Source organism: Engystomops pustulosus, chromosome 10 (assembly GCF_040894005.1).
Source record: "Engystomops pustulosus chromosome 10, aEngPut4.maternal, whole genome shotgun sequence".
Classification (NCBI taxonomy): domain Eukaryota; kingdom Metazoa; phylum Chordata; class Amphibia; order Anura; family Leptodactylidae; genus Engystomops; species Engystomops pustulosus.
In genome coordinates this window covers 53,504,290-53,648,468 of record NC_092420.1, presented here as the reverse complement: position 1 = coordinate 53,648,468, position 144,179 = coordinate 53,504,290, and the positions used below count along the sequence as shown (strand labels likewise).

The 144,179-nt window shown below is 40.0% G+C and overlaps 1 protein-coding gene across 2 annotated transcripts; it reads left to right on the top strand.

Annotated features, from left to right (window-relative positions):
- The first annotated feature begins 42,591 nt into the window (after window positions 1-42,591).
- NR5A2 (nuclear receptor subfamily 5 group A member 2) lies at window positions 42,592-120,353 on the top strand. 2 transcript variants are annotated; one of them, XM_072127202.1, is made up of 7 exons: window positions 42,592-42,874; window positions 72,226-72,344; window positions 72,757-72,898; window positions 76,415-77,061; window positions 100,079-100,198; window positions 103,917-104,064; window positions 116,546-120,353. In XM_072127202.1, the coding sequence occupies exons 1-7, from the start codon at window positions 42,811-42,813 to the stop codon at window positions 116,791-116,793; spliced, it is 1,488 nt and encodes a 495-aa protein (XP_071983303.1). In that variant the 5' UTR covers window positions 42,592-42,810; the 3' UTR covers window positions 116,794-120,353. The 2 variants fall into 2 exon arrangements, with proteins under 2 accessions (XP_071983303.1, XP_071983302.1); XM_072127201.1 differs by lacking the exon at window positions 42,592-42,874 and adding an exon at window positions 68,465-68,734.
- Window positions 120,354-144,179: the final 23,826 nt, after the last annotated feature.

Below are 144,179 nucleotides of genomic sequence, written 5' to 3'. Positions count from 1 at the left end.
TTCCAGTCCCAGGTGTCGGCTTACGTCATCGTCCGCGGTGGTCCACTACCCCCAGAGCCTGACACTTAGCTCAAAGTTTCAAATAACCTCTCTTTATGAATAATATTATAAACAAAATTAAAAGCACATTAGATACCAAGTAAAAAAAAAATCCCAATCTACCAAAATCTCAATAATTCTGCAGTTTGCCATAGTGCAAAAAAATATCAACGTCTTTTTTTGGTATACTGACCTAAAAGATGTGTCATTTGGACCCCAAGACGAAAGCGTAAAACGAAAGTTGGTTAAAAAAATCTTCTATTTTGTCAATTTCTTCACATTTTTTTTTACCACCACCCAATACACAGAATATTAAATGGTGCAGCTACAAAGTACAATTTGGCCCACATAAAACAAGTCCTCACATTTCTCCATGCACTGAAAAGAATCTGGCTTTTGGAGTACTGTGAATTAAAAATGAAAAATTGGCTGCAGCAAGAGGTTAAAGGCTTAGATTTGAATTATGAATTATGTAAGGAGTTAAATTACCTACCTGGCACAACGTACCTACCTAGCAAAATTAGTTCACTAGATTCTATCTATGAGTAGCAATGGCATTGAAACAGCATTGTTGACACAGAAGGGGGAGATTAAATAATGGCAATTTCTTGTGCACTACCTGCACGCCATGTGGAAGTGGAGGGGCGCCAGCGGAGTCGGCAGGCACAGGTCATTCCATACGTGCCTAAATGTTTGCAGATTCTTACTCAAAACTACGCCAGGTCAGCCCTGGCACTGTTCTGTCTGTCAGCCAGCATAGCGGGGAGCGCCGAGTGCTGGCATATAATAAATCTCCCCTAAGTAGTCTATTCCATTGGAAGAGTCTGACTGGTATGGTTCTTATCACAGGCTGTGTCACACAACTTTGTGAATGATTTATAGCAAGCTGTCTTATTTAATGTTGCACTCAAGGCATAGTTTTCCTTTTTCCCATCCTGGGAAACTTATTTGCCTTTAAAACTTTGTATGCCTGTACAGGTGAGCTGCATAGGCAGCAAAGTGCTATGGAATATGATTGCGCTATGTAAATAAAGATTATTATTATAGGTCATGACCATAAGGAATGTATTAACCCCTACGGGACTCATTTTTCAAATCTGACCTGTGTCACTATAAGTGGTTATAGCTTTGGAACGCTATGAGATATCCAGGGGATTTTGAGACTGTTTTCTGGTGACACATTGTACTTCAAATTAGTTTAAAATGTGGATGATATCTTAATTTGGCAAAAATTAGGAAAAATTCTTTATTCTCAACGTTCTAAATTCTCTACTTTTGATGCAGATAGTCATAGAAATAAATTCATAACTTACATTTCCCAAATGTCTGCTTTATGTTCAATGGTTGTTTAAGATTCCACATATTTTACTAGAATGTTATGAGGCTCAGAATTTAGGTAACATTTTTCACATTTTTTTTTTGTAAAATCACCAAAACCCGTATTTAGATGGACCTGCTCAACTTCTAATTTACTGTGAGAGGCTTAAATAATAGTGAGACTCGTAAATTACCCCATTGTGGAAACTACACCCCTCAACGTATGAAAAACCTCTTTTAAGAAGTTTGTTAACCCTTTAGGTTTTTTTATAGGGGTTAAAACAAAATGGAGGTGCGGTCTACAAATTGTAATATTTTTTGACAATACATTCATTTTGGGTGGAAAATTAAACATTTGCAATGGATTAAATGAAAAAAGTCTCCACTAAGTTTGATACCCAATTTCTCCTGAGTACACGGATACTCTATATGTGGTGGTGACTGCTGTATGGGCGCACGGCCAGGCATAGAAGGGAAGGAGGCGCCATCCAGATCAGATTTACTATATCACATTGTACAGGCTATAATTTTTTTAATGTGGACCTATAGGGGCTTATTTCTTTTGCCACATGAGATGCACTTTTCTGGTATGTAATTTTGGGGCATCTATAGCTAATTGGTGAGATTTTATTAACTCTTTGTTGGTGGAGTAAATGAAAATCATCAATTTGTTGCAAAATTTTTATGTGTTTTTTTTTTGGCCGTTAACCATACCATAAAAATAGTATACAGGCAGTCCCCAGGTTACATACAAGATAGGGTCTGTAGGTTTGTTCTTAAGTTGAATTTGTATGTAAGTCGGAACTGTATATTTTATCATTGTAATCCCAGCCAGAACTTTTTTGGTCTCTGTGACAATTGGATTTTAAAAATGTTGGGTTGTCATAAGAACCAGGATTATCACTAGAGCTTCATTACAGACACATTTGATAACTGTTACAGCTGATTATTGTAGCGTATGACTAAAGTTCAATAAATTACCAATATCCAGAGGTCTGTATGTAACTAGGGGTCGTATGTAAGTCGAGTGTTCCTAAGTAGGGGACCGCCTGTATTATTTTTATGGGTCGCCACGATTACGAAAATAATTTATATATATACATATATATATATATATATATATATATATATATATATATTTTTTATTTTTTCCCAATTTTTATTGAATAAAAAGTCATTTGGCAAAAATGTTGTTAATTTTAGCATCACCATCTTTCATATGCATAACTTTTTTTTCCTTCGCCTCACAAATCTGTTTAAGGGCTTACTTTTTGCGAGAAGCGTTGTTCTTTTTAGTGTTCTTATTTTAGAGTGCATAATGTTTTTATAGGGTATTAAAAGCATTTTTTATAGGGTATTAATTAAAAAATGCATTTTTATAGGGTATTAATTAAAATGTATCTTTTTTTGGAGCGTTTTTTTTTTGTTTGTTTTTTTACGGGGTTCACTTTGCGGATCCAATAACGATTCTGTTTTTTATGCAGATTGATATGGACGCAGCGATACCAAATATGTGGGGGGTTTGTGTATTTTATTCATTTGTACTGAATAAAAACTAATTTGGAGAAAATCTTGTTCATTTTAGCATCACCATCTTTTCATATGCATAACTTTTTAAATTTTCAGCTGACAAATGGAGGGGTTAGGGGCTTATTTTTTGCGAGAAGAGTTGTTCTTTTTAGTGGTCTCATTTTAGAGTGCGGAACATTTTTTATCACTTTTTAGAGCATTTTTTTAAAGGTATTAATTAAAAATGGTCTTTTTTCGGAACGTGTTTTCTTTTTTTTTTCTCCGGGGTTTACCATGCGGGTCCAGTAAAAATTCTGTTTTATTATACCATGTGGCAATACCAAATATGTGGGGGGGGGGGGTTGTGTTTTTTATACTTTATTAAGTGTTTTATGGGAAAGTGAAATTTTAGGGGCTTATATTTTTATGTATTTATTTTTTATTTGTTCTAATGTGTAAACTTTTTACTTTTTACTTTTCCATACTTGAACTTGAACCAGCGATGCTCTGATTGCTGGTTCAAGTTCAATACACTGCTCTACAATACTTTTTCATTGTAGAGCAGTGTAAACTGTCTGAGCATGCAGGCCTCAGACCTTCCGGGTCTGACTGCCTCGGAGATCGGGCAGCCCCGGAGCACTCAGCAGACTTCATGGCTGCCCAGGAGAGGATAGGATCTCCCAGTAAGCGGCACGGGGGATCCAATCCATAGAAGGAACACCCTTACACACGGCGGTCATGCTTGACCGTGGCGTGTAAGTGGTTAACAGCCGCAATCGGAGTAAGCTCCGATCGCGGGTGTTAGCGCACAGTGTCATCAGTGATAAACAGCTGACAGCCGCTGCTTCTGGTTCCGGTTCCGTTCGTGAGCCGGTGCCAGAAGTAGGGCGTTATAGCGCGTCCCCGTGCACTTAGCATCTCGCCACCGGGACGCACTATAAGTCCTGGTGTGCCTAGGGGTTAATTTCCTTCCTGGTCCAGGCTGAGAATAACTGGTTTATTGCCTTGTCATATCTAATAACCCATTGATGCAAATTATGAGTGAATGTATAATATGTAAGTAAATTTGAGAGAAGTAACATTAGTTATAAATCACCATCAGAAAAACATGGCAAATGCATGGGAAGAAAACCTTGTAATGTTATCCCATTGTTGTTTCAAAACAGTAATTTTAACAGAGATAATAACAAATATGTGAAGTGACATACTTATTTTTGGGGGCAGATAATGGAACTATCTGGATCTTTTAGATTGCCCTAATACATTCCATATTGAGTATAAGGAGAACCTTCTGACCCTAGTCAATAACCTCTCACACAGCCAAACCAGTTCCCTACGCTGTACTGATGAGACACAACAGGGTCGAACAGTTAGAATTCTGTTCCATCTGGAATAGATATACAGGCAGTCCCCCAGGTTACGTACAGGATAGGTTCTGTAGGTTTGTTCTTAAGTTGAATTTGTATGTAAGTCGGAAGTGTATATTTAATAATTACAGCTTTTCATAAAAATGTTGGGTTGTCATAAGAACCAGGATTACCAATAAAGCTTCATTGCAGACACCTGTGATAACTGTTATAGCTGTTAATTGTAGCCTAGGGTTAAAGTACAGAAAATGACCAACATCCAGAGGTTCGTTTGTAACTAGGGGTCGTCTGTAAGTCGGGTGTTCTTAAGGAGGGGACCGTCTGTACTGGTTTGGCTTAAACCCACATCATGTTATTAGACTTCTTGTAGGCTATGCTTGGTGTTAAGGGAACTTCCTTTCAAGGTAGCAAAAGAAGGCATTGTTTTCCATTTAGAACCTTGGAAAACATAATTGCATACTTCCCAGAATTCCCTAGTGCAGCATCCACTTTGAGTCTCCACTTTCCTTTAAGGTGGCTTTAATTGGCAAACTATCCACTTACCTTCTGACCATATTGAGTATAAGTCAGTCTGATCTGTAGGACCAAGCACCTCACACTATACAGGCAGTCCCCAGCTTATGTACAAAATAGGGTCCGGAGGTTCGTTCTTAAGTTGAATTTGTATGTAAGTCGAAACTGTATATTTTATAATTGTAGATCCAGACAAAAAAAAAAATTTGCCCCCAGTGTCAATTGGAGTTTGAACATTTATTTCTGTAATGGGACAAGGATTATCAATAAAGCTTCATTACAGACACTTTACAGCTGATTATTGCAGTCTGGGACTATAGTAAAGCATTCGGAAAGCTTCACCAGAGGTCAAATGGGTCTCTCTGTAACTATGGGTTGTCTGTAAGTCGGGTGTCTTTAAATAGGGGACCGCCTGTATTTATAATGTGGCGATTTTCTAGACAAGAGGAAGATGTAATTGATTCCATGACAGCATCCCTCACATTAAGTGGTCATAGTTCAGACAAAACGGATGACCTGGAACAAAAGGTCACCTCCAAACAGCAGAGAACACAACCTCTGTGCTAATACTAGGAAGTCACTTCTTCATAGAGTTTATATAAAGTGATAGAAATTAATAGATTAGTAGTTTTAGGCAGAATGAGAACTTTAGATTTGCATTCTCAGTACTAAAAATAGCTCTTTTTTTAAAGGTTTTGTTGAATATGATATGGAAGACACTCATTGCAGAGAGAAAGGGAAAGTGGAGTGGGGGTTCCATGGGCCCTACATAAATCGAGTAGCCTTGCATGCTCCATTCATGTAAAGCAGGGGTGCACAACCCATGGCCCACAGAGCCTCAGGTTGCGCCCTCCCCCGACCCCCCACAGGGCCGTGACAAGGGGTAGGCGATCTCTCCATAGTAATCAGTGGATGCACACATGGCTGTTTGCTGGAGCGGCGCGTTCTCCGTTGAGGATTCGGGTCTTCTGGCGATTCACTAAGGTCGTGCGCCCGATGTCCACCAGGTGTTGCTGCCGCACCGTGGTCCGCCGAGGTTTGCCGGATTCACCAACCTATTCCTGGTTCATGTAAGCGCGTGTCAAGCGACACATTTTTTTTTTTTAATACCGCGTTTTTCCGAATCCGTCTGGTTTTCCAACGGCCATGCCCCCCGATTTCCATCGCATGCATGCCGGTGCCGATGCGCCACAATCCGATCACGTGCGCAAAAAACCCGGGGTAATTCGCCGCAAAGCGGTAATTTTCAGGAAACCCGACGAAAAAGAGCGATTCGGACCCTTAGTAGATGTGCCCCATTGTCTGGCCCATGCTCTGATGTCCTTACTTAGAAAACGGCACCTGGGTCATAGAGAGGGCTCATCTCTATGACACAGGCGCCATCGCTTAAGGATTTTGGTGCCTGAAGCAGAAGATCCCGTGAGCAGGGAGAAGGTGTCTGCAGCTTGTGTAGGCAGGTGAGATTTTTAAATTTTATTTGGCTGTGCTGAACATATACACTGGGGCATGTGTGGGGGCTTCTTTATGCCGCTGGCATGTGTTGGGGCTTCTACTTACTGCTTATATATACTACTGGGGCATGTGTGGGGCTTCTATATACTGCTGGGGCATATGTGGGAGCTACTATATATAGCTGGACATGTGTAAGGGTTGCCTATATACTGCTGGGGCATGTCCTAAGACCTAGACCTGGAGAGGGATTCTGTGGGGGGGATGGAGGACGTGACCTGGGGGGCTTTCTTTCTGAGACCTGGGGGAGTTTACTGTGTGACAAGTTGGTAGCAGACATGGAGAGGGGCTAGCTGGCTGAGGAATGGAGAGAGCAGATTTATAGTAGTTATATTCTTGTACCTAGGGGGCAGTATTATAGTAGTTATATTCTTGTACATAGGGGGCAGTGTTATAGTAGTTATATTCTTGTACCTAGGGGGCAGTATTATAGTAGTTATATTCTTGTACATAGGGGGCAGTATTATAGTAGTTATATTCTTGTACATAGGGGGCAGTGTTATAGTAGTTATATTCTTGTACATAGGGGGCAGTATTATAGTAGTAATATCTTTGTACATATAGGAAGAACAATACTAGGGGGCCGCATATCAGTTTTTACCCCAGGCAGCAAAAAGGCAAGAATCAGCCCTGTGCAGTAGATAATGAGTAAGAATAACTGGCTGGTTCCAAGCACTGCACAGTACTGGCGTCTTTCAAAGCCCCTGCATGTAGCCAGTTATTCACAATTATTAACTGCTGCATGGGGTCAGACAATTTCCGCCATCATTATTATCATCTGAACTGTATCGTAGTCTCCTCTGGGGTATATGTTACTTATTGTACAAATGCAGTAGTAGTTTCTGAGAGGCATTTGCACTGTACTGTGGTTTTTGACACGTCTAGGGTTTAAGTTAATAGTGTGGCCCCCTGAAAGATAGAGGTATGACAATGTGGCCCTTGGACCAAAAAAGGTTGTGCACCTCAGATCTAAAGGGACTGATGGAGGTTGCAAAGATTTGCTTCTAGTTACTTGAATCAACTATTAGGGTTTTTGTTTACATCAGAAAGCTGGAGCAAGTTGTGTCCAATGTCTTCCTAGGTGCTTTCTAGAGATAATGGCCCTGAATGGTGCAGAGTGCTGCAGATTACAGATTAATGATGCACAGTCTTCAATAATGTGGCGTACCCTGCACTGCTCGGGAACTGTATAGCGCTTGGCACAATTGTCTTAAGCGTCGCTGTAATAAATGTGGTGCATGGCTTCGAATCAGCCATGGAACTCACCTTTAGGTACAGAATTTTGACAGTGAAGCCGTGAAACAATACTGGCGCAAACACTTCATATATACATGTACATGCAGTTTGCATGTTATAATCATTGCAAAATCAGACAGAAAACTGGTGCAGCCAATTTAATAAATATGGCCCAATATGTCACACATTTTGCTTCATGTCTATTTATGAGGATCCTATGGATGAAGCAGTATAATACAGGAAACACAGAAGTTCTGATGTCTACATCGCTCTCAATTTCTTCTGACGTCTACAGCTTGTATTACCTAGCTCCATTACTTTGACACACCATCTTCTCCTTCGTTCCAAGTCTGCAAACAGACTTTTGTTCTCATGATATTGGTGTGAAATCCTATCTTCATTAAATTACATTATATTATATATTTTCTTGTTTATTTATTTAGATTTACATTTTGGACGATTTATCAGTGCATTTTGCCATTTTGCAGGAGTGAATGATTTATTGAGGTCCCTTTCCCAGAGACTTGCACACTTGGGTGGGTAGTCTACCAAGCCCACTTACCATAATATGGAGTAGCCCAAGGAGATTGTGTGAGACGGTGCAGAGGGAGAGAGAAAGAGATCCTCAAAAGGAGAGCTAATTAGTAAACATTCCAATGGTCCTAATGAAGAAACATAGTTGCGAATTTGGAAGTATAAGAGCCACCTGGATGTTGGAACGCCCAGCAGGGTTGTCACCTCAGTTGGAGACCAAACTCATGATGATGTCTCTTAACCTAGGTAGTGGTGTAGAGCTGGTGTAAGGAGTCCTGAGAGAGATTTGTGTTAGGGGGTTGTTTAAGCCATCAAAATGCTACTAATGCTTGTGTGGGATTATGTTCCATTTCCATATCCTCAATGAATATTGAATGACTACTATATTGTTAATATGAATGTAATATATCCATAATTGGATACTTTGCTATAGAAGAAAAAAATTTATGCTAATTACTTTGTTAGCAACTTATAGCACAATATTCCTCTAGTATTAACTAAAGACGTAAAACATTTGGAGGAATTCCACCTTCGGACATACAAATTACAATAAGTTCACAATCTGCATGAGCTGGAGGTTATGATGAGGCCTGTACTTTACCTTATCATTGTGATTTATGATCTATACCGAAGGTTATGGAGATAATCTATATATACTTCTGTAGATATCATTGCAATATATCAGTAATATACAAAATTATAAAATTATAAATATACTTACAGGCTGCATGATAAATTGTACTTGGCAATATCTTAAAGTGTATTTATAAGGTTACTTGACAAAAAATTTTTTAAGACAACTGGAGAGAGGCTTTGACAACAATTCCAGTGATACCTATATCATGCTTCTGGCTTCTTCCTATCCTAAGATATGGGGCTAATAAATATATGAGACTATCTGTAAAATCCCCTTAGCTTTTCCTGAAGTGGGCAGGACTTCCAGAGCACTGGGGCATTTGTGATATCAGCTGAGGGCAGTGAGGCCAGAGCACTGGGGCATTCACGTGAATGTGCACAAATAGCCCAGAATCAGTGTTAAAAATGGTCATACAGTACTCTACTACACCACAAATGAAAAGATGTATTAAAACATGTCCAACAACACCATAAAACACCTACATAGGAGTAAAAAGATGAAAAAAAGTGGATCCTTTTGCCATGAAGCTGCACCCTATCTACAGACCACCCCTTTCCTGTGTGATGGGGAGACTGAGCTCTGTCTTTAATTGTGCATTCAAACTCTCATACACATTTCTGTTACATTCAAACTTTCAAACACACCCAGCTCTGCTACATACCATTCATTGTGCAATGTACAAAGACTTCCTCCTTGTAATTGGATGAGATGAAGCATGTGATCAGTCACATGCTTGTGACATCACTCACAGTCCTGGATATTTTTTTATGATGCCAGTAATTATCAAGATTAATATCTTCCTGCAACTAGAAGGAACAGTTCAGGAGCGTGTACCTCTGCTAGTGCCCTTCCTAACAAGATCTACCCACCCTCTACTCCTCTCCATCTAGAGATACGGATTTCAGTGGCAACAAAGTTAAACAAAGCCAGGGAGAGCAGCAAGGGGGACAAGGTAATACCACCGCTAGCAGGCAAACAACTGCAGATAGTTAAAGGACATCTACCACCAGGATGAAGGATTGTAAAGCAAGCACACTGACATACTGGTGTGCTTCCCCTCTGGCAGGATCAGATCTTCTTTTAGCTTCTTATGCCCTCGTTTTTAAGAAAAAACGTCTTTAAAAATTTATACAAATTAACCAGAGGGACACCAGGCTCCGTTAACACCAATGGAGCCCTGAGCTCCTCAGGCTGATTTGCATAATTTTAAAAAGCCTGGAAACATAAAAACAAAACAGGGCATTAGCCGGAAGTGGATAAACTGCTATTTTCCCTCAACAGTAACCACTAAACCCACAGCGGGTCACTGGTGATGGTGGTTAGTGAAGTTTCCAAGATTACAGTTCGTCAGTGAAAGGTCATCAGTGATTGGCTGCAACACTGACCTGCCCCAAATAGCGTATCATATGACAACTCCCAAAATCAGTAGCAAGAGCAGGTATTGGAACGGCGAGGGCAGGTAAATGTGAACACAAAGCTGTATTATAGGAGATTTCTGTTAAAGCTGGACAACTCCTTTAAGACTCCAAGTTTGTTTTTCTGATCTATAAAATATACAACCTAATTTCCAGATAACTTGGACTAGTCCAAAACTTAAATTATAGAAACACATTTTCTATACACTCAGCAAATTTGAATATAACACATTCTTTTAGTAAGATGGAAATAATGATGTTATTTGTCAGACATGAAGAAGGTCATCTATTTCCAAATATTTACTAAAACAAATGTCTTAACATTAGCCTTGGCTAAACATCCCGACTGCTTTAAGTCTTTTTCAAGAATCCTATTACCTGTTCTATGCTTGGAAGAAAACAGGACAAAAGCAAAGTTCCTTTCCATTTCACTCATAAATCTAGCCACTCTTAATAACTTGATGTCATCCTGTCATCGTCCTCCCGAGCCCCAGCTGGGAGAGATATCTAATCAGCTTTTCATTCGCCATAAATCTCGGGTTCTTGCAATATACTCTATCTGACCCTCCTTTTATCATTATCTTTATTTGTGTTTTTGAAAATGCACTTGGGACTAAAGCAGGTATGTCAATTATCTGTCATCTTATGGATATGAACACACTCCTGTTGATTTGTATTACATGTTTTCCTCTAAGTGAGCTTGAGCTAATATATGCTGAGTATGGTAGTGGAAACCTAACACCCAACAGTATCCACAGAGGAAATATATTGTCTGTATATTTATCATAAAGTAACATGGGCTACATTTATGTTATACAAGAAGAACAGGAAACATAGAAGTGCTAGATGATTATATGAGACAAAAAATGTATGTAAACATTCCCTTGCTAATGTCATATAATCATCTACACCAGGGTTCTGTTTTCTATAAAAATGGCTGCCAATGGAGAGTCATATGACCTGTCCCATTAATCAGAGCACTGTGCATGAAGAGTAAGAAGGGTAGATATGTAGTTCCATGCAAGCATTTTTGTAAGAAAGACTTTTATTGATTCCTCTGTTCCAGTCATGGAGGCGGGAAGCTGCAATACACAGTCATGGAGGCAGGTATCTGCAGTACACAGTCATGGAGGTGAGGAGCGGCAATACACAGTCATGGAGGCCGGGAGCAGCAGTACACAGTCATGGAGGCAAGGAGCAGCAGTACACAGTCATGGAGGCGGAGAGCTGCAATATACAGTCATGGAGGCGGGAAGCTGCAGTATACAGTCAAGCTTTCCCACTCCCCCTAAATGTAACATTTATGGGACATTATCTTCACACAGGTAAAAAAATATTAAATAACATGCAATTGACAAAATGTACAGTGGGTACAGAAAGTATTCAGACACCTTTACATTTTTCACTCTTTCTTCCATTGCAACCAGTTGGTAAGATCAAAAAGTTCTTTTTCTTTAGTCATTAATGTAAACTTTGCACCCCATCTGGACAGAAAATAACAGAGATGTAGATATTTTTGCAAATTTTTTAAACAAGAAAAACTGAAATATCACATGGTATTAAGTATTCAGAACTTTATTTAACTCAAATGCTGGCCATTTACGTTTTGATTGTCCTTGAGATGGTTCTACTCCTTCAATGGAGTCCAGCTCTGTTTGTTAAACTGATTGGACTTGATTAGGAAACACACCTGTCTATATAAGACCTCACAGTGCATGTCAGAGCACATAAAAATCATGAGGTCTAAGGAACTGCCCGTGGAGCTCAGAGACAGAATTGTGGCAAGGCACAGATCTGGCCATGGTTACAAAAGAAATTCTGCAGCATTCAAGGTTCCTAAGAGCACAGCGGTCTCGTAATACTTAAATGGAAGAAGTCTGGGACAACCGCATCTCTTCCCCAACCTGGCCATCCAGCCAAACTACAAAATCGTGGGAGAAGAGCCTTGGTGAGAGAGGTAAAGAGGAATCCTAAGACCACTATGGCTGAGGTCCAGAAATGCAGTAGGGAGATGGGAAAAAGTTTCACAAAGGCAACTATCACTGCATTCCTCCACCATTCAGAGCTTTATAGTACAGTGCGCCAACGGAAACCTCTCATCAGTGCAAGACCTATGAAAGCCGCATACAGTTTCAATAAAACATATGAACTCCCAGGCTATGAGGAATTAGAATCTCTGGTGATGAGACGAAGACTGAACTTTATGGTGTTCCTTCTGGGCAGTATGTGTGGAGAAAACCAGGCACTGCTCATCACCTGCCAAATACAATCCCAAACAGAGAAAATGAATTTCAGCTGTAGGAACAGGACGACTGGTTGCAATTGAAGCAAAGATTAATGCAGCCATGTACAGAGATATCCTGGATGAAAACCTCTTCCAGCGTGCCCTTATAATCCGGCACCTCCCTTCACTCACTGCCGAATCTTCAAGTCATTCCCTGAAGTGAAAGCCCTCCTGTGTTTCCTAGTGTTCCAGCATTCCCAGGTTTCCTCCGTATGTCTATTCTCCAGTGTTCCTCCGAGTTCCCATGTTCCTGTAGCGTTCCCGTGTTCCTGTGGTGTTCCTGTGGCTTTCCCATGTACCTGTGGTGTTCCCGTGTTCCTCTGGTCTTCCCGTGTTCCTGTAGCAGTCCTGTGTTCCTGTGAAGGTCCTGTATCCCGGTGGCCATCCTGAGGTCCTGCCATCCTGAGGTCCTGCCATCCAGAGGTCCTGCCTACCCAAGGTCCTGCCCACCCGAGGTCCTGCCCACCCGAGGTCCTGCCCACCCGAGGTCCTGTCTACCCGTCCCATCCCTCTGTCCGATTTTCTACTTCCCTGCGGTGGTCCAGGAAGTTCACAGACTCTAGCCCCAAGAGACTCTCCCTGCTCCAATCTCCGGTGTGCCAAGAGCCTCTCCAAGAGTCGCTCCAGCCTGCGGCGTCCCAGATGCCAACCCAGCCTCTGCAGCTTCCCAGCACTGCTCCAGCCTCCCAGTGGCAAATCCAGCTTCCGCAGCTTTCCACTGCTGCTCCGGCCTTCGAAGGGCCACTCCAGCTTCTGGCTTCCCAAGGGCCACTCCAGCCTCCGGCCAAAAGACGTTCCAGATGACCTCAAGATGTCCTCAGCTTGTTCCATGCCAGTAAAAACCTAACCACCTGGATAGAGGGAAAGAAACTACTCTGTAAACATGATGTAAACAATTATCCTTTATTCAATTCTATAGATAAAATACCAATAAAAAGCCTCACAGGAAAGATACAAAGTTAAAGTGCACAGGAAACTAGTCCACAGGGAACAAATCATTTGGTAAGCAGAAAAATAGCAGCATAAATGTACTGTAGAGCATATGTGTAAACATCGACTTGCATATGTAAACAAGGGGTAGGTCTTTCTCCTACCCCTTGAGAAAGACCAGCGAGTTGAAGCGCGCGTTGGGGCCAGTAACGCCAGGTAACATGTTCCACAGGGTCATCCTCTTGCATTTGAACAATTACCAATTGCTGTAATACTGTTGTACTTGGTTACCTGACCATTTTTGTTTACGCTTGTTTACATATGCAAGTCGATGTTTACACATATGCTCTACAGTACATTTATGCTGCTATTTTTCTGCTTACCAAATGATTTGTTCCCTGTGGACTCATTTCCTGTGCGCTTTTACTTTGTATCTCTCCTGTGAGGCTTTTTATTGGTATTTTATCTATGGAATTGAATAAAGGTTATTTGTTTACATCATGTTTACAGAGTAGTTTCTTTCCCTCTAACCAGGTGGTTAGGTTTTTAATTGCATATTTGCAAGGGCAAATATGCCAGGCCAGGTCCACGCACCTCGTCGGGGTTTGTCTTATTTCTGTGTCCGGTTTCCTGCTTTCCTAACTTGGCTGCCACCGCGGGCCAGTCGCACCCTGCTTTCCTAACTTGGCTGCCACCGCCGGGCCTAGTCGCACCCATGGAACGCAGGAAACCGGACACAGAAATAAGATAATAAGCCGTAGTCGACTACGGCACGTTTCACTATTGTCTTAGTCTTTTTGTATGTGGCTTTGTTCCATGCCAGGTCCACGCACCTCGTCGGGGTTTGTTTTATTTCTGTGTCCGGTTTCCTGCTTTCCTAACTTGGCTGCCACCGCGGGCCTAGTCGCACCCATGGAACGACCTGGTGGCTTCCTGTTTTGCGGCAGGGTCTGGCGAATACCAGGGGCCACTTAGACTCTGGTCCCGGGTTGCAGCTAGTACCATCATCCCTGGCGGTGGTCCAGGGAGTCCACAGACTGTAGCCCCAAGAGACTCTCCCTCACCCCCGTGTGTAACAACCACTCTGCTCACCTTTAGCTACCCCTGAACTGTAGCCAATACAAAAATAATAAAAGTCTGCCTTTTTGCTGGGCACTTCTGCTGGTAGCTTCTGTAGAAAGAAGCAGGTGGCGCAATGATGTCATCACAGCTGCCCATTTCATAGATGATCACCCAAACTGAAGTATGATAATTTGCTATTTGTGAAGAAAACTGCTTTCTATGGCAGTGGTTTGTCTCTACACACAGAAAGAGATTAGGAAAGTGAAATATAACTCTTTCATCATCATTTCCCTGTTGGGGGATGTTGTTAGAAAGGTGGGAAGCCCCAATATTGACATAGAGCATAAAGGACCAACATTATCATCCATGGCTTCAATGTGATGATCTTCTGTTTTCTGGGAAATAATTTAGTTACATCCTGCACAGCCTGCAGGCTGCTTAAGCCAGGGGGGCTAAGGAGTAAGAGCCGCGGCCCCTCCTGCTCGCCACTTCTGAAGTCCGGCATCACGTGGCCAGATAACTTGGCTGGCCACTGAGGGTGCGGTTGCCCAGGATATTTATTACTGGGCACGGAGCTAGCCCAGCCTTTTTGGACAGCTGCACTCTCTAGAGATATCCTGAAACTGCAAGTATGGCGGACCCTTCTTTAATGGCTTTGTTGTAGGAGAAGCTGAGGAGAGAGGACTCCGGCTGGCTGACCCTCTTGTTGGCCAGGCCGCATTCCACTCCTCCCGTGTTGGCTCCTCCTCTGCCCGTCCCCCAGCTGCCCAACCTGCACGGTCATGCACCTTGCAGGCTTAGTCCCTCCCCCATTAAGACACAGAGCCGAAGCGCGGGCCTCCGTCTCGGAACCCTGCCTTGGCTCCAGTGATGGCAGAGTGCGCATTGTGCTCTGCTAAGCCGAAGGTCCATGTGTCGGCTGCAGCTAGCAAGTCAACAATGGCTGGAGCAACAATGGCCCCACACAGGGAGGAGATGCAGGACGCTATTGCTCCTAAAGGTATCTCCTCGCTCGGACAACCTGGCTGAGCCTGTCAGCACAGTGCAGGTTACAGCTTCAGATCCTGCTGGCCCCCCTCCCAAACAACCTGGCCATTTGGCAAGGTGGTTTAGGTTGGGTGCCAGCTCTAGTACTGTCATCACAATACTCACACTGCCCACATACACATCCCCCCATGTCACAAGCTAGTGCGGTGGCTGAGCAGCTGCCGCATGCACCAAGCACCTCACATGCCCCCTTACATACATTCACTCCACTACTTCCCCCCTTTCATGTCCCGCCAGGGTGGGCAACACAGATGACAGTGATAAACCCACGGACTGCCAGCACGCAATTTCGGCTGCCGGCAGTTCACAGGGCCGCCACGACACAGGCCATAGCTGATCCAGGCTGACCTGCAGCTGAACAGATTTTCCGCAGCACGGGCACCGATTCAGGGTTGGGTCTCATACGAGTAGTCCTAGGGGACAGTGTAGACACCGATCTCGCTGTGTCCAATCCTTTTCCTGCTCCATTTGTGCAGGCTGGAAGTGGTCCCGGTCTTGCGGCAGAGACAGCAGATGTTATGGTAGATCATCCAGATCCAGATCTTCGTCCTCATCCAGAAGTGATTGCACCCGCTCCCAAGAGAGGCGGTCTTGGCAGGACATTTCTTCTCCTTACGGGGTGGACGTGCCTCCAACGTTTCCACCCTCAGTGTTGCCCAGCACACCAATGGTGCCTCCTCCTCCAGTTTCATTGCCCCAGGTCGTTTCTTCGGCTGGTGAGTTATCCTGTAAGAATGAATGGCAAATTGGCGATTTTAGCCAAAATGGAGGCTGGTGCTTCCGGTCCATTCCCAGGGGTGACATCGTTGCTGCCTGAGCAGGCTTCAGGGCCAGCTGGGATGCTGTTTAAAGATTCTTATTTTTGTGGTGTGGCTCCTTTAGTCATGCATGTTGAAGCTGACCTTAGGGAAAAAAATTGTAGAGTTTGAATATGTTGATATTTGGTGGCTGTATCTCCTGTTCAATTGACGGTGGATAAGGTGAAGCATTTTGAGAAGGGTGAGGATAAAAAGTCGAAGGTCACTAGGACATTCGGAAACTGGGTCCCGCCCTTTGCGGTTATGGTGAGTATTATACCACAGCAGAAGCCTGACTGTGCACTGGATCTGTTTGTCTATTTGGATATCATAAATACTGAGCAGAAACTCCACGGAGGCGATATGCTGAGGATTTTAGATGCCTATTAGCTGTGGCTAGACAGCTACCATCTGAGGCAGGAGTCAAAAGTGCTGCTTTAGGGTTTCACCTTTTGGTTTTGTTATTCCTTTTGTGCCACTTTCCGGATTAATGTTAGCAGACAATCTTAAATTGGTGAGGGATAACCAGGTTTTGGTTGTGGAAAAATTGTTTAAAGAGGTTGAGTTGGGTAGAATGGCGGGCCCCTTTGCTGTCCCATCATTTGAGAATCAGCAGGTCTCTCCGCTGGGTTTAGTCCCAAAGAAAGAGTTGGGTATGTTTAGGCTGATACACCATCTTTCATACCCATCAGGTGATTCTGTTAACGAAGGTATTCCCCCGGAGGAAGTGGCCATTTCGTATACTTCCTTTGACAAAGCGGTGCTTTTGGTGAATAAAGGCAGTCCTGGGACTCTTAAGGCCAAGTCAGACAATGGGGATTATTTACTAAGGGTCCGAATTGCACACTTTCGTCGGGTTTCCTGACGTTTTCCGATTTGCCCTGGGATTTTGGCGCACGCGATCGGATTGTGGCGCATCGGCGCCAGCTTTCACGTGACAGAAATCAGGGGACAGACAACCCAACGGATTTGGAAAAACCACGGAATTTAAAAAATAATTTGTGTCGCAAGATCACGCACTTACATGCACTGAGGAAAAGAAGGTGAACTCACAGCAGCAGCGACACCTGCTGGACATCGAACACATGGACTTTAGTGAATCCCTGTAGAGGCGGAAACCTCGTCCAAGAACTCGCCGCTGAATCGTGACTGGAACGGGTAATTAAATGAGCCCCATTGAGTCAGCTTTCCGCCTCCTCCCGGTGCATCCGTCTTGCTTTCATCTGTAGGGCTGCAAACTTAACGATTCTTTCTTTGTTGACATGTGCCTACCAATAGGATGCTCTATTTCTTGCAAATTGTTTGAGATGTTCAGCAGCTTTTTGGAATGGGTTATTCGTCTCGAGTCTGGTTCGAATTGGGTCATTCATTATTTTGATTATTTCTTGTTTGTGGGTTTGAGGGATTTTCCAGATTGCTTAAGGCTGCTGAACCTGTTTTGTTACATTGCAGAGTATTTTGGCATTCCTTTGTCAGCTGAGAAGACTGAAGGCCCCTCACAACAGATATATTGGGTATATATTTTGGGTATATTGATTGACTCAAAGAATATGACCCTCAGCCTCCATAAATTGGAACGTTTGCGGGGTGACATTGATTTTTGTCTCCTATCTGACAAAGTGCCTTTACAGCGTTTGCAGTCATTACTGGGCCAATTAGCTATTGCCTGCACAATTTTTCCTATGGGTAGGGTATTTTCCAGGAGGCTGTCATTGACTACTGCCGATACATTCAAGCCTTATCATCATATATGGACAGTACTGAAAGATGACTTGAGGGTTTGGAGGCCTTTTTTGACTGACCAAAGCGGTGTGTCGGCACTCCTTGAAGCCGAGATTGACAATGCCGACTTACTATATACGGATGCAGCAGGGTCAGTGGGTTACGGCACTATTTTTGGCAAAAATGGTATGAAGAACGGTGGCTCTCGCAGTCGTTGGAAAGTGGATTTACAAAGAACTTGTCGCTGCTTTAACTTTTTCCAGTCGTAGTGGCTGTGGAGCTTTTGGGTAAGGAGAGAGAGAATAAAAGGATTTGTTTTTGGTCGGACAATGAGAGTGCAGCTCAGAACTTGAACAACCTCACGTCAAGTTCTTTGCAGGTTTTAGCGCTGCAGAGACATCTGGTTCTACGCTGCTTGCAACTGAATATAGTCTTCAGGGCTAGGCATGTTCCTAGCAAGGTTAATGTGGTTGCTGATGTGTTATCTCATTTTCAGCTCCAGCAGTTCAGGGATACCCCCTGGCAGACCCTCAGCGCTCAGAGGGCTTGTCTATTACGCTGTCAAGAAGAGCTTAGCCGGGGTTTCCTTCGTCCTTAAGTTGTGGGGCATTCAGGACATGACCAACGACTTCCAGGACCATTTGCTGTTGCATGGGTGGGGTAAGGAACCAGTTCCCAATGCATAAATGCTGCAATAATGCAAATGAAACAGGTCTAAGGGAAACCCCACACATCTGTTATATTATGTATATTGTTAGGAATAAACCTGTGGCCGAACCCCACCATTTTCTCCCAAACAATGTCTTGTGTTGGTTTTTTGGTACAGGTGTATTGCAAGTTTTTTGGGTTAATCATTAGTACGGCCTGTCTAAATAATTCTTTTGGCATAATTCTTAGGTCTAAACAGGATACTGAAAGTACACAAGCTTTTGAGGTCAATATAGTGACGGGTATGCATACATGCAGAGTAGTAAAACTTATTCCAGGTGGACTATGAGGTCACTTGTCTCACGTGTCACACACCTGGAGGTATGGCACTTCTCCAGATCTCTCCCCACCATACACTGACATTAAGTGTAAAGCCTGTAAAAAACAACATATCCCTTTCAGAAAAACCTTGTGTCATCACGTTCTATATGCTTACTACTCGTAGTATAGTTCTCAAGAGGGGGACTTTCACCTACTGACAAAAGCCCCAGTTATTAGGAATCTGAAGGGAGTAAATTTCCAAAATGAAAGGTAAACATTGATTTTACAGAAAAGAAGAATTGCCAAGACTAAAAGAAATCTTGTTAAACATCATTAGGAGCTTTTATTTTATTTGCTATGATAAGGTTTATTGCTTTGAAGCAATGCCCAAACCAAGCTAACCTTTTCACCTTTACTATGCAGCAACCATAATGTTAAGAACAATTCCGTACACATTTTACACCCTACATACACTTTTTCCATATGCCTTGTTCTTAAGGACAACACAAAATTTATAATACAATACTATTAATAGAAAACCTGTCAACACAAGTACTTGTGAATCTCATAATTTGGGGCACACTTTATGCTCACTCTTGATAAGCATGACTGTGGTAATGATAGCAAACATTGATGTGTGAACCATATAATTGAGCAATATACCCTATAATGCAGTCATATGGTCTTTGGCTCATCGGACCTTTTGTTTGGATTTCCTCTGTAAAATATACACCAATTATTTTATGATAATACAACTATGTGTTGTCTTGTGTAATAAATAAAGGTTGATATTTATTGCTTTTACAAAAGAACGTTGTAACTCTGTTTTTTGTGGTAGCATACAGTGTAAAAGTAGTTACATACACAAAGACATAAATAACTGTGTGTGAGTGGAGTAAACACTCCAAAGAGTCCCGCTAGAATTCACTCTAATAGACAGCACAGAGCTAAGAAGAAGATGGAGTATGAGAAGAAGAGGAAGGCTTGGCATGATACACACAGGGTTTCAATTAGAAGTATTAAAAACTTTAATATTTGTGAGTATGAAGACTTTTATCATTTGAAAAAAGAAGGGTTTGTGCTTCATGTCCACTATTCATTTAGAAAAGATGACTGAACTCTTGACATTCCAAGTTTGGTTTGCCATGTAGTATATACACATAAAGGAATAGATTGCTCAGCACAATCGGGGCCAGGACAAGACATTTTGGTGCTCTAGACAGGCAAGCAAAATTGTACCCTCCACCAAAATTCAGAGCATGCGGCAGGTCTGATCCTGAGGAAAAAAATAAAATGGTGCCCTTCTCCCATTAAAAATCATAAGAAAGAAATCTGAATAGAAATACCTTCCCATGCGATTTTACTGCCGTAATAATAATCCCTGAATTTTCATCAATTGATTCATCATAACTGATGCTTACTTTCTTTAGTGCTGTCTGTAAACTCTCTGTGAATCTTTGTTTACATGTCTCTGCACTAATAAATAGGATGGACCTTCAGCAGGAGACGATGACTCATCCTGCTCCCCCCTCCCTGTGTCTGAGTGAGATGGACTGAGAGAAAAAAAGACACAGTGGAGCTCGTCATGGACGGATTATCTTCTTGTCAGTAGAAAGAAGTATTTAGAAGGGATAAAAATGGTTCATAAGCCTTAACAGTCCAAAGGGATCCTGCTTTGGTGCTCATGTGTTGGTACATTAGTTTTTTTTTAGTCCCTGTCCCAATGGGGCTCACAATCTAATCAACCTACCAGTATGTTTTGAGTGTGGGAGGAAACCAGAGGACCCGGAGGAAACCCACGCAAATATGGAGAGAACATACAAACTCTTTGCAGATGTTGACCTGGATGGGACTTGAACCTAGGATCCCAGCGCTACAAGACTGCAGTGCTAAAATAAAGTTATTTTATATAGTTCATGGACAAGAGCATCTTTACAGATACATCCATGTATATTTATTTATCTATGACTATATTGTGTAACTATGACACAGTAACAGTCTATAATAGTTACTACACTTAGCTAATACATTGTGCTGTCCATTCAGTGCTGCAGACCTCGTTTTACTACTTCTTCTTGCGGTACCTTTTACTTTTTTACATATTAGCACCTGGTGCATTTCTGATGTTATCAGTAGCTGTTAGCTGTTCCACCTGAAATAGAGTAAGTCTCCCAGCTGCGGGGAATGGCTTTCCTTCACACTGGTCAATACCTTATTGGCCCAGCTGTGTTCTTTAATGTCATGGAACTTTGGCAATACACAGTTTACAGCAAGGTCATGAGTCTAATGTAGTCATAGGATAAACAATAAAAGGTGTAGACGTATCAAAGTTGCATGATGCATAGCAATAGTATATGAGGATGTACGTAGTAATACAGTAAAGAAAACTCTAAACTCAACAATGAAGTAACAAATGTTTCTCTGCACATACATAAGGCTTCTTATTATCCCTGGCTTTTTCTAACTAAAAGGTTTATACCATATGGGAAAAATATGGAGAAATTATATACTAATGGAACAGGATTCAATTAGGATTAGCAAAATTATTTATATTTACCAAATGCCAGAATTATGAGAATTTTTAAGGCATTTTTATAACTTTCTGCAAAGTCAAAAGTTTACATACACTAAGGTTACAATGACATTAAACAATTTGGGACAGCTCATATGCCCAATTGTGGTAAAACATGTTGGGGAAGGCTATAAGTGAATCTGCATACTCAGCATCAATAGAATCTCTATGATCTAGAGCAGTGATGGCGAACCTTTTAGAGACAGAGTGCCCAAACTACAACCAAGACCCGCTTATTTATCGCAAAGTGCCAAAACAGAAATTTAATTTGTGATTTATGCTCCCTCCTTTGTCACAGTTTTCATTGATACCAGCACCCTGAGTACACCAATAAAGCAGAAAATAGTCCCAGGTAGAGCTGTCACTTTAAAATAGCTCTGTGCACAGAAAGTCCTGAGCTGTCTGGGACTGTAGGAAGATACCTGGAGTCATCTCTAGTGATGGCCTGAGTGCCCACAGAAAGGGCTCCGAGTGCCACCTCTGGCACCAGTGCCATAGGTTAGCCATCACTGATCTAGAGGATAAGAGTCGAGTTAGCTGTCCTGTTACTCGACCACTCTAGCACCCAAGGGTGCTAGAAAAAAAAGTTTGGCACCCCAGATCAATTGTACCAGTGTCGCTTTAAGACCCTAGTACAAATGAATCCTCTGGTTTCCTCTTACATTCCAAAACATAATGGTAGGTTAATTAGATTGTGACAGGTTGGGGACAGGGACCGATTTGGCAAGCTCTGTGCAGCCTGCATAATCTGTGTGCACTATATAAAATAAAGGAATTATTATTATTTATTTATTAATTATTAAATGATCACCTTCCAGCTCCTCGTTTTCTGCCCCTATGCTGAGCTCATCGGGATCGAAGTATAGAGACAGAATTCAAAACTCAACACGCTCTACGTGATGGCTCTGAAGCTGGCACACATGATGATGTCATGTGACAGCACCTATCCTGCTGTTAGCTTCAAAAAAGTAATAAAAATGCCTCAAAAATTGTCTCTGTCATTTTTCTGCCATTTGGAATATATGAATAATAAAAAAAATAATAATAATAATAATCTTAAGAGATCTAAAATGGGTAAGATTTATTCTGATTTCATGTCAGTTAGTGAGAAAAACATGCAGATGTGCCTCTTTATATAGTCTATGTAAACTTATGGTTTCAACTGTATCAGCATAGAAGATGCCAAATCGTGATCGGTAAGGGCTCCACTGTGGAGACCATCCTCAAAATCACTATTCTGAGTTCTAATGAATTCCAACCTACCGGTTGATGAATGTTTTTCTTCAGTTAACTCTTTTAAGATCTGTGAGAAAATAATTTTCATAGATTGCTAGACCTATTTTTTTGCACAGCCTGTACAATTTTCCAGTATTTCTTTGTGGGAATGTTCCATCTGGTAAGATAATGTCTGACAAATCTCTTCTAGAGTGAAGTAAATATAACTTTGTCTTTATGCCACTAATAATTAAACAGAATGCTAACCTATCGGTCCGTTTTTCAGATCTCCCAGTTGCTGAATTGTGTTTAAACACAACCCTAGAGATAATGGGGTGATAACCTTATTAGCCCTTTCAGACCAAAAACTGTAAAGATCACTTATGTATCATCATGGTATATAAGCCTTTTAAGAAACACAGATACAAGTAACCTATAAATGAAAAACTACAGAGAAAAAGTTTACCCGGGGAACCTGATGGCACATGATATAGGAACGATTGTTGGTGGGAACTCTCCCTTAAGTGAACAGAATTAATGACATGGTTTTAGTTATGGCGAAATGGAGAAGTTATAAAAACATTTACTTGGCCATAATCTCTATTGAAGAATGTAATAGTCACTAAAGAAAAATGATAGACTTATACAATTCTCCATGGTTTTGAGGAATCTTTGTCTGTAATCAGTCTTCCAACCATTTAGTTCCTTATTACACAGAAAGGACTATAGTTGATAAAATAATTTTTTTTCATTTTTTAAAAAGGAAATGTGCCAGATGGGTCCTTTCATTAAAGGAAACCTACCACTTCCAAATAGTACTTGTAAGCTTCAAATACTGTGCACCAGCATGGTATTTGAAGCTTAGAAGTCCAATTTGGAAGTGGTAGGTTTCCTTTAAATCCCATTCCTGGTGCCAGGTTCGCTTTAAAAAGAATTTAAAAACAACATAAGACACTGTCACATCACTGCAGACTTTTATTTCTATAGATACTGACTCCCTCCTTTCATCTATATTTTACAATCTGATGAAATGCCAAATGTATATTTTAGTGATACACATTATACACTAGGGCTTTAGCAAGGTAAGTCACTGGCTTACTCATAAGGTCAATCAAATTATACTTACCATGATAGAGTTTCCTGTTCGCCAAAAGGAGTTGAAGGTCATGTGGTCCAATTATATTCTTATACCTATCTTGTAATAATAATAATAATAATAATTCCTTTATTTATATAGTGCACACCCAGCGCAGCATAGAACTTGTCAAATTTGTCCCTGTCCCCAATGGGGCTCACAATCAACCTACCAGTATGTTTTGGAGCATGGGAGGAAACCCACGCAAACATGGAGAGATCATACAAACTCTTTTCAGATGTTGACCCTGGGACTTGAAACCAGGTCTCCGGTGCTGCAAGGCTGTAATGCTAACCACTAAGCCACCGTGCCACCCCAAAGTTTCCTATACTTTTAGACAACGCCTTAAAATATGTATTCCTTCATATAAAGAAAACTCTACAATTCTCTAAAGTTTGTCCAAAAGACATGGACAATATATGTATGAACTCTATATAAATATATAAAAGAATTTCTAATAATGGTGTTGACTCATTTTTAAATGTACACACACACAAACACACACACATATATATATATATATTATATATATATATATATATATATATATATATATATATATATATATATATATATATATATATATAGAACAATGGGATTATAGCACAAACACAACTTGTGGTTTAGTGTTTCTCTTTTTTTCTCCCTGGACAGAGGGACAGATAAGACATCTTTTATTTCAGTCATTACCTATTGGCTCCTTGGTAGAAGAACATCAAAGAGTAAACATGCAGAACAAGAAAGGGTCCCTTGGGTGCATTTGGCACTCTCGGGTTGCAGGACACTGTGTGGTCCCACCAGGAGTGGGGTTTCCAATCATCTTTCTTTTATACCGCGTCCCTTGAATAAGACTAAAGACAATTCAATAGATCTTTCATCACTCCTTCAGAGACACTCCAGCCTAATAATCACACCACCATTCTTCCACTCCTTTCAGCTAGAAAACTTTCCCATATACCAGTACACAGTGCTCTCATTAAGAGCCCTTTAGAAAGAGGTTTTGTACAACTCTTCCTGCGTTGAAATAATTCTACAATATATTATTAGGGTATCGCCAACAAAAATATTAAAGTGGTCAAAACAGTAGCAAATATCTCATAATAAACTACAAGGCCCAAATGGAGCCAATGTATAGTTTCTGAAGGATTATAAATTGAAAATGAAAACAACTGTAGAAAAGCGAGGCATGTGGTGGACAAGGCAGTCCCTAGATGCCATTACCAGCCAAAAATGTATACACAATGTGGCAACAACTTAGATTGTTCATCTGTGCTTATATACTTGGCGTCATGGGAATTCTGCCCCACATTTTTTCAGGACTGAAAGGTGAATCTTAATGTGTCTGGTCAGGCAGTATCTGTCACATCTGTCATCCTTCATTGTATGAGCCATACTTTGTAGAAAACAAATGAAATTGTTCCTTAAAAACTGTAGAAGAGAAAAAAATAATATAGAAGAAGGGATGGTGACTAGAGATGAGCGAACATGCTCGTCCGAGCTTGATGCTCGGTCGAGCATTAGGGTACTCGAAACTGCTCGTTACTCGGACGAATACTTCGCCCGCTCGAGAAAATGGCAGCTCCCGCCGTTTTGCTTTTTGGCGGCCAGAAACAGAGCCAATCACAAGCCAGGAGACTCTGCACTCCACCCAGCATGACGTGGTACCCTTACACGTCGATAGCAGTGGTTGGCTGGCCAGATCAGGTGACCCTGGGATAGACTAGCCGCTGGCCGCGCTGCTCGGATCATTCTGTCTCTGGATGCCGCTAGGGAGAGAGCTGCTGCTGGTCAGGGAAAGCGTTAGGGTGTTCTATTAGCTTACTGTTAGGCAGGAGTGATTCTCAAAGAACCCAACAGCCCTTCTTAGGGCTACAATAACGTTCTACTTTTTTTATTTTAATTTGCATCTTTTACCATTTTGTGAGGAATTAGCAGGGGGACTTGCTACCGTTGTGTTTAGCTCTTAGTGGCGCACATATCCATAGCAAAGGCCGAAGTGGCAAAATTCAGTAGGGGTTGGATTTCTATTAGGCAATAACTCAGTGTCATCTCATCTGGCATAGTAGTGTGCTTCCTTTGATACTTGGCTAGAAAATAGCCATAGGAGAATACAAACAGCTTCTTGAAGCCTACAGTAGCGTTCTATATATTTGATTTCTGGTTGATCTGCTGGTGGCTGTAGTTTCTGCAGTGCATGTACTTGCCAATTCTGAGCAATTTGTAGTGAGACTTGCGACCGCTGTGTTCTACGCTTAGTGGCGCACATATCCATAGCAAAGGCCGAAGTGGCAAAATTCAGTAGGGGTTGGATTTCTATTAGGCAATAACTCAGTGTCATCTCATCTGGCATAGTAGTGTGCTTCCTTTGATACTTGGCTAGAAAATAGCCATAGGAGAATACAAACAGCTTCTTGAAGCCTACAGTAGCGTTCTATATATTTGATTTCTGGTTGATCTGCTGGTGGCTGTAGTTTCTGCAGTGCATGTACTTGCCAATTCTGAGCAATTTGTAGTGAGACTTGCGACCGCTGTGTTCTGCGCTTAGTGGCGCACATATCCATAGCAAAGGCCGAAGTGGCAAAATTCAGTAGGGGTTGGATTTCTATTAGGCAATAACTCAGTGTCATCTCATCTGGCATAGTAGTGTGCTTCCTTTGATACTTGGCTAGAAAATAGCCATAGGAGAATACAAACAGCTTCTTGAAGCCTACAGTAGCGTTCTATATATTTGATTTCTGGTTGATCTGCTGGTGGCTGTAGTTTCTGCAGTGCATGTACTTGCCAATTCTGAGCAATTTGTAGTGAGACTTGCGACCGCTGTGTTCTGCGCTTAGTGGCGCACATATCCATAGCAAAGGCCGAAGTGGCAAAATTCAGTAGGGGTTGGATTTCTATTAGGCAATAACTCAGTGTCATCTCATCTGGCATAGTAGTGTGCTTCCTTTGATACTTGGCTAGAAAATAGCCATAGCAATAGGATAGGATTGTTTGGTTTTAAAAACTCAAAAAAAAACAAAAAACACAAAAAAAAAAAAAAAACACAAAAAAACACCAAAAAAAACAAAAAGAAGTAAAAAAAAAAAAAAAAAGTTATAACTCTCATTTTAAAAATGTTTAACCCGAGGGCTAGGGGTAGAGGACGAGGGCGGGGACGTGGGCGTCCAACTACTGCAGGGGTCAGAGGCCGTGGTCCTGGGCGGGGTGAGACACCACCTGCTGATGAGGGAGCAGGGGAACGCCGCAGAGCTACACTCCCTAGGTTCATGTCTGAAGTTACTGGGACTCGTGGTAGAGCACTGTTGAGGCCAGAACAGTGCGAACAGGTGATGTCGTGGATTGCTGACAATGCTTCGAGCAATTTGTCCACCACCAGTCAGTCTTCCACGCAGTCCACCCATGTCACCGAAATCCCCACTCCTCCAGCTCCTGCACCTCAGCCTCCTCCCCCCCAGTCTGCCCCCTCCCAGGAAAATTTGGCATTTGAACCGGCATACTCTGAGGAACTGTTTTCTGGACCCTTCCCACAGTCACAAACCACTTGTCCGGTTGCTGCTGAGCAATTTTCCGATGCCCAGGTTTTCCACCAGTCACAGTCTGTGGGTGATGATGACCTTCTTGACGTAGTGGAAGTGTGTAAAGAGGTGTCCGACGATGAGGAGACACGGTTGTCAGACAGTGGGGAAGTTGTTGTCAGGGCAGGAAGTCCGAGGGGGGAGCAGACTGAGGGATCGGAGGATGATGAGGTGACAGACCCAAGCTGGGTTGAGAGGCCGGGTGAACACAGTGCTTCTGAGACGGAGGAGAGTCCTCGACCTGAACAGGTTGGAAGAGGCAGTGGTGGGGCCAGACGGAGAGGCAGGGCCAGAGCTGGTGCATCAGCGCCACTGTCAACTAGTGAAGCTCCCGTGGTGAGGGCTCTTGCGGCGAGGGCTAGATCTTCAGAAGTGTGGAGGTTCTTTAAGGAAACACCGGATGACCGACGGACTGTGGTGTGCAACATTTGCCAAACCAGGCTCAGCAGGGGTTCCACCACTACTAGCTTAACTACCACCAGTATGCGCAGGCATATGAATGCTAAGCACCCCACTCAGTGGCAACAAGCCCGTTCACCTCCGGCCGTGCACACCACTGCTCCTTCCCCTGTGTCAGCTGCTAGTCAGCCCCCTGCCCAGGACCCTGGCACAAAAACCCCATCGTCGCCTCCACGATCCTCCACAGCATCCACCAGCGTTCAGCTCTCCATACCCCAGACGCTGGAGCGGAAACGCAAATATAGTGCAACCCACCCGCACGCCCAAGCCCTTAATGTGCACATCTCCAGATTGCTTAGCCTGGAGATGCTGCCCTATAGGCTAGTAGAGACCGAGGCCTTTCGCAACCTCATGGCGGCGGCCGCCCCTCGGTATTCGGTCCCCAGCCGCCACTACTTTTCCCGATGTGCCGTCCCAGCCCTGCACCAGCACGTGTCAGACAACATCATCCGTGCCCTGACCAACGCCGTTTCTGACAAGGTCCACCTGACCACGGACACGTGGACGAGTGCTGCCGGGCAGGGCCACTATATATCGCTGACGGCACATTGGGTTAACTTGGTGGAGGCTGGGACCGAGTCTGACCCTGGGGCTGCTCATATACTGCCGACGCCGAGGATTGCGGGGCCTACCTCGGTCCAGGTGTTTCAGGCCTACTATGCCTCCTCCTCCTCCCACCCCTCCTCCACCTCCTCCTCCGAACTACCATCCGTGGGCACGGCGCCATCAGTCGGTAGCTCTAGGCACAGCAGCAGTGCCGTCGCTAAGCGACAGCAGGCGGTGCTCAAACTGCTGAGCCTAGGCGACAAAAGGCACACCGCCCAAGAGCTATTACAGGGCATCACGGCGCAGACTGATCTGTGGCTGGCACCGCTGAACCTCAAGCCGGGAATGGTTGTGTGTGACAACGGCCGTAACCTGGTGGCGGCTCTGCAACTCGGCAGACTGACACATGTGCCATGCCTGGCCCATGTGTTAAATCTGATAGTGCAGCGTTTCCTCAAGACATACCCCAATCTGTCTGATTTGCTCACGAAGGTGCGCCGCATCTGTGCGCATTTCAGGAAGTCCAGCCCAGATGCTGCCACTCTCAGGGCAGCGCAGCCTCCAACTGCCCGCTCACCGACTGTTGTGCGACGTGCCCACGAGGTGGAATTCAACACTGACCATGTTATCCAGAGTTTACCAGCAGCGCAGAGCGATTGTAGACTGCCAGATGTCAACTTCCACCAGAACTGGTAGTCAGGTCAGTCAGCTTCCTCAAGTCTACAATGAGGAGTGGACGTGGATGTCTGATATCTGTCAGGTGCTGAGTAACTTTGAGGAGTCAACACAGATGGTCAGTGGCGATGCCGCCATCATCAGCCTCACCATCCCGCTGCTTGGCCTGTTGAAAAACTCTCTGGTCAGCATGAAGTCGGAAGCTTTGCGCTCGTCACAAGAGACGGGGGAAGAATATTCCCTTGTTGATAGCCAAAGCACCCTGAGGTCTGTTTCTCAGCGCATATCGGAGGAGGTGGAGGTGGAGGAGGATGAGGAGGAAGAGGAGGAGAATGTTGGCGAGACACAAGAGGGGACCATTGTTGAGTCCTTCACTGTTCAGCGTGTATGGGCAGAAGAAGAGGAGTTGGAAGAGTTGGAGGAGGAGGAAATGGACAGTCAGGCCAGTGAGGGGAGTGAATTCTTACGCGTTGGTACTCTGGCGCATATGGCAGATTTCATGCTAGGCTGCCTATCCCGTGACCCTCGCGTTCAAAGAATTTATTCCAGCACCGATTACTGGGTGTTCACTCTCCTGGACCCACGGTACAAGCAAAATCTTCCCACTCTCATCCCTGGAGAGGAAAGGAGTGTGAGAATGCATGAATACCAGCAGGCCCTGGTGCACAAGCTGAAACAGTATTTCCCTTCTGACAGCGCTAGCGGCAGAGTGCGTAGTTCTGCGGGACAAGTAGCGAGGGAGAGTAGGCGAGCAGGCAGCTTGTCCAGCACTGGCAAGGGTACGCTTTACAAGGCTTTTGCCAGCTTTATGTCACCCCAGCAAGACACTGTCACCTGTCCCCAGTCTCGGCAGAGTAGGGCTGATCTTTACAGAAAGATGGTGAGGGAGTACGTAGCTGACCATACCATCGTCCTAAATGATCACACAGCTCCCTACAACTACTGGGTTTCAAAGCTGGACATGTGGCACGAACTGGCGCTGTACGCCTTGGAGGTTCTTGCCTGCCCTGCCGCTAGCGTCTTGTCCGAGCGGGTTTTCAGTGCAGCTGGTGGCATCATCACCGATAAGCGTACACGCCTGTCGACTGACAGCGCTGACAGGCTGACGCTTATTAAAATGAATAAAGGCTGGATTTCTCAGAATTTCCAATCTCCACCAGGTGAAGGAAGCTCAACCTGAATAATTGATCCACTCCTCCTCCTCCTCCTCATTTTCCTCCTTCTCCTCCTCTTTGTACAGTAAAGCAGAGGAAAATGGCTATTTTTTGACAGGGCCCACTGGCTCTTGCTATAGTACTTCATGCATTTAATTTTTCTGGAGGGCCACCTACCCGGTCCTCTGTTTGAAACAATTTTTGTGAGTGCCACATACAGGCACTCAATCTATTCCATTTTTCTGGAGGGCCACCTACCCGGTCCTCTGTTTTAAAAAATTTTTGGGACTGCCACATACAGGCACTCAATCTATTCCATTTTACTGCAGGGCCACCTACCTGCTCCTCTGGTTTGAACAATTTTTGGGACTGCCACATACAGGCACTCAATCTATTCCATTTTACTGGAGGGCCACCTACCTGCTCCTCTGGTTTGAAACATTTTTGGGACTGCCACATACAGGCACTCAATCTATTCCATTTTACTGCAGGGCCACCTACCTGCTCCTCTGGTTTGAACAATTTTTGGGACTGCCACATACAGGCACTCAATCTATTCCATTTTACTGCAGGGCCACCTACCTGCTCCTCTGGTTTGAACAATTTTTGGGACTGCCACATACAGGCACTCAATCTATTCCATTTTACTGGAGGGCCACCTACCTGCTCCTCTGGTTTGAAACATTTTTGGGACTGCCACATACAGGCACTCAATCTATCCCATTTTACTGGAGGGCCACCTACCTGCTCCTCTGGTTTGAAAAATGTTTGGGACTGCCACATACAGGCACTATCCAAATTAAATTGTCTCCATAGCAGCCTCCACACGTTGTCTCCATTGCTACCTCCAAAAGTCGTCCATATAGCTGCCTCCATACATCGTCCCTTTATCAAACGAGGTGTGTCAGGCAGAAATTTGGGTTGTTTTCATGGATTCCACATCAAAGTTGTTAACTTTGTCGCCACCCTGCTGTGTTATCCACAAAATATACTGGCAAACTTTTACCATTTAGGGATATTATTTCAGCGCTTCTTGCGCATCTGTTTACATTCCCCTCACCCGGCATATCCTAAACTTATAAGAACGCTACTACACTTGATCTTATACAAAAGGTTCTTAGAAGTGCTGTTTGGGGAGTAGCCTAGAGACAGGGGCTTGGATTGGCGAAAGCTCGCCTGGCAGCGGAACGCCAGCTCCATGCGCATCATGCGCTTCTTGCGCATCTGTTTACATTCCCCTCACCCGCCATATCCCAAACTTATAAGAACGCTACTACACTTAACTTGGTGCAGGCTGGGACCGAGTCTGACCCTGGGGCTGGTCATATACTGCCGACGCAGAGAATTGCGGGGCCTACCTCGGTCCAGGTCTCAAAGGCCTACTATACCTCCTCCCACCCCTCCTCCACCTCCTCCTCCTCCGAATTACCATCCGTGGGCATGGCGCCATCAGTCGGTAGCTCTAGGCACAGCAGCAGTGCCGTCGCTAAGCGACAGCAGGCGGTGCTGAAACTGCTGAGCCTAGGCGATAAAAGGCACACCGCCCAAGAGCTATTACAGGGCATTCCACATCAAAGTTGTTAACTTTGTCGCCACCCTGCTGTGTAATCCCCAAAATATACTTGCAAACTTTTACCATTTAGGGATATTATTTCAGCGCTTCTTGCGCATCTGTTTACATTCCCCTCACCCGCCATATCCTAAACTTATAAGAACGCTACTACACTTGATCTTATACAAAAGGTTCTTAGAAGTGCTGTTTGGGGAGTAGCCTATAGACAGGGGCTTGGATTGGCGAAAGCTCGCCTGGCAGCGGAGCGCCAGCTCCATGCCAAGATCCAACTAACATAGTTTTAACTGCAGCACCTTTAATCTACTACTAGTTCACTGCCTCCATACATGGTCCCCTTATCAAACGAGCTGTGTCAGGCAGAATTTTGGGTTGTTTTCATGGCTTCCATGTTAACTTTGTCGCCACCCTGCTGTGTAATCCACAAAATATACTGGCAAACTTTTATCATGTACCGATATTATTTGAGCGCTTCTTGCTCACCTCCTTTGGTTCCTCTCTGCCACCCATTGGTTTGAAGCCTGAGTCCATTTAGGGTATGTCGCCATGACACTCTCTAGCCTGCTGCCGCTGCCTCTGCATGCCGTCCCCTATAGTGTCAGGGTCAATTATTGGATGTTTTAGATGCTATCTAGCTTCATTCTGTCACTCTGTCATGGCCATGCTGTTGCCCATAATTTTGGCATAATGGTGCGATTATGCAGCCTCAGAGGCATCCATGCATGCTGCCCCTGCTGTTTCCTGTCCATTTCCGTGGTGTTTCCATCCTTTTCTGAGGTTCCCAGGTGTTTGGCCAAGCTTCCCTGTGCAGAGCCTTGGTCCCCTTGAAAAATGCTCGAGTCTCCCATTGACTTCAATGGGGTTCGTTATTCGAGACGAGCACTCGAGCATCGGGAAAAGTTCGTCTCGAATAACGAGTACCCGAGCATTTTAGTGTTCGCTCATCTCTAATGGTGACCCTTAATCAAAAATACTAATCCTATACCATGTCCAGATACCACTACTAAGTTATATAAAGAGATAATGCATGGGTATTTATGAGGGGGGGAATTAAACATCGACACTCATGATTTACCCAGACTTTTAATTCGGCTAAAAGGTAATCATCCAGACTTTGAGAGGATATATTAGGCAAGTATGGGTGCTATTGCAAGGATGTGATTTTTGCATTATTTATTCTTAATCTGTCCAAGGGGAATCATAAAGTTGTAGAATCTTGAAATAATATTCCTAGTGAAAAAATTACACCTTAGCTTAGCTATCAACATCTAGTCTGGACGGTGACTTGCATTTACAGGACAATTTTAATTGAACAGTCAATGACATGGGCGGGTGGGGTCTTTATTTCCAGAACTTGTTAGAACAGATTTCACTTAAACTTATGAAAAAACACATATGAACAAGAGTAAAAATCTAAAAGATACATACAGCACACTAGACCTGCTATGAGACATCTATAAATAGCATTTTTTATACATTTTTTTTATATTATTTTAGCAGAGTTGACAAGGCAAAATGAATTGGCTTTATCTTTATCCCTTTAGTTTATGTTAGATACCCTACTGCGGAGGCACGCGCCTATTCTGTACCCATTACAAGGTAAATGCTTAGTTAGAGACTGACGCGTTTCAAGCAACAGCTCTTAATCATAGTCATGTTAATATAATTTAAAAAAACATATTAAATAGGCTAAGCTTTTTGATTTATTTAGCACTAATTGCAATGTTAACCAATTTGTTAGATTGTTAACCGTTAAGAGACATTTTTTAAGTATAAATAAATAACGATAAAGATAACTGTTCAGGTGAAGCTGTGTCTGATGTTAATGTACCAAATATTGTATATGAATAATGTATATGAACAATACAACAAACTTATAATCAATCAGCAAATTTAAAACGTTGTGCAGCACTTTTCACGGACCAGGAGCTACAAAAACGGCCACAGGACCGATCCAGAAAAATAAATAGTCCCACAAGAAACACTTATAAAAGAGGTCAGAGTTATAATCAATCAATTGTCTTTTGAGGGTGCCTCTAACAATGCTGCGGTACCCTGGTTCCAAAAACACCTCCTTTTATCCGATAGAATCTTGCGCTCCAATCCTGGATAAGTTCCAGGAAGTGGTAGAAATAGATTTAGTGTCACTGGAGACTGGAGAGCACTTTGCCTGCTGGTCACACACAGGACAAGCTTAATAAACATAAGCACATAGCACTTTTTGAGTTACAAAGCAATAGGGTTTGCCATGGTGAGATCAGCAGACAAGAGAGGATTGAGAGTGATTCTTGATGTCAAATTATATAAAAACCTAAATGAAAATTTGTTAAATGACAAAACAAATATAGAAAAGTGACCTGTGATCTAACTTATAATTTCAACACTAGCATATTGTGTCTTTTGTAGGATGGTATAACTTTAGTTTTAGACTTCAAAACTAAAGAAAAATGATTTATCCCAAAGCACACTGTACCAGTTTTTTATTCTCTTCCTAAAATTTATAAGGAGATTTTCCCTTCACCCATGTGCCCAATTGTGGCAGGCATTGGTTCAGTTGGAGAAAAGCTGGAACAGTGGTTTGACAATCTTCTTCAAGCTCTTGTGCGAGCATGGGGGTAAAATTTTCACCTTCTTTAGCAAATTTTTTGGAGATGTGGCATGGCATGGCCATGAATTACATCGACAACCTCCTCCTCATTTGGGGAGGTCATCAGTGTGATGCCCAGAACCTCATCACATACACACATTCATGAATAACAATAATTATAACCTACAGTTTATTGCTCATAACAGTTTTCTTCCTTCAAGTTGTTGCTATCATTCAAAAATATGTCCCTATGTTTATGCAGGAGGGCACTAGGGCACATATTCTTAAAAGTAATCCCAGATACATCTCAAAAAGAGCACCAACATTGGGTACTAACCTTTCTCCTGTTTATTTATTGAGTCTGTTTCTAACTAAACATGGCTTTATCATCCAGGATCATATAAATGTGGTCATAATATGTTTAAGGCCGTCCTCTGTACATCGCGCTGGGCGCCGCCATTGCTCTCTCCCGGGCTGAAGACGGAAGACGGCCGCGGAAGCCAGAAGAGGAACCGCGCGGACATCGGGGGAGCAGCGCTGCAGATCGGGGCCACTGGAGGGTGAGTATATAAGTTTATTATTTTTTAAGTATTTTTTAAGTGTTATATTTTAACTTGTGACTCGAGTATAAGCCGACATTTTTTGTGCTGAAAAACTCGGCTTATACACGAGTATATACGGTATATGTCATACATTTTTAAACGATTCTGCATATAACACTGCAAAATTGCATCAAATGGTAAATGCAAACTTTTTAAGAAATGGTGGAAAATCACAACAACTCTACGGTTGACCTAACAACTGACCGACTGGATTTCTGTTTCCCAAATATGAAGTTGCTTCTCTTTTTGGAGAAATTACTTTACAATGGATATTATGTAAATGTAAAAATCTCTTACTGTGGTGTTATCGGGCAATCCACTCCTGTTTCTTGCTTCCTTTTCTTATTTTTGATATCACTTTATTGCTGTTGCAGTTTCTGTATGTTCCCTAGTTACAAAGAAATTATCTTTATTGTACTGTTATCAATGTTCTTTGTACATCTTGTATAACAATAAAAAATTTAAGAAAAAATAAATTGCATAATTGGTATACAGATTTCAGCGATGATTAATTTGTTACATTCATGTGAAGCAGGCTGCTTTTTTTGCATAATGTGCAGGGATGATTAGACCCATCAACCAGTCTCCCCAGTTCCTTATCTGTTTGTCTTTTATTCTCTTCTGACTTCCATCCTACTGCTGGAGCCTTCCTGTGCATCAAGATCATTTACCTTTCCTATATGTGTCCATCCTTCCCTGTTGTGTAGTTATATGTGGTGTGTACTAAATCTGTTACTCGTTCCAATTGTTAACATGTTGCTACTTTGGCCAGTTGGGAGATCCTCGGGCTCAGGAACAGGTACTAGGTGTGCTGTTTGGTCTCACATAGCTATCCAACGGTAACTAGGTGAGCTCCTATCGCTTGCACTGGGAAAAGTACTGGGCTCCTATCATGTCACGTCACACCAGAATGGCACCTTCGGGAAACATGATTATTGGGGCATTAGACTGTTTTTGCACAACTTAGCTCCCTAGCAGCCCCGCGGACCTTACCAACTGCCTTAAAATTGGGGTTCCTTGAGTGGGTTATATGAAATACTATGGGGACGTGTTTCATTCCATGTATGACATATTATGATGTACTACATTATGTCTTCCTGTGGCTATATACGGTTTTTTTGTTTATTGTTTACTGTTTATTTCTTTTGTCAATAAAATGATTCAACATAATGTGCAGGGATTTTCTCCCACCCCATTGAGATGCATAGAATAGTTGCAAACATTCCTGAATCGAAACTCCCGTATAGGTATATTACATTTTTGTTTTCTTCCTTTTTGAATTCAGTCATGAATTTAGAAAGGAATAATCTCGGGTGATATCTCAACACAAATATCATATGCATAAACATTCTATTATTTTCATGCTATATTTCTAAAATTCTAAAATTATTTAAATAATTTGTTATACTGTATTACTTGACCTTAATGCCCTTAATCTATAAATATATTCAACAGTTTGAATTTCTTTTTGTTATCTTGTATTAATTCCCTAAAATAGCCATTTACTTATATTAAAAAATATAGTATTTGATCATTGCTACAATTATCTGATCTTAACAATCCATCATAGTTTTTGTACAGTTACAATTCCATTTTTATATTTTATTTTAATTGTATGAGATAAAAAAAAAAAATAATTCCCACTACAGTGCATTTTTTAGTGTTAGGTTAAATAAAGTAAAAAATCGAAAGTTCTCATACTTTTAAATCTGCATCACAATCCAAAACTCACGATAAACAACACCTGTTATTTGTCATATCCCCACTTCTTCTCATTTACCTCTTAGAAAAAAAACCCTGTGATTTTTTACACACGGCAAAATAGCATGTTTCAGCTCTCTAAACGAAATTAGCCATCCAGATAAAGCTTCAAAGGAGCCGTACTACTCGTTAGTATAATATTTCTTTAAAATGTCAATAAGCAAGTCTGACTGGTGAATGGCAAATCGTAGGTGTTAGGAGGAGGGCAGGAGAATTCCCAGAGGTTCTAATCCAGCACGTTTCTGAATCAGAGCAACGTCTGTTATAAATTAATGAAACTGTGTCTGGCAACTCTCATTTTCATATTCTTTCAGGATGATGACAAGGGAATGCAAAACATAAATATCTGTTAAAAGTCAGACTTTAACAAGTGAGTTACATGGGATACATTTTTATTGGACTCACTTAAAAAACAATAATGCATTTTTTTCAAACTGACATATAAAATTGCCTTCTTTATTTCTTTGGTTGAAATCCTTCGGTAGTTTTGGAACGTCAGGTTGGAGCCTTTTTGAAATATATATATTTTTTTAGAAAAAAAAAACAGGCCTGGTTTTAAAATTTTAAAAAAGGTCATTATTTACTTTTACTTTATATATTGTTGTATTATTTTTACATGTATAAAACAAATTATATATAATGCGCTTATTATTTAATATTTCTTTTATATGCATTAATTAACCTTTATCTGTCTTTTTGTCTAATCATAGGCGAAGAAGATTTAAATCTTCACGGCAGCAAGATTTGTGAATTTGATATGGGTATATATATTGTATGATTCTACATTTGTAAAATTAAATTAAAAAAATAAACAAAAAATACATAAAAACCTCCACTGTCCAATGAGCAGCCATTTTTGACATGTTATTTATATTTTCATAAATGTATAACATCATATCCTCAGAAGCCATCTAATAAGATCCAACACCATTTCTTTAATCCTAGCACTGGCACTGAAGGCTAGCTATCAGTCCACATTAATTGGTGTAATGCATGGATAAATCTACTGCAAGAAATGGGCACACAGAGTGGGAATGGGATGGTCATGTAAGTTGTGGGGTGCAGGTAGGTGACAAAAAAATAATTGTGTCCCGTCAAATGTAATTGAACAGCCATTTGATTAGTTGAAGATACTGACATTTCAGTTACTGAAAGATAATGAATTCAGTTTGAAGGTAAAAAAAAGGGTTGATAGAGGGGGAAAGTGAGTATATGCTGGAGGCAGGTACAGAGGGATTGTCAATTCAAAGGATTTAGGGCCAATAATGGGGTGCTGTATAAACAATGGCCTTGGATTAAACCGTTTAAAGGCGCAGAGAGCCTGTCCCACCCCATGTCCAGCAATATCGAATGGTTTTCAAAATATTCTGTTCAACTGACCCACTATCAGTTTAACAGAACTGAAAAATCAGATTGTGTCTGGCTATCTTAAAAATTTCTTCTCACCCTATAGGATATATAACCCAGCTCACTTTCATATATAACATCTGGACTGCCAGTTTATCAAATATACCATTTCATGTTGTTGCAGAACCTAGCGGTGTGCATTATTTCCCCAGTCTCTTTGGAACACAAGGGATTTATGTAGATTGACACCCAATTCAAAGACTTGGATCAGCAATCGTATAAACTTCAGGTCTTGGACCACCCATTATCACTTACTAAAACACAGTTCTGCATCACTTCATATCAACTCCTACAGCTCACCACTTGCAAGGGGAAATAAGTTCAAGATGTGGGACTGACAATATCATGAGGGGCTCGCCCTCCTCCTCACCCTCACCTCTCATTCCTCTTCCACCTCAGAATCAAGTATGTTTACAACTACTTGGTAATTTTAAGTCTATGAAATCATTTGCCTGGTGTGAAAGGGGAAAGTATAGAAAGCCAAAGTAAATGTGTGCATTGCCAAGAAGGAGAGAAGAAAAGGATTTGGAATAGGAGAGGAGAATAAATTGGTGCATGCGATGCATTATATATAAGACCCCAAAGATCTGGGTCTTTTAGTTGTGGTATGGTGAACGATGACTCCTGGGAGCTAAGCAATATTATGCTGCTTTCCTAGAAAGGATTCCAAGGCAGCAATTTCAGATGAAGACCTAAAGAAACTTCATGTACAGACAGGAAAAAGGATAGACCGAGGCTTCTCTGACAGGGCCAAACAGAATTGGGCTTAGGTTGGAAAAATTAGGAAGTCTAAAATGTAATAACATGGGAAAATATTGACAACAACATGTAGAAGATCAACAGATGTGGAAACAAGAAGGAAAATAGCTGGAGATAACTGGAGGCACAGGGATCCTGGTGTTCAGATCTTGTATATAGATCCATAGTTAGGCCCCATGCACACAAACTTCTGCCATAACCATAAGCTAGACCCACAAACAGCGGCTAATTCTCAGCCCTATAACTTTCTATTGACACATTCACAATGCTGTGAATGCAATGTATGGCACCGTGCCTAACCACATCGGGAACGTACTGACTGCCCATATCCCAAAAGATAATTGCCAGGCAGTAATTGCCTATGGGCATAGGTGGTGTGAGTGTCACATGGTTGCTTGCACATGGTCTGATATTGGGTTTCCTTCTCTTGGTCCTTTAAGGTCCTGAATTGGGTAAGTATCAGTAAGGCCAGGCCGACAATGGGCACGGGTCAACAAAAGTAGCTCTCTATGTTGTATCATAATGTGTATTGTATTCAGCTGTCAGACTTGTGTATAACTATCTATATCTAGAGGTATCAAAAAAGTAACCCTTCTGATGTTAGAGGCCATTGAAGTCCATGAAAGATGGATACAAAGTGTATGCTGTCCATATAAGGACAGTGTCATCACTTAGAGGAACACCAACAACATCAGCATCAGCCAATCACAGGCTTCTGATGATGTTCACTACTACTCCCCTTTCAGCGGGAGGGGAGAAACAGGAAGAGGTATCCCTCTGTATGTTCATGCAATGGAATATAGCCTAGCCTTCCGTTGTAAGGACACGTCAGGAATCCACCGCAATATGAAACGCGTTATGAAGACAGCCCAAGGAGTTTAGTTTACCTGACATACAATGTACACACATACAATGAACACTTGCATTGCTATCAATGGGAAGTTCTCTGTCAGTCAAAATTAAAGGGGTTGTCTGAGATTAAGCAAAAATAGTGAAGTGTCTGGGAGGCTGCACAAAAAGGAAACATGTACTTACCTCTACCCCGCTCTCCTGGTGTTCCATGCCCCGTTCCCTCAGAGCCATGCTCCTGTTTGTTTTCAGGGGCACAACACATTGGCACTGACAGCTTCCAGCTGCCTGGGACAACCACCCATCCTTTGATACAGCACTGGGACATAGGGACAACACATAGGACACCAAGAGCACAGGAGGAGGTAAGTACATGTTTATTTGTTTTGTGCAACCACCCCCTTTAAGCACAGCGAGACAGATTTATTAATTGCATTTTAATGATAAATATAATGTAATTTTCATAATAATGTTTAGTAAATCATATTCTGAATGACAGAAACCATTTGAATCATCAATTTGATTTACATGGATTATAGGTAAGAAGACTCACTGCCTGTTGTATTGGCCAAATCATCTGTGTGTCTATTGATAGTTGAACAAACATGCTGATAATGATCCAGACATTTTTTATAGGTTTACTGCAGTACGATTGGGTCCTTTTCCAACAACAGAGCCTGTGATATCAAGTAAAGCACATTGCGTGTGTGATATCAGGCAGCATTATCAATGCAATCCCAGAACTTTTCTCCTTTGGTTTCAATTGTTTAACAGTTTTCACAATGTTACAAGACAATAGGCTCCTATATATTCACTAATGAGCTGATAGTGGTGTTAACAAAGTCTTCTTCATCAGTTGACTCAATAGAGCAGTAGATATCAGCAGGCAGATTTTAGGAGCATTTGTCCATGGGTCTGAAGCCTGTCTGAATAGTGTGTTGAGCCGATGCATGGCCCTTACACAGCTATACAGTAGTCATGCAAAGCCCTATAGGCCTCTCAGGCTCTATAGGAGATGTATGATTTTGTTTGCTGCAGTTTTCTGTCTTCAAAAATGTCTCCAAGTTGTGGCATCTGCTTATTTGTGCCAAATCATTGACCAGTTAAAATGTGCCTGTCAACCCCCCTGACATGTTTGTTTTATTAAATAATTGTATTCGTTATGGACTAACAATTCTGGATCATCTTTCCTTAGATATCTGATTTGTATAGTTCCTCTGTTATTCCTCCTAGAAATATATAAATTGATAAGTACGGCCCTTTCATACTAGTATTGCAAATAGTCATCAGAGTCTGTCTAGAGTCTTATCAGGGTTTGATCATTGGTCATTTTCATAAGAGTTAAAACATTTTATTAATCAGAGTTTGTTCAATGTGTCAGTTCTTCACACTAATGTGTATGCATTTTTCACTCGAGTAATCACAAATGAACGGCATATATCTAATTTATGAGAAAAAATATTCAGAATTGTGATTTTATGTCATGACGGATCGTCTTAAATTTTCGAAAACTAAAATGAAACTTTTTTATCTTGCCCATGTTATAAAGAGACCCAGAACATTAAAAGAAAAAGAAATAAAATCATGACAATGATAAATCTAAACACTAAAATAAAAGTCTGTATGTTCACCAAGAGTCACAATTGACTTTACACTGATAATTCCAATTAATAATAATAGAGGGATAAACCATGTGGCCCGCGCTATGCACTGTTTAATTTTTCTCCTCGCATCCGTGCTATTTCCTACTACTTACCCCACATCCTAGCATTCACATACAGTATAATACCCACCCCAATGCCCACCATTAGTGCCCCCCACATCATATGATGCCTTATACAGTACACTGTATAACACTGTATACACTGTATTACACTGTAAAATATTCTCCAGCCTGTATAACACCCCTTTGATCCCCCACCTATAATGCCCTACCTTTTTGTACCTCCTATCCCTAATATTGGTGTCCCCTCCATCTCCATACACTATGCCCCTCCCCCCACCTCCATATATTGTGCCCCCACCAAATTCACTGTGGTCCTCCTCCTCCTCCGTACATTGTAGAACATTGTGACCCCTCTAATCCATACATTCTGCCCACCCCTCCTAACATAGTTGCCCCTCATGCATACATTGTGGTCTCCTTTTTCATAAACATTTTGGGCATCCTGTTCGTCCATAGATTGTCCCTGCCCAACTCTCCCATTTCCGCCACAGCAGTCCTGCTTCATCCTCTGCCACTGCTATATGCAGCACTGGAGCCAGCATCAAATTGTGCCCTCCACCCTTTTCTGCACACTATGGCAGTAGAGGATCTATGATGATGTGGGGAGCTGTCGGCTCTCTGCATCAGCATTGCATTTAACAGTATCAGCGTCCAGAGTACAGTTTCAGCCCTGGACAAACTTCACCCGCCCAAGACAGCGGGACAGAGCCCAAAATCACAGGTGGTTGAAAGGTATGTGACAGCTGTACAATGTCATAGAATGACAGTATATTAGGGAACTGATACAATACAAGTCACAGCTTCCCTTTAATGTAGATTATGCACTTGATTTTTGAGAATGAGAAGATCTATAAGAAAGGTGTTTGGAAACGTTAGAGGACGCCCGATAGACTGCTATCCTATCCACCTTTATAGCTCGCCTCTACCATTCTGCTTTAAAGTTAATCATTTGTTTGCTTCTATCTAGCAGAACTTCTTATCTCCTCTCCTGTCACTTTACAACCTGACTTCTCTTATCACATTGCAGTGGAGCATGTGACCTGAACCAGCCAATGGAGCCCAATAATCTCACTCATTACATCCCATCTCCAAATGGGACGAATGGTTTACAACAGGTCAGTAATGCTCAGAAGAGTACAGAGTCCAGGCTGAGAAATACCTGTTACTTTCTGTACTAGGCATCAGGAAAAAAAACCTCTATAGTAACTTTCCCTGGGATATGCCATAGTCCATCTCATTCCAAGGCCACAACATTACAGTTTTACAAGCAGTTCATTACCAAAATCGATGCCGTTTTCAAGGACGTGGACAATTTCTATTCTTTGGAGTTGATCATGGCTGCAAGACATGAAAGTGTCATCATACAAGAGCCTATGAAGCACGGATATCCGACACAGGGTAAGTTTTCAATCCTTGGAATTTCTGCAGCTGACCCGCAGGTGGCAGGAGGAATTCCTATGTTTCTACGTCTTCACGGACTACATGCCACCCAACGCATTGGGGATTTAGATTACACCATCACATTTGTAAGACTTTTTTAGGCTATTGTTAGAATTTTTTTATTTTGGCTACATGTGCTTATTTATACTGTTGATGCTGATGTGGAGGGAATGTCCCCTAAATAAAGAATAAAGGTTTGGAGAATTTGGAAGATAATTAAATACAATGAATATTCATATAATGTGAAATAGAGGAGGGGAATTGCTCTACCCTACTAGGACTTCTACAGTCTATGAATAATTACAAGATGTTTAACAGAATGGCTACATAAGATTATGGAGGAATAAAGGAGGTCTTAGGGTGAAATCTTGAGGACCACTAGGAGGAGTGAAGTATACGGATGAGAAATAGGTGATGTCATATGAGGTAATGAGAGTACTTGAAATTGTTTCTGAATTTCATCCCGACTCAATACAGATGTTTTTTTAGTTCTCCTTCTGTCACTTCCAATGAGGTAACAGAGGCATCAGCAAAGTTACTGGAACTGATCATCCGCCCACCCCATTATAATCACTCAGATGGAAGCGGGGTTAGAGGATGCAGCTGACATAGAGAAATATATTTCTACTGAGCTTCATATATAGTCTCAAACAGGGTGCACTGCATATATATATATATATATATATATATATATATATATATATATATATTATGTGTAATTTCATGGAGGTCTGGCATGGATGACATAGGCAGAAAAGTAAATGTTTGGAAGTGTTAAGTGCTGGGGTCTGGACTGTGTCACTTCTGGTCACTTTCCTAAGCTGTTTCCATTCATTTGCACTGTGTTAATGAAGTAATGAGTCCAGACCTATTTTATGCCATGTTGAAATGTCATCTACGTGTGAATGTGAAAGCAAGGTCACACCCCAGAAATTGCTACCACTGTGTGTTTAAAATGATGGCATCATACAACAGATGTAATCCAGAAGAGGAAGCAGTATGGTAACCCTACAGAATTTCAGACAGTCTCTTGTAATAGCCAAATGAATATCTTTGTATTAGGATACCTATATGACAATTGTCTATGGTAGAGCTCTGACTGTATTTTAGCTAATCAGGTGATCTTTCTAAGCCAATCAGTTACTGTATATTTAGTGCACACCCCTTGTTTGCTGCCAATCCATGTTTCTGCTATAAACCTGATACTTTGGGATAATATAAACTAAAGCATTCTGCTTCATTTGATAAAAAAAGGATATAAAAACACTGCAGTCCATGTACAGAGAATTTACTAACAATGGCGTATCATAGAGGTAGTATGTCATAGATAAGGATTCTTTATTGTAAGAGCAGAGAGACTATAGAAATCACAGCCACGGGATGTTGTAATGTTATTAATACACTGAACAAAATCAATAGGGAAAAACTAAATTGATCAAGAAATTTATTTGCTAGATTTGGAAACGGAAAGGAATTATATGGGAAAATCTGCATCTGCCACATGTTTTTTTTTTACACTTTTTACACTTACTCTTTACACTTACAGCTACTGATTACAGAATGCAGCAGCAGCTCAATCAACTATGTACATTTTTACTATGCAGAGTCCAAGACTTAGATTTCTTGTTTCACAAATGATTTGTGTACACTGTAGGGGCAGATATACTAAGACTGGCGCGATTGGTGCACTTGGCACATAATATGCAGGAATAACTAAGAGCCTTCAACCTCTTAGCAATTCTGTTGCAGCACGTATGTATCGCAATGTAAATCTACTCCACCTCCAAACTGACAAAAATTGCATCTACAACATGAATCAGTTGTTTGATACGACCTTGTCATTGTGCCCCACTCCACCCAGACCATTTTTTTTTAAGAGTGAAAAAAGTGCAAAATGGGCAAAAAGCTGCAATTCCATTTTCAACCCCATAGCAAAGCACCTAGTTATGTTGCTGCATCTGTAAACAGTATCATAGTATCATAGTATATCAGGCCTGAAAAAGACCCAAGTCCATCAAGTCCAACCTTTAAGAATTAAAGTTCTTTTGGTAATTTTAGATATTCAATTTCTACACTTAATGTCTTTGTAAAAATAATGCATAACATCATATGCGTCTGCATTCTGGAAGTATTTGTCCTGTTTACATACAATACCAGCACTCATCATCAGCCTCCTATCTGCCAGGATTGTCTCATGCAAGCATATGTCTTAAATATTCTCCCTATAAACAATTTAGCTTTTCCTGCCCACATGACATATGTATAGATTCTACGCAATGGCATATCCATTTACGCTCCGGTCGTAATACAGTCACTGCAGCCGTGATTTGCTCTCTATATCTCTTGTATCATTTTGAGAAATGTGACATGTTGAAATGACAATGTGATTTTCCATTGGCAAACCATATGTAAAATTGCCGAATTATGGAAATTGCAAGCATTCCCTTTTTACAGGTTTCTCATTTGATACATTTATCCCCATACAAGTATGGTGGTAAAGATTCACAACCATTCCTATTATTGCAATATAGCTAAAATGAATCATGAAACTACTTTAGAAATGTCTTATAATTCTATGTCTACAGGTCCCATCTGTGCAGACCTATGGGTTTTCACTGCACCACTAAAAATACATGTGGTGCAGCCTGACCAACCCCCCAGAAAATACATCTTTACATTGGACCCCAAAAGCTTACTGACTTACATTTGATAGTTTAGCAAAAGTTATGCAAAGTTATGTAATAATAATCTTTATATAGCGCCATCATATTCCGTAGCACTGTACAGATCATAGGGGACATATACAAATATAATAAAACATGACAGAGCACAAATATTCATATGGAACAAAATGAATGGGGGCCCTGCTCACAAGAGCTTACAGTCTATAAGGATGAGGGGGCGAAACAAGAGGTAAAAAGCTTATATAATGGTCCAGCCATTCTTCATAACGTAATAGAACAAAATATAATATAATAAATAGAGGTGCTGCTACTTGACCCAGTCATCAGGTCTATTACAATAGTGACATAGATGTCTACATAGGAACAGTATACACTACTACAGGAGAGCATTATTTCTGTATCAAATGATGAGTTTTTAATGATTCTACAAGGAGCCCATGTGACATGGGCTCCTTGTAGAAGTGTTACATTCAATTGAGTATTGAGTTCGTCTAACTAATTCTAGGATGTTATAATTACAAAATCCAAAAATTACAAAATGCCATTTCCCCTTCTAACATGCACAATAGTTGTACAATGTGCACAATGCCCTGACGTAAATCACAGCTCCCACCCTCTAATCCTTTCATTTGGCATACTAGACTTCGGCCCCATGTATGAACAAATACATTCAGGCTTCAGGGAGAAGAAGTCACAGTGCAACTACTATAGATGCATAATACATAGGACCTGCCATAGACAGGAAAGCTTCCTACAGATCCCTTAGGACTTCCAGGATTACAGTAAAATACATTTACACTTAAAACCATGTTGAATCCTTTCCCATGTGTATACAAACACTGTCAAATGGCCTTTGGTCTAGCCACTCCAGTTTGCAAGATCTGGAAGCCTAAATTGCTAGTTATATGTAATTAATATTAATAATAAAGGGACACTGCAGCACACATGGCACCCACTGTAGACTTACTACCACTGTGTCACTTATTCTGTTGAATTAGATTGTCCCCCTTTAATCAACAGCCCCAGGGGCAATCATAACAGTGACACTTTTAGGAGACCTTAAATTAGTGGATTTGAGTAGATTAAAAAAGCAGTACGGATTATTGTTATAAAAACCCATACATAGATTTTAGGACATTGGGTCTATGGCTGATATTAACACTATAGGGCAGTGATGGCTAACCTATGGCACTGGTGCCAGACGTGGCACTCAGAGCCCTTTCAGTGGGCACTCAGGCCATCACCAGAGATGACTCCAGGTATCTTCCTGCAGTCCCAGACAGCTCAGGACTTGCTGTGCACAGAGCTATTTTAAAGTGACAGTTCTACCTGGGACTATTTTCTGCTTTATTGGTGTCCTCAGGGTGCTGGTATCAATGAAAACTGTGACAGAGAAGGGAGTATAAATAACAAATAAATTTTTTGTGTTGGCACTTGCGATAAATAAGCGGGTCTTTGTTGTAGTTTGGGCACTCGGTCTCTAAAAGGTTTGCCATCACTGCTATAGGGGGTCTCTTAACTCCCCTGAGTGACATGGGAAAGTGACAATTATTTAGGTATAGCCATATTATGGAAGCTCAGGAGCCGAAACATTACTGCTATGGAATTAAAATGACCACCTTTTTAGTCAGTATCTTAGCTTTTGGAGATCTTTTTGAGTGCTGCTACTTTCCTACATATAGCACTGGATGACCTAAAGCCTGGCCCTTATTGATGTGACCCATGTTTTACACTTTCTGTCCTTTGTTTGTTCTACTGGGACTTTCTTCAAGAATAATATACCAAACATTTTCCTGCAGTTCTCTTGTCATACGGACCATAGCTCTGTAGTATGGGTGGAGGCAAGTCACTCTATTATAAAGGAAAATATTCTACAACAGAGCTAGGGTACCATACACATCAAGTTACAGATTGGTGACATGTTAAAGCCGCGTGAGGGGGGTATATACAGGAGTGGACACTACTCTAGTGTCACCCCAGGGAGATAATGACATATGAGGCTGCGGTCACATGTGGTGTTAACACATCCATTTTCAAACGCATCACAACAGTTGAGAAGAGGAGATTTGCCTAATTACATTGCTGTCAACAATGCATTTACAAAAGACATGTGTTAACAAGATGTTAACATCCGCTAACATAGGATTAACAAAGTAGTATGTTGACACAATGTTAACATGTTAACATTTACAATTAAAAATGCATGCATTTTGTAAACACCATGTTAACAACAATGTACTAAGGCAAATCTTCTCTTCTCAACTGTTGTGATGCCTTTGAAACCTCATATGTTGTGATGCCACGTGTGACCTGGCCAATAGAAGTAACCAATAATTGAAAAAAAAATGTAAATGCAAAAATTTATGAATTAAAAAATTAATAATAAAAACCCCAAACTTTCAATGCCCAACAGGTACATGTGCAAAAGTTTAATCATTTGCAGCATGTGACAACAGGGTCAATGACAAAAATACTTCCTCTACACCTGCCATGGACATTTGCAGATTTTCCCCTAAAAAGTCACAAAAATAATCAAAAAAAGTGATACATTAGTGAAAAGTTGCACGGAACATCTGGAAAATAAAGATACATAAGGCACTGCACAAGGTGCAGACCAACAGCAAAAGTCGCAGAGAAAAGTTGCAAAAATGAGACAATTAGGCCCGTTCCACACTTGCGAGTGTGATGCGATGAACTTGCATCACACTCGCAAAGCAAGCTGCCAGGAACGCACGGCCCGAACGCTGCATCGCGTGCAAGCCAAAGGCTTGTGCAGGGTTTTTACTCAATGACAGGCGGTCTGTACATGAACCTCTCCCCATCAGGTGTGTATCATCAGCGTATGAAATAGAAATAGATTGACCAAGCTGGAAACTTAGGCAGGAATAGGATCAGATTTATAACTCCTGGCTCGGGCAGTCATATGTACAGGGGGCCATGGAAAAGATATATATTGATAAATACATGGGGCCGTGGGGATTCAGACATGGACATAAACCCTTTTTACTTTTCCAATTCCACCATAGAAATGTCAGTTTTTCTCAACTAAGCATGCATGTTATTTTCCCTGGCGAGAAAGGAATGGAACACAAAGAGTTAAATTATTACATGTCTTATTTTTCCCCTGAACATCTGCTGTAGGGAGAGTTGGGAGGTCTCCATTTCCATAAGATCGCTGGCTGGTTACGTCAGTATCAGTGAATTCAACAGAATTTTCTCTCCTCCGTGTAGGGACATAGTCTGGACATAGCTGTATCTCCTGTACACACTCTCTACGTATATTACCATCCCTGCAGCTGTTTCTTTTATACGTGTATGTAGTCTGGATGTATCAAAGTGCAATTGTGTATCTGTGTATTTAAAGGTATCATTATCACTTAAGCTAATACTTGTGATAGTGTTTACTGGGAGTCATTCTATTATACTTCAAATGTTTAGCACTGATTTTTATCTATCTGGATTTATTAGACTTCTTAGATAAGAAGGGTTTGTGATAACCTTTTCTTATTCAGGACTAGTTTAGACTGGACAATTCTGTGCCAGCAACAAAACCAATTTGGAAATACATCCCTACAATCTTTTACCTAGGTATTGCACTTTATTTGTAGTTTTCAGTGGCAATATGGAAATCCCCCATCTTTACATTTGTACAGGTAGAGAAATAGAATGATACTGTTGTTATTCTGTTTTTATATCAGTTTTAAATTTAATTTGTTTCTTTTTACATAAAAAAAAGATATACAGGATAAAAGCTGCTGACATTATGTCACTGTTGAACCGCTTATGGCTGAATGGTTTGGGAGGTAGCTTAGTGAAGGTCGTATTCACCTACACTGCAACCCATGAGGAGGTTCTCTAAGGCCACATTCACCGTACATACGTCCCCCATAGACAGCAATGGTCGCACATGGCACCGTACCGCTCCACGAGTGTATGGCCCGTACCCCCTGCATTTCTGTGGAGAGGGGTCACCCCTCTTCCTCTTCCGGCAGGCATACTTTTGTGTAAATGTAGCCTTAGGATCATGAATTCAATAAATATACTAAGCAACTGAACACAAAACAACACATGCAACTGGCAATGCAATGGGGCAAATAAAAAAAATAGCAATAGTACTTGAACAAGGAATTGAAGTTCAGGCTGCAATATACAGAATTACTGGAATTTAATCCTGTTACAAGGAAAAAAAACAGGCAAAAGTCCTGAGAATATGGATCAATATGGATTCATGGACAAAATGATCATAAATCATAGTTCAAACAGTAGGTGCTCTAAATCCCCCTAGGCACTTGTTATTTTGATGACCTCTCCACACACCTGGCCCCCCACAGATAAGCTGTCCCGCCATCCTCCAGGCCCTGGAACCTATACAGTATAAAAAGCCAAAAGCAGAAAGCTCCATCCATTGTATAGGGCCAACACAGTATTAACCCCTTAACGACGTTTGGCAATGTTTGGAGAGGGTTCACGGGCTGAACCCCCTCCATACCCGGAGGGTGTTTGCTGTATATTGCAGCAAACACACCGATAACACCAGCGATCGATGCTTGCACTGCTGCCAAAGGCTCCCCGTGACATCAAGGGGGAACGGCGATCTGGTCACATAACAGCCTTGGGTCTAAATTTAACCCTTTCATTAAATTGTAATGAATAATGAGGAAAATCTCCATATACTGCCATACTGTAGTATTGCAACACATGATAAGATCAGACAGTAATATACAGAATACACACTAAAAACCATAAACATGTTAGATTTCGGCGCGTCCCAAAATGTCTGATCTATCATAATATAATAACTTTTTTTCCGCCATTTAATCCTGTAACTGAAAATAGCGCCCAAAGTTAAAAATGGCACTTTTATGCCAAATTGAAAAATATAAAAAAATTCAATTAAAAGTGACCAAAAGGCTGTATAGTCTGAAAAATCATAGCATTGGAAACATCATCAAAAGTAGACAACACACACAGCTCCGTACACTGAACTATGAAAAAGTTATTAGCGCCAGAAGATGGAAAAATTAAGAATTTTTTTTTTGTACAGGAGGTTTTAATTTTTCAAATGTATGAAAAAATTATAAAACTTATACACATTTGGTATCCCCTTGATCACAATGACCCAAAGAACAAAGTAGACATGTCATTTGTGGTGCACAGTGAAAGACGTAAAATCCAAGCCCACAATCCAATGGTGTAAATGCGTTATTGTAACCAATTTCACTGCATTTGGAATATTAAATACTGTTATTATGAAGTACAATTTGTTAAGCATAAAACAGGCCACTCATACAGCTCTTTACATGGAAAAATTTAAATTACATGGACTTTTGAAGGCGGGGAATGAAAAATGGAAATAAAAACAGAGACTGGTTGTTAAGGGGTTAAAAATGACAGGGGACCAAAAGCTGCTTTAACCACAATAACTCTGTCCCCCCACTCCCCATTACCACTTCCAAATCATGTTTCTTTCATGGCTCAGTGAGGTGGCTTCATATATATATAACTAATGAACACTCGTGTAAAATCATACAGACGTAGAAAGTGCCAGAGGAACATACAGTGTAACCTTCCTATATACTCTATGTATATATATACACTCACAGCTTGTATAAACACATCAATATACACATTGGCATACATACTGACACATATATTCATAGAACACATCTATACACATAAGCACATGTTTATATAAATATACACACATACATTGTGCATGGATACATTTCACAGTACTAAATACACATTTCATACACACACATGTGCAGGAATCAGAGGAGGAGGTATCTTTATCTTCATACAGGAGTGAGACCTGAGCTGCTGCAGTCATCCTTCTCTCCTTGTCCCGACTGCTGTAAGGTATTGCATCACACAGCAGGGAGGGGCCCGCAGCGCCCTCAGTGCAGCAAAGATGTCTGTGTACAGGAGAAAGCTGCTGCTGCTGCAGGTAATACATGATTCTCCAGACTGCTGGCCGAGCTACTGACCAGTAAGACTCACCATGGTGTCTACTAAAGGCACACCATAGGCAGGGGGTCCAAGAAGGGAAGGGGAGCCTGGGCAATTGTCCTGACTCCTGAACAAACTCCTGGACATGACTTTTTGACAGATCTGTTTCACAGGCCAATACCAGAGGGTCACCTGCATAAGATCCTATGGCAGTCTGCATGAAGTAGGGTGTTGGTAAATTGAGTGGATGTTGTACAACATATCCAGTGTATGAGTGATATCTGCTCACTGAGTGAGGTTAGAAAAGGTATATAATGTATATTATATATGAGTGATGTATACTGCAAGTAAGACATATGAACTGCATGTGTAACACTTGTGTAATGTGAGAAATTTTGACAGCATTTATGTGATGTGTGAGTATTTATGTAGCAGACTGTAGTATGAAGAGTCTGTATGTGTATGTTTTACTATTCTCACTTTCCCTTCAGTTTGCTGGAAAAAGGCAAAGCATGTTCCATTTTTTTCTGTTTTAAAAAGCAGAAGGGATTCTTACATTTTTTACTTTAACACAACCTTAAAACATAATGGGGGACATTTACTATGGCGTTCCCGCCAGTTTTGTGGCGCTCTCACCGCATGTTCTGCTCTCCGACCTAATTATTAGCTTACTTTTTCCGCCTATTCCGACTCTTCTCCGAATAGGGGCGTGGCTTTGGCGGAGTGGAAACTCAGACACAATTAATATGTGTCGCAGCCATTTTTTGGCGCTGTTAACTGGCGGAAAGTAGACCAAAAGAAGTTTGGGACACAAAACAATGCTATTGCACTGTTGCCTGTTCTCCGACTGTTGGACACATTTCTGGTGCTCGGGACAGAGTTTGGTCCCAAAGACAGAAAATGGTCTTGGCGCAGAAAATGTATCTGCACAACTCCACAATATTAATGTGTATCTTCTCTCCGAGAGCAGGTCAGTAACAAAGCCAGTGCAGACACCGACACTTTATGTAAATGTCCCCCAATAGCCCACATTTATTCAAGTGTCTGCGCCAGTCTTCTCTCTGACTTTGCACTAAAAAGAATTGCTTGTACGTGTATTTATAAGGTGTCTGCGCCAGTTTTGTGTCGCGGCTGCAATGTGTCCAACAAGACAGAAAAAATGAGCACCTAAAGGGACCATAGGGCTTAGTCAGAGTTTACAAAACAATTCTGCAGCATGAACAAAGCATGAACACTAGTTTTGACAAATGGGGGCCAGTGAATACAAAAGGAACCTGTTTGTGACCATTAGAATGAAGATTTTGTTAACTAGCTTTTCCATACCACTGCGTTCCAAATTTCTCAGAATATAGCTGTAAATCTCTGTAAGACCCAACCTTTGGCCCAATTCCACAGAATGCTGGAGGGCAACACTCGGTGTATTGGTGGCCACAGATTCATTAATATTGCCAGCCAACGTTTGCATACTGCAGAAAATTAGGCCAGTTTGATTTTGAGGTGAGCCCAAATTTCAGTGTAGATAGCTATTCTGAAGCCTCAGAAAGTTGGGTAAGAATTATTGTAAAGCTACAATGACATATTAGTATACCATACCTTAAAGAGGTATTCCCAGGAAGACAAATTAAAGGGGTTGTCCGAGACTTATTAAAAAAACAAAAGGTGGCTGGGAGGGGGCTGCTTAAAAAAATAAAGATGTACTTACCTCCTGGCCCCCTCCGGGTGTTCCGCGCTGCTGTTGCTCTGGTCTGTGCTCCGTGTAAACAAACACAGACGCAGGAGTAGCACTGGATACAGCTTCCAGCCGCCCGTGGCCAGCCACACACACCTGTCCCTATTCACAGAATGGTATATGCGGGATCCAGTGCTCCAGTGTGGCAAACAACACATCACAGCATGAGGAGAGGTGCAAATTACAGGCAGATAAGTTCTTTATTCGGGGAGATGGCGGGAGGTACATTAAATCTAACAGTGTGTTTTGGAAGAGCAGAGCTGACTGTGTCATTGTGTGTAATATGGATCTTATCATCTCATCTCTGATCTGTCTCATCTCTCTTTCTATGTGTCAGATACTAGTACAATGTTCAGAAGGTAAATGAAAGTGAGGCTATTTGGATTTTCACATTAAAAACACATAACCCACATGGTTTTAACAAAAAACAAGATGTTATCTGTTTTTAATAATAAGAAATTGTAGGTTGTATTCATGTGCATTGTTCTATGAGACATGTTTATAACGCCGAGACGAGACGCGGAACGCGGGGAAGGTGAGCGGGGAAGGTGAGGGGGAGGTGGAGAATGGCATACTTACATAGGTCCCCGCTACCGGAGACAGCAGATCTCCAGCGGGAACTGCAGACTGACGCGGCAGAAGTTGTTCGTGCCGCGTGGTCTGCAGTTCCCGCTGGAGATCTGCTGTCTCCGGTAGCGGGGACCTATGTAAGTAGGGTCCGCTGCCCTCCTATAGGGCGCACCGGACTATAAGGCGCACTTTGGATTTCCAAGGAAATCCAAGGCTTTTATGTGCGCCTTATAGTCCGGAAAATACGGTATACTTATAGTAAGAAAATTAAATGGTATTTGCAAATTTTCCCATAAAGGGTTAATGTACAAGTGAACATTGACTCACACTGCAACACACCAAGCCATGATTAAGATGCTTTTATCAAACGCGTAGGATAGAGGTGGTCTTACGCATCTGTTCTCTCTTTATTTCGATTAGACTGCCAAGATGAATATGCTTTTAACGAAGAAATAAAGCTAGTAATATTTGTATTTTTACCCATTGCTGGAGCCAGAGTTTTTGAATTTCTTTTCCTAGGCAAATTAAAGTGAATATAAAAATTTTACCCTGATAATCTTACCACATTGTCAGCACACAGAGCTTAGAGAGTCCCTGCCCACACTCAGGAATTGTAAAATGACCTTCTATAGGAGCAAAAAAAACAATTAAAATTATTTCGCGGGCAAACCCCTTTAAAGGGGGTTGTCCATGAAAGAAAATTCTCAAATTTAAATTGCTGTTTTAGCTCCTATAACTCCGTGATGGTCAGTGTAAAATTCCAGAGTGTGGGCAGGGACTCTCTAATCAGACACTTCATGATTCATCGGTTCTCTAAGATGCTGTGTGCTGACAATGTGCTTAGGTTATCAAGATTATCAGGGTACAGGTTTTATCCACACTTTTATTTAGCTTCTGAACATTGTACTAGCATCTGACAAATAGTAAACAGAGATGAGACAGATCAGAGATGAGAGATGATGTGATCCATGAGATATGTATAAAATAAATTAAACTCTCAGCTCCACTCACTCACCTAATCAATAAAACACACAGTAAGCTCTGCTTATCTTTTCTGTATCTTGTAGAGTAAGTCTTTGCACCCTGCTTGCTGGCAGGAAGTGCCTGTGTCTGATCTTGTAATGCAAGGGGGCAGGATCATTGCAGTATGCAGACTTGAGAAGCTATTCATAAGAAGAATCCAAACATAGTCAGAAGATTTACGGTCGGATCCAAGGGCAACCTACTTAAGAACACCCGACTTACAGACGACCCCCAGTTAAAGATGGACCCCTCTGCCCACTGGTGAACCTCTCTGATTGCTTTACTTTAGTCCCAGACTGCAAAGTCAGCTGTTTGTAATGAAGCTTTATTGATAATCCTTGGTCCCATTACAGCAAACAAACTTTTAAACTCTAATTGTCACTGGGGCAAATAAAAATTTTGTCTGGATCTACAATTATAAAATATACAGTTCCGACACATACACATGCAACTTAAGTACAAACCTATGGAACCTATCTTGTATGTAACCCGGGGACTGCCTGTATTTTTGTTAATAACATTGAATTAGAGAATGTTGTTATCCTGAGTATATTTAAGAATCTTGTCTTTGTGGGAATACTAGGAAAGTTAGCAAACCTGCTGCTGAATTTACTTAAATAAATACCCCTTCTAATTCCATATTGTGTTTTAGGGTGATGCCACACATGGCGTTTTGAAACCGTTTTTGGTCCGTTTTTAAGCAGTCCGTTAAAAAACATCCGGTTTTTAAAATGCGTTTTTGAAAATGCATCCGTTTTTGTCCGTTTTTTTATTGCACAAATTTGGAAAACCTGTCAAAAACGGTTGTGTTTTTTTAAAAAAAAAACATGCGTTTTCAAAAAACACATGCGTTTTTAACGCATGCGTTTTTTAATGGACTCCTTAAAAATGGACCAAAAACGGTTTCAAAACGCCATGTATGGCATCACCCTTAGATTGAACTCTCAGGGTCCTTGTTATATAACAGACGGAGAAATAACAAAGACTACTATTTCTTAAAGCCAAATAATTCCTCTTCCAGTCCCATGCTTCACAATTGTGCTATATTTTGACAAATTTGCCATTCAGGTTCACAGGAAAGCTGGATAACATGCTAGGTTATTCTTTAATAGCCATTTCTAAATACTCAATGTACATAATATGTCTACCTTGCCTGGATGGTCTTTAGGGTTCTGGGGAAGCTGGGTGATGTAGCATACAGAGTTGTAATATGGAACGCTGGATTGTATTTAGTTTAACTGCTCAAAACATTGCTTTCTGGGTCCTGAAAAAGCTGGGTGATACCCATTAATGCCATAATAGGAATAGCTAAATATGACAAAAACAAATGAGAATGACAGACTTGCCTTGCAGGGTTCTGGGTAAGCTGGGTAATATAGCATGGGGTGTCAGTAGTAGGGCAATAATAAGGAATGCTGAAAACTATATTTACTTAAAACAATTCCATAACTCTGCTGTAAAATGTAATATGGGCTGATCAGTACATACTGTATACATCTATTCCTTTACTCCATAATTCTTGCCTTCCAGCATAGATCCAGCAAAGATGAGTAACATTCCATGTTGAGCTGTAAACGATCAGATAATCCAAATCTCAATAAATTGTTCATCCTTACTCCTTCTCCTAATAGATGAAGCACTATAATCCAGACTCCACTATACGGGTTAATCACCTGTCCTGAGTCTAATTTCGAAACGCGTTGTCACCTTATTCTTTTAATGAAATCCACAGAGACGCCTAATTGTGCTGTGATTGTCATTTCACACAGAGGCAGCTCTATTCTACAACTAATACTAGAACTTCAGATTCTTACAACATAGATAATACAAATGTGTAGCTTGCGTCCTAGTCCTTGTTTTGGACTGTTATGGTCCTGACTCCTGTGGGCTCTGTAGATAACCTGCTGTCCGGCTCTTTAACATATATTAGTGCATACTGCTCCTGCAGGGGCTGGTGGCCCACCTGATATCTCAGCCGCCATGACTTTATAGAATTAATTTGCATATGATTTCATGGATGATGTCACTGCAATGCACCTTAAATGGAACATGGCCTGGATAAAGTTATCTTCAAATCTGCTTGATAAAGTTATGGTAGTGGTTAGTATCTGGTAGTGGTTAATTTCTGTTGTTACCCTTAGATCCCATTTGCTCTGTAATTTGCCTTTAAGGATCCCAGGAAAGTAGGGTAACATACCGTCTCCAGGCTTCTGTATCAAAATCTACCTAAACTGATCTTGTTCTTTATTTCGTAATTGTCATTCGTGCTTGGTTTTCAGGATCCTGGAAGAGCTGGGTAAGAAACCTGATAATGATGTAATATGGACTTGTGAGTAATAAATATACATAATCAAACCCCCCATCCCTGCTCTATAATAACTCCTTAATGTAACAGATATGCCCTTTGTGGCAGCAAACAAATTAGAGTTGGGGATAGCGGAGTCAAGATCTACTTGTGTACACCTCTTTCTAAACTTATACAGCTAGCTAGTTTTGTCTTTTGTGGAACCTGGGAAAGCTGGGTGAGCTGCACAAAGTAAATGATGAACAGTACTTTGTCAATGGGAGATAAGCCCTGGCCCTTTTTGCTAGACCACGCCCCTTCCCAAACTTGTGAGGTCATGCTCACACTCCAGGCTAATCTGCATATAGAGGAGCAGGGAGGAGGCATGAGATGCTGTCTGTCTACTGTGACTGCAAGTCTTTAACCTGCAGACAAACCTATAGACAAGCCATAAGATACTTGGATTGATATTGTGCCATTAATGTCAGGGTTATTGTCTTTATTTCTGCAGAAGATGTGTGGAATGTAACAAATTTCATTCATATTTTTAGAACATTTGCAAACGTCATATATCAACCTAATGTGTAGACCCTAATAAACTACCCTACACTTTCTGCATACACTGGGCATTACAACTTCACATCCATGCTAGGAATAGATAGAAGAAAATAGAGGAATGGGCAACTTCAGTTATTCATTTACAAAAATAAATACATTTAGAAAAATACTAACTATATATGTATGTGTTTGTGTGTTACATCATATGCAGCCAATGCAAAAATAATAACAGCTACATAAAAGTGGACATGCATAAAAGAGCAATGTAATGTAATAGCTCACTCTATTCCTGTACGGGACATCAGTAGTATTGTGATATATATATATATATATATATATATATATATATACATAAAATATACACTTTAGATCTGTTTACATCCTACTATAAACCTGTCTGTGGAACAGTAAAACTAAACACTTTATGATCTCTGTCATCTGTGCAAAATGTCATATGGAATTCTTGCTGTATAGTAAAGTGGGTATGGCTGCCTGTAAAGTGCAAGTATGGGGCTGGTTTTTGTGTAATATAAAGTCGGTACAACCTGGTTCTCTAGGGATATACTCGCAGCCCCTTTCCCATACATTACTATACATTACCTAAATGCAGTACACATTCTCAGCTATTTCTGAGGCAGAAACTCCAGCTTCCACTGTGATTGACATGAAAAATTCACCCTAAACATGAGCGATTTTCTATAAATACATCAGACCTGTTTTAGTTCTAACGAAATATATGTTAGAAGACAGTGAATATTGAAATATTCTATATTAAAAAAATTGCTAAAACACAGCGATGATAGAAAAATAAACTGTAGACTAAAAAACCCGGGGGAGTAAGTTACTATTGATTTGCTACCAAACCCCTTTTAGGTGAGTGACACAAAAATTTGTTTTTATATAAATCAGTAACTCAATAGGTTAAGTTCATTTTCTGCTATTTGTTAATGAAGTGTTGTAAGAACTGATGCAAAAATCCCATCTATCTAATATGTTATCTGTTGTCTTATACCAATCCACTCATTCAAAATCTTTTCATATCTGTATCTTATTTTTTTTCTATACTTTAAGAGCTGACTTATATCCTTACTGTATCTGCTAGTGTAGATACTTGTGACTCACAGATCTATCACATTTTTTACATGTTACTGTGTCAAGAGAACATTTACCTGTTATTTATATTATTTTTCTGGAACTAAAATATTTACTCCAAATAATGAAAAAATTGGAAAAAGCAGCACAGCGATGGGAATGGTGGGTGCTATTGATCCTACAGGTCCACTTGTTAAAAAAAAAAAATAGGTAAATCTCCAACTTTGAAAATAGTGAAAGATTAATGTTTATTCATATAAACCTTCACATTTTCACTTTTTTCAAAGTTGGAGTGCTGCCTATTTTTTTGTTTCACTCTCAATACTGAAATATAATGGAATAATGAATATATTTTTTCCTCATCTTTCTTGCTGAATGCCTTGGGATATATAGTGTGTGTTTGCGAAACCTCTTGACTCGTGCAGTTACGTGGGGATGAAGCTAATTTTTAATGAAACTGGGATGTTGCATTGTGTAAAGAGAAGCTTTATTTGCAGAGAGGGGAATAAAAACTCTGAAGCTACTTTTTATGTTGTGCAGTGATATTATGAGCATAACCAGGGAGGAAAGAGTTACGCCACGTACAAAGTATAAAGGGGATCTCATTGATGTGAACAGAAAGATCAGAGCTGCTCATATTTTAGAAATAAAAGATATTGTTGGTTTTACAACTTTCGAATATATTTGTGAAGATTGGAGAAACGTGGTTCATGTTCATGGGGTACATATACAAATAACATAAGACATGATGAGCTATGACCCAGTCATATGGGACAGCAATAGTATTGTGAATGTGGAGTGTCTGAGTCCAGGTATATATAAAATATACACTTCAGATCTGTTTACATCCTCCTATAAACCTGTCCGTGGAACAGTAAAACGAAATACTTTATGATCTCCGTCAACTGTGCAGTGGGCAAAATGTCATATGGAATTCTTGCTCTATAGTAAAGAGGGTTTGGCTGCCTGTAAAGTGCAAGAATAGGGCTGGTTTTTGTGTAAGATGAAGTCAGTGCAACCTGGTTCTCTAGAGATTTGACATATACATACATTGATTTATTTACTCGCAGCCCCTTCCCATACATTACTCTACATTACCAACATGCAATGCACGGTCTCAGGTATTTTTGTACAAGACAGTAAGAAACTCCATCGTCGTCTGTAATTGAAATAAAAAATTCTCCTAAAACTAGCAAGATTTTCTATAACTCAAATCTGTTTTGGTTACAACGAAATATAGGTTTACTGATGTTTAGTGGTGTTCTAAATAAAATGATCGTATCATAAAGAGAAAATAGAAATTGTAGAATGTCTCTTGAGCAAAGTAAATTTATAGAAATAAAATCCTTTAGTACAAAATACAATCTACACATTTGTCCATATTCTACTGACATATATAGATAGATTTAGTTCATATTTATTTATAATAAAGTATTCCATGCGTAAATACGATATTCCTTCAAGAAGATGAATTTGTATATTTGTATATTTTATTGAAAACATAATCATATTTTGTGGGGAAAGATTCCGTTTTTCCTCTTCTTTCCTGCGGAATGCTGCTGGATATAAACTGTGTGTTTGCACAACCTCTTGACTCCAGCAGTTACAGGCTGATAAGGTTAATTTTTAATGAAAATGTGATGTTGCATTGTGTAAAGAGAAGCTTTATTTACACAGAGGGGAATAAAAACTCAGGAAATTTTAAGCGTCTACTTTTCAGGTTACGCAGTTACACCTGAGTAGGGTGACAAAATAGATACCCCATGGGCTGAGTATAAAGGGGGCCATTTCTGAGAATGGACAAGATCTGGATTGCTACTATTTATACAAATCAAAAACATTTTCTTCAACTATATTATGATAATATATGTGTGGTAAATTGAGATAGATGCTAGAAAGATTTGAGACGTGTAGTAATCATTGTACATAATAGATGTAGTAGACAATATATACTATAGTGTATGTAGTAGACAAAAAATATACTATCAATTACATGAGATGTATATATAATTGTTGAATGTATCACATTCGAATGTACAGTACAGGCGGTCCCCTACTTAAGGACACCCGACTTACAGACGACCCCTTGTTACAGACGGACCCCTCTGCCCACTGTGGATGCTTTACTATAGTCCCAGACTGCAATGATCAGCTGTAAAGTGTCTGTAATAAACCTTTATTGATAATCCTTGGTCTAATTACAGCAAAAAAATTTGAAACTCCAATTGTCACTGGGGCAAAACATTTTTTTGTCTGCATCTACAATTATAAAGTATACAGTTTGGACTTGCATACAAATTCAACTTAAGAACAAACCTATGGAACCTATATTGTACGTAACCCGAGGACTGCCTGTATACACAGGGTAGTGCATGTATCACAGATCACATAGGGATGTATATACGGGCGGTGCATGTACTACACATCACATAGGGATGTATACACAGGGTAGTGCATGTATCACACATCACATAGGGATTTATATACAGGGCAGTGCATGTATCACACATCACATAGGGATGTATATACAGGGCAGTGCATGTATCACACAACACATAGGGATGTATATACAAGGCAGTGCATATATCACACATCACATAGGGATGTATATACAGGGCAGTGCATGTATCACACATCACATAGGGATGTATATACAGGGCGGTGCATGTATCACACATCACATAGGGATGTATATACAGGGCGGTGCATGTATCACAGATCACATAGGGATGTATATACGGGCGGTGCATGTACTACACATCACATAGGGATGTATACACAGGGTAGTGCATGTACTACACATCACATGGGGATGTATATACAAGGCAGTGCATGTATCACACATCACATAGGGATTTATATACAGGGCAGTGCATGTACTACACATCACATAGGGATGTATATACAGGGCAGTGCATGTATCACACATCACATAGGGATTTATATACTGGGCAGTGCATGTATCACACATCACATAGGGATGTATATACAGGGCAGTGCATGTACTACACATCACATAGGGATGTATATACAAGGCAGTGCATGTACTACACATCACATAGGGATTTATATACAGGGCAGTGCATGTACTACACATCACATAGGGATGTATATACAGGGCAGTGCATGTACTACACATCACATAGGGATGTATATATAGGGCAGTGCATGTATCACACATCACATAGGGATGTATATACAGGGCGGTGCATGTATCACACATCACATAGGGATGTATATACAGGGCAGTGCATGTATCACACATCACATAGGGATGTATATACAGGGCAGTGCATGTATCACACATCACATAGGGATGTAGATACAAGGCAGTGCATGTATCACACATCACATAGGGATGTATATACAGGGCAGTGCATGTATCACACATCACATAGGGATGTATATACTGGGCAGTGCATGTATCACACATCACATAGGGATGTAGATACAAGGCAGTGCATGTATCACACATCACATAGGGATGTATATACAGGGCAGTGCATGTATCACACATCACATAGGGATGTATATACAGGGTGGTGCATGTATCACACATCACATAGGGATGTATATACTGGGCAGTGCATGTATCACACATCACATAGGGATGTATATACAGGGCAGTGCATGTATCACACATCACATAGGGATGTATATACAAGGCAGTGCATGTATCACACATCACATAGGGATGTATATACAGGGCAGTGCATGTATCACACATCACATAGGGATGTATATACTGGGCAGTGCATGTATCACACATCACATAGGGATGTGTACACAGGGCAGTGCATGTACTACACATCACATAGGGATGTATATACAGGGCAGTGCATGTACTACACATCACATAGGGATTTATATACAGGGCAGTGCATGTACTACACATCACATAGGGATGTATATACAGGGCAGTGCATGTACTACACATCACATAGGGATGTATATACAGGGCAGTGCATGTACTACACATCACATAGGGATGTATATACTGGGCAGTGCATGTATCACACATCACATAGGGATGTATATACAGGGCAGTGCATGTATCACACATCACATAGGGATGTATATACAGGGCAGTGCATGTACTACACATCACATAGGGATGTATATACAGGGCAGTGCATGTACTACACATCACATAGGGATGTATATACAGGGCAGTGCATGTATCACACATCACATAGGGATGTATATACAGGGCGGTGCATGTATCACACATCACATAGGGATGTATATACAGGGCAGTGCATGTATCACACATCACATAGGGATGTATATACTGGGCAGTGCATGTATCACACATCACATAGGGATGTATATACAAGGCAGTGCATGTATCACACATCACATAGGGATGTATATACAGGGCAGTGCATGTATCACACATCACATAGGGATGTATATACAGGGCAGTGCATGTAAAGATTTGTCTATGGGGTTGGCTCTTAATTTAGGCCTGAAACTGGTGCAAATTACAGCTCCAAACTGACACAAATCTGAATGTCTTCAGCACGGGGTTCATCATATGCCCTTATCTCATTAAGAGACTTCTGAGTTTGAGTGAATTAGGAAAGTCTTACCTCTAGAATTCAGGGGAACAAGACTATAAAACAGGTAGCTTTGACTAATTTTCCAAAATGTGGAAGTGATCAGGGGTGGGCAACTAATTTTCCCACATGGCCACATGAGAAATTGGAATAGTTCTACCCAATACCTACACTCACCGGCCACTTTATTAGGTACACCTGTCAAACTGCTCGTTAACACTTAATTTCTAATCAGCCATTCACATGGCGGCAACTCAGTGCATTTAGGCATGTAGACATGGTCAAGACAATCTCCTGCAGTTCAAACCGAGCATCAGTATGGGGAAGAAAGGTGATTTGAGTGCCTTTGAACATGGCATGGTTGTTGGTGCCAGAAGGGCTGGTCTAAGTATTTCAGAAACTGCTGATCTACTGGGATTTTTACGCACAACCATCTCTAGGGTTTACAGAGAATGGTCCGAAAAAGAAAAAACATCCAGTGAGCGGCAGTTCTGTGGGCGGAAATGCCTTGTTGATGCCAGAGGTCAGAGGAGAATGGGCAGACTGGTTCGAGCTGATAGAAAGGCAACAGTGACTCAAATCGCCACCCGTTACAACCAAGGTAGGCAGAAGAGCATCTCTGAACGTCAAACTTTGAGGCAGATGGGCTACAGCAGCAGAAGACCACACCGGGTGCCACTCCTTTCAGATGAGAACAGGAAACTGAGGCTACAATTTGCACAAGCTCATCGAAATTGGACAGTAGAAGATTGGAAAAACGTTGCCTGGTCTGATGAGTCTCGAATTCTGCTGCGACATTCGGATGGTAGGGTCAGAATTTTGGCGTCAACAACATGAAAGCATGGATCCATCCTGCCTTGTATCAACGGTTCAGGCTGGTGGTGGTGGTGTCATGGTGTGGGGAATATTTTCTTGGCACTCTTTGGGTCCCTTTGAGCATCGTTGCAACGCCACAGCCTACCTGAGTATTGTTGCTGACCATGTCCATCCCTTTATGACCACAATGTACCCAACATCTGATGGCTACTTTCAGCAGGATAATGCGCGATGTCATAAAGCTGGAATCCTCTCAGACTGGTTTCTTGAACATGACAATGAGTTCACTGTACTCAAATGGCCTCCACAGTCACCAGATCTCAATCCAATAGAGCATCTTTGGGATGTGGTGGAACGGGAGATTCGCATCATGGATGTGCAGCCGACAAATCTGCAGCAACTGTGTGATGCCATCATGGACCAAAATCTCTGAGGAATGCTTCCAGCACCTTGTTGAATCTATGCCACGAAGAATTGAGGCAGTTCTGAAGGAAAAAGGGGGTCCAACCCGTTACTAGCATGGTGTACCTAATAAAGTGGCCGGTGAGTGTATATACAGGATTAAGTATATAACCCATTCCAACATAAAAAAAACAGGAAATAAAACATTACAATGATTCAATAAAAATATGGAGGACCTAGTTGCATCATTATTTAATTATTATTTTTAATAATCTGACCAGAGCCGACCAAAGATAGTTAGAGGGCTGGATGTTGCCCACAGGCCGTACATTGCTCAAGAAGGTCACAATACTGAGCACAGTATTTATAATACAGAACATAGAGCAATACTAACACACAACTTGCAGAAAACATCCTAATCTATACTCAAATATTATGCATCTACTTGGTTAAGTCCATAAACATCTTGGAGAAATGATTGTGGTGTATAGCTAGTTTATCATATCATATCATACCACAAGGAGACCTGTTGAATAGAATTGACTTAGGAGCTTGTTCATTCCTCAATACTATGAGGGGGCAACTTATATAGAGCATTCTCATAGAGGTGTATCACATATGTCACATGTCATAGAGCATTCTCATAGAGGTGTATCACATATGTGGAGGAGCCTTGTATTCTGTGCCAAAGAAGAAAACAGCATCATGTCTTGCTGTCTAACAGCTTATCTAGAGCAAACTTATATCCGTAGGACATAGTCATGTGTAAAAGCAGCTACATTCCTGTATCCTATGTAGAAAAATCCCTATGAGACCTAGGTTTTACTTGCCAAGGGGTTAATAGCTATATTAAGGACTTTGCAAAATCCTTATGTCTGGTGTGAAAGTGACAAGCAGCAAAACACTTTTATCAATCAACAGTAGGTCTAGAACAAACCAACATAGTCAACATCAAAGCACATGCGTGTATTGCACATCATTATATATAGGAGCATAGGGTTGTAAACCCAGAAGAGAGTTTACAGTGCATGTAGAGCACTGTAGTTGGTCTAGCCATTTGACCTAAAATATAACGGCTAATATGGCAATGGGAATCTGTTGTACGGCATCCCAAGGACTATTGTGATCCCTGCAGATGTTAGTATATTGATATATATATAGTAGTTATGTCCATAATATTCAATGTAGAAGAGTACACCAGTTGATTTATTTTGTTGATAAAATCGATCACATTTGTAACAAATTTCCCAAAAGTTGTGGAGTTTTGGATATGTCTCAAACAAAGAGTTCAAACTTGCATGGTCAAGAAAAAAGTAGCACCTCCAGGTTTAGAGAGAGTTACAGGACCTTGGACTGGAAAATTGCGACCTGGTAGCACAGTCAGACCTCAGTCAGAAATAGAACTTCCCAGAACCATCCTGCCACAAGCTCCAGGACCTGAAATAGTTTGTAGTGTCCCCCAATTCAGGACCCTGAATTGGGGGACTAGATCATGGTAGCCCTTTCAAACTGTCCATATAAGAGTTTGAATACGGTTGACCTCAGACTGTCATACACAAATTATCAGGGTAATTGGGGCATTTTGGATTTGGACTCAATTTATTCTGACCAAATCAAATAAATATGCTCATCTATAGTAGGGAAGTAAGAGTTCTCCTTGCAGAGAATGCAATTTAAGGCCGCCTTGTAGGCGTGTGGAGTCATATAGCCATGGATACTCCACTAGTGGGATTCTGGGAAAATATTCAAACAAGTTTTCCAGGATGGGATAAGGAAAACCACACCTCTTTTAGCTACCCAGTAAGGCAGCTCCGAGGCCTTGTCACATGATGCAGGATTAAAACCAAATTAGTATATCTATTCCAGAAGGAACAGACTCCCAACCTCATCTATAGTAGTAAGCCTTAAATATGTTTACCCCTGTGTGCAAAAAGGTCTTAGGCCCCTTCCACACTAGCGTTGCATTTCACGTCAGGGTGCAATGCGTGAAAAACTGACGTTTTTGGCTGCGTTTTTGTTCCATTTTTCCTTGGAGTCATTAGCGTTTTTGCGTTTTTCACTGGGATTTTTTCCAAGGGACCATGGTTCGGGAATAAAATGTTTTATTTAATTGAAAAAGAATGTCTTCAGATAAGTTAGCAGATGTATGCAAACATCTACAATCTTTTCTTCACTGTTCCGCGCGCGTATATTTTCTCCCGACAAGTTAGCAGATGTGAAGAACAGTGAAGAATAGAATAGAAACAGTGAACACAGTGAACACAGAATCATTTAAGTGAAAAACACAGTGCAGAACACAGTGCAGAATAGATTACAGATGTTCGGCACATTTGCTTACATGTCGGGAGATACGCGTGGAGCGGTGCGAACAAAATAGTATGTGAAGAACAATATATATGTGTGAAGAAGACATTGCAGATGTATGGAAACATCTGCAATGTGTTCTTTACACACATATATATTGTTCTTCACATACTATTTTGTTCGCACCGTTTCACGCGTATCTCCCGACAAGTAAGCAGATGTGCCGAACATCTGTAATCTATTCTTCACTGTGTTCTTTAATGTGTTTTTCACTTAAATGATCCTGTGTTCACTGTTTTTATTCTATTCTTCACTGTTCTTCACTGTGTTTTTTTAATTAAATGCTCAATCTCGAGCAGGGGAATTATTTATGTCACCTAGCAACCCATCCATTTAAAACGCATTGCACTCGCATTGCACTTGCAATGCTTGCGAGTGCAATGCATTTTTGATGCGTCTCCATAGACTTGAATGGGGCGGGAAAAACGCGCGTGAAACGCAAAAGTAGAGCATGCTGCGATTTTGACGCGCGTCAAAACAAACGCAAGCACGCGCGTGCAAAACAACGCAAATGAGGAAAGACCCATTGGAAACAATGGGACAGAGTGCAATGCAAGTTCTGCGCGTCAAAAGCACGCGCAGAACTCGCGCGTGAAAAACGCTAGTGTGGAAGGGGCCTTAAGGGCATGGGTCCCCCTTGATTTTCCTTCCTTACAATGTACAGATCTTTGCCTGGATGAGCATAGCCCTACTCGTATTCTTGTACCAAGCTGACTGACACAAGCTACTGACTGCTGTAGATGATATATATATATTTCTCTATGTAGAGGAGCTGGAAGATCATCTGGAGTAGTCAGTCAGCTCCTTCCTCACTCCTCTTCACTAACTACAATGCTTCTAGGTCCACCTTGTGTTGTCCTTTCCAATTAGATGGAAGTGGGGAGGGTCTGCTGCCCCCTGCTCCCGTATATAATGATGTGACTAGTAGTATGGTGCTCACCACTGCCTCACACATGTGGATCTTATTGCATCTGTAAGGTATGTTAATAGTGCAGAATTACATGCTGCCCTAAAGATCCAACTTTATATGGAGGCTGGTTGAGCTTATTTTAGGTGCCACCATTCGCAGCTTGTTTCCTTTTCACAGGACTCTTAACCCCTTAGTAACTGAGCCTCTGTTTGGAAGCCCTAGGGAAGTTGTAGCAAGCCCAAAGTTAATACTAGGGTCTCTATCACAGTAGATACAGGGATTTTGCTGCTTGCACACTTTCTCACAGACTTTAGGTGAGTTGTTAACCCCTTAGTAGGTTTAAAGGGGATTTTGCAGCTTCCCATAATGCAGGTTTTAAAGTGGCTCTGGATATGCTGTAAACCCCATAATTGACACAGGGATCTCGCTGTTTGCTTCTCTCCCACAGAATACAGGATCCTGCGGCTGATAATGCGCTCGCATCGTGACAGCTCTGCCTGGACGCACGGGCTGTAGACATAACAGAGGCTGCGGGGAGTAGGGGGCGGAGCCACAGTGACAGAAGACACGCCCCCCGCGGCTCACACTGACACAGATGACAGCAGGGAGAAAGCACAGAGTGGCTGGCAGCCTGGGGAGGTGCAGGGAGCCGCGTCCTGCTCCACACACAGCACAGGTGACAGCGCCGGACAGCGGACACATGGAGCGGCTCTAGTCCTGCACATGTGCAGCCCTGGAGCCCACTCACTTATTGTAGCGCTCACTCACACTTACCACAGGACAACTATTCTCCGTCATGCTGCCCAAAGTGGAGTCTGAGGCGTTGGGACTGTCCCGGGCACACGGAGAACAGGGGCAGATGCCGGACAACATGCAGGGTGAGTGCAGGGGCAGCTCCGGTCCTGCCATGGGACTGATGGGAAAAGTTCAGGGGCAGCTTGTCCAGTCTGCGTATTCATATATCTGTATATATATATATATATATATGGTGTGTATTGGCATATCGATACGTTCAGGGGCAGGTTATCCTGCCTGCGCATATATCTGTGTGTATGTGTATATATAAAACCACATAAGAACGGCAGCACACTAATACCGTAATTCATCAGAAAAACATTCGGGTACTTTATTCACCATGGGTGCAAAAAAGGCTCTGGGTGAATAAAGTGCCCACTTATTTATCTATTGAACTGTTGGTGTGCTGCCATTCTTTGGTTTTACTTATTGATGGATTAAAACTATAAAGGTGTGCACTCGCTATGGTTGCTGGTAGTGCAAGATACTTTTTGATCTGTGTAATATATATATATATATATATATATATATATATATATATATATATATATATATATATATATTTACCTGTGGTGCGTGTATTGGCATATATATATGTATATATTCATGTGTAATATATACTTATGTTTTGTATATACAGTTATACCTATATGCTGTACAATGTGTGTGTATGTACTGTATGGTATGTAGACATGTGCTGCATACAATAATCATATGTTGTCAGCTCTCCTTCCTTGTTTCCTGCCTCAGGGAGGTGACAATGTATATAGGATATCCTACTATAGGATGATGGTGACAGTATATGAGGAGAGATGAGTTCTAGGGTCAGCGATCATGTACACGTGGGGATGGGTCTTTACTGCAGCCTGGTATATATTATTATATTATATTCTATGAGCCCTTTTACTGATTTGGTTGACTTTTGTTTGTCCCACTAGATCGTGCCTGTAGTATTTTGGATGAGTACAGGTTGAATGCAGAGATGACTTCTTTATAAGAACAGTTGCTACATCTCCCTGTAACATCTAACTTCTAGAATAAGCTCCCTCTAACAGGTGATAAGATAAAGATAATAAAACTTGGGCAAAGTATTCATGAAGAATACTCTGCCCATCAGTGATGTGCCCTCTGACCTCTGCTCCCATTTTCACACAATTTACTTTGGTCTGGTCTGTATCGCCAGTGATGAACCCCTGTGCCCTGTAAGAGAAGGTAAGGGTCAAAACTGTCCTCTTCTTTCTTCCACCTTCTCACCTTTTCCATAGTCTCTATTATCTTCCTGAACTCTATCATAACATAAAAAAACAATATGCTATTGCTTTAACTGTAATGCCCTGCATAAAAATAATAATTTATACTTATGTAAAAAATAGCTGCAAAAATAAATCTATAAAAATAATGGTGGAATTGCTTGAGTTTTTTTTAATAACTTCCACCCTATAAAATATAATGGATTTAAAATATTATATTACCCCCAAAGAGTTTCTACTGCAGCTCATCCCATAAACTACAAGGTCTCCTAAAGCTTATGACCATTTAGAAAAGGAGGAAACTATTTCGTATGTGGCTAATGCTAGTTATGCCATTAGGTCTCAAAAATGATCCATGAGGCAACAGAGTTTTTAACAAACAATATTTCCCTGAGAAGAGATTATTTTAAATCTTCCAAAACAATATATATATATTTTTAAATGTAAATATTTTATTGTAGTACATAGGTAAGTTAACAGTATTAAAACATCAGTCATGGGTTGATAATACCACTCCGCAGAAATTGCACCCTGTGCTGTTTATGTGTATATGCACACACAGCATATATATAAAAATTATATAAAAACATATATATAAAATTTAAATGTGTTGCATTATATTTACTCAAGTGCCTTACATTGCATCATTACTTTATAACATTGTTATCTATCTACTAGTAGAATAAATTTACTTAAATGAATTGTTTGGATACATTTTACAAATATAGAATAAGAACTTTAATGTAAAGCTGTTCTCTAATTTCTGTTGATGTTGATGTTTGTGTAACATCTTAGTATTATGAGAAAATATGAAGTAAAACTCAACTTTATATTTTGCACTGTGAGATATTTCAGTGAGTGAAGAATGGTGGTTACATTGATTTTGGAATTTCAGTATTTGGTTAAGAGCAAAGGGCAACTAAACATAAGAGAAAAAGAGACTTAAATTGGAGGAAAAGCATTCTGCTTGCTTTAGGATAACCTGTAGAGCCAGCGTTGAGATTTTATATGATTAGTTATCATGTAAAGTCATTAAAGTTTTGCTAATAGAATGAAAGACCTTATTTATTTAGCCTGTACAGATGTTTGTCGCTACAAATGGATTTCTAGTTTTAAGTAAAATATAATATGTATGTGTTTTTTTTTTAAATTTTGATATTATATATTTATTTGTATACATATATTTATAAAAGCCTTAAAACGCTGTATTTTTTTTACTAGACATATATTTCTCTAAAAAATAAGCTTAATTTCTGAGAGTATTTGGCACAATGTAACATGATAAATTTTACTAAATCTTTTTCTACAAAATTGTAGATATTTAAAACTTGGTCAAAAAAAATCTTTATTTCCCAAGACCTGAAAATGCCCCCACTTTACCAGTTCTGAACGATTATATAACCCTTCCAGTTTTGGTCACATTTTGTAGTAGACATTCTTTTCAGAAAGTAGGGGCTTCTATTTCTGTGCAGACATCTCTGAGGAATATACAGATGTCTATAAGCTACACACAGATCAGGGCTTTTAAATGATTTTTCTCTTTCCAGTTCATCTGAAAGTAAATGGACTTTCAATGTACAGATCTTTAATAATATATCCTATTCTTGTTAGAGAATCTACAAATAAATTATATTTCAGAATGTTCAATGTTAATGCAGTCTAAATAGTTATTACAGACAATTATAGCTGCTACTAACAGATACTTAGACATTTTTGCCAACTATTTGTACACACTGGATTGAAGATCTAAGAACCAGAGATTAACAATGAAATATATTGTATATATTATTTAATACATCATTTTTCTCCTCTTAGAACTTATAAGTTGACCTCCGCAGTTTTATATTCCATTATTAGTAGCTTGCAAGTATTCTTCATGTGCCTGTTGATGTCTAGCTAAATGTCTTGTTTATGTCAATGCAAAAATGATTATGAAAAATATATACAATTATCTCATAGCCGTTAGCTTTAGTTTTGGAGGGTATAAATACAATGATGAAGCTGATAAGTATATTAGCTATGGGAGGGCTCTGGATTATGAGAAGGAAGATGTGAAAGTTATGACAAGGTTTTATGTGGCTGCTCGGATCTTTCCACCACTTAGTATGGAATATCAAGGAGCCTAATGGGTGTGGCGTTACCTTTATGTCTCAGCCATCAGTAACATTTCAGTGACCATCACTTTCTGCATCTTGAAAATTATTGGAGACATGTCTGTGCTAGAAAGATCACCACCTCTGAAGTCCCTCTGAGCAGCATTTGATACATTGTATATAGTTATTAATATTCTATAAGTTCTAAGTTTCTGCTTCATCTACATTTAGTGTCACAGTTTAAAATGATGGGCTACTCGTACGATGAAGACTTGGAGGAGCTGTGTCCGGTCTGCGGGGACAAGGTTTCTGGATATCATTATGGACTGCTGACCTGTGAGAGTTGTAAGGTGCGCCCTTTACAAATATTTGTGTTTTTATTTTTGTTCAAATAATATTGAGTTAATATCGGGTGCCCATTTTCTCAAGATAATTCTCTTTATTTTAATTGAGCTCCTGTATTTTAGAGAACCATATGAAAGTTACTAAATTATTCATTAATATTTGTATTATATTTGTTACTGAACTTACTGAGAATGGGTTACATTACTCATAAATGTGAATGCCGCAAAGATCTTATCACTTATCGTTTTTGTGGGGAAAGTTTCTAAGTTCTAAAATAACATATTCAATAATAGAACAGCCGTTTGTTGAAGACTTCCTAATGCCAAGATGTACTGATCTGTTGTAAATAAGAGGAAGGGATCCATCAGCCTTCTTGTGAATGTTTACTAATAATTCTATTTTTCTATGTGTCTCTAGGGTTTTTTCAAGCGGACAGTTCAGAACAATAAAAGATACACATGTATTGAAAATCAGACCTGTCAGATTGATAAGACCCAAAGGAAGCGATGTCCTTACTGCAGGTTTCAGAAGTGTTTAAGTGTGGGGATGAAATTAGAAGGTAAGGTAATGATAGATCTGACAAGAAAATGTGTGCATTTACATACATTTATTATGGTTTTATTTATGATAGAATGCATGTGTACTATATATTTCATATAGTTTTTCTCTATATACAGTATTGCAATTTGTTTTATGAAAACGTATATATGGCTTATATTCATACACTGTGTAAAAGATGATACAGTGCACTACAGTTCAGCTAGATATAGACATAGGATCCCTGATGAACATATACAACAATGTACCGTATATTAATACTGGAGCTTTTATCCAGTTTTTTTTGAAATTTTTTTAATCAGAATTATTCCATGTTTGATTGATCATCCATACCAGTCTTTTGGATTTCATTTGTGCGTTGTATCGTATCGTAGTGGAAATCATCGGCTGATTTTTACTACAGATCCAATATACAGAAGAGTTGGGACTGACTTGGGACTTTTTAGCAACTACAAGGCTTTGACACTTAATCATGATAGGATGAGCACAACATGTAGTCACTCATATAACTCTGACCGTGGTGAAAGATAGAATATACACACACGCTGTGGGGGCCATTGTAATAACCAGCAATAATCTTTAAGTAAGATGAGCTGCATGTTCCTATGTTATAGAGAGCCCGTAATGTGGTTACTCTAACCAGCTGCAATCTTACTACATATGTCCAGCTTTAGCTCTACAGTTACAGCTGCGGATTTCTGTAAAACTCCATTCATCGAATTCAATGAAACCACTCTCATTTAGCAGGACTTCCTCAATGAACCAGTAAATGTTCTCAAAGTACCCACAAAAGTATCCAAAAGTGGATAGAAACATTTTGATCTTTTGTAATTTCCCTCAGTTTTTTTCTGGATGCCAGCAAACTGCTTGTTCTGTCTATTGTATCCCTAAAAAGACATAAATTGGACGCAGTGATCATACGTAAAGCATATGGAAGGCATTTAAGAGTGGAGGATATGCACCATGACATAATACACATATTACATCAGAGCACAAGGAGTATGCTATAGAAAAAGGCTGAGCAGATTTGTGTAATTCTCTAAGACACAGAAGGCACAAAATGTTCCAATCCAGTATATATATATAAATATACATACAGTATATGTCAGATATACACAATATATATATGTTTATTTATACATACACACACTTAGACATATATACCATACACATATGTACATGTTCCCACAGTTATTTTATAAGTTAAAATATTATTTTGCTCTGTAGACTAAAGCCTTCCTTACATGTACATGTACAGCACCAATGAAAGCTTTTGCCCAAAAAACGTCATACTTGCATACCATGGAAATTTAGTAGGTGCAGCAACTTTGCCCACAAAGGGTCTCATCTCAGTTATTTAACCCCTTAATTTTGCTTTTTGCACTTTTTTTTAAATAATGTCAGTTAAATAAATAGTTTTACTAGTGCAAAATCTATAACAACAACTTATAACTTCCTGTAGAGCATATGTATGCCAAAATGATACATACAAAATCTAGAATCTGCCCATAAATTGTACAATCTTAAACATTGAAAGGTTACTGTTGATAAAATAGAAAGAGGAAAAACTATTTCAGTTCTTATAGTCAATGCTGATTATTCCCTGGGTTAAACTCACTGATCATATGGAAGGGAAATAAGAGTCAATAAGGAGGTTAACTGATGTCATCGGATCTCATCAGCCTCAGGCCACACATTGGTGTGTATTGGACGTACTCCTGTTATGTATAATGTCAGTTTTTAAAGCCAAAGCTCTAACCAGGAAAACATCTAGACATTTGGCCTGTTTTTTTTAGTATTGTAAAGCAGACCACAAGCCTTTTCACAAGTATGAGACCAAAAATCTGCTAAAAACCTCCATAGCAAAGGGAAATGTGGAAAATAGGAAACAACATATTTCCATCTTACATCTCTAATAATGTAGTGGCGCATTAAGAAGCAAATGTTTGACCCAGGTAGAGGTTTTCTTCAGGGTTATGTTATCCAATAATTGTGATTAATTTCTCCCGAATACTTAATAATCCCTGCAGTGGCGCACAACATACTAGATTTACTTTGAGATTCCAGTCTGGCAGAGGTTTCAACTACAACCAGTGCCATTATATTGGCATAGGTTCCCTGCCCCTCCACGCCAACTTTTCAAAAAGGTGGTGGGGGGGGGGCGTTTCACCAGGACTTTTTCATGACTTGCATGCCAAAAACCTATTGTACAATGCATGTTAAATGCCACCCTATGTATTTGCCATGATTAGATTTTATTGTAATACTATGTTACAATTTACATATTTCGATACCGTGTTCCCTGTCCAACCACCACCATCATTTTTGCCTAGTAGCTGCAGATAAAGAAATTACACTTCCCATTACATTATTCACATGCAGATACACGCAGGATAATGAGTGAAAATGTAGTTGATTGAGGAATATTGTTTTCTCTAGTTCTAAACCTTTATACCATTGATGACGGCAATTGACTTGGCAAGAGGCAGGTTTAGAAAGAGAGGTCACTCAGGTCGACCAAACCACAAATACGTTTTCTGATTATCGCTCTGCAACCGATCTGTTCATATGGGACGTCAAACTTTTTTTCTCTTAAAAATAAAAAAGGACACTTTTATAGGTTTCCAGATGTGGAAAGTATGGTATATAGAAAGGCTGAAAAGAAAAATAAACGTGGCAGACAGGGAAATGTGAGAGTGCACTGCTTTTTCCTCTGGAACTTACTTTTTCCAAAAATTAAAAAAAAAAATCTTCTCTGTGTCTAATTATTGAAGGAATTTAGGAATGGATTGCAAAAAAATATATATTAAAAAAAATACATCTCACATCTGTATATATAGAAAATGACATATTAAGATACTAAGGCTCCTGTCTGCTATAACTCATTCTCCTTGTAATGGCACCACAGTGTGTACTTTACTAATAGCCCTATTAAACCTAAATTGTAGCCTATAAATTACAGGGATTCATTAATTGCAGAAGTCTTTATACAAGATGTGTATCTGAGATCTCCATGCATTTTTAATGGCGGTGTAATCACTCCTTTGCATAAGAGCCACTGGCCAAGGTAGGCGCAGTCAGTGTCACTCGCTATCCCATTAAACTTGCACCACAATGAAACTTACCGCTGTGACAAACCCCATTAAAATCCCCCCCCTGGCTGCAGCTGAACCACATTTCTTTTTAATTATTCCTAAAACTGAAGACTTTGCGTTTCAGAAGCTTTAGTGAAAATAAAAATCAAATTTTTTTTTTGCTTTAAGAAAGTAACAAGCTGACACTATTATGTAGGTATCATGGTATAAAAGAGTCATCGACACAAAGGAGAAAGATATAGAAAATCCATGCAAAAGGGGGACAAAGGCAAGTCAGGAACTGTATAGATGCTGTATATGAGACATTATGGTCATATGATTCTGAGCATTATTTTGATTTTATTGAAGTGCTTGCTACTAATTTTCATATTGCTGCTTTAATATCATAAAATTATCATAAATTGACTTTCTTTGTTTTACAGCTGTAAGGGCCGACCGAATGCGTGGAGGGAGGAACAAATTTGGGCCAATGTACAAACGGGACCGTGCTCTCAAACAACAGAAAAAAGCTTTAATCCGAGCCAATGGACTTAAACTAGAAGCTATGAGTCAGGTCATCCAAGCCATTCCCACAGATTTGACCATTTCTTCGGCTATCCAAAATATCCACTCGGCATCTAAGGGTCTACCTCTAAACCATGCCGCCCTTCCTCCAACAGACTATGACAGAAGCCCCTTTGTGACGTCACCTATCAGCATGGCCATGCCACCTCATGGCAGCCTGCAAGGTTACCAAACCTATGGTCATTTCCCCAGCCGTGCTATCAAATCGGAGTACCCGGACCCTTATACGAGTTCTCCAGAGTCTATAATGGGATACTCTTACATGGACAGTTATCAGTCCAGTTCCCCTTCCAATATACCACATCTTATAGTGGAACTCTTGAAATGTGAGCCTGATGAGCCTCAAGTCCAAAGCAAGATCATGACGTATCTACAGCAGGAGCAGGCCAACAGGAGCAAACACGATAAACTTAACACATTTGGACTCATGTGCAAAATGGCTGATCAGACATTGTTTTCTATTGTCGAATGGGCGAGGAGTAGCATATTCTTCAGAGAGTTAAAGGTAAGACTGGTAAAATTACAGCAGTTAAGCTGTTTTTTATATCTTTATTGGAATTATAAAATGTACATAATGAGAGTGTATAGAAAATGTTTAAAAGGGTAAATATGCAGTATTTTTGTGTTTAAGGTTTGTAGACCTTTTTTTCTACTAAAAGCAAAAACTGCATTTTTCCAGAAATTTCCCTTTGGAATTTCAAAAAAGCCAGAAAAAATGTACAAAATAAAACAACCCACATGCCACTATATGCCTAAAACTCTTGAAAGAATAGTGTATGTGAAAGGGCACATACAGCAGTAATTTGGTGAGTATGGCATGGGCATAAGGTGAGAGAAAGGGCGTTTGCCAACATAAAGTACATCAAAGAATACATTTGATTGAGCCTCTGTGAATGCTATATTTGTTCATGGTACAACCTTGTAGAGTTCACTTAATAACTTGTTGGAGTTATTGAAAATCCTCACGGCTGACCCATAGGGTTAGGTTTTTCCACGGCAGTGCTGAAAGGATGTTTAATTATTTAGGCTAACAAGTCACATATAATTAGGAGCTAGAAGTGTCTTAGATTTTCATAAGTTCTAAAAGCAGGAAATGTCTCTAACGGACTTGATGAAAGCAACGTTCAGGTCTGTTCTTTCAATTACTGATGGCATACAGCAGGCACAGCAGTGGGCCTATTGTACAGGCAACTGAATTGTACAACTTCCCCACCAGTTATTAAGAGAGCAGTAATCACTTTCCAGCTCCTTGTCATGAGCAGTCACCGACTCCAGATTGTTAAGGCAAAGCAACTTATTTCATCTGTTACTTAACCTGTCTCTACAGTCCACTTGCTTTCAGTAAATAGTAAAGGGTTGTGTGCCTTTCTGTCATCTCCATAGTATCTACCCGCTGCTGCCCCCCCTCTTCCTATAGACTCCCCTCCACCGTCAGTGGTTAATGAGCATAGACCATTTCCATTTTCCAGTTGAGAGGAAGGTCTGCTCTAAAGAAAGGCCTAGGGGGTATACTTATAGCAACATAGCAAATCCCCATCTGATCTTCTTGTAGGCACAATAGGAAGCGCATTCATTCATATATGCATTTTCAAGATGTTTTTCAATTGTGTTGGTGTATGTGTTTTTTATGAGTTGCTATGTGTCACACAGCAGATATACAGTCACAGTTTATTGCTGGTGTTCAGAAAGATGGTATAAGAGTCACCCACTCCCTGTGTAAGTTATTTAAGAACAGGTCTTAAGCTGCCCATAGATATTAAACTGATATCAGAAAAACCTGTCATCTATAGAATGACTGGAAGACCATCTAAAATGTACCAAGCCACATAACTTTAATGTATTAGTTATAGTGCCGGCCTCCATATAGGGAAGGAATACCCAAGCACACAATGGTGCTACTAAGCATAGTTGTCAGCTAAAGCAACTACCTAAAGTAAATGGGACGCTTTAGAATTTTCTCCAAATTTAAGTCTATTATAGGGCCTGAGATAGTGGTGCCTAATCCAGTATCATACACATACAGTCACTCAGGCTCAGCATTGCAGAATTTTTAAAAACTCATTGACACCTACTAACTGAAGTCTTCCTTTGTGCCAGGTTAAATAGCAATAATTTGTCATCGGATCTCTCAATACATTTTTCTGCAATTACACTAGTGATTTTCTGAGAAGATCAATACATTCTTATGCAATTGGATTGTAATCACAGCAAACCAGTAAATGATTGGTTCCCATATTATTGTCCAAATATGCCTATTGTTTGTTATACTATAGATTATCTATAGAATTTTAAAATGTTCCTGTGTAGACTTTGGATACCTATATATAAAACAGCTAATTATAGCTTTCATTGATGTCCAGTTGTTACTTACCTTTACCATTTAGTCTTTTTAAGAAGTGTTATAACTTGAGGGATGAAAAGAAATTGAGATGACTCAAGATAAGGTCTTTTTTGGAAAAGGAGAATAGCCCCAAAATTATCTGACATGGGGCTCCCTTAACAAGTTAAACTTAGCCGGGCTATTTGTAATCCTTCAGGGTCTGTCCACATGCAATCTATTTACTCCTGATTTTTCTTTGCGAAAATTACAAACGCAAAATCCACAGCTACAAAAAAAAATTCAACAGGGAAAATTGTTACAGATTTGTAATGAAATGTGCCACTTCAACAACCAAAACTACACAATGGGGGACATGTATCTTTTTTTTTCTCTTGAGTTGTTGAGTGTTTTTACAAAGTAGAAAATATCTACAGCACTCAATGATCAAAATTCTTTCTTTATTCATCAGAGGTATGATACCATAGATCTGATAAATAAAGGAAGACTTTAATTTAATACTTCATCCTGGAGGGCTGCTACTTTTTTCTACTTTATCTACAATTGGATTCTGGCAATTAGAATCATCATCTGGTGTGTGCCCCTACCTATATGTGAGTTACCAGTAATTTGTTGTCTGACTGGATGCTGTTCCACACATGAATTTGCGTTTTTAAAATTTTGGGGGGGACTTTTAAGGTGCATTTTTGCCACTATGCCATGGTCATAAGAAGTTAGCTTTGGGTGTGTCTGTTGCAGTGTTCCTGAATGTATCTTTCCAAGACAGATGTTTTCTTTGTTTTGCAACTTTTTTTTTAGAGCAAATTACACATTTTTTTTAGATGTTTGTTCCATAAATGCACCTAAAAATAAAAACAAAACTAAACAGAGACAAATTTAGAAAGATACATGGCACTGACTTCAGACAACTTTACAAAAAGTCACAAAAGAAAATAAATGATACATGTGCCCTAATGTTTCCATAGCTTAAACGTCATATGGTGACAAAAAACTTAGTGTTGTATCTAAGGTTCCAACTAATATAATGGGTCCCAAAAAATAAAACAAACAAGAAGTGAGCAAATTGTTAAAAAAAAAAGCACTATTTTTAGTGCAACTCAGAACTCAAACATTTGGCCCCTTTAAATATTCTCAAAAAGGGCAGTATGCTTTTTTAAAAAAATAAATAAAATTTTTGTCTGCCTGGAGTCAGTGGCGTTAATGAAGAAACAAGTGCAATACTTTGAGTTTCTGAATGTGAAAGAGCGGCTGAACTAGATCATACTAGTTTCTGGTAAAAGGTTCACAAGTTTATGAAATTCTAATAAATGCTAATCTGTTTACAAGACGCACACACCGCACCTCCGTGCCCTGGGAGTAAACCATCCACACTATTTAAAACCATGATAACTTTAAATAAACCCCAAAGAGAAGAGTTTGTGGATTTGCCTCATAAACAGAGGAAATATAATGAATAAAGTGTTCTGCCCCCAGCTCCACTTTATATTTAGCACTTCCAGTAATATGAGCCAAGTAGGAACAAAAGGAGGGATAAATATAGAAGTGGGATAATAGATAGCCACGAATATTCTTCAGATAGTGTTTCCATATCACACGGAACGTTCAAAGGGGCAAGGGTTATTTTTAAGGATTTCTCAGTTTAACAATGAGGCTTCGGTTTACTATGCTGCGGCTCCACATGACATAACTATTCCTCCTTATGTGCACATGTGTATCTGGTCACAGGGGCAGCATGTTCCAACTATTTGGATCACATGCAACAGGTCAGAAAGGGTGCAAAGAATTCTGTAGGCCTCACAAGCCCCTAACACCCTGGACGTTATGATGTTAATATATACATTTATATTACAACTTGGAATCCTACAAGCAAAATCTACACTGATACAAGAGCATAGGTGGAAGGAAAATAAGACACCAAGAGATTTAGGAACTAGGCTTCTGTATTTACTTAGTAAATAGCACTCACTAAGACTTAGTTACACATTCACAAACAACAACCATATATATATATATAAATATAAAATATTAGAGGATCTAAGATGTTGCAGGCATAGAAAACTCTGTGTATAAAGCACTGTTTATAATACTTACTATTGCCTAAAGTTTAGGCAATAGTGAAAGAGCAGCTCTAAACCATTGTAGTGACAGGTATTAGCTCATGTGTACAGCATTATATGACCATGGACGTTCTTTATTCAATTTTTTCTGAATTTTTCAGCATTTTATCGGCATTTTTATTTTTATTTTATTTGCCATTATCAAAAATGTGTTATATCTTTAACAGTCCTCCACAGCAACTTCATTATATGCTGCAAAAAGAGTCGCAAAAGGCCAAAGAAACACAACCATGAAGAGATATTTGTAGAGCATTCTATATATATACATACAAAAAAAAACACTTTAAAAAATGCAAAAATAGCACAGAATTTTCGAAAACAGAAAATTGTGGCCTAAACAACCCATGCATTATGTACACATATATGCTGAGAAGATAGTCTACATTAGGCAGAGATACTTTTTACTTACCAATTACTTTATTGTAATTATATTGTACGTATTACTATACACAGAAAAACTCCTTACCTCCATTGTCTCATATAAAATGTAGCCAGCAGGTTGGAAACCAGAGTTAAATTGTTTTCACAGAGATGACATTGATTTTACTCATTAATAATTCATTAAACAATGGAAACAATCTTCACAATTGTTGTAGCTCAGGCTTTGAACATGTGCTGCTTCCATTTTCCCGTGACATCTGTTATTACATTGTAACCCTGATCGCCGGCACATAACACATTGTGTGCTGTATCCTGGTCTCATTTCTCATTGTAACTCTCAACGTCTCCGGTAGAGTCACCACAAGGTAACATTGGTTATTCTCACGAATGTGTTACCAGGAGAATCTACCTGGAACCTTGTCTCAGCCCCTGTCATTCCTCCTTGTTTTCTCTACTGATCTACAGAGAGCTCCAGGAGCTGTATTTAAGGATATACTTAGTGATTGGGAGATATGAGACCTACTGGGAGCTTATTACTCACATTGCTTAGTACACTTAGCGTGGACTTTTGCTATTTGTACATATTGCTGTGTCCTTTGCTTGAGTTGGGACTGTTTTTAAAGATATAAGTTGATAAATGCTATAAATTATGTCATTGGTCCATTTTTCACCAGTTACACTCAATATTTTCTACCACTTCTGTGATGCTATTTGTGGTCATCCTAAGGGATCAGCCTATCACATAAATCGGCCTATGTAGAAGCAAATGCTCTTGTGATGAGATCTTGGACCTAGATCTCTGGTCACACTAGTCTGTAGTGTGATTCATATCTAGTAATACTTCATTGATCTGTGTAGGGAAAATGTTGCCAAAAATTGTGAATGAACTTAGTACCAGTCCGTGATTATATTTCTGATTCATATTCTTCATAATCTATAGCTTTAATATATTCTATGAAAGCAGTGATCTGCTGTTATTACCGATTTGTGATTTTGTTCCTGTTTTTCGTGATTTCAATGAACTTTTGATGGTTTCTATTGTTATCCCACGTCCTTTAGGCGTCCATTATTAAAGTTTTACTGAAAACCCAAAATTCAAAAATTCCTAAGATATGTACAAAATGAGATGACTTTTAAAAAAAATAAAAATAAATAAATATATATAAATATATCTTTTAGAGAACTGAATTAAAACCTGAATCGAATCTTACAAAAAATTTGATCAAGCATCAGTAAAGCGGATCTTTCATGATTCGCTCATATCTACTGCTAGATGGTTTATTAAAAGAAAGGAAAATAAACTAAAATAATGCTTTTTGATTGGATTTGGTTCTTTTTTTCAAAAGGTAAAATACTCTAGTTATGAATTTTTTTCTGTTGTTTTTCCCCGTTGGTTTCTCTATAGGACTCAATACTGACAGTATAACAAATGTAATTATTTGATAAAAAATGGTCCCATAATAAGACTGATAAAAAGTAGTAAATACTTGGTAAAATACTAAAAATATTTAAAATTTATGGCATGTGCATGTAATGTACGTGTATGAAGAAGGCTTTGGCCAGTTTTTCCTTTGAATTAAGTTATTGTGTTAAAGGGATCATCAGACTGGTGTGAACAGAGTCTTATCTCAGAGCTAAGCGAGTGTGTGCCGGACTTGACTTGTAGACCTAGCGGCAGCTTCCTGAGTAACCTCACACTGTGCTTGTCACCGTCTACTGTTGTGCTCCTGAACTTTCCATGCACAGGGATCACTTCCAGTTTTTAGTGCTGTTTACTTTAATGAAGTGGCTCCTTTATGTCACATGGCCAACAAAAACATAGCTTCTTCAGAATGCAACTAGTGACAAACGACTTTTGCCCTTAAGTGACAATGACTTATTTCTCAGGTGTATAATGAAGAGCAGCGTTTACCTCGGACACTATTTGTCTCCTTAATAATATTCAGAGACATCTTGAAGACATTATATCATAGCAAAAGACAGAATCCACAACATTTTTTTTTTACTTTTTTGTCTATTTTTGCTTATGGATTAAATAATATACAAAATATATGCATTTTTAAACTTACGAGTAGTTTGTGCTGTACATTCACTAAACCAGTAATCCACAATACATTGTATACAAATATATGTGTCCGTGATATGTCCCAAATTAGAGTAATCATTTCATATACCGAATTTAAGTGATAGAAACTCTCACTGTTCAGAATATATTGTTTTCTGAAATATAATTGAATATCTAGTTATGTCAATTTCGTATTTTTCAAATAGTTTTAGGCTTTGGATATGTATGACATATGATGCATAATATCGTAAGTGTAAACTTTTAATTTTTTTTATAGTTTACGTTACTGAATGATGTAACAAAACTATTTAGTCATACATATTACACATATAATCCCATCCATTATACCTTAGGTGTTGTCCAGAGGTTGAATAACATGGCTGATTTCTTACAAAAACAGCTCCATGGTGTCGTGTGTGTGGTATTGCTCCATTCATCTCTGTACAGCTGAGCTGCAGTGCCAACACAAACCAGGTCAGATGTGGCGCTGTTTTGGCTAAAAGCAGCCATGTTTTCCCCTTTAAGGAGAAATGTGCAATGAAATCATGTTTCATCATTTATTATGGTCATATGGAAACTATAGTGACCTCTCCCCTCAACCCAGTCTCTACAAAGAAAGGATATAGATCTGCGTCCGTAATGTAAAATGATCTCATCCTTATCAGATATTAGGGTCCATTAATTTCATGTCATACTGATGGTCTCATAATCCCATTAAAAAATCCAAATAAATGTTCTGATCAAGCACAGGTTGTTACAGTATACCAGGTCTCTATCCCAAAGCTGCACTCACAGTTCTGCAAGTGGAAGATAAACTGCAGAAAATTCTACAATTATTTCCTTCTCAAAGTGGTTTGTGAAACTCCCAGCACACAATGCAGAATCTTTTCTACTTCCAATGGATCTGGCATATGTGAACATAACTTTCAGGTGTATTCCCACATGATATTTTCATATTTAAATGAAACCTATTTTATAGATCCTTTTATTGCAATTTTTCAATGGCAACATATTGATAAATATGTATCTATACATGTAACATTTTATACATTTAACCATTTTCTCATTAAAAAACAATACTTTAATGTTATTACAGTAAATGATTACAATAGATGTATGTTAACAAAGTCAATATCCGACATATCTCCATCTGTGCTGCATTACTGCTAGTATCAGCAACTTTTGCCTTGTTTCAGCTATACTAAGTACATCCTTATATTGACTGGATTTCGCTGGCAGTGACATGTTTAAGTGGTCAGACGGTCAGACCCCCTAAGAATAAAGTGTATTAATGGTAGTGAACTAATGGCTCCGTCTTCCCTAACCAGAAGGTTTGCTGAGAACAGCCATTATGTGACATCATGTCCTGTTAATATATCTCTTTTCTTACTCATCTTCTCAGTTTGTTTCAATGTGTATACAGATGGACCAGAGAAAGGTAGAGAGACTGAAAAATAAGCAAAAAGGCCGGGATTCTTTATTTACCACACTACAAAGTCCTTCCTCAAGCTTGAGGGCAAAAAATTTTGCATTCATATGGGTGTATAAAGCATCCAGCTTCTTCACTGAACCTTCTTGAGTGGGGCCTAAAATTACCCGTTCTTAAAGGAAATCTACCATCGAAATCCATAATGATAAACCAGGGACACTTACTCATAGATCCAAGCACTGTGCCTGTGGTCATCTCCTTATATTTGTTATCCATGGCCTCCTTCCTCCCTGGTCTCTACCTCCCCCCTGCTTCCTTCAAAGCACAGTCCTGAGGGAGCAAGAGGGGGGGGGGGATTGAGACAGTGTAACAGTCAATAAAGCCAGATCACAGAGGGGCTAGGGTAGACTTTCAGTCTCATAAGCATACTTTTAAAAGTTGATTTTAGAAGGGAGAAGGCAAAAGATGGATGTAAATATAAGAAGATTTCCCCAGTCACAGTGCCTGGATCTATGAGTGCCCCTGCTTTACTTGGTAGATTTCCTTTAATCCAGATTGAGATTGGGGTCGGAGGCTTGCACCTAATAATGTAGACTGGAGGCGGTCTACTTTTTTTCGAACTCATATTCTCATTTTTGCTTTAACCTACAGTATTATGAAGAATAACCTTGAGCCAATAAAACCTGCTTGATGCAATTATTCTTATTGTAATATAAGAGCGTTTATATCTGTTCGTCGATTCAGAGCGTGGTTAAACATGAACAGAAAGGTTGACTCCAACATTTTTCCCCGTTTAAGGGTGATGGAAAGAAGGTGCCAAATAACCAAACTGTCATCAGTTGTGTGGAGCTTCTATGTGAGTAAGAGGACAATAATAAAAGGTGACAATTATATGTCTGAGTGCCCTCATGGATAAAGCTATTGTAATAGCAGATCTTGGCACTAGGTGATCGTTCAGCCTAAGAAATTCAAGAAACACTTTGTAGTATCCACATGCATCACGCGTCTAATCTTCAAGACTAAAATAAACCTAATGCAGCAATGTGACAAATAGACTATTTTAGGATCATTGGATACAATGATGTCTATTGGGAGATTAATAACTGATAATGAGGATTACAAAGTGCACCCCTTATCTGTATTACTCCTAATTCTTAAATATTAACCATCGCATCTATGTACATGCAAGGTACTACATATTAGCAGATTCAGTACATTTTACTCAAAAACCGACATTACCCCCTTTCTACACTATTCCAATGCCACTGTATATAAAGCAAGATACTGTAACTGTGTGATATATTCATATGATTCTTTCTATAAAGACCATATGAATACATGCCTGAAGATGATATTTCTAATAATAAAATATCACCAGCATGTACCATGGCAGAGCATTCTGCATCTTAAATAGGTCCCACCGCCCCACCCCCCCATTGGGGATTATGAAGTGAAGTACTGTAGTTTTACACACTGGCCACTGTCTTCTCATAGAGGTTATCCCTCTGCATAGTCACAGCTCGAGAAGCTTAGACCTGTCACAGGCTTCCCTGCTTCATTGCCTTTGAATTATCTCAGAGCCCTCCCCATGTTCTGCATCCTCACTAGATGAACAGCGAGTAAGAGGACAAGGGCAGGGTCGTCCTCTGAAGGACTAGGGGATACCAGGTGAAGTGTTAATGGACCTGGAGCGTATCCACTCTCTTGATATATGGGGCCACATCCTAAAGCCGGCATTGCTTTTCAAAGATATATTATTTCATTTGAGCAGAGCCGTCCGAAAGTGGCTGCGCTGCTGTCCTGATAGATGATCCTGTGTCCGCAATCTGTTATGGAGTGTGAGTTTTTCTCTACTGCCCCTTCCTGCAACTCATAAAAATTGTGCTGAGCTCTCTAAGTTTTCACCGCCTTCCCTTTAACCCCTTGGGTCACAGGTGCAGAGAACAATATGTTTATATATTATCACAGCCTGATTATGCACAAGGCAAAATGAAAGCCTTTGTAGATGACCCTTACAGTCATAGACCATGCACATGCACGGAAGGGGTTTTATTACATTCTTTTTACGGATATAAAACAAATACTAGGTTGCTTATATTCTATTAATGCTATCATTACCATTACCATCATTACCATTGCTTTATATTCAGTACACAAAGATATTCATGAGCAATTATGGCTCATAGCATATAACATACATTTATAATAAAATAATAATTTATTTATACAGAGAGAGATTCTGCAGTTGGAGGGATAACATGAAGCTGGGCTCCAATGCAAAACCCCCCACCCAACTATAATGTATAGTTTTAGTAGTCATCTCCTCATATAGGGATATACACCTTAGATACTCCTAAGATTTCTAGGCGAAGTCACACTCTCTGTGCCCCCCAAGGGTATGGACCATTAGGAACCAATTAAAGAGATGCAAGCATGGGCACACATTATTTTATCACTAAGGGCACACATGGGGTATTTATCAAGAGGGACTTCTGTTGTGTGTTGCAGTAATTTCTGTCAAATTTATGTAATATTGCATGATTTTTATACATTTTCCATATCAGTATGTTATGAAGAAGTTTATGTATCTTTCTTGGCCCAGCGTGATGCCATCATCAAGAAAATGAATTTTTAAGAAAGAACACAGAGAGTTTAGCACTGAAGTCAAGCCCTCCCGACTTCAGAATAGCCCTTCTGCCTTCCAACATCAGGACCTCTGGAGAGCTGGTTACTTATGTACCTCTACACAGAACCATCAATCACAGTCCGAGCTGGGGAGACCTTGACTACAGTGCTACACACTCCGCCTCCTTGACTGGAGGGGGAGGTGTTATTATTGGTAGTTATTTACTAGGTCAAATCCTCTACTTTCTATTGTCCTTTACTCTTCATGTCACCGCCTGCTGGTGAGTTAAAATCTGTGCAACTTTTTCAAAAACTTGATTTATCTGGCGCACATTAGCTTGCGAGGCTAGCAGCCCACTTTTCAGTAAAGTAAAACAAGATTCAATTTGCTGCAATTTTTTCAACATCAGAATTTTGTAATAGAAGTTCCCCCAATAATTTACAGGATATTTATGAATTGATGATGAACCAAAATTAATCAATGAACTGGTTACAGAATTGACATCTTAGTGTTGACCCCAGCTGTGGATATTTCAACAAACATTCTAAAAATGTCTAGCGCTTTCCAGGAGGAGTAACAGAGGAATGGTTCTTAAGAATTTAGGTATTTACTAAAATGGACATGACAGAAGAGGTGATGACTCCTCTATAAAGACAGATTGGAGGGTCATTTATCATACGCCGGCGCATGGTGTGTGTTGGATATATTAGGAGGCTTCAGCCTCCAGCAGTTCCCATCTGCCATAGAATTGCGCTTTAGCTTGAACCATATCAGGCCACGTGGTGCACCTCCATTCACATTCCTCCACGCCAAGATGGTGTGTGAGGGGAGGTGCGACACGCATGATAGGGATAGTGGCATAATAGGGAAAATAATCACAGTTTATAGCATTGTACCAGGAATTGTGATTATTCCTGGGCTTGAACTCCAAAAACTGGTGGACAAGTCGTGATAAATATCCTCTATTGACTATTATTGGAATTATTATATAGAAAAATATATTGACTGTTAATTCAGAAGTCATCTGAGTGTAGTAAAGTACTGAATGTGCAGGTGACCGTTCCATCAATACATGTAATACTGCGGCCCATGAGATCCTCGTATATGTTAGCAGTAATTTACTGCTCCTTTTGAAGGAGTTTGATAGTAAGAGGTCTTAGTTTGCTTTGTGGGTGCCAGGTATTTAACCGTCTGTGCAGCGCTGAATTAAGTTACTAGTCTCTCATTACTCGGATTCTTTCCTAGATGTGTGTGACGCGCCTCTTGTAATGTCCTGTAGTGACTGCATTAACACTACATGTACCAATACAAACAGAGACATGCCCACTACATTACCTACAAGTAGCAAAATAAAAAGATCACCTTAAAATGACGTGGCAGCTCAAAATTCCTCGTTCATGTGATACAGTTGAATAGAATAACAGATCAGTATTATATTTGTATCTCTACTAAGTGCAATGTGATGGGCTACCACTATTCCCAGCTGTCAAACACTGTATTAAATGCTAACAAAATTCCCCACTTTATGTCAAGCTTAGATTATTTGGGCACTGAGGTTATAAAGTTCTCTTAGAGCACACAAAAGTGGTTGGTTAGGCTAAAGACTATTCTGAATCGGCAAACTAATGGGGTCATATATCAACATAGTGCAGCTGTCATCTCATAGGAGGACTATGACAGATGAAATGGAACTTATGCACTCTTTTTCTCTTCCATAGACTCAAGCAAATACTTAGGATACACAATTCACTAGGCTGCAAATTATCCATATATTGAACTATTGGTGCATGTGCATGATCTGCATGATTGATTTATGTCCAGGGTCCTTTTCGGCAGATAAAGGAGCTATAACATTAATCATTTTCACCCCAAAATACACCAGTGAATAGCTCTTTTAAAGTTTTTTTTTATACTGCCAGAAAAGGATTTGTAGAATCACTCTGTCAATCTGGTAATGTAGCCCCTTCCTAATAACCTTAATCCTTCCCTGACCAGGAGGGCTGAAAATCTATTAGTTTTTTGTAGGGAACAGAGGAGCACTATGCAGGGATGTAACTGTGTAGAGGGTGACTGAGCCCTACCGTGCCAATATTGATGACCTATACTAGTTAAAATACCTATATCCTGAAAAATTGCTTTAGCTCTTGTCAAAATAATATTTATAAGCAATGCAGTGTATATTCCATATAGCAGTAGGACATGGAGCTGCATCAGTGGACAGTAATGGAAGACAGATGGTTTAACTTGGGCCTGCTGAGGTCACTGTTGGGTGCTCACGGGTTCGGTTATTCAACTCTTAAAATTATGCTAATTAGCCCTAAGGGCCCTGGGCGTGTAGCTTCACAGGCTGTAACAATGAGAAGAACATGTTTCACTTTCCCCATGATATGCCCCTCCTCCCTCTGCCCCACTAGCAGCAGGAAGTGCAGTGTGAGGGGAGACCTGCTCTGCTTATTGTAACAGCCTGCAAATATACAGGACTGAGGGGCTTGGGTAATACCCTCCAGAACCCGTCTCAGTAGCAGTAGTTGATTCTAGTAGAATGGAGGCCATGGATAACCAATATAAGAAGATTACCACAGTCACAGTGCCTGGATCTATGAGTAAGTGTCCATGGTTTATTATGCTTGATTTTAACGCTAAGTCAATATTTAGGCTCATAATTTGGGCATATGGAGTGAAGTTAAAAGAGTTTAACTGTAGAAGATAACAAGCTGATCAGAGAAGGGGCAACTCCTGGGACCTCTACCGATCATGAGAACAGCGGGAACTCTCTGGATTGATGGCGGTGCTGTTCTCACTGATGGGTGATGAACACCGACTCGCCACTTTACTATAGTCTCCACCAGAGACCAGAGTTTGCGGTCGCATTTACTACTACTTAGTGGATACAGGAGCACGACAACCAGCAGGTGGATTTTAAGACTGCCGCTCAAATAGCCAGTCTTAATAAATTCCCCCCCAATGTGTTCTGCAGGCCGTCATGTTTTATAGCAGGAGAGGCTGAGCAAATTGATATACAGTATATATAGGTTTTGAGGAAAGATTATTTAACAAATTTTTAAGGAAAACACCCAGTCACCTATAGGACCCCCTTGCCTACTAAGCGGAGAATCAACATTTTGGCACAATTTTTTGAGCACAGTTTGGAAATTTATGACAATCCAACTTTACCTGAAGTCACAGTTCCCAACTTCTGCAATGCAGTAAGAGGGAGAAAAGATGCGGCACACGTAGAGCGCTGCGGAAACTTTCTTTACCCTAAGCTTTGCCTTTTTCCCTCCTCCTTACTTCACCTCCACATAGTATAGTTTACCCCTTAGTCTCTCCAAGCTCCCCCTCACATTGTGACCCCCTTATATTGTGAAGCTCCTGATATTGTGTCAACCAGCAGCTCCCCCTCTTATTATGCACCCCAAAGCCGCTTCCCCACATATAACATCCCCAAGTAGCACCCCATCATATTGTGCCTCCAGCTCCCCCTTGTTGCTGCTTAATAAAAAAGAGGCAATTACTTCTCCCCCAAGGTGAAGGTGGCAGGCAGGATGATATCAGCACATAAGGTCTGTCTGCTCTTCTATAAACAGCAGTACCAGAGGCTGAGTGATAGTGCCTGGACTTCCCTGCTAGATCCAAGATGGTTGGGAGTTATGCCTGAAGTCATGCCCCTTTTCTGTGAAGCCATACTTGGAAAAATCATAAAGGTATCTAAAACATTTGATGAGAGCAAGCTATGTCTTTGGCACCACTCACACCACACTTCTGGCACATTCCAGTAAGAGGTAAAACTTAAGTCTGAAAACATTCTAAAAGTTTTTATACCTTGATTATTTCTGAATAATCATCTCATCACTGCTGTCTTAGCACCTGCCATGATGTATACAGTGTATTTCTCTGCTTTGTCCTGAGTTAATATTAATCATTCATTCTCGCTTCTGTGGCTGGCTGTAATTAGCTCTGTAAAAACACTCATTAGTTTCTTCACGGCTGCCCTTAATAAGAACCCTTAATTAAATTCTGACTTAGTGGGGGTCAGGTCAGTGTCACTGGGTGGCAGCAGGGGACTTCACCATCTTCTCATTTCCGGTTGGGATATATGAGATTTATTTGTAATATATTCTAGGGGTTATTGCTTTATGGAAGCTGAGGTTAGGCACATTTAACCAATTTATTTGTCTTGGTGGTTGCTTTCCCTGTCCAACCAATTTGTCACAGGATGGTTACTGGTATGTAAGTGCGTATATTACTTTTATTGATGGAGCCTCTAAAGATTTGGCAACATGCTTTGGATATAATTCACGACTTTATAAAGGGATTTTATTATTTGGATCCCAAATTCAAGTAGGAATGAAGGAAAATTGCTTTAAATTGTCTGCTGAAACAAAAATGCTGAATCTGTATGGAATGAATAGGCCTTTCTTGGAGAATCGAAACTTTCCCTACTTTTCTAACAACATTAAGTTGACAATTATACTGTAGGTTTAATATAAAGCTTTTGGATCCTGATATAATCTAAGCCATATATCGATGAACTAATGGCTTCAAGAAGGGTCTAGATGCCTTTTTACACCTAAATAACATTGATGGTTATGTTATATAGAATTGTTTCATCTAAATCCCTTCCTCATCCAATCCCTTCCCTTACTTGGTTGTACTTGATGGACAAGTGTCTTTTTTCAACCGTATAAACTATGACACTATGAATGTAAGGATTAATGGAGTAAAGAGAGATATACGGATAAATGAAAGCATAGAGGGGTACAGTAGTAATAAAGCATAAAGGATACAAACAAATCTAATCCCCATCATGCAGATCCAAAGGTTGAAATCTGTGGCCAACAAAGATCACAAAATGGATAGCCAGTGGACAGGTGTTATATTCTGTACATCCAACCCAAAGGAAGAAATATATAGGAAATATACAAAAAGAACTGACATGATGTAGCTTTAAGATCCACACCACATGAGTTAAAGGACATATATTTTTAGATTTGTTAAATTCATCCACTCTGCTGTCACTGTCATTTTTGCTTCCACCAAAAAGGCCACTCTAAAAGGGAACCTGTCACCACACGTACGTTTTTTTTTTCATGTCCACAAAAAAATCTGTAGATTTAACTTTTGAAAGAAAACATAACAGCTGATTACCCAGCATCATCATTAAAAAACGGATCTGAATAAGTTCCTTCTTTTGCAGATCCATAGACTTTTATTTCCATGATCCGCTTGCATGAAAATAATTGGACAGGTTCTAATATTTTTTTTTTATGGACAACGGATTAGTGGAAAAAAATTGAAATGTGAAAACAGCAATAGAAAGGAATGGTTCAGTAAGGCTTCAGTGAAAATCACAGAATCACAGATGAGGAAACAATGCCAGTGTGAAAGAGCCGTGAGACTGAGGGTCTTTCATAACTTAACCAAGTGCATCATGGAATAGATGATGGATGGATCTAGATTTCTCTATCATTTTGCTTTCCAAAATCTATAGCTTCTAGACAAGCCTAAACTGCTTATAAACTGTTTATATACATAATAGGCACCTAATATTTATCTGAATAATTGATTGAACAATGAGACGCTTATAATTAGTTGTAGTCGGGCTGACGGAGCCGTCTTCCAGTCTCCGAGCTGTTTTAATTTATTAGTAATATATATAAGGATGATGTATCTAGAGGTTAACAGAAAAGCTTTTTTAATTTATTCCAGGGGGAAAATTAGGGATTTCTGTGGTGTGAACGAAGCAAACTCCATCTTCTCAAAGCATCAGATAATCTTAAATCCTGATACATCTCATATGAGCTCTGTATCCTGAGGGGCGAGATATTATTATTAACTACTTTTATTTCAAGTTCAAATTTTTGTTAGACCCACAACTAGAGTATGGTAAATGGGGAATATGGACTGTACTTTAAGAGTAAACGGAGGGGCAAGTACCAACTTATTGGGGCACATTTACTTACCCAGTCCCTCGGAGTTCCCGACTCAATTTGCCGCAATACACTAAGATCATGCGCCCGATATCCTGCATGCGTAGCTACCCCGCACAGGTCCACCGGAGTTCACCATCTTCTTCCCAGTGTATGTGAGTGCATTGGTTGCGAAACAATTTTAATCTTAAATCCTGCGCTCAGTCCAAATCAGGCGGATTGTCCAATTTCTGTCGCATGAAAGCCGGCGCAGCTGCGCCACAATTTGATTGCGTGCGACACAATCCCCTGCTAAATCCCTGTCCCAGTGGCGCAATCCTCGAAAACCATAATCAGCCCAACAGAAATGCGATCCACAGACCCTTAGTAAATAAGCCCTAATGAGTTCTGATGTAATATATCATCAACTGCTAAGTCTAAGCTTATGTTCCCATGTCTGGGACATTTCTAAAATGAAAATCCACTGTGAATAATGTACATTTTTTATGGACTATTTAACTCTTTCTTCACTATAGTCCGAGTGATCTGTGAAAACACACAAAACAAGGACCTGTTAACTTTCTTCTTAAAAGCCTACCTGCACACATGACCATGATAGTTGAATACAGCTTTAGATGTTGGTTACTGGCTTTGCTTTAAGACCAGTTCAGATACATTAAATCAGATGATCGACACATTTAAAAAAAGATGCGTAAAAAAATCTAAAAAGTTAAATTACTACCTGACACTTAGGTAATAAGGACACTGCCTGGACACAACTAACAAGTTCCAGTTTATATTCACTTGATGAAGCTGATTCTCGGCTGTGAAAATGTGGCATTTTCATCTGATGTCAATGGTCAAGTGGCAACTTTGTGACGTCTCTCTTTAACAGCCAAGTTACATCTGTGTTTCATTTTGGGTTTTTTTCCCTAGCTGCCCATGAGGCTCTGCAGTGGACTTCCTGGATCTGTAAAGTGTATCCTAGAAACTAGCAACATAATGCACAGCACTTATGTACCAGGTGCAATCCATTTTTTATGGCCCGCCTGCCGGCGTACAAAGCATGAAAAAGTTAATTGCAACTTTTTCCCCCTCTCACCATCTTCACACCCTTTTCTTAAAAAGTACTGTGACCACCAAATTCACTATATACTGGTGCACGTTATAGCTGAAATCCCCACCAGGCCAGACCTGGCGAAGATTTCATTTAGGCCAGTATATTGAGACTTTTGTTTGTTTTGCGGCCACATGTATATGATTGTATTCATTCAGTTCTAGGAATAGGGGAGTGATTTAAAGTTTTTAATTTTTACATTTTTTTTAATTGTTTTTCACGGTACTAAGGCACTAGACCCCTAGGGGGTCTGATCGCTTCTTCCATACATGCAATACTAATGTTGGTGATCTGTGTTGAGGTGGGTGTAGAGCCACAATCACATTCAAGATGGGGGAACCACATGCTGGCGGAGGTTTTGCCAACTGCCTTTAATGCTGGACCCCCATGATTGGTGACAGCATGGGTGCATCCATTGTGAAGCATGTGCTATCCATTAGAAAATGGTGATTAAGCCCTTACAATGCCTATATGTGCTCTCTTGTTGCATTGACTCTTTGGGCTGCAGGGGTTGACAGGTTAAAATCGTAGATACTTTTCACCATAAGCAATGCGATACTTGTTTATGCTGGTTGTTGCTGGTTTTACAGCCATAGTCTATGAGTAGGAGAAGTTCTTCTTCACCCTTCTACACCAGATTTTGATGTGGGAGCTGAAACAACTCCTGTAGACATATGTGAATGTGTCATTCATACTGGTCCCGTGGGTGCTGCTGGACCTTCTGATGTCCTACACTGGATTTACTCAATTGTTGGAGAAGATCTAGTGTACAAGGCCAATCACAATACAGTTAGATGTGGCGATCACACTTCACTGCTTTGACAAATCTTAATTTCCTAAATAAATATTAAGCTGATCATCTGGGAAATTTCATGCCAAATGTGCACATTCTTTTTACAGCTTCTTGTTAGAGATGTCACTTTTATCAGGCGACATAAGAAGTGAATGCAGAAGTACAAATCTTAATATTTATAATTGATAATCTTAATTCCATTCAGCAATTAAAATATGCCCTGTAGCCATGCTGGAGGATATATGGTAAAAAAAAATCCATATGTGTCATAATATTAAAAAAAAGTCTTATAACTGTAAGATCTGGAAATGAGGTTGGTGGGGAAAGCATGAGGTCAAAGGTCACAGTAATGAAGTTCCTCTTGCGATTCTTATATAGGACCAGATCAATTTCCTTGCTTTAGGTTATTGATCTCACATTCATTGGTCTATCTTCTCCTAGATTGATTGGCGTTCACAATATAGGGTGGATGAATTTCTGACCCCGAACATCATAAAAAAGAGAGTGGGTGACACGGTGTCCTGATCTATTGCGGGGCTGTTATTGGCGGTTACTGCGATTCAGTTCGCTGGGCATGAAATAGGAAGCAGGAACCTATGGCAGAGGAATGGTGGGTCAGAACACTTGCAGCGCAGATCTGACACTTCAAATGGGCAATCCCTCTCAGCTGGCTAATAGATCAATAATATAAACAAAGTAGCAATGCCATTTCCCTTCTTAATTAGTTGTAATTGGGATGAATGTGCTTATTTACAGGATCTTTAGGACACATAAAAGTTTCCTGGGCAGTTCAAGGTGATGCCATGTTCCTTCTATGAATGTTTGTGTTTTTTTTTATCTCAGAAAGGATTTTTTTTGCGAAGCTTTCCATTTTTATCATACTAGACATAAATGCACATGTAGTTTCTCGCAGGTACATAGAGCAAAGTGTGGACTAACGGGATTTGTGGCATTGCTGTGGCACAGCTGTGTTGCAAATGCTGTTTTGTGACTTTTCATTGCACCAAATGAAAATAGGACAATGTAAAGTCATTTTGACATAGACCCTACTTGCATCAAATTCATTATTTCCATAGACAAGTTTTCACAATAGAATTGCAATTTTCTGCTTAGGCGCAAATTGACTCCAGCCTCACCCGGGTCTACGTTCTGCAACTTTTGATAGTATGCAATTGTCACAAATAACCCCCTATAGCATAAGAATTCTGCCACTTTAATGAATCTGACGGCAGCGGAGCTCCAACGACAGACATGGAACTGACATAAGGAGCTGATCTAATGATAAATTACCACCAGTGAGCTGTAAGTAAAGCTACTGCGGGGCACAGATCTCAAAGAAAGTCTGCAGTGGTATAGACACACGACTATGTACACACACCTACTTCTAGTCACTAATACATCACACTATACACATACATCTACACTCTCCTGGGCATTGCTATAAGAAGCAGCTTCCTTCAATCTTCTTCCTATTGTTATGTATGAACAAGTGTGTCATCTGGGGCAGAAAATGTGTTAGGATGAAAATTCTTTCGCCTCTGATCCCATAACACAGGAAGGAAACTTTGCTGTATACAGGAAGAATCTGCTATATCCCTCCGACACTAGTGCTATAAACTGGTTACATCACATGCATGCTCTTACTGTATGTCTGTCACCTTCCCAGCAGTACTAATGGCTCATATAGCTGGTGGTTTATGGCAGAATCCTTTCGAAAACTATGTAGGGCTTCTTGATGGTCTATGACTGTGAACAGATTCATGTCAGAATCTCCCTAATGTTTTATTACATTAAAGTGGGCAAAATCCATGTACTTGGAGTTCTAGAACAGTGATGATCTAGGGCAGAATGTGAATTGATCCCAATATTCTATGGCAGTCAAGCAGATGGTACCTTTGAATCCACAGTGAAAGAGATCATTCCGAATGTCTTGTATGCAGTGGTAGCTCATCTCTCCAGGCTCTGGATGTAACTTAGTGACTGATGACTGCAGAGAGTGGATGGAGAGAACTGTGCAGCTGTAATCTTATAGTTGCATAGTTGCACTGTCTGTTGTGTTACTAAGGCATCAGTGTTTTTTGTCAGCCTAGGAAGAAAATATCTGCCCTCTTATAGATACTGACAATCAGCATTTTCATTTCTACTACAGTACCCAGACCAGTCAATCATGCCCCTAAGTTTTTATGTATCCCTTGGTTAGCATATACATCCTGCAGAAAAGAAAGCTTTTCTTTCTGATTGGTAAGTGTAACAGGATGTTAAAATTATTACTTTTCACCATTAACTGGTAATTCCCTTCAGTTCTTCATCCTGTAAGAATCTGACCATTTCCTTTTTGTAAGGATTCCTGACTTGCAGTGGACATGTTTGTTGTAGCTGTAAGTCACAAGACAATAATCAAAGAGTGAAGAATGTCAAACAAGTTCAGACACTCAGGTTCTTATTGTGTGCTGCCCATTTCCTATAAAATATTGAAAAAGTTACCATTTGGAGTATTGGAAGAGATAATATACCAGCAAAATCATATGCAGAATATTTCTGATTACACCCAGTTCACACTATCCTTTATAATATTACAGGCCCAGGTGACATGTCATAAAAAGTGGCCAGATTGGATTTCACCTATAAAGCACCCCTGACCTATTAACTTTAATAAGGATGTGTTTGAATGGCAACCACACCCCTAGTTTGGATTTGTACCCCATTTTTTTTTTTATATTTTTGTGCTAAAAAACACATAGATAGATCTAAGCGTCTGTTCATGTTCATGAAAACTTCTGGCACAATTATGTGCTAACCTTTTACATATGCTGGACCTGCAAGTGGGTTTTTTTTTTTACTGGAAAGGAAACCACACCTTTCGATTAAAATGATCCTGCATCCGTCGCTTCCCCCGCTGAGGTCCGCCGGAGTTCACCTTCTTCTTCTTGGTGTATGTGAGTGCGTGTCTTGCGACACAATTTGAAATGTTAAATCCCGTGCATAGTCCGAATCCGTTGGGTTGTCCGACGTCCCGCCCCCCAATTTGTGTCGTGTGCAAGCTGGTGCTGATGCTCCAAAATCCGATCGCATGCCCCAAAATCCCGTTATATGCAGCACAAATGGAAATCGACGGGAAACCCGACGAAAAGGCGCTCTGTGGACCCTTATTAAATTATCCCCAATAGCTGACATTTTCAGTTATAAGTTAGGAAATGCTACTAATATGTTACTCTGACACAAGTAAATTCACAACAGAGCTTCAGGACTTGTTCAGACAGCTAACATTCAAGGCTGTCATGATGTTTTATCCATATAGATCGGTAACCTTTATGAACAATTATAGACCAAATTTTATTCTGCTTCACTTTTTCGGTTTCCGGTATATTTTGTGATGACTTCAGACTGCAAAGTGACTAAAGTTGGACCAGTATCACAAAAGATTCATCAGCCTAACTTGGAGGTAGTATCATGGATATCATGGATTTTGTATGGACATTCTGGCACTGAGTGTCGTGATCGCATTTCATGTCACCTGTTTGACCTTTGATATTTAGGGTGAATCCTATAAATATATATATTTTACTTCTATTAGAAGAGGTATGAATTCAGAGTCACGTTCCATGAAATGATGATTAATGCCTGGCATCCGATGAGAGTGTCGTTGGTGTTTGACACGGCATTTTTCTTGCGTGTTTACAGAAGTTTTGCTCTTTCATGAAAACAGGACGTCTGTAATCATTAACGCTGCTGCCCCTGAGAACACTCACCCCTCTAACAATACGCTCCTGTATGACTCTCATTCCTGTGCACCGCATCAATATTGGGAAGTCTCCCGTCTATGCAAGCCAAGATAATTCTGCCTGCCTCCCGTAATTAATGGTAGAAATATATATGTATATTCCGGGACTCTGAGGGGACCACACCACGTTCCCAGAGAAGAAAGCATCTGGTGCTACAAGTCTTTAATTCTTCTCCTGCCACTGATATAAATTCCTACCAGGAAAAGGGAGATAATATTTCCATATAAAGATAAGACCAGGTGTTTCAGGAGTTTTGTCACTCTCATAGGCTTATTATGGGAGTGGACAGGTGGTTCGCCTTCACCTTCACATAATATGGCCAAAATAAAGTGTTACAATAGAAATAATGTCCAGGGATCTCATCTTGAATCTGTGGTGTATCACCACCAAATAATAGCTGCTTGACATGTACTTGAACAATCCATCCACCAGTTCATGTGAAAGCTGCATAAATATGGCTACCACATACTTTATCCAGCGAACCCTCCTGAGATGAATAATCAAAACCTTTTTATACACAATAGGGTCTTACCTCAAAGTCCAACAGAAGAAAAGGCACTGCCCTGGGGGGTATGGAAGGGATAAAGACAATCCAAATTTTACTCAAACATTTATTAAGATATATGGGTAACACCTCTGTGTTAGTGTATGAAGGAATATTGCAGGTACAGAACTTGAACAGAAGTTGCACCGTCTCTACTTCCTCATCACTCATTGTTTATTATGATGTGTAGTAAGTCGTTAATTTATCACAATTACATCAAATCCAATTTTCTCCTTGTTTTCTTATCTTCTGGGTAAAAATAAATGATTTTATATTACGGTATGTTGTATATTTACAGTGACCCCCTTTCTCCTAGTTTGGGAACAAATCTTATTAGATCACTGGAATGCTTGCTTTTATAGATGGTCTACTGTTTTATTACTCTAGTAGTGTTAAATATGTGAACTATGTATTGTTACAGGTAGACGATCAGATGAAGCTGTTGCAGAACTGTTGGAGTGAGTTGCTTATTCTGGATCATATATTCCGGCAAGTTCTACATGGGAAAGAAGGCTCCATACTCCTGGTTACAGGCCAGCAGGTACATTCTGACATTTGTCATTTTGATAAACCTTCTGTGATGTTGGCTTCCCTGAGAGTTTTCAGAGCATTGTACATGTAAAATACAACATAAACTGGTTACAGAAACATGTCCTATAAGTAGAGGGGGCCCTATTGTGGCAACATCTTTTTAGGGACCTACCTATGTCCCAATAGGAGAATTTGGTTTTTTTTCAGGTAATACATCATTATTAAACATTTATCATGTGTTGTACTGAATGTAAAGTACATGTTATATGTTTAATGCATTCTACTGCATTAATACCCGAGACCCAATGTAGATAAATGGACATTAGCAGAACTCAATGGCATGTACACTTACTGACATGCTTAGGAACTGATATAAGATAAGAAATGACTTACCACATCTATTTCTGGGCACACATATATACAGCAGCACAACAGGTGCACATTGTCCCAGCTGTCACTAACACACTGAACTTGTCACCTGTTTCCATGCTTACATTTCACAGAACTTAGGGTGACCTTATTGCCTTTGACGTGTTTATAGGGTTAAAGGGCGGTCCATCTGAAAAATAATTTAACGACTGAGACATGTATAATGAGGCAAAGGGTAAACCACACATAGGTGCATGGCATACTTGATGGGTTAAAGGTCAATGCTATATGGAAGCAAACTGTACTAATGTTTTCATAAGGATACACAAATGTCACAGACTTTATGTTGAAGCTCATTCAATGTATTACCTCCAAACAAATCTTTTCTTACTTATCTATTTTAAAAACAGTGGGCCACATTTATGAAAAGAAGTCCAAACTATTTGCAGTTTGCCTGTGTATAGTCCAGGGTGGGCCAAATTCAGGATTTCTGCCGCATGGTCTTCATGATTCACCAACTTTTTTAGGTGCACCTTCAACATAGGACAGGCAACACATTTCTGTCGGACACTGCATGATAATTGTGTCGCACGGTTGAGTACCAGAAAGCCCCTTTCAGTGAAGAATTTTGTGTTGCGTCGGGGATAGTGCAGCCGCAGAATATATGTGTGGTTGACACTTTTAAATATATGTGCAAGCAGTTTGCACTAAAACAAATGTGCATAATCCGAAAGAAAAATGGTGCAGGGGCTTTAATAAATCTGGGCCAATATTTGCATCCCCCATTAAATCACAATTGTATATTTTCTTGACTGGATTTTTTTTCCCTAAACACTGAACAATCAGAGGCAACATGTGCAGTGACATATCCCACCCTACCCTTAGTTGTCAATTTATTCATACATTTCCTGGAACCCAGGATAGCACACAAAAAAGTGCTCCAAAACTTCAGAATACTGTTCCACATACTTTCCATAGTAGACACCTTTTTCCATTCTGCTGTCCTCATTAGTATATCTCAGCATGAAAGTCTGTACAATGTGGCCAACATTTCTTAAAGCTATCACCGAGCTCCGCTATCCATTCAGCCAGTATCCCGCTCCTTCATATCTGACCACCACGTTTCTAACTCCAGTGCGCTGTTAGACACGGACCTGACGAAGAGAGTGATTTCCCCCAAGCACGTTATACCAATCCCCATTCAATGATAACTTAAATTTGTAAAGTTAACCATCTTTGAGCAGCGCTTCATTTCAAATCTGGACCTTCTCCACTTTAACTTATACTCGCATTTTTATCTGGTGGCAAGTTGCAATAGAACCTTTTAAAACTGCCTTTGTCACCTTAATAGTCAGTGCACCCAACACAATATAACTTAACATCTTAGCTATTGTGGCAAAGAATTTGCCAGAATATAAATCACTGCCAGGTCCAACCTGGTTAGATTTCAGCTATACCCTGTGGTAATTTTTGGCACAGGTTGAGGAAAAATTTGCAAGACTGGGATGCCCTGGCCATCTTGAACACTGCATCCACCACGTGGGCAAAACGTTTCAATTCTGCCTTGTACAGCAGAAAACTGATATATGATATATTGTGGCCAAGATATTTCATGGATCAGCAAATCTCGAAAGTAACAGAGAAGGTCTGGTTTACTAAGAAAGATGTATTTTAGGCAAAATGTATTTACTAAAATTGGAGTAGATTTTTTTTTGGCTCCTTTCTCTGGAACATGTTTTGTGTTACACTTATTAACATAACTATATTTCTTGTCATGTAAAAATGGTAAATAAGGAAGAATATACCTTATTCAACAGTGTAGGACATATTAAAGGGCATCTACCACCAAGATGAAAGACTGTATGCAAATGAGCCTAAGGGGCTCCAGTCTCCAGTCTCATTTGCATACAGTATTTCATCCTGGTGGTAGATGCCCATTAAGGTTAGCAATGAAGGAGTTCCCTTTTTCTCCTTCCTCACAATCCATATTGGGTCCTTACCATTGTGATATTTGCCCATTAGAGGATGACATTAGTGGTGCTCTGTGACATGTATATGTTTGTTTAGTTGCAGTAGTGCAGGAAGTCCAGTCTGTAGACATAACGGTATAAGACAGGTTTATTGAGTATAGCACTGAAATGTGGCTTTTCATTGGTCTCTATGTTGAGTTACTGTATTTGCTTTGTAAATAGGATCTCCAGAGCAAACATAAAAAGAGAGCAGCTGAGTAGCCCTCACATAAGCACCGTTACCTATATACTTTATATGCACACCAATAATATAGCAGGTACCACTTGAGATATATATTTATTTTCTGTTACAGTTCATAAAAGTTATTTCTCACATAGTCACTTTGTATCTAGATTATGGTCATGGCCAGGAAGTTCACCGACTCCAAACCTCATTCTATATTATCTAAAAATAAAACTACAAATAAGATTGGCCTCTATTTTTAATTGCAAATCTTGCATGAGAATCTCTAGACGCCCCCATGAAAGCTGAGGGGGAGGGAGGCGCACATAATTATGGAAATTAGCCATCAATACATATAAAAAATTCATCTAACTTGGTCTGGCTGACTGACAGGTGAGAGGAAGGGAGATACAAAAGTGATATTGCTGGGGCTGCAGATATTCAGTGCGCTCACTCTTTGTGGATATTTGTTGGAGATGCCTGGCCTCTCCTGAGTATATTAGGGTTAGGGTAATTAATTAGACAATGTGCAGCAGTGAAAAATAATAATGATAAGATTACATGTTATTTTACAGTTTTTTAAAATTAGTTTTTAGAACTTTTATAGCATATTCTTTTTTTATCAGTTATGTTTATCTCCAGGCTTCTATTGCACTATACTAGTGTAAATAACTATTATAAAAGCTAAAAGCACTTCTTAAAGGCAGCCTTACTAGCATATTGTAGAGAATTACATTGTAATTTGCATTTTCCAAGATATTCATAGTTTAATCCATATGCTAATGAGGTAGTTGGTGTACCAAGGTGTGTCCTTAGTACCCAGAGCACTGCTATGGACCACTGCTCTCTCCATGAGATCAAGAGATTTGCCTTGAGAGACGCATCGGCCAAAGGTAGAAACAAGTGGTTTTGGTGTTCCAGGTACTGTGGACATGATCTTGGTGCACCAACTGACTAAATAGCATATGGTTTAAACTGGGAATATTTTGGAAAATGCTAAATGGACTGAAATAATAAAGGTATTTTTGAAATCATTCCATTTCTTCACAACATGCTACATAATTATAATGTATTGTGGAGATGGTAGACTTCCTTTAAGAGCATTTAGAATGCCTTTACTTGTTGCAGTTTTCTGATGTAATACATTCTATTACTATTTTTTTCAGGTGGATTACTCAGTGATTGTCACACAGGCTGGTACCACGTTAAACAACCTCATGAGCCATGCACAAGACCTGGTGGCCAAACTTCGATCTCTGCAGTTTGACCTGAGAGAATTTGTATGTCTAAAATTCCTGGTGCTTTTCAGCCTTGGTGAGTATACATTTATTCAATTTTACTTATTATAGGGGAGTTCTAATAAACAGTTTTTGAAGACCAAAGCAAAGCACCCAATAGTCCCCTGACAAACGTTGTCAAGGCAAAGAAGGATACAACATCCAATCCTTTTACTGACATGGAACAAAGTATGCATGTATAAAGGAGGATCAATAGGAATAGCTTCTAGCAAAATAGCTTTCAATATGAAATGCCAACTTTAGAGGGGAGTCAAAATTGTGGAACTTCCCCTCTTCATCAGCTTAAAGTCCCCTATCAAACTGCTTCTCTAAACCCTCCTAAGAACAGGCACAATAGTCCTTACTTATCACCCGTTGTGTATTTGATTCTTCCTGATGATGTATTCTTCCTCTCACCAATAAATGTTGGCCCCACCCACCACTGCTTGGATCCGCCCATTGCTGGGTGCCTGAAATGATGAAAAGATCTGCAGCTTCCCACACAGTGTGCACTACTAAATTCACTATGCAGTAGGTATTACTGGTGTGAGGGATAACATTCTGGTGATCTGTTTGATCTGAATGCACATTTTCAGTGTATGAAGGTCACATACAGATGTATTGTTGGTGTATGATGATTTGATGCTGATAGAAGAGGTTGGCCCTATGTTACTGAACATATCATTATACAATTGTAGCATCTTGAATGACATGTATAAACCTTCTCATTGTCTCATCCAGATCTCATCTCGGTATTTTTCATAATCAATATACATGTCTATAAGTGAATTGATGTTACTTTTCTCCCTGGACAAACCCTTGTCCTACAGTATAATTTCTCATGGAATCCCGTCCTATTGATTTACCTGGGAGCCAGTAATTCCCTGTAGAGCGTAGACTAGTGAGACAGGTAAAGCTCCTTGCACATGAGGAAAGTTTATTTTATATATATATATATTTTTTTTTTTTTTGTATGTGGGGTCTTTTACCTGACATCAATATTCAGCTTGCTTGCCTGTTCGTATTGAAGAAAAAATTGAGATTTTGGTAGGAGTAGCTTGTAGCGTGCCCAATTGAAAGCTATTTAAGGGGACCCAAATACTCACTCTATTCAGTCTGCAGGCTGTAATCGGCCGAGAGAAGGACATTCATCTGTGATGATGGAGATTAATGTGATTCTAAATACTTTATCAATGAACAAATAATTACCTGGACAGTATTGATCTGCCCCGCTGTCCCCCTTCAGGATTCTATGCAGGTTTGGAGTTTGTTATAGACATCCAGATCTCTTACTGACTCTAGTATCTGCAGCATTTAATCTTATACACCGCTGAAAGCTCCGGTGCTATTTATTAAGAAGAACAATCTCTCATTGTATCATATATCACCCTCCCGCATGCATATTAAAGCAAATTAAATCACGCTGGAATCTTCCTTTGCAGTTAATTGAATCGGATTGGATTTTCATTATGCGGTTGTCTGATGTGACAAAAGGCTAATAAGACTGTACAGCGTCTTGTTAAAGATGCCTTAAGTACCTGGGCTAATACAAGGGCAGAAGAAAGAATTGAGTAACTTCTTTGCTGCGGTATAAAGGTTTCTTATCTAATATGATATGGCAGCCGCTGATGTCCAGGGGAAGGATGTTGCAGAATACATTACACAGATGAGAGTAAATATTTCTCTTGCTTTTTTTTATGTATCGATCACTCAGCAAAGGATTCAATGGGTTAAGTTTCTCCTGTCTGAGTTGCATCTTTATTAAACTCAATGTAATAAGTATTTTTTCATTTTGTGACTAAAGCAGATCATTGATCATAAGTCACGGTGAGATTTTATGTCCAATCAATAGTTATTTGTTCAGCAAGATGGAAAAATAATGCAAAATATATGGAGAGTGCTGAGTATTTGTAAATGGCTTAATAAAATGTTTAGATTGCATCTCATTTGTTTACTCACCTCTGAGAGGGGGCCATGAGCTGTGAGGACACCCCTCACAGTTTAAGTTTAAGTTTAAGACCAAGTCTCCTTTGGTCTTATAGTCACACAGTGTTGTGCTTGTACATGACACCGAATTATAGTCATCCTGGTCGGGTTGTGTTAGGTTCCAGTGTTAAAGGAAATATACCATCGAAATCAAGAATGATTAAATAGGGACTCTTACTCATAGATGCTGTTTGACTGTTGTAATTTTCTTATATTTCTTATCCATGGCTTCCTTCCTTATACAAATCAACTTTTAAAATTATGTTAATACGCCTCAAAACCTCTGGTGGGTATTTCCAGAGCCCCTCAGTGCTATAGCTACACAGCCTGTTACAATGAGCAGGTCTCCCCTCCCCCTGCACTAGGTCCTGTTCCTGTGATTTACAAAGGTTCAAAAGAATGAATAGGTGATAGCTTGAAAAATTGGTAAAACTCCCTTAAGAGTCTCCTATTTAAATCAGGGAAAGCAATTATCACACTTATCTAATTCTCTCAAAATTTGACTCTTTATATGGGTAACTCAAATTAAATTCCCCATGACTGCTTCCCAATTCCAACTACAGCAGCCTTGCTTTGTGAATGAAGGGAAGCTATCACACTAAGGCCCCATTCACACAGATGTTGTGGAGATCATATCTGGCTGCAAATTTGCTATGGCGACGCAGTGGCGGGACGTGTGGCACTGTACCATTACATACTCGGGGTGGGGGGGGGCGAAGCTTGCTCTATCTTTCCCCACATGTAAGGCCCGGGACGTGTGCTGACATGTGCTCGCCCGGGTTACGGCCGGGAGAGCACACAATCATCTGAATGCAGCCTGAGGTTATGTCCATCATGGCAGTCGACATCTTCTCTCCATTGATTCTCTCATATGGTTTACATCGCTGGGCCAGATGCAGATTCATCCTTTCAGCTCCCTATTGTAACACCACCAGTCCAACTAGATGTTTATCATGGCATTTATGTAGCTGACAGGATCATCTGAATGTTAGATGAACTATAATCACAGACCCAACAAAAACTAGGAATGTAAAGAGAACATTGGTTTGTATAAGATTAGATAAAGGTTCATGCACACAGCAAAGTAACTAGGGAGCAATATTATGTAAAGAATCTGTGGCACCATGGATCCATAGCCATGGTATAACAGGTTGTGTTAGGCATTAGACTATTTTTTGGACTTTGCTATAAAGGTCAGTTGTGGGTTGTGGTTAGTTATGGGTTGGCATGAAGTACACCAAAGGACAGTATTAGTGTCAAGCGTGAGTAAAAGGAAGGCACTTTTGTCCCACACTAGAAATGCAGGCTGCTCCAGAGTTGAGATCCTGAAAGTACCACCCATATTCAGCCCAGGGCAAGGTAAATTGGCACCCAGGTTTGTAAATATCAATTAAATTATATTAATATTACTTAATTGAAAAAATAATTGAAAATTAGAGATGGTTAGTATTGACCCCAATGATTTTGATGATAATACATCTAACCAAAAATCTGGCTCCCATTTATTTCAATGGAAGGCATAAGAGGAATTTTTTCCTTTAGTGATTTTTCTACGTCTTAAAGTGGATTCCATCCAGAAACTCACTGATAAATATATTCTCAAAATCCACTTTCCAAACCTACACGAAATCCCGAGGAGGGGAGGCACAGGATGAAATATCACACTATATGTTCGTACAGTGGGATACTTTGTAGCCGTCCCTTGTAAGGATATGCCAGGAATCCGCCCAATCTATGCTTACAAAGGACTACAATGGTTTCTTTGCGCTATCTGAGGAATAACTTGAAACCTAATTTATAATGTAGACCCAGCCATTTATAATATTGATATCATCTTATTTGGTAGAGCAGAATTTGTGGCTCCTCAGGCTTCATGACCTAATAGTGACTGCTACCTCGTACCCCTGTAGCTACATCTGGTACTTTCTACATTATTGTAGAATTTCAATTCTCTTAATAAGGGATCACATTTTTTACTTTTACTTTTTCTTTTGCTCTTGGTTATTATTCCCCAGAATTCTCATTTTTATCCTGCAGAGATCTTTTCCCTCTCTTCCTCATACTTTCTCTCTCTCTCTCTTCCCGCTCTAGTTTTGTTGTACTTCTCGTCCATCACTTTTCGTAACTTACTGTCGGAAGCACCAAATAATGCAGCGTCTCTCCTCCTCAGCGTGAAACATTTTGCTTTCTTTTTCTATTGATGTAACACTTACAGGCAGCCATGGAAAAATCAATAAAGACTTTTCATTTAGTGTCCGCATGCGGACCAAGCCAGGACTCACGATGGCCACACGATTAATCGCTGTTATTTCACTTTCAGTTAGAAAATGTCTGTGTGTGTCCCATTCTTATTTAGACATAGGGCAGTGATTTGTCATGTTTTTTCCTGTATAAGTCATGTGTGTTATGAACTAAAAGATTATTTTTTTTGTAAAGCATAGGAGAAAGAGTCTGTCTAGGTAGACAGATTAAACTTTCTTCGATGGATTATCAGTTTTCTTATAGCCTATGAATATTGATTGACTCTTTCGTTGAGTCAATCAATATTCTCTTAGAAGATCATCTTTTAATGCAATTTTTAGTGATCTACTCCAAAAAGTTTCTGTGTAGATCAAGAGCAAAAGTAATACACCTGCAGAGGTAACTTGCATGGACCATTGTCACTAATAACCTTTGTGGAGGTCATAGTCTGAAACATAAACAGGGCATTTACTATGTGTCATACTATGGCGGGGATTTACTAATTCTGGCGCAAGCACGACTGTCGGCATCGGAGATCAGTCTCTGGAAAGCACATGTATTAAAGTGGCGCACGGCTGTAAGTAATTAATGCAGACATCAATGAGATGTGCGCCAAAATCTTACATGGACTGCGCCTTAATTTTGCTTTCTGACCATTTTTTTCCTGGTCTATTGTGTGCCAAACTTTTGCCCCTAAAAATGCAGACAAAATACACATAAATGTGACGGATAATGTGGAAAAGGTAGACCACGCCCACATGCGGCAAAAAAAGACGGAGGAGTGGGGATAGTCAGAAACATCTGTTCTTTCTGGCGCAAACTCATTTTAAATGATCCGCAACAATTCTGCGCCCCCCAAAAAACGAAAGATCCCGGCATTTTTTAGGCACAGATACGATAATACATGTCCTCCTATGTGTCTTTTCTGGCGCCAGAATCCTTTCTTGTTCTTTCTGGATGGTGTGCGCCACATTTATTATGTGTCAGCACCACAAAAAAACACATTTTTCTGACACTATTTTTCTTTTTTTGTCACCCAATTTGGGTGAAGCTTTTGAATCCTGGCACTTCTACAGTTCTATTTTTCCAACGCTTTTTTGGAGCATAATAAGACAAACAAGAAGCATGTCTACCAATGCCCTATGGCACTCATTTGTTCTTACATGAAGGCCTTCTTATAAAATCACAATGCAAAAGACTGCTAAAATCAGGCACTTAAAAAAACAAATTGCTACAAAAAAATAATTGTCCCTGTAGTCTTTGGCAGGTTTTCTTTGTCTTTCGCATTGGAGCTCTGGACATCCAGCTTATTTCTCTCCCTGTATGTGTGTATAGATTCAAGCAATCACCATCCCAATAATTTAGAAAAGTGGACTTTTATACCTTTGTCCCCAAATTTGGGGGTGGAAAATGGCACATGAAATAGTTCTCTTTCTTTTTCTGTAGTGACTATATTAAGAAGTTTTATGGCAGATCCCTGGGGCTTGTAGTCACTGTAATACAGCTCTCTCTTATGATAGATAGTAGTGGTAAAGCCACACACACGTCACACGTATGACCATTGCAGCCAGTAACCATTCTCAGTGGCCATAAATAAAGATGTGTTACTCACGTCGGCAGTCATGTGAATGATGAATGTTATGTCATCTATGCAGGATTGGCAGGGACCACCAGATCAGTGGAGTATTTAAAGGGAGAGTATAAAAATCATTAGCACTTGCTTTAAAACGAATCACTCTGAAAGCAAAATGTAGATGAATTGGTAATGTCATTGTTAACATTGCATTAGAAAGACATGCCTAAGCATATACTCTTATTGGAGGTGAGGACACGTAGAATCCAATAATTGCTCCCAATGATCTGTATGGCATTGATGCTGCAGTATGTGTGACCTGACTATGAGTGCATTATCATGTGACGGAATGAGGAGCTCACTCTCATTATTTACATATACATGTGTATCCTATAGCCGGTAGATTGTGCAGCGAACCTCCAGACACTGAATTTTATGTTGTTGCCTTGGGCTGCCTTGGGACACAGCAATCAAAGTGAGTTAAAAGCAGAGCAGAAAGTCTTCAGTCAGCACTGTGTCTCCAAGCGACCGAGATACGAAGCCTCTCCGACTGCGCTATGGATTTGCTGTCTATCAAGTGCAGAATACAGTACTCAGGTTAATGGATGGATTATTCCATGTAATGATATTAGGGCATTATTGATACAGACGGCAAGGAGGTGACCTTGTTAGACCAAGACAACTATATTAATTGATCATTTGGTTTCTACAAGTTTATTCCCCTGATACATTTTAACCCTTTATGGGTATTTCCTAAAACATAACAGAACCACTGTGAATTCATGGCGGAATGGTAATTGATATAGTAGTGCTCAATAAACGAGATCCCCTTAAACATTGGGATCAATCCTTTACGGAACTTGTAGTAAAAAGAAGCCAACTCAGTGTTCATAGGTGCAGACAGGAAAAGTGATTACAGGAACACTCCATTATAATACAGGGGTAGCGGGGGAAAGGCGAGAAATGGAGAATACCAAAAAGACAATTATGTGCCTGGAGTGTTCCTTCTTATTTGTAGAACAACAAGTCCCAGCTGTCTACGTTTTAGTGACCTCTTATTTATTGTTTGTTTTAGGTTAAAACCCATTGAGGTGTGTTGCCCATGATCTTTATATTGTTAGTTTAGCTTGGAAGCTAATGTGATCAGCATAAAATAATAACAACTTTCGGCATAAGTGCTTGAGTTATTCTCCTCTGTTGTATTGTGAATGATATCTCCTGACACGTAGCTTTAATTCAGTTTTGGGTGTAATAATAATACTAAGAATTCTTCATTTATATAGCGCCTACAGATTACGCAGCACTGCACAAAGCATGACAAATTGGTCCCTGTCCCCATGGGGCTCACAGTCTAAACAGCCTACCAGTATGTTTTTGGAGTGTAGGAGGAAACTGGAGTACCCAGAGGAAACCCATACAAACACGGAGAGAAAATACAAAGTCTTTGCAGATGTTGACCTGGGGCTAGGACTCAGGTCCCCAGCGCTGCAAGGCAGAAGTGCTACCCACTAAGCCACCCTGCTGCCCTAGTAGTTTTTTTTAGTCAAACCTAAGAGTGGATCCAAAATGATTACTGTATATTGCATATAAGAAAGACTTAAAAATCTCTTGACCTATGAATGTATTTGTCACATCTAAAACATCCTGTGTGAATCCTAAATATGAAATTGCTATTAAATTTCTGTAGGAATAAATCTGGCAGGACTTTTAGGTCAAGGACACACAGGACAGGTTCTCTGAAGGATTTAAATAACTGGAATCCCAAAGCAGCCCAGCTGAAATGGTCTGCTTCCACCATTTAACCCACAGACTTGCAATGCAAAGGTTGAAAACCAAACCCAAGTCCATAGAAATAATGAGCAAACTGTGCATTAAGAACCTTCTACACCGGCCATTGTGCACTACAGATGTTTTCTGCGCTGTGTACATGACATCCACTGGGGTTAGCTGCCATGGCTATCTGTCTGCTATTCTATCTGTGTGTCCCTGGCCTTAAAAGTCAGACATACTGTATCTATATTGTATCAGCAAGCAATGTATCATTATCTAACTAGACTATTCAGGATTCTAGAAAAGCTGAGTGATAGTATTCATTCACATTGGGGACCATGTTACCCAGTTGTTACCCATCAGAAACGCATATTAATCACATTTTAAAAATGTAATCATCAATTGTATATTCAGTTTACTAAACGACATATAAAACTTACCCCACACAGAGGAGCAGGAGCCCTTAGTTCTGATGGGATAGCGCATGAAACTTTGCTGTACATGTAACCTAATATGTGAGATATGGATACAGTGGCTAGAAAAGAAAGCAAAAATTTCATTTAATTTTTTTCCCCCGATTTCTTGGTTGTGTTGCTGTAAAGCTGTATAAATCTCATCATATCTTATTCAATAGATTGAGGGCATCTGTTTTATTTTAGTCCTCCATGAAAGATATTATTTGTCCATTAAGTAATGTGTCAGTATAATGCCGCCATTTCTAGCGAGTATCGTCCACTTTAGTGTTTTAAACCGCGAGATAACACCACATTATAGAGAGGAGGGGGCCGATGAGTTATGTGAAACAATTCTGTGGATCAATGCAGTTATATAGAGCAATGAGAGCGAGCTCACTGAGCAGTAGATATCAGTAGATGGGGCAATACTATAAGATATATGGAGCAGTGAGAAGTGTTATAAATAAAGCAGCATTAAAGTTTACAGGGAGAGCTGTGATTAGGAGCAGAAATCGGAGCAATGCGGCTCATGATACGTTCAGGGCATCACTGCGGACATTGCTTCATGCCGTTACAGAGCAGAGGATTAGAGAAATAGGATCATTTTTTTATGCTGCGTCTATAATTGACCCCCAAGTCTAAATAAGTTTGCCACCATTATCTACATCCTATGGGCTGTAGAAGAGTGGCTTGTTGTGTAAAGGGTGGTACACCTTATAACGGGGTAATAAGAAAGGATGCCTTAGGATTGTTTTATAGGGAACACAAGTATAGAAATACCAGGAGGGCTGACGTCTCCCATTAATGGCTCTTTCACATTGGCATTGTTATTCACATCCATGGTGCAGTGATTTCCACTGATGCCTCATGCCTCACAAAGCCATTGTTTTCAATAGGTGTTATAACATTGGCTTATTTTTTCACTGATCCATTGTCTGTGGAAAAAATTATGAAATAGAAAAAAAATCGATGAAATGTCCATTTGTTCCATAGATGAGGCTGAAAAACCTGGTGTGATGTTTTCAAAGCGATATTAAATCTTAATTTTTAGGGGTGGGGGGGGGAGACAGAGACAAAACAGGACCAAAATGGAGACACAACTGAGACAAAAAGCAACAAATGCGATAAGTAAGCACCGAACCAACACCAATGTGAAACTTTCTTTAGGTAAAGTTATTTAGTGATAAACTATAGCCAAAAAGGTAAACACACCACAAAGACCTTTCCTTCTTACAACCACCCCTTACCTCTAAGCTATTTCACTCTTTCCATTGATTTTATATTTAAATTTCCCCAGAAATCAGGAGGATGTGACTACAGAAACCAAAGGACAGAATACAATCTCCCTTCTATTGAAATGCCTTGGGACTGGAGATATTCCTGAATAAGCAGGGAATCTGTGAATTCCCACCAGAACAGCATAATGCTCCAACTATAGTAGCTGTCCATGATGAAGCCATTTTTATTACACAGTGCCATCTTTATTAGCCTACTTTAGCCTACTAATTGTTAAAGGGTTAATGATGTATTTGATTAGTGGTTATCAATTGCCGACCTTCACAGCTAAATAAGGCTGTTTGTTTTACTCCATTAAGAAAGCTAAGCAGCGCCCGATGCTGATATTCCCTTTAATTAGCAGACTGAATGCTTGATTACAATAATGTATGCAGGATAGCCCGGGTGTGTAAACGGGGAATCACTCTGCTGTCTGCCTACGTGTAATATATTCAAAAGGACCTTAGGGTCTAGTGTTCAATAAAGATGGGAAAAAAATACATGGCCCCTCCACACACTTATTCTGAGGTTGTTTTATGAAAAAAAAAAAGTAATTAGTCCCCGAGTGAATAAAGCGGATTAGATTAGATAGGGCTTGTAGGGGAGACTAAATGGATGCGCTGCTTAAGATGTTACTATGTAAACTTTGCATTTACAAGCAAACATTTTAGATTGAAGGCTTGTTTGACATGGAAGTACGACACCCGATGTCCTTGTGAGCTTTGTTTTATGCTCACTGTAACCTGTATCTGGCCATCTCTGGATCAGAGCTATTTATGTGTAACACGTTATATATTAAAATCACCATATACTGTACACTGACAGTTACTGCTCTGCGCTATGTTATATTCCTATAATAGTATTCTTCATATTTGCTATATACCCCCTTGTGTGTGCTGTCATCCTCTCCTGTCTCACTGCGCTTAAAATCTAAACACTGAGGACATGCAGGTTAAAACAGCAATGCTTTATACCATGTCCGAGCCATTCAATATATTGAAGGTATACACCATTGAGTCCTAAGGAAGCCAGTTTGGTTAATGGCCATTGATAATTAACAATTCATTTCTAATCAAGGTATTAGAAAGTCACATCAGGATCACATTTTAGATGTCCAGTGGCCACAACATGTGTTTGTCCCCAAATTTACCACTGCTAATTTTCTTACACAATGTCTATCTTTATATCCCACAATGCTGAAATTATATTCATTTGGAAATATATCAGTATCAGAATGGAAAATTCCTGATAGGACAGACCTCATATGTGCCATTCCGCTCCAAATTTGTTTACATATGCAAATATCTTGTTTTGGATATGACGGAACTTGACTGTATGTAACCAATGAAACATGACATTGTCCTTGATTCACGATCATCCTGTAAGAGGTGACACTTTAACCTTCCACTCCACTCACCTCGGATGAGGATATATTGTCTATTCGATATAAAAATAAAAATTCATGAGAATCTTCTGCAAGGTTAAAGGCCAGCGGTCCATCTATTTTCCACCGATGATCAGTCACAGAGATATATATTTTAGGAGGTGGTGCCTTGTGAAGATCATTTTGCTCTCCAGCTGAGTGTAGCAGATGGTTCATTAGCATAGTCTTGTCCTGTCCCAGGATTTCGCCATCATTTAGAAAAATGTCTCATGGAAACAAGACTTCTTGTCTTATTTTATTAGAATTAACGGTGTGGCGGGCTGGTTTCTAAATTCACCTTGGGTCAGAAAAATTAATCCGGAATGATATGAATTGTGCAGTACTCTGGTTTAAAGATAGGAAGGACTCTGGAGACTCATTAGGAGACCATATATTATATTCTGGCTCTGAAAATCTACAACCTTTGTGTCACTAAAGGGTTTGACCTTGTTCCATTTAAGCTATCCTTGATTCTGCTTGATTGAAGTTATATAAAGAGTTTCTAATGAAAACATACCTTAGCTATTTTATCTTTCATTATAGCTCTCAGGGTCCCATCAGATGAGCACGGTCAACAATTAATACTGTCCGCTTCATTAACGGAAAAATGACAGGATTTTTTATGTACTTATGTAGTTTTTGCTTTTTAGATATATGTGATTATTTTCAGGTAGGAGTTGTTATACTAGGTTTCATTTTAATTGTATGGACATATGATTAACTGAAATGTTGGATTTGTCAACAATTGTATTATATATCATGTATGAGAATATATAATATAGGTATTTTCCTAGCAAGGGAATGACTCCTCCATAACTCCCTTGTAACTATGCTATATTAAAGGTATTGTCCGGGAATACAATTTTTTAATATATGGATGGGGATGAAAGGGAGGAGGTTAAAGGAAATCTACCATCTAAATAAAGCATCATAAACCACTTCCTCCTGGCACCGTAACTGTGGTAATAATAATTATGCTAATGTATCAGAAGGGCTCTACTTGAGCCCCTTCATGCACTCTCTTCACAAGCTTTTACACTGCTCCCCCCAGTCCCCCAACACTTCCACCTTCCTCCTCCTGCTGTATTCTAAGGGCAGCAGAACACATTAAGAGGGGAGAAGTGCTTCTGCACAGTGTAACAGCCTGAGTGGTGCTCAGGAAGAGCCATTCAGGCTCATTAGCATAATGTATCTATATGTAAGTGTCCCTGGTTTATCAAGCTTGATTTTGGTAGATTTCCTGGAGAGCATATACTCACCTCTCTCCGCTCTTCTGTTAAGCCACGGCCATCCTGACCACAGCCAAGCACCTGCATTAGTTTCAGGCTACTAATCCATGGTGACATTACAATACCCTATGGGGTCATTTATATATTTATATATTGGATATATTTATATATCCAATATAGAAAAGTTACAATTTTGGCACAAATCATAGTAAAATGGCACAATTTTGGCACAAATAAAATCCAGTCTGCGCAGACGTAGGCAACATTTTATAAGGCGTTTCAGTGAGTTTTGTACGACTTTGTGTGACTTTTGTACAAAACCCAGAAAAAGCAAAAAAGAAAGACACAAATGTACTGACTAAAGAAAATGACCCCCTATGAGTTTTAGGATAATTCATGTAAATTCAGTAAGCTAAATGGAAGTGAATGATTTTGGCCTGTAAAGTATATAATGGGTTAGGTTATGTGCTTCTGAAACTACTTCTACAATGGTAAGGATCATGTATCTCAGGTAGATCAATAATAAGGAAATGTGTTAATTAATGTCTTTCCTATTTGTGCTCTAGACGTGAAGAACTTGGAGAACTTCCAGCTGGTAGAAGGAGTTCAAGAACAAGTCAATGCTGCTCTTCTGGACTATACCCTCTGCAACTACCCACAGCAAACAGACAAATTTGGGCAGCTTTTGCTACGGCTACCAGAAATCCGTGCAATAAGTTTGCAGGCAGAAGAATATCTATATTATAAACATCTCAATGGTGACGTGCCATGTAACAATCTTCTCATTGAAATGCTTCATGCGAAAAGGGCCTGATCTTTCTCTCTTTCACCATGGATCTGAGCACAAACCTTGACAAAGACTATTTAAAGACTTTAAAAGTCAAAAAAGGTATAATAATCACATTTCTTAATAGTAAATACGTGATGCATCAGGGTATTTGTATTTCAAACTGTGAATGACATTACATATCCCCCAATGGATTCTGCACAGGACACTGCCAGAACTCATCATAGCCTGATTAGAGGATTGCAAAATGGGAGGACCATTTCTCCTGAAGAGGGATCAGAAAAATGTTGGAAAGGAGAACAGTTTGTTGAAAAGCTACTTCATCCCTTACAGTCATGATATAGTATGTCTATGCATTTCCATTTCAGAGTGTTTCCTATAAAGGTTGGCCAAAAACAGAATTCAAACCAAAAAAAACTTCATATAGATATATGAATCTATATATCTGCATGTAAAAGTCTCTATACATCTGTTTCAAGGTGATCTTGCAGGAGAAAAGAGCAAAATGCACAGAGATGTTCAGTATAACTGTCTAGTAATAAAGACCTTCCATCCTTATAGGCAGCCTGAGGTCATCCTCCAGGGTTCACCTTAAAATATGCTAAAATTGTGCATTCAATGGAAGAGAAGCTACTGTGTTGCTCCTATGTACTTTGCACTGTGTTCCTTGTATTCTTATTGTTACAGGCTGCTTGTTCACAGTTATGGGGATGGAAATGCTCTCTCTTTCTCTTTTCTTAAAAACCATCCAGCCATCACAAATCAAATTCTTCATTGTTAAAAAAAAGAACAAAATTGTACGTACAGTGTATAATGTTGTGCTAGCAAACGTCCAATATCTGTATTGAGAATATTCACATGCTGTATTCCTGCTTCCCATGGTAACAAGACAAATACTATGTTGTACCGTAGCGACAACAATCTTCACCTTCAGATTTGAAGTTTACTCATCACAATGGTACTAGGACAATGGAGCAATGTAGTTTCAGACAACCCCATGGTGTACTGCTCATTTCAATATTTAAGCTTATTCTCTCTCTGGTTCAATCTACTTTTAATTTGCCGCCATTTTGTAATATGTTTTCTTTAATTTACCATTTTCTGCAAAAGAATAGATTCTGTAACTCTCATACTAACTGTAGCAATGCAGAGGAAGAAAAAGTCAATTTCATGACTACCAGTCTACCAAAGGTAATCACCAAAAATCGAAATCAATAAACATAAGCACCTTTACTGCACAGATGTGACCCACATATTCATTCCAGAAATAAGGATCTTTCCTTATCAATCTCTTAAAAAAATAAAGTTCTCACTTTCTTAAACATAATTCAAACACAGAGAATGTGAACATTGGGACGCCAGAGTCATTGGCACTTTGGAACTGACCACCTCCACTTGTCACCCAGATATACAGAAATGCAGGAGCTTACTGAAAACCTCTTAAAGGAAATCTACCACCATGATCCAGTATTTTAAACCAAGCTCACTTACATGGAGGTGTTCATCCCCGTGGAAATGATCGGTTCTTCTTTTAGTTTCTTGTGCTTGTTTTGTAAAAAAAAAAAAAAAAAAAAGTCCAGAGGGGCTATGGTGACACCCCCAGAACCCCTCAGGCTTTTTGGCATAATTTAAAAAAAATAAAGAAGAAAACATCCTGCCAGGGGGGGTACACATCACCATGTAAGTGTGTTTGGCTTTAAATACTGGATCCGCGTGGTAGATTTCCTTCAGATCTGAAGATATAAGGTTAAGACTACATTGCACAATTATTTTTTCATACATTAATAAAGTGGTCTTCTTGGATTTGGATACAGAGAAGACCGCTGTGGTCTTTTTACTCCCTTCCTTGGTGTTGCAGCTCAGCCCCATTCACCTGAATGCTACTGCGCTGAAACTAGGCTACAAGGCCAAAGTATGCAGCATCACTTGGCTAAGATGTTTAGGTGGTGCTCGCTACTTCAAGGAGCACCATCTAATTTCAGTAAAGAAAGCAAGGAAAACACATTGATATCTGTAAAATGAAAAACATGGTATTTAAATAGCACAAATGTCACAAAATACATGGAAAAATATATGAACCGAAGAACACAAACACATAAACCATATAGTACAGGTGTATTAGATAACAAATATCCAATATACCTAATACATTTTCATCTATTGCCAACTTTGTCTAGTGCAGTCCTGCCGTATTATATAGTCCAATTACATCATTTGAGATTTCCAATAAAATATCTTCCATACACTATGAAAGGGGCTTTCCCAGTTGTAATGGTATAACACAATAAAAAACGTACTAGTCAGCTTACCAGTCACCTGCCGACCCTGTGCCAGTGCTTACCTGTCCACTGTCTATCTCAGTTTACCTGCCCCCGGCGATGGCTCGTCTGGACATCTACTATTTCTTTGATAATAACATGTCACCACTGGAGCTCAGTAACCAAATATGGTGGTTCAGAGGGACAAGAGAAGCACAAGGGAAAATATATAATGGAATTAAAACCTTTAATACATATGTTGGGTAAAATATGGGGTAACATTGCATTACTGGATTTTCATTCTTTAAATAGACATAACATTCCTATATTCCTATTTTTGCACTATGAGAGTTTACCAGAGATTTGGGACTTCTTCGCAACTTTGGTAGAGCTTAAAAAAGTAAGAAAAAATAAATAAAAAAATAAAAAGCTTTCAGTATTAAAAAGAATCTATTCTGATTTATATGTAACTGCCCGAGTGTTTCTTGAACAGGATTAATTACTTGCATCTGGGTCAATATCTGAATGTATAAAAAGACAATACCAGATACATTTATGATCAGTGTTTACGCAAGGAGTGACATCAGGGGCAGACATAAACAGCAGAGGACCCCTTGTTTTCCAAATGCTCGGCATGCTGATACATCCATCCAGATGTGATATGGTATGTAACTAAAAAGTTCAGTGTCTGGTAAATGACATCACCTGGAAGGCCTCTTATGGCTCATCTCTAGTTTGCATATAAGGAGTGAAGACTATGATGGCTTGAAGGGCTTTGTAATCCAACCGCATTGCAGCAGTTAAATTAGAATAAGCAGTGTTTAATTGATGTCATGAGACATTAAAATTCCAAAATCTCATTATTTGTTCGTCTTTTTACTCATCTCTTTAGGGTTTGCAGGTAATGTCCTGTGTATGGCTTTTAACCCTATGTCCATCATAAGACATGAGCGCTCGTAGTTCAGTACAGTACTGCACAGAGCGTCATCTAAATGCAGAGCAATTGGTGTACATTTCCTTACTATTAATGTCTATCTGAACTATTTTGTACTTGAAGAGGAGCGGATAAGTAACCGGACCTGCAGAAGGCAGCATTCTGGATACACAGAACACGTGTGGAGCAGCTCATCCCATGTACAGTAATACCAGCAATGGCCTCCTACCAGCTGTACAATCATTCAGACAGAACTGTCAGTCTCTGTGTTACTCGCTTTATAAATAGTTTATTTTTATGGAACAGCTGTTCCCACTGTAGACAATTCCAATTCTAATTTATTGTCCTCATGGTTTCATCTTTCTGTAAAATATATCCATAATAAAGGAGCCAAATATGTCATTTAAAAGTGGTGTTTTTTCATCGTTGGGGATTGATGGTGACAGATATTGGGGACAACTCAACAATTATAATACAAACACCTCATTTCCTCTATTGTTATGAAACAACAGATGCATCATCATCACACACCTCTCAGATGTGCACCTTCATACTCTGTTTTCCTTCTTGGTATAGCAGAAATCCCAGGAGCGTCCGTCCTTTTAAATCTTTTAATTTCTTTTGTCCATTAAATCTAAATATATACCTTAGAAAACTCTCTTACATTTTGTTTTTTTACTTTATGTTGGAAAAGCAGATCTTGTTTTTGATTTTTTTATGCAGATTTTACAAAGAATACAATGCACTTCTGCACTCACAAAGCTGTAATCACAAGGCTCTCCTGCTAGCTACACAGAGAGCACAATGCTCAATTACTACAATGCTACAAGATGTTTTTAACAGATAATTTACCCGAAATCAGTTGCTGAAGACATTCACTGAAAAAAGAAGTCTAACATAGGAAAGATTAGTAGATTTACAGATGCAACAGGTTTACAATTGCGCAAAATGTGATACATTTGATGCATATTATGGCAGTGCAGACTGCAAGAAAAGTGTCAACAATTTTCAATGTGATAAGTCCAATTTTATTTCTGAATGAACAATCTCAACAAGGGACAAATAAAAGTAAGCTTGTTTGTCATGTGATCACAGTCTTATCTACATTCTGGTGAGGGCTTGTTCCTACATTATTGGTACAATGGTAAAGGTCCCTAAATGTAACTGAATGTGTTGCAGTGTATGTTAGTGTCACACAAAGTATGCAGCTAGTTACTGTATAGTATTGAGCAGACCTGAACCACAAAATTCGGGTTTGTACTTCATTAGAAGTTTGTGCGTGAGTTCCATACCTGGACCTGAAAAGATTTTTTACGTTTTTTAACGGTTCCGCTCATCACCAGTAAGTTATTGATTGGATGGTGACATCATAGAGACCCAGCAGTATTTACATGATGGTTGCACCTTTATAAATGTATTTATGTCATTTTAGGTTCAAAAATTTTACACAGAGATTACGTGCAATTAATATATCCGTAGAGACATGACAGAAGCACCTTGAGTTGTCTGTAATGGAACTTTGGAGATGTTATATGAGTATACATCCCACATCCCAAAGCAATATTAAGTGTTCTTCTTAAACAGATTATTTAGTTGTGGTATGATGATAGATGCCACTGAAACCTCATAATACCTCATAACCTCCATAATGCCACCCAATTATGGAGTAAAAAAAACTGTGAAAAAAACGGCAAAGGCACTTCCACTGCATGGAAACTTGTGTACTTTCGTTTAAGCGCTTAAGGACCCAAAACATGCTTGTTAGTCCTAATTAAAGGACAGATTGGGCTCAAGGACAAACATGTACGTCCTGGTGTTCATGCAGATACTGTCAGCGTGCCTTCACAATTATCAACAGACCGGCAGTACAGGCGATCATGGAATCACATATAAAAGTCCCCAGGTGGTGCAATAAAAAAAAGTTTAACAAAGTTTTAAAAAATAAATAAATGAACTATTTAAAAATAGAAAATAAAATAAATTCTCCCCTGCTAAGGTTATTTAGTAAAAAAAGGAAAAAAAAAGACCCACAAAATGGATTTCATTACGATCACAACAATTTATTCTAAATATGCAATTATTTTATGCCTGGAATAGGACATAATAAAAATTAAAAGTATGCCAAAAAGGAATTTTTTCCCCAAAATGTTAAAGCTGTAATATCGCTCTTTTGATAAGTAAATAACAAAAATATAGCTCTCCAAATATGGCACCATAAAAACAAATGAGTTTTTCTAAAAAAAAAAAAAAAGGGTTTGGTATTTGGGATTCCTATAATTATAATAACCCACTGGAAATTGCTAGCTTGTTTATTATATGGTAGAGTGAACAGCACAAAATATGCGGCAGACAGCCTTTTTGTTTCATTCTCTCCCCCATAAAGAGTTAATAAATGTTGTATGTTATGATAAATTGACTCTAAAAACAGAACCTTTGATGAATGCAACTCATTCTAAAAACAACTAATCCCCAATTGCCTATTTTGACAAAAAAATAAAAAGCTTGTGTCTTCTGGAAGGCGAGGATGGAGAAACGTATATAAATGATCCTTAAAGGGGTTGTCCACTCGACTTCAGGTTCTTAGTAAAGTCTTGGAGGATATAACCTACCAATACAAATCTAATTTCTTGAAATGTAAGGTAAAGTGCTCTGGTTCATAAATGCCTTTAACCTCATCAGCCATACCTATCCATAAAGTGACAGGAGATCGACGATCATGTGATCCTATACGTCCATGACCACTCTGGATATTTTCTCCCAAATAGGCTTGGGATTAAAACATAGTTTTAATTAAATTTAACCATTAAAAAAATATGTGAATTTAGTAAGTGTCCACCTTGCTAGCAAGACAGAATTCAGCAGAGGTTTTATATTTCAAAGTAGAGTGGAATGGGAAAAGGGAGAAGATAATAGGCTAAGTAGGTGGAGAAAGCATTTTTAGAGTTTTTGAATTCTCATGTGAATCAATCAATTACAATAGTCCTTGATTGGCTTGTGGTGTCCCAATCTTATATGTGATAATGTTAGAAGGTGTATGATAAAAGGCAACATGTAACTGGATGCGATGCTGCAAGTGTATACATTAATTCAGTTCTTTTCACATTCACTTCAATGGGGGAGATTTATCAATGTGATGCTTATAAGACCAGTGCAGTGTTAGAGAAGACTAGCCTTTTGCTGCCCCAGATTTATCAACGAAGTGTAAAGTCCTACTTTTGCACTTTCTATCAGTTTGTCTATTGTTTCCATACAAAATTTAGTGCATTGTCTGAATTTTTTTGCAGCACCAACTTTTTGCCCCAAGGCCTCGCCTCCTTTGCAGAGGCCACTCCCCTTTGTTATACCAGTTGTGAAAGTGTCCAAAAAAATCCCAAAAGCCTTAATAAATGTGGCACAAAGCAACCTTAAGGACACAGCTCATTTTCACCTTTAGGACAAAGCCAGATTTTTTAAATCTGCCATGTGGCATGATATGCAGTTATAATATTAGAAAGATTTTACTTACCAAGTTTTTTAGACATGTTGTACTTAATAATAATAACCTTTATTTATATAGCGCCATCATATTCTGTAGCACTTTACAAATCATAGGGGACATATACAAATAAAATATTACATTACAGAGTACAGTCAGATGGAACAATAGGAGTGAGGGCCCTGCTCGCAAGAGCTTACAGTACATCACTTGAATGCTATATTTTGGTTGAAATTTATTTTAAATATTTTCATTTATCGCAATGCAAGCTGTTTGTGTAGAGGTGCAACTGTGGCATAAAACAAGACCTCCTGCATGGATCTGCTTCTGAGCCTGTGTCATCTCCTTGATGTTGAGGAATCTTATAGTGTGATAAATATAAGCTCACTATGACCTTCCCCAACATCATGGTCCGGTAAGGGGTTAAACAGTTTTCTGGTGTGAATGATGCCAGAATTCTGGCGCAAGTGGGTTACTAAATCCCTCCCATTTGGTCTGAACTATCTGAACTATAAACTAGCCATGTGACCAATGGATGTCGCTTCACATTGGCTCAAGTGCTTGAACTTCTATCTCACTGGGGGTGCCAGCTGTCACACTCCATTCTGTTATTGATGGCCTCTGCTAAGGTGCTATAGGTGATTATTATCCTTGAACACCCCTTTACTCCAGACCCAACTACTGGTTATCCTCTGGAGTCAGCAAAGCCATAAAGGCAAAAAGACAAATTAAAAATAAAATCTACAATATGTATCTCTCCAACATTTTATTGTTCCCAATTTATGTAGAATGGAATCAGACCATACAGTGCTTTATTGTGTGTAAAAGCACAATGTAAATAAGAGGCAATATTGTTTATCTTATATATGCTCATGGATTTAAAGCACATTGCATTTTGAATCACATTTCAGGAAAGGACAATCTTGGAGGCTAACAGCTAAACGTAAGGAGCAAAGGTCTCCGTGTGTGTCCCGCATAGAGCACTTAATCACAGCCTGATATATTTATGGGGTGATCTCTCCATGAAGATTCTCTGGTTCAAGGCTACTGTCCTTTACAAGTGATATAAATTTTGGATCCTTAAACCATCGCCTGTATTGTAGGGCTGCTGTGGACATCTATTAATGACAAAGCATAAGAAGGTTAGCTTCCACAATTAGTCTGTAAGGGCTGTCAACACTATTACTGCTAACCTGCTTATAATTAGTATGAATTACTATGATTATTACTGTGAGATCTTCTACTGAGTGACTAGTAATCCCTGATATATGGGTGTCAGGGCGTCAGTGCGACCTGTAGACAGCACAACTGTCCTTCACCATCTTTTCTGGAAGCGAAAGTGTTATCTATTAAAAACTAGAGAGAAGACAAAAAATACATCATCCCATGTTGTCTTCTCATAAATGTGACCACCATTTCTTCTTTTCTCCCGCTCTTCAAAAAGTCATCCATCACAAAACTTCATTATCCCTAAAGCCTCACCCGTCCATCTCACCTCAAATAAAAAAGATTCATTTAATTCTCTGTCCGGAGAGGTGGAGACATAAAATGAGCGGACATCTCAAACACTTATCAAACAATAACCAGCATAGTAATGCCGAATCGGCTGTATATTTATGCCATCTCTCTGAATCTCCAGCTATCCCTCTTCCCAATGCGACAAGCAGATGACAGGAAGACATTTCCTGAAAGCCTTTCAGATGGGGTCTCTTGCTCCGCTAGATGACATCCTTCAGTTATATGCTCTTGCCAGATTTTTCCCCATAAATGGATGTTTGGAGTTGTTCATGCAGAGAGCAATTGCTATTTTTTCCTACCTGCTTTAGCCGCCTTACTTAGAAGTTATTCCATTCCATTTCAGTTTTGAAACATTTTACATTTAAATAAAAAAACCCAGAAATTATCGATAGACAAGAAGAACAAAAAGTAGAGATTTTCTAAAATTTGTAGTATTCATCATGCAACTATTCGAGCCACTTTCATGAGTTCTGTAGTATACATCCATATGCCACAAACGTAACTCATAATGTAACCTAAAAAAAAGATTATGTGCAAACAATCAAGATTTTCAGTGAGAAAATCAAAATGAAAAGCTGCAACTGATGATTTTAATGTGGATTTTCATGCAGATTTCAGATGTCAGCTGTATCTTTAAAGGGTTTGTCCCAAGTGTTCTTGGTATCCCGTCCGCAGGATAGGGGATAACTAGCTAAACGGTGAGGTTCTGACTATTGGAACCCTTACAGATCAGGAGAACAGGATCCTGTTATTATGTATGCATGGAGCAGCCTGACAAACATGCTCTGTTCACTGTTTATATGAGTGTTCGAGTGTTCGGAGGTAGCTAAACACTTTTGTGTTGAATTCGTGCCGGCTTTCATGTGACACAAATTGGGGGCGGGGGGCCATTGGACGATCCGACGGATTCGGACTACGCGCAGGATTTAACATTTAAATTTAGGTCGCAAGCCAAGCACTTACATGCACCGGAAATAAGAAGTTGAACTCCAGCGGACCTGAACGGGGAAGCGACACGTGCAGGAAATCGGTCGCACAATCTTCATGAATCACGGAAGAGTTCATCCTCGTCGGACAGTCCGCATCGGGGATCGCGCAGGGACCTGGTAAGTAAACGTGCTCCGCTGTGCTCCACTCATTCAATAATTCCTTTGCAGTCGCAGGTGTGTACTACGCCCGTCCTCGCATACAGCATTGTCCGTTGGATTCACTGACTAAAAAAATTGGCTATTGAAAGCCTTTTCTCACTAAGAAATGTGAGTTTTTTGTATTGATGTTGTATATACTGTGCAAGTTGTACCACTGAAAAGAATGAAATATATCAAGAGAAAATAAACAGCACTGTGGTGTCTTGGTGGAAAATGAAGTTGTGAAAAGCTACTTACATGAATTTCTGACATAACAGGGATTCCTGCTGGTGGTCACATACGAGGGCGGTTCAATAAGTACCCGTGTTAGAAATGAAGACATCATTTTTTCAAAATATTTTTTTTTTATTTTTCAACATAGTCCCCTTTAAAAAAGATACACTTCTCCCACCGTTCCTGCCATTTTTTTAACCCCTCCAAAAATAGGATTTGTCGAACTCTCCAAAATATGCCTCTGTCTCGGTGATGACTTCCTCGTTTTAACTACATTTTTTTCCCGCGACCCATTTCTTCATGTAGGGGAACAATAAAAAAGTTTCAGGGAGCCAGATTGGGCGAGTACAGGGGGTGCGGCAGCAATTCATAATGCAATTCAAGCAGTTTGGCGGGGACAATTCCAGATGAATGTGCTGGTGCGTTTTTGTGGTGAAAGAGCACCTTCTTTTTTGACAAATGCGTCCGTGTCTCCTACAATTTTTTGTCAAAGCAGTCCATTAACTCACTGTAGTATTGTCCAGTGATCGATCTTCTTTTTTCTAAAAAATCCATGAGGATGACGCCAATCGCATCACAAAAAATCCTTGACCTTTCAAGCCAATGGGACCGTCTTCGCCTTCTTTGGACCAGATTTCCTGGGAGAAATCCATTGTTTTGATTGTTGCTTAGTTTCTGGTGTGTAATGATGAATCGAAGTTTCATCAATGGTGACAACGCGACACAAAAACTCCTTTGGATCTTGCTTAAATTGCTTCAAACCCTTCTCCGAAGTTAACAGCCGCATCCGCTTGTTGTCCATCGTGAGCAATTGCGCCACCCATCAGGCTGACAATTTTTTCATTGCCAACTTATCATGTAAAATATTAATTGCTGTTCCGGTTGACACACCTACAGCCTCTGCTATTTTGCTCACTTTCGTTCGTTGATCAGTGAGTATCATGTTGTGGACTTTTTAAATGATTTCCTCGGTAACCAGCGGGGCGTCCTGGTCGCTCCTCATCAAAAAAGGATGTTCGCGGGCCTGAGTGGAGAAGTGACACATGCAGGATATCGGGCGCACGATCTTAGTGAATCGCGGCAGAGTGCATTATCGTCAGACAATGCACTTTCGGTGAACTCTGTGGACAGGTAAGTAAATGTGCCCCATTAAGTTTTATTGGATCTATGCTTGTCTTGTCACTCCACCCATCAGTGGATGGAACATCATAGACTAGGTTTTCTGTTGAAATTTTCAGCCTGCACTTTTCAAAATACACTTATTAACCAACATATACAAGAGCCATGGTCTGCTGATGCTGCTGTGGCAGTTAGCAACTAATCATAGCTCAGCTTCTACACAGCTTCACAGCAGTTTGTATTTTGCCACAGGTCATTAATATGAGCCCTGCGCTTTGATTGGTTACTGAGGGCAATGACTATAACACAGCTTATATGTGAGGTAAGATGGATAGATTGATACAGATAGGCACAGAGAGGCACAGAGAGAGATACATAGATTGAGATACATAGAGATACATACACTCACCGGCCACTTTATTAGGTACACCATGCTAGTAATGGGTTGGACCCCCTTTTGCCTTCAGAACTGCCTCAATTCTTCGTGGCATAGATTCAACAAGGTGCTGGAAGCATTCCTCAGAGATTTTGGTCCATATTGACATGATGGCATCACACAGTTGCTGCAGATTTGTCGGCTGCACATCCATGATGCGAATCTCCCGTTCCACCACATCCCAAAGAAGCTCTATTGGATTGAGATCTGGTGACTGTGGAGGCCATTTGAGTACAGTGAACTCATTGTCATGTTCAAGAAACCAGTCTGAGATGATTCCAGCTTTATGACATGGCGCATTATCCTGCTGAAAGTAGCCATTAGATGTTGGGTACATTGTGGTCATAAAGGGATGGACATGGTCAGCAACAATACTCAGGTAGGCTGTGGCGTTGCAACGATGCTCAATTGGTACCAAGGGGCCCAAAGAGTGCCAAGAAAATATTCCCCACACCATGACACCACCACCACCACCCCGAACCGTTGATACAAGGCAGGATGGATCCATGCTTTCATGTTGTTGACGCCAAATTCTGACCCTACCATCCGAATGTCGCAGCAGAAATCAAGACTCATCAGACCAGGCAACGTTTTTCCAATCTTCTACTGTCCAATTTCGATGAGCTTGTGCAAATTGTAGCCTCAGTTTCCTGTTCTTAGCTGAAAGGAGTGGCACCCGGTGTGGTCTTCTGCTGCTGTAGCCCATCTGCCTCAAAGTTCGACGTACTGTGCGTTCAGAGATGCTCTTCTGCCTACCTTGGTTGTAACGGGTGGCAATTTGAGTCACTGTTGCCTTTCTATCAGCTCGAACCAGTCTGCCCATTCTCCTCTGGCATCAACAAGGCATTTCCGCCCACAGAACTGCCGCTCACTGGATGTTTTTTCTTTTTCGGACCATTCTCTGTAAACCCTAGAGATGGTTGTGCGTGAAAATCCCAGTAGATCAGCAGTTTCTGAAATACTCAGACAGCCCTTCTGGCACCAACAACCATGCCACGTTCAAAGGCACTCAAATCACCTTTCTTCCCCATACTGATGCTCGGTTTGAACTGCAGGAGATTGTCTTGACCATGTCTACATGCCTAAATGCACTGAGTTGCCGCCATGTGATTGGCTGATTAGAAATTAAGTGTTAACGAGCAGTTGGACAGGTGTACCTAATAAAGTGGCCGGTGAGTGTAGATAGCGATAGATAGAGATACATAGATAGGTCATTCATTTAAGCTCTGAGCTTTAATTTGTGAAGTAATATGTGAGTTAATATGATCAGGGGCAGATTAAGGCTGGGTTTTATGAATAATATAGCCCCTACAAGTCTGGAGTCACTTCCTACATCTGGTACTAGAATCAGCTTCTTTGAGAATGGAGGATACGTCCCTTCTGCCTTTCAATCTGTGGTTTTAGGACCTTTGAGGACCTTTAAAGGTCCTGAAATGTCTCTTGTGTACTGAGAGCAGGAACAAATGTTTGAGGTTTTTACGGGTGAAGGTCCTTCTCAGTATAAAATTTTGTGGGTGGCTATGGACCCCTAGAAGGCTTGGGCCCTGAAGTACTGCCCAAAACGCCTACATTATAATCCACTACTGAATATAATATAATATAATATAAAGATATACATATACAGTATATATTGAGATAGAAAGAGAGACAAAGAGAGAGACAGACAAGGAGAGAGACAGAAACATGGAATAGAGATAGATAGAAAGAAATAAAAATATTTTTGTGATAACCCACTATTTGTTGTTATAGCTAAGACCAGTTTACTATCTGGTCCAGCTGGTTTTTGCATAAAACTTACACCTAAGCGGAGTTTTACACAAAAATAGGGCTGTGAAAATTATAAGTCAAAGTAAGCAGATTTATAAATACCACAATACACATCAACAATAATTTACACTTCCAAAAAAGGTGAAACAAACTATATTTAGTTGTAATCCACAAATATAATCAAATAATATATAATACACAAAGTAATTTTTTAACCCCTTAAGTACGCAGGGTATTTTCGCTCATTGCTCGCTCTCCATCTTCAAAAATCCATAACTTTTACATTTTTCCGTGTACTGTGTGAGCTGTGTGAGGGCTTATTTTGTGCGTAACAAATTTTACTTTCCCGTCATGTTATTTATTATTCCCTGCCATGTAGTGGAAAGCCAGAAAAAAATTACAAATGTGGAAAAAAAAAAAAAACGTGTGTGCGTCACGTTCTTGTGGGCTTAGTTTTTACGACTTTCACTCTTCTCTTCAAATAACACATCTACTTTATTCTTTGGTTCGGTACGATTGCGGCGATACCAAATTTATACAGGTTTTTTTGCGTTTTAATTCATTTTCAAAAATTAAACTAATGTGTACAAAAAATAAAAACATTTTTTTTGCCATCTTCTGACGCTAATAACTTTTTCATACTTTGGTGTACGGGGCTGTGTGATGTGTCATGTTTTGCAAAATGAGCCGATGTTTTCATTGCTACCATTTTGAGGACTGTGCGACATTTTGATCATTTTTTATTACATTCTGTATGTCATGTAAAATGGTGTAAAAGTCGCATTTAGGACATTTGGGCGCCATTTCCCGTCTCGGAGGTCACCGCTGTCAATAACTGCTTTTATATTGTGATAGATCGGGCTTTTTGGGATCCGGCGATACCTAATGTGTCTGTGATTTTTACTGTTTATTATGTTTTATATCAATTCTAGGGAAAGGGGGGGTGATTTGAAATTTTAATATTTTTTTACATTTTTTTAACTTTTTTTTTCTTTTTTTTTCCGCTATTTCTTAGACCCTCTAGGGTACATTAATCCTAGATGGTCAGATCGTTCCTACCATATACTGCAATACAACTGTATCGCAGTATATGGCATTTCTGCACATGATTCATTACAATGAGCCGCTGGCTCATTATAATGGATAGGCAGAAGCCATTCAGCCTTGGGTCAGACGAAGACCCGAGGTTGTCATGGCAAGCGATCGCCACCCCCCGATGACGTTCGGGGGAGCAACGATCGCAGGTAACATGGCGGCCATGCTTTCAGTGCCGCCGCCAACTTTGCCGGCGGAAAGCACCGACCACGGGTGTTAGCGATGGGTCTTTGCTGTGATATGCAGCAAAGCCCATCTCTGTATGAAGAGGGCTCAGCCCGTGAGCCCTCTTCATACACCCTTCATAGCTCTGTGGCGGATATATCTGCCACGGAGAGTGAAGGGGTTAATCAATACACATATAAATGTACCTGCAAGGTGAGATGCTTTGAATTTCACAGACTTAAAGGGTTGTTCCCATTTCAGTAAGTAATTTATATTGTCTGAATAATGAAAAAATTAGACAATTTTCCAATAAAACTTTGTGTCAATTCCTCACCATTTTCTAGATCTCTGCTCGCTGCCATTCTGGGGCACAATATCACGCGGCAGTGTCACCACCGATGACGTCATCAGTGGTGACACCGCCGCTTCATGTTGTGCGCCAGCCGACAGATCGCATTGACGCGTATCTGCCGGCTGATACAACACAGAGAGGAGAGAAGACCGAAGACCAGCCGCGGGGAACGGAGCATCGGGGAGCGGCAAAGATCATCGGAACCGCCCGTAGGTGAGTATGGAAGTTTTTTTTTTTTAATGTGCTTGGCAAATGGGGCAGGCTGTATACTGAACGGGGCTGGCAGTATACTAATGGCTGGCTCTATAATTAAGGGGGCTAGCTGGCTGTATACTAAGGAGGCTGGCTGGCTGTATACTACTGGGGGCTGGAATGCTATATACTGGGAGGCTGAGACCAATGCATTTTCCACCCTCGGCTTATACTCAAGTCAATAGGTTTCCCCAGTTTTTGGTGTTAAAATTAGGGGCCTCGGCTTATACTCGGGTCGGCTTATACTCGAGTATATATGTGTACTCTATCCAGGATGTCGGGTTCCCATGGCGTCTGCAGTTCCAGATCATATCAGCCATTGGTTGGCTATTGCATATTTCTATCTCCAGGTCACACAGAGGGGCAATGGCACATCTGAGGACTGACTGATTTTCATCCATAGACTGAAAATACAGCAGTTTTAGAAAAATAACTTCTTATTTCTTTATTCTTTTTATACTGAGAATAACAAGTTATAATTTTTACTCATATTTTTCTTTATCAAATACCATATTTGACATTCATTCATATTATTCCTTTTATGGCCTGTTTCTTCTAAAAAATTTAATGTATAAATATGCTAATGAGCCTGAGGGTCTCTGGGGGAGCACACATAGGAGACTCGGCTCTAAGCAATTCCTGTGCATGCGCGTCCCTCACTTTAATGCACAGTTGCAGGAGTAGTTAGCTTCATATTAAATTTAATTAAGTGGAAGCCTGTTACAGGTTTTACATAATGATGAAAGAACATTAAATGATACCTCTTATGTTTTTGGATCACTCCCAGAACATAGCTTACATTTCTCTGGTTTGAAAATTTTAAATTGAAAGTATTGCCAGCTTGTGCCAGGTAGTGTATGAAATATCTCAGTAGAATTCTCATCTCCAAACTGACCTATTGGACCATGGTCCATGATCATATGCAAGTAAGCTTAAAAGAGCAACTTTATGGATGAGATGAGTCATTTATAGAGGCCGGAGGAGGAGTGTAACAAAGCCCTATCTTACACTACAAACAGCTTGGCAATTGGATTGTTATCTGCAGCTTACATTCCCAAATGTGTTTTAAGTGCCTGTATTTCCTTTCCTGTAGCACAATCATGATATGTTTTTTAAAGATGACATTATCTTTACAATGGCACCAAAAACCTTGGTTATGCTTTAGAGTCCAGGATAGAGGAATTTCAAGTGATGTTACCCATACAGTCACTCATCTAATGCAAAGAGTCACTCTTCCCATCTCATATGCATATGGCTATGGGGGATATGTTTTCAAAGGTAAGCAGGTGAATTTTACATGCAAGAGGAAAAGGCAGAAACTTGATACCTAATCAGGCAAAGGTTCCCTTTGAATGCTCCCTAACACTTTTACTAACTTAGCATAAGTGAATACTAAAAGTAAAATTTAAGTTAAAGGGGTTGTCCACTTTCAGCAAATAATTGATATGGTTTGTGTTAGGAAAAGTTATACAATTTTCTAATATACTTTCTGAATCTATTCCTCACAGTTCTTTAGAGCTCTGCTTGCTGTCCTGCTATAGAAAGCATTTATGTTTATTTCCACTGGAAAGAAATCTGTCCATGGTCATGTGATGTCACATAGGTGCACAGCTCGTTAGCATCACAGAGGGTAATCAGAGCTGTGTGTTATAACGAGCCATGCATCTGTGTGACCAGGGTCTGATTTCTATTCACTGTAAGTAAACATAAAAGTTTCCTATAGAAGGAAAGCATGCTGAGATCCAGAAAACCATGAGGATTTGATACAGAAAGTATATTGGGGAATTGTATAATATTTTACTTACACAAACCATATCAATTATGTGCTGAAAGTGGACATCCCCTTAAATCTTGTTGAAGTGCTTCTTTCACTTCACTTATATCTTGTTGAAGTGCTTCTTTCACTTCACTTATATCTTGTCGAAGTGCTTCTTTTACCGTACTTTTGGAAAGGGATAAATACTGTATCGTCTGGTGCACACTGGTAGTCAGAAGAGGATGCGTTTCTGGGTCACAAAAGGCCCCTTTCTAAAGTGGACTAGATCACTGGACCCGATCACCACTCACCCTCCTACCTTACAAATTACAGCAACTGCATGTGAGAAAAATGTAGATGAATGACCAGAAACAGGGTTAGTTTTCATACATTCACGCTGAACTTTGCAAAGTTTGTTAAAAGGCTAAGTAGACTTTAATAGCTGGCGCTGTGGGCACAATAATGGCGGAGTCAAGTGTTTGCCATGAATCATTGTTACCCATGTGTGAGAGGAAATGCTCTATTAAAAAAAAACATAAGGATTTAGATTTCCAGATCCTTTCCTAGGGGAAAATGATATTTAGTGTGAGATGAGAAGACATCCTGTCTTCCTGGTGTGCCCATTATTACAGTAAATGAAGCTGTCAGTTCCTAAACGAGGGAGAGATTACATGTCCCATACACTCTAGGCTCTAAAATGTAGACACATTGGCCTGCAAAAAACCTTTGTGAGTCATCTCTAACCTATTGCTGCCAGGGTGGCCGCTCTGCCTTTACCCTACATCCACCTGGCACAAAATGGGTTACTGGGATGCGGGAAAAATCTGCAGGAAACCGAGGATATGTTACTCAGACCCCAGAGTAAACAGGAAGCTTAAGTGAAGTGTCTCTGACGGCCTGGCACAAAAAACCTCATCCCCGCCAAGAACAGAGTTCAATCTCCATGTCAGGTAATAGTAAGTAAATAAACACAATTTGTATTTGTTCTGGTTGTAGACAAAGGTGCAAGGATGTGTTACAGTGCAGAGCCACTTTCTAATGTAAATGGTGCACAACAGAGCTGTCACTATATAGCATTGATAAATTCAATCCTTGGATATTTCATCATGCAGTAATGTCAAACTCAAAGGGGTATTCCCATCTTTATGATATTTAAAACATATCCCCAGTACATGTCATAAATGTCTGATAGGTGCAAGTCCAACTTCCAGCCAGAATGGAGAGGTGGTCCCATTTGACTGCTTGTGCAACACCCCTGCCGATGCAAAGGGTTAATAGGTGTTGCGAAATTGGTCTCTCTCCATGTCACCATCTGCCTGATGAGTCTGATCACTGCACTAGGGGGTCTCCAGCATGGAAATCTAGTATACAGCTGTAAGTCTTTGCCTGGGAGGCTAAGAGTTAATTGTATTATCCAATTGTATGCTTTGTTATTGCTGTAAGGAAGAAGTAAGCTGGTTGGATAAGGTGCTTGCTACCTCACAAGGGGTGGTTATAAAACCCCTTCTGGGTGGGAGGACATGGTCTGTCTCAAATGGAAAGACCTGCCAGGGTGTGGACAAGGCCTCCGCTCCTGATACCAAGCCCCATGATCATCGCTGTGCACAGGGATCAGCTGTAAGGTGTCAGTAATGAAGTTTTATTGATAATCCTTGGTCTAATTACAGCAAAAAATTTAGAAACTCCAATTGTCTCTGGGGTAAAAAGAAATTTTGTCTGCATGTACAATTATAAAATATACAGCTTACATACAAATTCTACTTAAGAACAAACCTATGGAACCTATCTTTTACGTAACCCTGGGACCAGTGGCGTAACTACCGCTGTAGCAACCATAGCAGATGCTACGGGGCAGTGAAGTTCAGGGGCCCTGGGATGCACGGTCCCTGCAGTGCTTCAAAACGGCCCATGGTAGGGGGATGCACTGCTGGTTCACCCACACGCTGCCTCCCTGAAGCGCCCACTGACCGCTTCCCTGACCTGCCCGCCAGCCAGCCCCCTCCCTGACCCGCCCGCTCATCTCCCTGCAGGGTGGCACAGTCGACGCCCCCCGTCCGCTCAGCCCCCCCCCCCGCACATAAATGTGTGTATAAGTGTATACTTGTATGTATATAGGTGCGAGTGTAGAACTTTATGTGTGTGTATATAAGTATATAAAGGTGTGTATATATCAGTGTATAAATGTGTGTAATTGTATAAACATGTCTGTATAAGGGTACATTTACAAGTACGAATGGGGGACGTATGTCTGGCTGCAAATTTGCTGACGCATATACTTCCCTCAAAGGCGTCTATAGCGTCTGGACTCGAAATGGGGAGCACAACGAGTACTCACTGTTTTGAGCAAAAGACATAGAGCGTGCTCTATCTATGGCCATGAGAACGACCATGCGGCTCTATTCTCTATGGAGAGGGGATGAGAGAGCCATAATCACCTCTCCACGCGCTAGACATGTGCCTGCCAGGCTATAGCATGCGTTATTAGCCTCTCCTAATTACGCTCCTGCCGGGACTGCCTGTATGCAATAAAATCACATAACCTATAACTCATAGGGGGTGAAAGTGCCAAAAGAAGAATAAAACAGGCTGCTGTTAACTCTTTTCTGAGAACACCTTGAAAGGCTTTCAGCAAATAATTGGTTTGTGTAAGGAAAAGTTACAGTATACAAATTTCCAATATACTTTCTGTATTAATTTCTAATGGTTTTCCAGATCTCTGCTTGCTTTTCTTCTATAGAAAGCTTCCAGTAGATACAAATCTGTCCATGGTGATGTGATGGACACGTAGGTACACAAACCATTATTATCACAGATCAGTAATCAGAGCTGTGTTATAATAAGGGCTTGTGCACCTGTGTGACATCACATGACCATGGACAGATTTATATCCACTGGAAGTAAACATAGAAGCTTTCTGTAGCAGGACAGCAAGCAGAGATCTAGAAAACCATGAGGAATTGATGCAGAAATAAATTAGAACACTGTATAACTTTTCCTTCACACGCAATATCATTTTTTGCTGAAAGTGGACAACCCCTTTAAAAAAAACCTGTCTCCAGGATCCCTTTTTAATTTTCCCCATCGTACCCATAGAAAATGGTTAGCACAATAACTTTTTTATTTGTGCAATACTGTCAAAATTTAGCACCGTTTTCCTTTGTGACACATAGGGAGAGTTAAAAATGTAAAAAAAGTGTGAAAGAAAATTTAGTTTGTGGGGGTTTAACTGCTTGCCACCATGGGTCAAAATAAATCATCCTAATTAGCGACCGCATTTGGATGATCTATTTAGTCCTTCGGATCATGCTGGCCAGTGCAATCGCTGAAGGTAAGGAGAAAGACAGGGGGGCAGATTTACTTACCCGGTCCGTTCGCGATCCAGCAGCGCGTTCTCTGCGCTGGATTCGGGTCCGGCCGGGATTCATCAAGGTAGTTCCTCCGCCGTCCACCAGGTGGCACTGCTGCGCTGAAAAGCATCTGAAAGCGCTGGAGTTCACCGGGCCGGACCAAGTGAAGGTAATTGAAGGTAAGCGCGTCCCAAGCGATACATTTTTTTAAAAAACTGCTGCGTTTTTTTCGAATCCGTCGGATTTTCGCTCGGTCACACCCCCCGATTTCCGTCGCGTGCATGCCGGCCCCAATGCGCCACAATCCGATCGCGTGCGACAAAATCCCGGAGCAATACAGGGGAAATCGGCGCAAATCGGAAATATTCGGGTAACACGTCGGGAAAACACGAATCGGGCCCTTAGTAAATGACCCCCAGAGTGTACAGGGTGCCCTCTGTTCTTCCTGAAGGCCATTTTAGGGCATGTCCTTAAGATGTTCAGTTACAAGGACTGGAGAAAGATTTTTTTTGTAATGCATAGCATACACATTCTTCAATTTTCAAATGAACTCGAAGTGACCATTATTAATCAATTCCTTAGTTGTTTTGATATGTGTATATGTAATATTTATAGTCTTTTATAGTTTTTTATAGCGTAGATAGATTTTCTTTTTTATATCATTTGAAAACAGCAATATTTATTTTTAAATATTTATTTCTATTTTATGTTTATGTTTTATGTGTTTTTATTTGTACTTCATATGCCCCCATGAGTTCATAAAATGCCCCCTAGGAGATATTTCCACTGTTTCCTTTTTTTTGTAGAAAAAAATATTTCTCTTACTAGTTTTCACATGTAATTGGGGCATCTACCACAGCATCACATGACCGCAGGTCTATAGTGACGGTGATATCTGCTATTCACTGCATAGAGCTACTTCAGTGTGGACAGGTGGTCGGTAACAAGTTCATCAGAAAACATAAGGGTTGAATGTACCTTCAGAGAGCAGCTATGTCCAATACGGATGGGGGAGTAGCAGAAGTACATGCCCTGAGTGACCCCCAGCGCAGGCCTGAATTTGGCTATTGATGCCAATATTATATCACATAACGGACAGACTGAGCGTAATACTTGGGGACATCAAAGTAGTCCCATCTGAGACCCCACCAGAGGAGCAGAAGGAAGAAACAAGACATTCCAGTAGAGTTGTTGACAGTCCTCAAAGTCTTGTGCATCAAGTCACAAACAAAAGAAATCCAGAGGAAGCTGTCTCACTGCAAAACAGTTGTGGTAATGGCCTTGCTGATGGTGGCCATAACATATCCTAACTGTAAAGATATAGACTCCTGCTTTGGTTGTAATGAAGAAACCAGCTTTCACCTAGACACAACACCACAAGAAAATGCTATGTTTATATACTGCTCAATCAATGCACCCTACCAAAAATACACAACATTTCAATTCTGACATTGTTGGGGAATGAAGCAGGAAGAAAGGGGAGAGGGTGGAGAGTTTACAAGCCTGAAGCTTGGAGAAAAGGAGTGGAGAGAGGATTCCAGTCTTCTACTTCCTGGTTATTGCAATTTAAATATGTTTGCAAATTAAACAAGAGGCCCATAATCCCCTGCAAAGTACAAAATGAGTCCCAGACTATGTCTATGGAGGGTGCTGACTCAAAGTAAAAAGATATTGTAATACGGTGGGTTCCCTCAAGTTGGGTATGATGTCTGAACCTCCCTGTTTCATTACAGTCCCTCTACTTCCTAAAGCTCACTGACAATGAAGCCACTAAGAGGTTACTGTCAGGTATCACTAACATCCTGCAGGTACTATTGCATTAGATGTCCCTATGATAATGGACGAGCCACCCTCTGCCGCTAAATCCTTTAGACCCGGTAGGAATCAGTGATGAACTCCCAGCTGAGCTATATGTAGCATTGGTGCACCTCATCTGCCCAGTTTCTATGAAGAGATAGTGGTGGAGGGCAGGATACCACAAATATTGAGGCAAAGCATGATCACAATCCTGTACAAGCAAAAGGGGGAAAAGTGTGACCTGAAGAACTGGCATGTTTGTTTGTATATATATTTTTTACTTTATATGCCCCCCCCCCCCCCACCTGGGAGACATTTCCACTGTTTCTTTCTTTCTTTTTTTTCATTTCTCTTACGTTTTCACGTGTAACTGAGGCATCTACAAGAGCGGTAGAAGTGTGACCGAAGAACATCCCATCTCTCTCCTCAATGTGGACTACAAGATCTTGGCAAAAGTGTTGGCTAATGTGTTGAAGATTGTCATCAAAGACATTGCTCGTTGAGATCAGACCTGCATCTTCCCCGGCCGTTAGAGTCACGGATAAGCTAGCCCTAGTTAGAGACACGGTGCAGTAAGTCGACAGCCACTGGCCTCAGACAGTTGTGGTCAGCCTGCAACAGGAGAGGGTATTTGACTTGGTCTTGCATGAGTTCATGGGCAAGGCCTGCGTAAGTTTGGTGTGGGTAAGATTTTCTGTACCTCTGATATCTACAGCATGGTTTTAGTGCATGACTGGAAGACTAACCCCTACCCTGTCCTTTCAGGAATCAAACAAGGCTGCCATCTTTCACCTTTTTTGTAATTTGGTGTTTTATCAAATGTATCCAGCAGAACAAAAAGATCAGAGGGATCACTGCCCTGGGACAAGATCCCACAGAGGACAAATACTCACTGTGTATGGACAACATGATCATCTTCTCTGCTGATCCATGACTGCACTCAACCAGAGGGCAAGTAGTTTGGTCAAGCTCCATGGGCAAATGTCAACTACGAGAAGTCATAAGTCATTCTTTTTAGAGATCGACAGCTTTCTTCTTCTGCCCCTTTCACCATCTAGCATGACTTCGTCAAGGTTTATGGGGGTTTGGTTTAGCAAGCAAGGATCTGCCTTAAATCCTTCAGACTTAGTTTTAAGAATGCTATCTGGTATGCATGGAGGCACCTCAAATGGCATATCAGATAGTCACCAGTTAGTTCCAAGAACTTTAAGAGACGTTACCATCTGGGACAGCCAGAATGACTATGAGGAAGACGAAATGGACTGATCCATTCTCATTCACAGGAGATTAATTGAACGAGCTTGGCATTTACAATTATGTACAATCCCATCCATACAACATATAAGGAGTCGCAGCTCAGATTGAAACTTAGCACATTATAAATTAAGATTCATACCAGGGGCATAATGAGGGTGGAAGGGGGCCTGCGGTTGTAACCATTCAATATACAAGCAACTGCCCTTCGCTTTACCCACACAGGAAGAACCTGCAGTGCACAGAGCATAGAACTGCTGCTATGTTACTTCCAATCAGCTTTTACGGCATCTGAGCAGGAAGCTCTCTCTTCCGATTAGTATAGAGGCCCCACCTATCTGCCCCAGCCCTTCTGTGGAGGTGCCAGCTGTCAAGACAGAGGGAGGAAGTAGTGCAAAAAATAATATTGCACTAATATCAAGATTTTGATGGAACTGCAAACAATACTGCAACAACTTCTTTAGGATTTTGATGGAACTGCAAACTTTACCACAACAGCTTCCTTAAGATTTCAATGTAACTGCAAACTATGCTACAACGGCACTTTTAAAGATTTTGATAGAACTGCAAACCATGCTGTAAAAGCGCCTTTATAGAAATGCAAACTATACTGCAACAGTCCCTCTAAGATTTTGATGGAACTGCAAACCATAATACATCAGCCCCTTTTAGATTATGATGCCACTGCAAACTATGCTGTAACAGCCTCTTTAAGATGTTGATGGAACTGAAAACAATATGCAACAGTACCTTTAATATTTTTCTTGAACTACAAGCTATATTGCAACAGTCTCTGCCTGTCTGAAAGGCCTTAAGAAAAGCAGCAACCTCTCTCTCTCCAGTCTGTAATGTTGTTTGGACATGTGACACTGCATTTATACAGCAAAATCACATGTCCCATCTTGCGAATCACAGCCATATCCCCAGAGGACAAACCTGTGGTTTCTAAGGGGTTTCAAGATGGTTGATTGGCTGATCAGCCTTCAATCAACCAGCTCGGCTCTTTTCTACCCTGAACACAGTTCTGAAGCACAAATGGTGGCAGCTGTTGTCTTTAGGGGTTGGCATTGCCAAACCCGCCATTTTGGGATCTGTATCAAATCGGAACCACCCGTACCATTTTGGTTTGCTCATCGCTAATCAATTCACCTACCTGGAATAATTTTGGAATGGTCCCTTGTTTGATAGGGTGTACATAGGTAAGTACTCTATACCTGACTCTCTACAGGCCTCATACAGATAAAATGATGAGGCAATGCATATGGAGAACCATCAATCCATCCAAATGGGCTCCCACGTTCATGAGGGTTGCAGTTAAGTTAAATGTTTGTTGCCCTGGTGGTACACTTCACAGGCTACCTGGGAAAGATTGGCAATGTTAGTTATCGAAAGACCTAAGATCTAGGTTTCTTCATCAGGCTAAATATTTTTAATGAACAAGTTAAAGACACCACTTTAACAACAAATATTATACTTAAATCTTCCTCAGCAGCACCCTGGGTTGTGACCAGAATGGCGCCAGGGGATAATAGGGAATAAAGTAGGGTCCACACTGTGACTCGTATGGTTAACGTTCATTTATTTATTTGGATGATGTGTTTCGGAGGTGAACCTCCTTCATTACTGACTGTCCACACAGACAACAGCACTCCAGCTCCAAAAGGATCTGATGAATGAGGTAGTTCACTTCCGAAACGCATCATCCAAATTAATAAATTAACATTGACCAAACAAAGTCACAGTGTGAACCCTACTAACATTCCCTATTATCCCCTTCGATCACAACCCAATGCCACTCTCAACATTGTACTTTCCAAACAGGTTTTGGCTAAGCATGCACGATCCATTGTCGGGCAACCATTACAAAGGATACTCTTAAGGAGTAACAGAAATTTCCAAGGTAAACCCCCAGTGACGGTATATTGATATCATACATTGTTCTACCTTAGAGGACACCCTCTCCCTTTGTATTCCCTATTTAATATATATATATATATACCAAAACTTTATTTCAATATGTTATACTCTATTATACAAGACTTAATATCACTGATACAGTGCATAAAATCTATGAATAGATAGGAATACATTTTATTAACCTGTTTAAAAAAATAAAAATATATGTAGAAACAGAAAATCTAGGAATACATTATTTCAACAGTTTCAAACAATCTGATTTGTGTAAGGGACAGTACTGATAATTTAACACTGTTCCTATGCTGTCTGGATAAAAGAAGTCTACTAATAGAATTCACAGAGGTCATCTTTATGTTTGCATGAAGATCATGTAGATATTATCCAAATGTACAAGTCATCTCGTTGCAATGCTGTGATCCGCATTCCAGAGGAAACAGTTCTGGAGGAAGCAGGGAGGAAGCTTGGATCTGCAGCTGGACCGACACACAGCATTATACATACCACGCGAGGGAGCAGTAAAGCAGTGGATCTGCGCACAAAGGGGTTAATAAGAATTACCAGGACAGATGGGACACGGAGATAATGACTGAAGAATAGGCAGTGGCACTACAACACACTGCTAAGTCAAACAGTAGTATTTACTTTCCTGATTTCTGTGGTTCCCATTTGGCTGCTAGCCATTTTTCTGTTGCAAGACGAGTCAATGATTGTATATGTTGTCTCTTTGTTAACCTGTATCCTTTTCTTCTTCCTCTTTAGAGAGAGATGATGCCTCCCATCTTTAGCCTGCGCAGCGCTCCATTATCCATATCCCACACATGTGACACTGTGTAAACTTCTCAGCATGACCCCAACTGTTGATACAAACTGGTCTTCCTTGTAGTTAGCTGCCTCGGTGGCATGTCAACCTCAGCTGGATGTCCCATTGTGTTGTCCTGCTGACTGCCCGTGTACACAAAGAACACACGCGGTGATTCCTAAACTCTGGGGACCAGTCACAGTTTATAGGACATGTCGTATCCTTTGTGGCCTGCAGCCAAGTGCCTGTGGCACTGTGTATATTTACAGGATTGGGAACTGAGGGATTTTTTTTACACTGTCAGTAAGGAAATCTTTCTACATTCCAGAAATATTGGGAGCGTAGGTTCCCAGCTGATAAAATAAATACAATTTTAAAACAAGCACAAAAGGAATTGATTGTGCCTTACTTAATTGTAAACATTAGCCCCAAAACATTTCATTTACTTTACTGTGGGAAGTTTTTTTTTTGCCAAATTAATTAATTTTTTTTGCTTCTCCTTAAAATGTACACTTTTAGATGTGATTTATTATGGGATTATATAGCCACATTTGTAGAAACCCAAAAAACAAGTTGGTTCTAATGTTAAGATGGAATTGAAATTGAACCATAACATGAAAGACTGAGACCTGCTACAAAGTATCTTCAGACAGGGTGAAGTTGTTAATTTACTATTTTTTTTGTAACTCACCTTAAAGGAAACCTACCACTTGAAGTGGCAGGTTTCAGATGGAAATACCGAGCACCAGCTCAGGGTGAGCTGGTGCCGGAGCATATTTTTGTTAGTGTTTTAAACCGCTGTATTGCGGTTTAAAACACTTTTTAAACTTTATAGCCGGCGCAGGGAGGTACGCGCTCGGCGCTTACCATGCGTGCGGCTCTCCTTCACTTCCTATGTAGCCGCGCACACGGTCGCGCGCATGGTAAGCGCCGAGCGCGTACCTCCCTGCGCCGGCTATAAAGTTTAAAAAGTGTTTTAAACCGCAATACAGCGGTTTAAAACACTAACAAAAATCAGCTCCGGCACCAGCTCACCCTGAGCTGGTGCTCGGTATTTCCTTCTTATACCTACCACTTCAAGTGGTAGGTTTCCTTTAAAGAAATTAACAATTTGAAAAAACAAAAACACCTAGAAATACTCACCTTTGTTCCTCTTGATGTTGATCTCGGCTCTACCCGCCACTAGTATTGACACCGCGCTTCATGCAGCTAATTAGAAGTTTCTTTTTTATTTGATCCCGGGTTGTCAAGACTAGTGAAGAACACTGCCGGGATCAAGATGAAGAGGAGTGGAGGTGAGTATTTCTTTTTTTTTTTTTTTTCAAATGGCTGATTTCCTTTAACTGCATGTCTAGTTGTTGCAGATCATTCTTACCATTGGATGAATATGTTCCTTCTGATACTCTTGTGTGACTAAATACATAAAATATGAAATTGAACGCTGACATCTGTAGACCATACGGATAGAAGGTTAAAAAGAACAAGATGTTCTGATAAATGTCAACCTGTATCTGTCCAGTTTGATAAGTACAGGAATCAATGGCAAAAAATGAAGCTACTTGTGCTTGTACGTGTACTCGCTACTTGTAACCCATACTTGAAGACCATTGACATTAATCCCCTATACTCTTGCTCCGGACAGCTAAAGGGAAATATTAACTATGACCAAAACGCTAAGGCGGCAGTGACAAGGAATAAAGTACAGAGTGGATATAATCCAGGGTAATTAATTTCAAATGTTCTTTTTGATCATTCCTGTAAAAATTAAAAATATTACATCAACATAAATTAACATGGTGGCAGAAATGAAA

Coding starts and splice junctions, on each gene's coding strand:
- NR5A2 (XM_072127201.1), top strand. CDS start 68,653: ATGCTGCCCAAAGTGGAGTCTGAGGCGTTGGGACTGTCCCGGGCACAC. Junction 72,899..76,414: donor TGTGGGGATGAAATTAGAAG/GTAAGGTAATGA, acceptor TTTGTTTTACAG/CTGTAAGGGCCGACCGAATG. Junction 100,199..103,916: donor TCCTGGTTACAGGCCAGCAG/GTACATTCTGAC, acceptor TATTTTTTTCAG/GTGGATTACTCAGTGATTGT.